The 137,860-nt window shown below is 41.3% G+C and overlaps 1 protein-coding gene, 1 non-coding gene and 1 pseudogene across 6 annotated transcripts; 2 read left to right on the plus strand and 1 right to left on the minus strand.

Moving 5' to 3' along the window:
• Positions 1-4,594: 4,594 nt before the first annotated feature.
• On the plus strand, positions 4,595-97,440 carry ATF7IP2 (activating transcription factor 7 interacting protein 2). 5 transcript variants are annotated; one of them, XM_073015167.1, is made up of 15 exons: positions 4,595-4,704; positions 5,729-5,876; positions 5,961-6,077; positions 32,666-32,704; positions 37,817-37,859; positions 48,853-49,691; positions 51,790-51,914; positions 56,690-56,824; positions 58,935-59,033; positions 73,236-73,393; positions 88,234-88,307; positions 89,599-89,654; positions 90,041-90,107; positions 94,760-94,845; positions 95,694-97,440. In XM_073015167.1, exons 6-15 carry the CDS (start codon positions 48,863-48,865, stop codon positions 96,105-96,107), a joined length of 2,043 nt encoding a protein of 680 aa, XP_072871268.1. In that variant the 5' UTR covers positions 4,595-4,704; positions 5,729-5,876; positions 5,961-6,077; positions 32,666-32,704; positions 37,817-37,859; positions 48,853-48,862; the 3' UTR covers positions 96,108-97,440. The 5 variants fall into 5 exon arrangements, with proteins under 5 accessions (XP_072871268.1, XP_072871269.1, XP_007983638.3 ...); XM_073015168.1 differs by lacking the exon at positions 5,729-5,876; XM_007985447.3 differs by lacking the exons at positions 32,666-32,704; positions 37,817-37,859.
• Positions 97,441-103,503: 6,063 nt separating this feature from the next.
• LOC119621218 (U6 spliceosomal RNA) lies at positions 103,504-103,610 on the plus strand. Its single transcript, XR_005237788.2, has one exon. It is a non-coding gene; the product is annotated as a U6 spliceosomal RNA (small nuclear RNA).
• A 14,246-nt stretch (positions 103,611-117,856) lies between these two features.
• LOC140711736 (large ribosomal subunit protein eL39-like) lies at positions 117,857-118,060 on the minus strand (annotated as a pseudogene).
• Between the last annotated feature and the right edge of the window lie 19,800 nt (positions 118,061-137,860).

The following is a 137,860-nucleotide window of genomic DNA, read 5'->3' on the forward strand; positions in this document are numbered from 1 at the left end:
TAACCCTTTAGAAAATAAAATAGTAACAAACGTTTATCGAACACTTACTGTTGGTTAAGTACTGTTGGTTAAGTACTCTATTGAACACTTTACATGAATTGAGTCAATGTAATTTAATTCATGCAATAATTCTAAGTGGTTACATTTTTACTATGTGTTATGTATTGTTAGTAATTTCATTTTTTATGTCAGGAAACTCAGGCATAGAGAAGTCTATTAATTAGGGTTCAGTCATGGAAAAACGAAACCACTTCACATATTTCAAACATAATGGTATTTAGTACAAAGAATTAGATGCTCATAAGTTTGTAAGGGCTGGAGGAGCTACTGTCACATTGATTTTCTTTCTTTTTTTTTTAGATGGAGTTTCACTCTTGTCGGCTAGCCTGGAGTGCAATGGTGTGATTTCAGCTCACTGCAACCTCTGCCTCTGGGTTCAAGCAATTATTCTGCCTCAGTCTCCAGAGTAGCTGGGATTACAGGTGCCCGCCACCATGCTCAGCTCATTTTTGTATTTTTAGTAGAGACAGGGTTTCATCATGTTGGTCAGGCTGGCCTTGAACTCCTGACCTCAGGTGATCCACCTGCCTCGGCCTCCCATAGTGCTGGAATTACAAGCGTGAGCCACTATGCCCAGCCTCATTGGTTTTCATTTGTGCCGCTGCCTCTGTGGTCCAGAGAATAAGAAGGGTGCTGCTTCTGCTGCCCAAAGGGCAGAAAAGTTCGGAAAACCACTGTTGTCACAGCTGCTTTTAAGTAACTGAGACAGGGACTGGTGCGAAAGAGGGCCAAAGCCTAAGTAAAAACCCACAACAACATGTATCTGCCACTTTCCAAATTTTAGGAAGTGTATTCCCTTGGGTAAAACACAATGGAATCCAGAACACAGGAGGCAAGGGCTCCTGGGAAATGTAGTTCATAGGGTTTCCGCCTTGCCTTAGGGAGTGCTGAGAAGAGTGTGGAATGAATGCTTGCATTTGTTTTCTATTGCCATGAAAAGTTACCACAAACATAATGGCTTAAAACACTACCCACTTATCTCACAGTTCTGTAAGTCAGAAGTACAGTGGACTCAGGTGGGAACTCTGCTTAGGGTCTCAATAGGCTGTCAGTCAGCTAAGGCTGTGCAGAAGAATCTGCTTCTGGGTTCATTCAGGTTGTTGGCAGAACTACTTTCATTCTCAAGATTTGCATGTAGTCCCTCTCATCTTCAAGGCAGGAACCATGGGTTGAATTCTGCCTGTGCTTTGAAAATCCATACATGAATTTCCTTTCTGCTGCATCTATGTGACTTGTCTTTTGCCTTTAGGGATTCATATGATTACACTGTACTTACCAGGAAAATCTAGGTTAAGTCCTCCATCTTAAGGTCAGCTGATTATAACCTTAATCATATTTGCAAAGTCCCTTTTGCCATGTAAGGTAACTTATAACTGTAAGAGGCATACTAGGAGACAAAGATCATGGGAGTACAAATTCTGCCCACCACAATCCTCAATGGAAGAAAACGAACAAACAAGAAAGCATTCCAACACAAAAATCTAAAGAATTTACTCAAGATCATTGATAGTCTCAGCTTCATTAATTTTAATAATAGTTACTATACATCAAGTGTCTACTATAAGTCAGGAAATGTACAAGAAACTGTATCTGTTATTATGTTAAGCATTATTTTAAAAAGTCAAATAGCAAATTCAGAGACTTCATAGTACTTCATGTAGCACATTATGTGAATGAATGAATTTATTTATTTATTTATTGAGACTGAGTCTCGCTTTGTCACCAGGCTGGAGTGCAGTGGCGTGATCTTGGCTCATTGCAACCTCCTTCTCTGGGGTTCAAGCGATTCTCCCGCCTCAGCCTTCCAAGTAGCTGGGACGACAGGTGCGCACCATCATGCCCAGCTGATTTTTGTTTTTTTAGTAGAGATGGGGTTTCACCATTTTGGCCAGGATGGTCTTGATCTCTTGACCTCAAGTGATCTGCCCACCTTGGCCTCCCAAAGTGCTGGGATTACCGGCGTGAGCCACCACACCCGGCCAACAATAATAAACTTTATTAACATAATGTCCAGTAAATATCAATTATTTTTTTTTATAGAGATGGGATCTTGCTATATTGCCCAAGCTGGTCTCAAACTCCTGGGCTCAAGCTATCTGTGGGTCTTGGCCTCCCAAAATGCTAGGATTACAGGTGTGCACATGGCCTATTATATTACTATTGTTAAAATGAAATACAAGATACCCTAGTACCTTAAATAGACATAACAAAATGCTAGGATTACAGGAGTGTGCCTGGTCTGTTTTATTACTATTGTTAAAATGACATACAAGATATCCTAGTACCTTAAATAGACATAACATTTCTAAAGGCTAGTTACTCACTGTTAACTGAATTAAGTCCAAATTCCTTATCTGACTGCAACTTACTACCTTCCACTCCCTCCCACACTATCTCTCTTAGCAACCCTATAATTATTTTCAAAATCATGTTCCAGAACAACAAAAAATGTGCAAAGATTAGGATTGTTTTACATTTTGCTAATTTCCTTAATGTCTGACTTAATACAGTAAGACTCTCTCTGTTTTTTTTTTTTGAGATGGAGTCTCATTTTGTTGCCCATGGTGGGGTGCAGTAGCATGATCTCGGCTTACCACAACCTCCACCTCCCAGGTTCAGTCTATTCTCCTGCCTCAGCCTCCCAAGTAGCTGGGATTACAGGCATGCGCCACCATGCCCAGCTAATTTTTGTATTTTTAGTAGAAATAGGGTTTCACTGTGTTGGCCAGTCTGGTCTTAAACTACTGACCTCATGATCCTCCTACCTCAGCCTCCCAAAGTGCTGGGATTACAGATGTGAGCCACCATGCTTGGTCTCTCCCTCTCTTTTCTAAGACAGTCTCTTGCTGTATCACCCAGGGTGGAGTGCAGTGGCACTATCACAGCTCACTGCAGCCCCTAACTCCTGAGCTTAAGTGATCCTCCCGTCCTCTCAGCCTCCCATGTAGCTAGAAGGATGCAGCTTTTTATTTTTACTTTTGTAGAAAAGTGGAGATCTCACTTTGTTGCCCAGGTTGGTAGTTAGATTCTCATGTCTGCTTCTATATTCAATCTGTAGCAATATCACACATGAATTTTCCAGAGGCTTCTAGAAAATTCCATTGACTCTTCTGACTCAGAGAATGAAAAAAGCAAAAACATCTTTATGTTATAAAAATAGTATAATTATAAAAATAGGATTGACATTAAAGATTACCCCTAGATCCCTGGAGCATATTTGGGGAACTGGCTGGTTGGAATATGTTATTCTGTTGATGACCTAACCTAGATTGTCTGGACTTGCCTCATTTTTCTCCTAACTGTAAGTGACAAGGCAGGCAGCTCTAACCTCATGACAAGCGTGGCTGGCTCACGCCTGTAATCCCAGCACTTTGGGAGGCCGAGGCGGGTGGATCACCTGAGGTAGGGAGTTCATGACCAGCCTAACATGGAGAAACCCTGTCTCTCTAAAAATACAAAAAAAAACTTAGCCAGGCATGGTGGTGCATGCCTATAATCTCAGCTACTCGGGAGGCTGAGGTAGGAGAAGTACTTGAATCCGGGAGGCGGAGGTAGCGGTGAGCCGAGATCGCGCCATTGCACTCCTGCCTAGGAAACAAGAGCAAAACTCTTATAAATAAATAAATAAAAGTGGGCATTATGGACCTAATCTACTGTTGTATTTCCTGTACTTTCTACACAGTGGGCATTCAGTAACCACCTGTTGAGTGAGTTCATGGCATCCAAGTGGACGGCCACCTAAGGCATCCGGCCTCATGAAATCACAGGCAGCCAAGACTGGCAGGTTCCTGGGACAATTTAGCGAATTCAAGGATCTGGTGCAGGCTGGTGCGGTGGCTCCTGCTTGTAATCCCAACACTTTGGGAGGCAGAGACGGGCGGATCACCTGAGGTCAGGAGTTCAAGACCAGCCTGGCCAACACAGTGAACCCCCATGTGTAGAAAAATTAGCGGGGCATGGTGGCACACACCTGCGGTCCCAGTTACTCGGAAGGCTAAGGCGGGACACTCGCTTGAACCTGGGAGATGGGAAATGGGGATTGCAGTGAGCTGAGATCAGGCCACTGAACTCCACCCTGGGTGACAAGAGCAAAACTCCGTCTCAAAAAAAGAAAAAAAAATAGTACGGTGCCAGGACCAATCTCCTGAGTCGCAAAATTTAAGGAGTCGTCAAAAAAAGTAAATAAGATAAAGTATTTTCAAACAATATTTAAAAAATTCAAATCGGAAACTACCGATCAGGATGAGGAGTTGTTTTTGTAAATACGGTTTTATTCCCAATAAGTTTCGAAAGTCTAAATCTTCACACTAGTCACTGAAAAGAAAGGCCCAGCTCAGGCACCTCCATCTGCGCTATGGCGGGAAAGCCCCGGTGACTGACCGGAAGAAGCGCTCACCGAGGCGAACCCCAGGCAACCCTCAGCTTACTTCCATTTCCCCTCGCGGCCCTTCGCCCCGCCCACTCTAGCTGGCTGTGCCTGATTGGGCTGGGCTGCCGCACATTCGCGCTGCCATTGGTCCATAATCAGCTGGGGGTGGGCGTTGGGAGACCTACTTCAGCAGGTCTTGGCCCGACCACCATTGTTAGCGGCTGCGGTTCGAAGTGGCTTTGGGTATTGCTGCGGCTGGCGCGGCGCCGCTCTAGGTACGTTGGGCCCGGGCGAGTGTCCTGCGGGAGCGGCGATTGGCGGGGTGGCGGCTCTGGGGGCGTCGGTCGCCTCTCTGAGGGCAGGCCCCGGAGGCCTCGCAGCGCCGGGCCGACCGGACGTTTGTGGCGAGGCTGCCCTGACTGAAAAGCGCCCGCGGGGCCGTCTGACCCGGCCGGCAAGGGGCCCCTGAGGGGCGGACGGGCGCGTCTGCACAGTTTTCGGAGAGGGGTGCTGGTGAAGCGGGAGTGGTGTGCGGCCCCAGGTCCGGGCGGCACTGGGGTTGGGGACTGCGGAGGGAAGTGGTCCGTGTTTTTTGTTCTGAGGGGTAACTAAAAGCTCGTTCTTGTCCGGAATGCTTTTAGAAATTAATGGATAAATCTCCACTTCCACCAACTTTAGTGTCCCATTGCCAAATTTTCTTGAGTCGTTTTAATCATCTAATGAAGCCAGGTGCCAGAAGGCAACTGGATCTTGCCAGGCGGCCTTGAAGTTTGTTAAAAAGTAGGGACCAGAGCATCAGGATAAAATAACAAAATTCTGAGTAAAATGCCGAAATCCCGTACCTCTGAGCTTGCCGGTGTAGGGATGGTGGGATTTAAGGAAGACGACTTCTTTACGGTAGAAGTTCGTTTTTATGATTTTTTTTTTTTTTAAGAAAATTCCATCTTATCGCCCTTCTGTAACCACCTTTCTCCAAGTTTGGCAAGCAGGTTTAAGAAAGAGAGGAAGCAGTAATTCTTTTTGATTTATTTCTGTTAAAACCTTACCGCACTTAGGGAAACGGACTTCTACCTTTCCATGTTCCTATGTTGAAAATGAAGTTTCTAACCACGTGTTGCTTCCTTTACGACACAGTGGCTTTTTCTGCTCTGAAGACTCGTATATGGTTAATACGTATAGAAGAAGAGGACAGTTGTACTGAATAGTCCACATTAGAAAAACTGTCATATTCACTTAAATTGTTATTCTAGATTGCGACTTAATACTGTTTTTATTATGATTTTGTCGTATTTATTGTAGCCAGTAAGTGACCTGCGACATAACTATTTGCAAAACAAATGGGGAAGACCAAGATAAAGATAAGTTATATCACAGGAAAGCAATTGAAAAATGCAAAAATGAAGCATCAGAATGAAGGACTAATAACACTGAATTCAGCTTTTGTGAAGTATGCCTTTCTTAGCTTGTTTATTCTGCAATATGTTTGTAGAAGTGTTGACTCCGATCTTAATCAAATTTACTTCACTCTCAGTCTTATCTGCAGATATGTACAGACCACATCCTAAGATTGACTTCTGCCTCAACAGAAATACATGAGCCAGTGCCTTATTGGAAATGATTTGCGTGTTTTAAGAACTGGTGTATATAGGTACATCTTGAATGTTGTGCTTTCCTTGCCTTATGCCTGTACTTCACCTCAGCCTTCAATTCCATTGTGTTTCCTTGCTACTTGATATCTTGAAATCTGGTACGAAACTATTGCATGATCCCTGCATCTTTGCTTGTGCATATATCATAGTTCTCTTACAGTGAGTGTGCACAATCTATTTCATTTTATGTAATCAAAGTTTAAATAATACATTGGATAGTTAAAAATAAAATATAACTTTAAATACACAAGAGTACTAGTTCTCATTGTTGAGTGAGATAATACAAAATACAAAAAACCGTATTCTCTCATTCTATGTCATAGTCTATTTATTTTACTTCCCCCCCCCGCCCCACACACACAGTGCAGTGACTTATCTATCTCTTTTATTTTATTTTATTTTATTTTGAGGCAGAGGTTCGCTATTTGGCTCAGTCTGGAGTGAAGTGGCACGATCTCGGCTCACTGCAATCTCCGGCCTCTGGGTTCAAGCAATTCTCCTGCCTCAGCCTTGCAAGTAGCTGGGATTATAGGCGCCCCACTAATTTTTGTATTTTTAGTAGAGACAGGGTTTCACCATGTTGGCCAGGCTGGTCTCAAATTCCTGACCTCAGGTGATCCGCCCGCCTCCAGTATCTCATGTTCATATATCATTTAGATACTTATTCTACATTACAGTAGACTAGGAGAGTTCTTTATCTTCATTTTTACCAATTGTGGGACAGATTGAAGTCAGCCAGTATCTAGAGAGAAATAATCTCATGACTTTTTGGAGGACAGGGTGATAATATATTGGATTTTTTTGAACTCCTGATTAAGTTATGAAATGTTTAGAGAGGTGTTACTAAAGTTAGCCCTTAATTATTTAGAGGCATTGTATGTGTCTACTAAATGTGGTAATTTCCATTGGTATGCCGCTGAGGCTCTAGTGTATACAGTATGCTGATTTGAAATAGCTTATCAGATAGCCATGGCAAAAGTTGCCTACGCCTTTTTAGTACTCTTTATTAAGGAGACAGTGACTTTGGGAGGCTTTTCAGTGCTTGTTACTAAGGAGAGAATAATTTTGGGTGGCTTTCCAGAGGTTTGTTTTTAAGAGAATATTCATTAAACAGCATTTATTAAAACTACTGTAAGCAAGGCTATATCACTGAAGATATAAAAAATATTTGTAGTAGAAAATTTAGATAAAGAAGAGGTGATCTTTAAGCTTGATCTTGGAAGAGCGTAGACTAGGGGGAAAGGTTGATAATATGACAGTTCTGGTCAATTTGGAAAGTGAAGGTTAGGTTTATAAGAAGGTTCAGTTGATACCTCCAGGAAAAGACAAACTACTGTTAAAGATAATGTAGTCATGGTAGTCTATCTGGCTATATAGAGAATATTTATAACAACTTAAATATTGATTTAACTGAAAATACGATGAGCTGTAAGAGACGTGTGAACTACAGAACTGGATCTATGAGTGCACAGAAGGGCAGACCATAATGCTTTTCGCATCCTCCCCTGCTTCCCATGGGCAGAAGACCTGGCTGTAGGAAATCTAGCTAATTACAAGAACGTCTTTATAATTTGGAGGGAAACTCTTGGAACTGTGAGTGCTCCCTGTCCAGTGTTACCATTCCCTACCATCCGATTAAAATGTTTCCTCCCCACCTTCAAAAAAATTGTATGAGTTAAATCTTCATCTTCAATTACAGGAAATTGACATGGCTAAAATTTATGAAATACTGAAATTTTAAAAACAGGTTGTTAAAATTAAAATGATTGCCATTAGATTTTTGGGAGTGCTGGCAAACAACTGCTTTGTTTCATAATGAACATTTTGTACTATTACATTGATAAAACTTGGAAAAAGTAATGTCAGAATTCTATTAGCATTCAGGTGATGCGGATGCTACTGGTCTATGAACCACACTTGGGATTATTTCATGCTCATTATGAGATTAACTGCCACCTGGCCTGAGTTTTGTCATTTTGTTAACCACTATGTAACTGTTAAAGCAGCCCTGTTGCTTCATAATAACGTACCTGTTTTGTGTTTATGATAGATTTCTTTGAGCCTTAAGACCCTCTGTTCAAATATTGGCTGAAGTATCTGACTTTGAACAAGTTTAGTTAAATGGGTTTTTTTTCTAAATTTTTACTTTTTAAAAACAATAACAGTAAAAATTCAGTTCAGTAGTTTTTTATTTTTTAATGTAATGAGAATTGCTCTTTTAAAATGTATACTGTCTTGTAGAACATCATTGGAGAACAGAGATGTTTTATAATGGAGAAACCCAATGAAGCAGGGAAAAAACCAACGAAATCAACATGCACCCATAGCTTTGAACTGTAAAAGGAAAAAAGACTAAGCTAACTTTTAACCACAAAGATACAGGAAATATGCTATTGCTTGGAAAGTAACATACTTTTGAATAATTTGCAGGTTAAGAAATTACAGTGCATCTTAGAAAATATTGGATAAGTATCAAATTATAAGGTAGAATTTTTCAAAACTTGGGGGCCCAACTAAAGTAGGGCTTAGAGGAAAATTTACAGCTTTAAGTGAGAAATTAGAAAAAAAGGCTGTGCATGCTGACTCATGCCTGTAATCCCACCACTTTGTGAGGCCGAAGTAGAGGATAACTTGAGGTCAGGAGTTTGAGACCCGCCTGGGTGACATTACAGGACCCTGTCTCTACAAAAAAATGTTTTGTAAAGTTAGCCAGCCATGGAGGCACACACTTGTAGTCCTGGCTACTTGGGAGTCTGAGGCAGTAGGATTACTTGAGCCCAGGATTTTGAGGTTGCAGTGAGCTATGTTCATGCCACTGCACTCCAGCTGGGTGACAAAGTGAGACTAACAATAGAAAAGGAAAAAGACTGAAAATATCTGAGTTTTTACTTGAAACTGGAGCAAGAACAGCAAAGCAAACGCAAAGAAAGCGGAAGGAGGATAGGGCATGGTAGCTCACATGTGTAATCCCAATGGTTTGGGAGGCCAAGACCGGAGGATTACTTGAGCCCAGGAATTACAATCCAACCTGGGCAGCATAATGAGACCCCATCGCTATGAAAAAAAAATTAGCTGGGTGCAGTAGCACGCACGGGTAGTCCTAGCTACTCTGGAGAACGAGATGGGAGAATTGTTGAGCCCAAGAGTTCAAGGTTACAGTGAGCTATAATTGCGCCATTGCGTTCCAGCCTGGGCCACAGAGAGACCCTGTCTCAAAAAAAAAAGAAAATGTGCCAGGCATGATGGCTCACACCTGTAATCCCAGTACTTTGGGAGGCTGAGGTGAGTGGATTGCTGGAGCCCAGAAGTTGAAGAGCAACCTGGGCAATAAAAATTTAAAAAAAGGCCAGGCACTGTGACTGCCAACTACTGAGGAGGCTGAGGTGGGAGAATCACTTGAACCCAGGAGGCAGACGTTGCAGTGAGCCGAGATCGTGCTACTGCACTCCAGCCTGGACAACAAGAGTGAAACTCCGTGTCAAATAAAAAAGGAAAAGGAATATGGCAGGAAATTATGAACTGGAACACTGTATAATAGCAAGCTAGCAAACTTAAAATATTTTGGCAATCTTTTTGTCTTTTTTTTGTAGTTTACTTTGACAATCTTGATACATGTTTAATAAAAATGATCAAGTAAAAAGAAAAACACATCACTAATATCAAGAATGACTCGTGCCTGTAATCCCAGCACTTTGGAGGGCTGAGGCAGGAGGATCACCTGAGGTCAGGAGTTCAAGTCCAGCCTGGCCAACATGGAGAAACCCCATCCCTACTAAAATAAAAAAATTAGCTGGGTGTGGTGGCACATGCCTGTAGTTCCAGCTGCTGGACAGGCTGAAGCAGAAGAATTGCTTGAACCCAGGAGGTGGAGGTTGCAGTGAGCTGAGATCGTGCCACTGCCTTCCAGCCCGAGTGACAGAGCAAGACTCTGTTTAAAAAAAAAATGAAAAAAAAAAAAAAATGAAAAGAGGGACAGCACTACAATTATTACAAATACAATTAGAGAATACTGTAAGAACTTTGTGTTGACAAATTTGAAATTGTGTTGAAATGGAAAAATAGGTAAAATTGACACCAAAAGATATAAAAAGTATGAATGGTTGTATATATCTTCTTTTTTTTTTTTTTTTTTTTTGGACAGGTTTTCACTCTTTTCCCCAGGCTGGAGTGAAGTGGCAAGATCTCAGCTCAGTGCAACCCCTATCCCCCAGGTTCGAGTGATTCTCCTGCCTCAGCCTTCCAAGTAGTGCCTGCCACCATGCTGCCCGGCTAATTTTTGTACTTAGTAGAGATGGGGTTTCACCATGTTGGTCAGGCTAGTCTTGAACTCCTGACCTCAGGTGATCCACCTGCCTTGGCCTCCCAAAGTGCTGGGATTATAGGCATGAGCCGCTGCACCTGGCTTTTTTTTTTTTTTTTTTTTTTAAACTGGAGATGACGTCTCACTATTGCCCAGGATGGTTTTGAACTCCTGGGGTGTTTGAGTCTTGGCCTCCCAGAGTGCTAGGATTACAGGTGTGAGCCACTGCTCCCAGCTGGTTCTACCTCAATTTTAATTGAAAACCTTTACCACTAAGTTAACCCGAGGCCCAGATGACCTTAGTGGTGAATTATTCTAATATTTAAGGAGAAATAACACCATTCACACACAAATTGTTCAGAGACTAGAAAGACTGTAGTTTGTATGAGGCCAGCAAACCTTTGATATCAACAACCTATAAAAACAGACCCATTTCTCATTAACATTGATATAAAAATTATAATGTTAGCCATTTGTAGGCCAGGCACAGGCCTGTAAATTTCTAATCTCAGCACTTTGGGAGGCCAAGGCAGGAGGATTTCTTGAGCCCAAGAGTTTAAGACCAGCCTGGGCAACTTAGTGAGACTGTCTTTAAAAAAAAAATTAACTGCGTGTGATGGGCGCCCCTGATGTCCCTGCTACTTGAAGGATCAGGTGAGAGTCTCGTTTAAGTCCAGGAGATTGAGGCTTCAGTAAGTTGTGTTCGTGCCCACTGTACTTTAGCATGAGCAACAACGTGAATCCCTGTCTCCAAAAGAAAAGAAAAATGAAGTTTTAAAAATGAAACTATTAGGCCAAGCACAATGGTTCACACCTGTAATTTCAGCACTTTGGGAGGCTGAGGTGGATGGATCACTTGAGGTCAGGAGTTTGAGACCAGCCTGGCCAACATGGTGAAACCCTCTCTCTACTAAAAATAGCAACATTAGCTGGGCATGGTGGTGGGCACCTGTAATCCCACCTACTCAGGAGGCTGAGGCAGGAGAATCGCTTGAACCTGGGAGATGGAGGTTGCAGTGAGCCGAGGTTGCCTCAATGCCAGTATGCTCCAGGCTGGGTGACAGAGTGAGACTCTGTCTCAAAAAAAAGACACCATTAGAAAAGTTCTATGGCAGTAAAGGAATAGAACAAAAGGCATGAGATGTAAACTAAAAAGTGAAAGGCTGACATAAATCAAGCTACAAGTGGATCCTGAATTATGATTTGACATGATTTTTAGTTTATGATGCTATGGAAAGTGATAGGCACTCAGTAGAATATAAATAAATTACATGAGAAATTCAAGACATTAGTATGACATCAACTTTGGGTTAAATTATTTTGCTCGATTGTAGGCTAATATCAGTGTTCTGAACATGTTTAAGATAGGCTTAAGCTTAGCTATGATGCTTGGTAGGTTAGTTGTACCTGTATTTACTGCCTCTTTGACCTAGGATAATTTCAATTTCTGGTAGGTTTATTGGGATGTAATACTATTGCAAGTCACACAGCATCTGTGTATCAATAGTAATATAAAGGCCAGGTACGGTGGCTCATGTCTGGAATCCTAGCACCTTGGTAGACCGAGGATCATTTGAGGCAGGAGTTTGAGATGAGCTTAGGCACCATAGTAAGACCTTGTCTCTACAAAAACATTTTAAAATTAGCTGAGTGTGATGGCGCATACCTGTAGTCCCAGCTGCTTGGCAGGCTATTTGAGCCCAGGAGTTCAAGGCTGCATTGAGCTTTGATCTAAGCACTGTGCATAATAGAGAGACCTGTCTCTAAACAAACAAAAACAACCAGGTAATGTCAGATGTGAAAGGATTAAACAATCCAGTGAAATGGCAGAGATTTTCAGACTAAAGGGAAAAATAGCCTTGGCCTATAGGCTGTTGACAGGAGACAGACTTTGGATTCAAAGATGCAAATAGGCTGAAAGTAAAAGGGTAGATGAAGATACAACATGCAAATAGCAACCATAGTAAATCTAGCGTGCCTGTACTGATTTCAGACAAAATATACTGAAACAGTATTGCTGGCGATAAAGAGGGACATTCTATAATGACAAAAGATTCGGTGCCTCAGAAAGGCATACATATCATAAACATATATGTACCTAATAAGAGAACAGCAAAATATATAAAGCAACTATTGACAGAATTGAAGGAAGAAGTGCACAATTCAGTAATAATTGGAGAATTCAATACAACACTGTCATAATGGATAGAAAACTGAGGAAATCAGCAAGACAAGAGAAGACTTGAGCAACACTAAACCAACTAGACTGAAGAGACATCTTTGAACAGTCCACCCAACAACAGCAGAATAGACTTTCTTTTTGAGTGTATGTAGAACATTCATCGGTATAGTCACTTTAGGCCATGAAGCAAACGAACACATTTAAAAGGATTGAAATTATGAAAAAGCATTATCTGACCGGTGAATAAAATCAGAAATAGTACTAAAAAGAAACTTGAGAAATTTACAAATACGTTGAAATTAACACTTCTAAATAATGAGTCAAAGAAGAAATCATGAGGTTAATTAGAAAATACTTTGAGGTGAATGAAAATGAAGACAAACGTATCAGATGTTTTGGAGGGTGCAATTACAGCAATTCTTAGAAAATTTATAGTGATAAATGCTGTATTTAAAAAGACCTCAAATCAATAACCTAGACCTTTTAAGAAACTGGAACTAGAAGAGCAAACTGAGCCTAAAGTCAGCAGAATGTAAGAAAAAATTAGTGTGGAAATTAATAGAGAATAGGCAAAAATAGAAAAGGAAAACCTTTTTTTGAACGATCAACAAAATTAAACATTCAGTAAACTGAGCGCGAAAAAGGGAGAGAAGACTCAAATTACTAAAATCAGGAATGAATGAGGGGACATTACTACAGACCTTCCAGTAGTTAAAATATATAAGGGAATACTGTAGAATAATTCCAATTGTATGATACTCCATTTAATAGATGAAACAGACAAATTCCTAAAAAGACGCAAAACTATCAGAACTCACTGAAGAAGAGGAAAGTCTGAACAAACATAAACCAGTAAAGCAGTGGAATTAGGACAAAATGAAAAGCCCCAAATCCGATGGTTTTATTAGTAAACTCTACCAAACATTTAAAGGTACAGTTCTTCAATTCTTCCAAGAAATAGAAGAGGATGGAACATTTCTCGAATAATTCTTTAAGGCTAGTATTATTTGAATACCAAAAGCAGACCCCAACACTATAGGAAAAGAAAACTGAAGAATGATATTTTTTTAAAGTACATAGATGTGAAAACCTTTAACCAAATGCTAGTAATTTGAAACTAACATAAAAGGATTATACACCATGACCAAGTGAGATTTGTCTCAGGAATGCAAAGTAAATTTCTCGTTATGTGCCATATCAGAGAGAACAAAGCTACATGATCTTTTTAAGAGATAGTGAAAAGCATTGATAAAATCCAAAGTCCCTTCATGATAAAAACATTAAACAGCAGGGAAAGTTTGGAACTTTCTTAACTTGTTAAAAAGCATCTGTAAAAAACCCACACAGCAGGCCGGGCACGGTGACTGAGGCCTGTAATCCCAGCACTTTGGGAGGCCGAGGTGGGCAGATCATCATGTCAGGAGATCGAGACCATCCTGGCTAACACGATGAAACCCCGTCTCTACTAAAAATACAAGAAAGGAATTAGCCGGGCTTGGTGGCAGGCACCTGTAGTCCCAGCTACTCGGGAGGCTGAGGCAGGAAAATGACGTGAACCCAGGAGGCAGAGCTTGCAGTGAGCCAAGATCACGCCGCTGCACTCCAGTCTGGGCGACAGAGCGAGATTCCGTCTCAAAACAAAACAAAACAAAAAAAACAAAAGAAACAAAACCCACAGCTAACATCGTGGTGGAGGATTGGAGGTTTTCCTGCTAATTCAGGAACAAGATGACCCCTCTCTGCATTTCTATTCATCATTGTACTGGAGGATCTAGTCAGGAAAATGAAGCCAATTTTTTTTTCAAATAATAAAAGCATCAAATTGGAAAGGGAGAAGTAAAACATACACACATAACGTGATTTAATATGTAGAAAATTCTAAGAGATCCACAAACCATTAAAGATAAAAGTCAGTGCAACAAAGTTGAAGGATGGAAGATCAGCGTACATAAATCTATTTTATTTCCATATACTTGCAAAGAGGAATCCAAAACTGAAATTGAGGAAAGCATATATAATAGCATCGAAAAGTACAAAACATATACTCTGAGAACTGCAAAATCCCATGTTCATCTAACCAGAGGACTCATATTTTGAATATTAACCCCTGATCAGATGTATGGTTTGCAAATATTTTCTCCTATTTCATACATTGTCTCTTCATTCTGTAGATCTCTTCCAGTACAGAAAGTTTCATATGTAATTCCAGTGCTCTCTTTTTGCCTTTGTTCCCTATGCTGTTGGGATCATATCTAAAAAAGGTCATTGTGCCGACCAGTGTCATCAAGTTTTTCCCTATGTTTCCAGTAGTTTTGTAGTTTTGGGTCTTACATTTAAGTTTGTTTTCTTTTTCTGAGATGGAGTCTCGCCCTGTGGCCGAGGCTGGAGTGCAGTGGCATGATCTCGGCTCACTGCAGCCTCTACCTCCTGGATTGAAACGATTGTTGTGCCTCAGCCTGTTTGTTGTTGTTGTTGTTGTTGTTTTGATTGAGACAGTGTCTCACTGTCTCACAGGAAGACAAAAGGCACATGACACCATACCTAATTTAAAAAAAAATTTTTTTTTAAAGGTTTTTGTAGTGACAGGGTTTCCATGTATTGCCCAGATTGGTCTCAAACTCCTGGGCTCAAGCAGTCCTCCTGCTTTTTTGACCTCCCAAAGTGCCGGGATTATAGGCATGAGCCACCACGCCCAGCCTACATTTAACTTTGTAGTAATGCATTTAAAGTTGATTTTTGTTGTGTGGTGTGAGATACTGCCTAGTTTCTTCTGCATGTAGATATTCTATTTACCCAGCACCATTTATCAAAGCAGCTGTTGTTTCCAAATTGTATGTTTTGCCTTTTGGTTCAAAATGAATTTAATATAAATATGTGGATTTTATTTCTGGGTTCTCTATTCCGTTCCATTGGCTATATCTGTTTTTATCCCAATACTGTTTTGTTTACTGTAGCTTTGTGGTATATTCTGAAATTGTCTAGCATGATCCCTCCAGCTTTATTCTTTTTGCTTAAGATTGCTTTGGCTATTTGGGCCCTCCTGTGATTCCACATTAATTATCCATTTTAGGATTATATTTTTGATTTCTATGAAAAGTGATATTGGAATTTTTATAGGGATTACATTGTCTCTTTAAGGTGTTCTGAGTAGTATAGTCATTTTAGCAATATTAATTCTTCCACAATATATGAGGAACTCAAATAACAAGAAAACAAATAAGCCAATTAAAAAATGAATTCCAGAGTTTGAGATGCGGTGAGCTATGATTGCGCAGTTGCATTCCAGCCTGAATCACAGAGAGACCAAACCTCAAAAGAAAATGGGCTGGGCGTGGTGGCTTATGCCTGTAATCCCAGCACTTTGGAAGGCCAAAGCGGATGAATCGTTTGAGCTTAGGAGTTTGAGACCAGCCTGGGCAACATTGCAAAACCCCATCTCTACAGGAAATTAGGTGTGGTGGTGCACGCCAGTGGTTTCAGCTACTCATGAGGCTGAGGTGAGAGGATCTCATGAGCCTGAGAGGTGGAAGTTGTAGTGAGCTGAGATCGTGCCACTGCACTGCAACCTGGGTGACAGAGTGAGACCTCATCTCAAAAAAAAAAAGGCAAAGGACCTGAAGAGACATTTTTCAAAAGAAGACATGCAAATGGCTAAAGTGCACATTACTAATATTCATGGAAATGTAAATTAAAACCACTATGAAATATTTCACACCTGTTGGAATGACTTATCAAAAATAAAAGATAAGACCAGGCGTGGTGGCTCACGCCTGTAATCCCAGCACTTGGGGAGGCTGAGGCAGGTGGATCATGAGGTCAGAAGTTTGAGACGAGCCTGGCCAAGATGGCGAAACCCCATCTCTACTAAAAATACAAAAATTAGCTGGGTTTAGTGGTCGGCACCTGTAATCCCAGTGACTCGGGAAGCTGAGGCAGGAGAATTGCCTGAACCCAGGAGGCAGAGGTTACAGTGAGCCAAGATCACACCACTGCACTCTGGGCAGCTGAGCAAGACTCCATCTCAAAAAAACAAAAACAATAACAAATGTTGGCAAAGATGTAGAGAAAAGGGAACTGTTTCACACAGTTCATGGAAACATGAATTAGTACAGCCATTATCATTTTTTAGAAGTTCAAAAAATTAAAAATATAACTATGATCCAGGAATCTTAGTATTGGATATATATCTAAGGGATATTAAATCATTATATTGAAGAGATACTTGGACTCACTTTTTTTTTTTTATTTTTTATTTTTTTTTTGAGACAGAGTCTCGCTCTGTCACCCAGGCTGGAGTGCAGTGGCCGGATCTCAGCTCACTGCAAGCTCCACCTCCCGGGTTCACACCATTCTCCTGCCTCAGCCTCTCGAGTAGCTGGGACTACAGGCGCCCGCCACCTCACCCAGCTAGTTTTTTTGTATTTTTTAGTAGAGACGGGGTTTCACTGTGTTAACCAGGATGGACTCGATCTCCTGACCTCGTGATCCGCCTGTCTTGGCCTCCCAGAGTGCTGGGATTACAGGATTACAGGCTTGAGCCACCGTGCCCGGCGGACTCACATGTTTATTGCAGCATTATTCACAGTAGATACAGAATCAACCTGCCTATCAAGGAATGAAGAAAATGTGGTATATGTAGGTAATGGAATATTTTGCCTGTCATTTGCAAGAACATGAATAAACCTGTACATTGTGTTAAATGAAATAGTCTAGACACAAATACTGTATGATATCTCTCATTTTTGGAATCTAAGACTCATTTAAGGAAGAAGTGGAAAGGTGATTATACAGCTGGGGGGTGGGGTTGAATAGATAATTGGTCAAAGGATATAGAATTTCAGTTAGGGAAGTATATTCAAGAGATCTGGTGGGGCGAGGTGGCTCATGCCTGTAATCCCAGCATTTTGGGAGGCCAAGGCGGGCAGATCACCTGAGGTCAGGAGTTCAAGACCAGCTTGACCAACATGGAGAAACCCCATCTCTACCAAAAATACAAAATTAGCTGGGTGTGGTGGTGCATGCCTGTAATCCCAGCTACTTGGGAGGCTGAGGCAGGAGAATCGTTTGAACCCAGGAGGCGGAGTTTGCAACAAGCTGAGATTGTGCCTGGGAAACAATGAAATTCCGACTTAAAGAAAAAAGAGAGATCTATTGTGCAAAACCTGACTAGTCAGGAACAATATGCTGTATACTTAGAAAATTATACAGCGGTAATGTCAAAATTCATAAATAATAACTGCAATCTTAAATGAAAAAATAGTAATACCAAACTGATTACAAATTCAACACAATCCTTATGAAAATTGCAACTGGGTTGGGAGAAATTTATGATTTTTCTTTTCTGTGTATATTTAAGGTGAGTTTATTTTTAAGTATTGTGAGAGATAGGGATTCAGTTTCATTCTTACACGTAGGTGAATCCAGTTTTCACAGTACCATTTATTGAAAAGAGTCTGTCCTTTCCGCAGCATATATTCTTGTCAACTTTGTCAAAGATCACTTGGCTATAGATATGTGACTTTATTTCTGGGTTCTCTGTTCAGTTGATCTGTATGTCTATTTCTATACATTGCTGTTTTGATTACCATCAGCTTTGTATTATAATATTGTTAGAAGTCAGGTAATGCAATTATCTTCAGCTTTATTGTTTTAGCTTAGGATTGCTTTGGCTATTTGGGCTCTCTTTTGGTTCCATGTGAATGTCAAGACTGTTTTTTGTAATTCAATGAAGAATGACATTGGTACTTTGATAGTGAATGCATTGAATTTGTAGATTGCTTTGGGCAGTATGGCCTTTTTAATAATATTAATTTTCCTGATCAGTGAGTATGGGATATTTTTCCATTTGTGTCAGCTGCAGTTCCTTTTGTCAGTGTTTCGTAGTTTTTCTTATATAGGAGGTCTTTGACCTCCTTGGTTGAAAATATTCCTGAGTATTTTATTTTATGTTTTGTAGCTATGGTAAATGGGATTGCCTTCTTGATTTGGCTCTCAGTTTGATTGTTATTGGTGTATAGAAATGCTATGCATTTTTGTTTGTTGATTATTTTATTTATTTATTTTTTGAGACAGGAGTCTTACTCTGTCGGCCAGGCTGGAGTGCAGTGGCATGATGTCGGCTCACTGCAACTTCCATCTCCCAGGCTCAAGCAATTCTCCTGCCTCAGCCTCCCAAGTAGCTGGGATTACAGGCATGTGACAGCACGGCCGGCTAATTTTTGTGTTTTTAGTAGACACCGGGTTTCACCATGTTGGCCAGGCTGGTCTTGAACTCCTGACCTCAGGTAATTCACCTGCCTCGGCTTCCCACAGTTTTGGGATTACAGGCGTTAGCCACTGCTTCCAGCTGTTTGTTGATTTTTGCATCTTGAAACTTAGTTTGTTTATCAAATTAAGAGTTTTTTGGTAGAATCTTTAGGGTTTTCTAGACATAAGATCATGTATCATCAGCAAGCAGATACATTGATATCCTATTTCCTTTTTCTTTCTTTCTCTTACCTGATTGCTATGGCCAGGATATATATAGTAGTATGTTGAATAGAAGTGGTGAAAGTGGGCATCTTTGTTTTGTTCAAGTCCTTAGAGGTGATTCTTTCAACCTTTCTTAATTTAGTATGATTTTGGCTGTGGGTTTGTTGTATATGGCCTTATGGCCTTTATTATTTTTAGCTATGTTCATTCCTTTTTGTTTTGTTTTGTTTTGTTTTTGAGATACAGTCTCACTGTGTTGCCAGGTTGGAGTGCAGTGGCACGATCTTGGCTCACTGCAACCTCCATCTCCCAAGTTCAGGTGATTCTCGTACCTCAGCCTCCCGAGTAGCTGAGATTACAGGTGCCTGCCACCATGCCCAACTAAATTTTGTATTTTCAGTAGAGATGGGGTTTTGCCATTTTGTGGCCAGGCTGGTCTCGAACCCTTGACCTCAGGTGATCTACCCGCCTCGGCCTCCCAAAGTGTTGAGATTATAGGCATGAGCCACTGCACCTGGCCTTAGCTATGTTCATTCTATGCCTAGTTTATTGGGGGTTTTATCATGAAGTGGTGCTAAATTTTATGAAATGCTTTTTGTGCATGTATTGAGATGATCATATGGTGTTTGTTCTTAGTTGTGATATATCACATTTATTGATTTGCATGTGTTGAACCATCCTTGCATCCTTAGTGTAAAACCCACTTGATTATGGTTTATTTTTATTTATTTATTTATTTTTGAGTTGGAGTTTGGCTCTTGTTCTTGTTGCCCAGGCTGGATTGCAATGGTGTGATCTCGGCTCAGTGCAACCTCCACCTCCCAGGTTCAAGCAATTCTCCTGCCTCAGCATCCCAATTACCTGGGATTACAGGCACACTACCATGCCCAGCTAATTTTTTTGTATTTTTAGTAGAGATGGTGTTTCACCATGTTGGCCAGGCTGGTCTCGAACTCCTGACCTCGTGATCCGCCCACCTCAACCTCCCAAAGTCTGGGATTACAGGCGTGAACCACTGCCCCTGACCTATTGTCTTTTTGACGTGCTGTTGGATTCAGTGTGCTAGTATGTTGTTTACGATTATCAGGGATATTGGTCTGTAGTTTTCTTTTTTTGCTGTGTCCTTGTTTGGTTTTGATATCAAAGTGATACCACCTTCATGGAATGTGTTAAGAAGAATTCCCTCCTCTTTTTTTTCCTCTCTTTTTTGAATAGTTTCAAGAGGATTGGTATTAGTTTAGCTTTGTATGGTAGAATTCAGCTGTGAATCCATCTGGTTTTGGGCTTCTTTGTTGTTGGGAGAATCCTTTTTTTTTTTTTTTTAATTGATTCAATCTCACTCATTATTCATCTGTTATTCAGGATTTCTGTTTCTTCCTGGTTAAGGCTTGGGAGATTATATGTTTCCAGTAATTTATCCATTTCCCATAGGGTTTCTTGTTTGTCAGTATATACCTGTTCATAATAGTCTCTGTTGTTGTTTCGTATTTCTGTGGTATCAGCTGTAATGTGTCCTTCTTAATTTCTGATTTTGTTTATTTGGACCTTACCTATTCTTGGTTGGTGTAGGTAGTAGTTTCCCAATTTTGTTTACATTTTCAAAAAACTAACTTTTTGTTTTATTGATTCTTCTTTTTGGTCTGTATTTCATTTAGTTCTGCTGTGACCTTTATTTCTTCTGCAAATTTTTGGTTTGATTATTTTTCTAGTCTCTTGAGGTACAATGTAAGATTCTTAATTTTTGAACTTTTTTTTGATGGAGACGTTGAATGCCATGAAGTTCTCTCTAAGGACTGCCTTTGCTATATCCCAGAGGTTTTAGTATGTTGTCTTTCTATTTTTGTTTGTCTCAAATATTCTTAATACCCATATTCATTTTTTCAATGACTCAGTGATAGTTCAGAAGCATGTTGAATTTCCATATATTTTTATAGTTCCAGAGATTCTCTTGGCATTCATTTCTAGTTTTATTCTGCTGCAGTCTGAGAAGATACTTGATGTGATTTTGATTTTTGTTTTGTTTCGTTTTGAGACAAGGTCTTACTCTGTCACCCAGGCTGGAGTGCAGTGGCATGATTTTTGATTTACTGCAGCCTTAACCTCCCGAGCTCAAGCAATTCTTCCACCTCAGCCTCCCAAGTAGCTGGGACTATAGGCATGTGCCGCTATGCTTGGCTAATTTTTGTACTTTAAGAGACAGGGTTTCACCATGTTGCCAGACTGGTCTCAAACTCCTGAGCTCAAATGATCCTCCCACCTCAGCCTCCCAGAGTGCTGGGATTACAGGCATGTGTGACTATGTCTGGCCTGGTTTTGTTCTTTTAAAAAGTATGTTCACAGCCAGGTACAGTGGCTCCCCCTGTAGTCCTAGCATTTTGGGAGGCTGAGGCAGCAGGATTGCTTGAGGTGAGTTCGAGACCAGCCTCTCAACACAGTGAACCCTTTCTCAAAAAAAAGAAAAAAAAAAGTTGTATTGTTTCGTGGTCTAATGGTCTGGCTTGGAGAATGTTCCATGTGCTAATGAGAAGAATGTATGTTCTGCAGGTAGAATGTTCTATCAATGAATGTTAGGTTCATTTGATTTAAAGTTCATTTTCAGTCCAATATTTGATTTTTCTGTTTCCATCTGTCTAGTGATGTTTGTGTGGAGATGAGAGATTTTCCAGGTTAATGGATGTCAGGTATAAACCCTACTGCTGCCACTGCAGCTGGCTCTTAACTGTAAGAGCCACCCTACTGCCCTGGAGGTCAGCCCACATAGCTTATTACAACATGTGACACAGTGCACAGAGCTCAGGAGTGTGAGGTGAGTTCTCATTACTTCATGTTACTAGAATTGTCCATACCATGGTGGCTACTCAGGAGATTGTGAACCTGCTCACCTACCTGTTACACAGCTACTACTACTGGCATTTGAGAAAACTACCACACTAAGGCTTTTTAGAACCAAGGTAATAATAGAGTTTTCACCACTGAACTCGTCCAGAAGCAAAGTCACAACCTCAAGAAAAAAATTTCTGTCCTAGCAAAAGTAAGTTTAATAATAGCAAGAAGCAAATACATCTCTGGATGTGCAGAAATAAGCATAAAGTTACAGGAAGCATGAAAAAGTAAGGTATTATAACACACTCTCAAAGGAACATAGGAGTTCCTTAGCAACGGATTCTAACCAAAAATAATAATTGAAATGCTGAGAAGCTCAAAATGTTTTAAAGGAAACTTAATGAAATGCAAGGGAAATCTGAAAACCCATACAAAGAAGTCGGAAAATCAATTTAGGTTTTGAATGAGAAATTTACCAAGGAAATTAGATATATTTTCATAAAACCAAACAACAACTTTATGGCAATGAAAAATTCTTTGAAGGAATTTTGAAATGCATTTGAAAGCCTCAAGTATAGACTAGACAAAGCAGAAGAAATAATGTTTTTGAATTAACCTAGTCAGAGAAAAATAAAGAATATGTAACAATGAAGAAGGCCTTTGAAACGTACGAGACTACATAAAGCTGCAGAACTAATGAATTAACAGTATTTCCAAAGGGAAAGAAAAAGCAAATATTTAGGGAACCTTTTTCAGGAAATAATTAATGAAGACCTCCCTAGTCTAGCAAGAGATTTAGACATTTTAGATACAGGAGGCCTAATGATTCCTAGGAAAATATGTGGCAACATGGGTTTAATGCCATATAGTCATCAGACTGTCTCAAGTCAAGGTGAAGGAAAGAATTATAAAATCAGCAAGAGAAAAGTGTCTAATCACATAAAAGAAACCTCATTAGACAAATAGTGTACTTGTCAACAGTAATCTTTTGTTTTTTCCTTTTTGGGACAGAGTCTTGCTCTGTCACCCAGGCTGGAGTGAAGTGGTGTGATCTCGGCTCACTGCAACTTCCGCCTCCCAGGTTCGAGCGATTCTTCTGCCTCAGCCTCCCGAGTAGCTGGGATTACAGCTGTGTGCCCCCACACTCAGCTGATTTTTAGTGGAGATGGCATTTCACCATGTTGGCCAGGCCGGTGTCGAACTCCTGACCTTAAGTGATCCACCCACCTCAGCCTCCCAAGGTGCTGGGATTACAGGCGTGAGCCCTGTGCCCAGCCTTTTTTTTATTTTTTGAGACAGAGTCTCACTCTGTTGCCCAGGATAGTGTGCAATGGCACAATCATAGCTTACTGCAACCTCTGCCCCCAGGTTCAAGCAATTCTCATGCCACTGCCTCCAGCTGGGACTACAAGCATGTGCCACCATGCCCAGATAATTTTTTTGTATTTTTAGTAGTGACAGGATTTCCCCACATTGGCCAGGCTGGTCTCAAACTCCTGGACTCAAGTAAACCACCCACTTTGGCCTCCCAAGGTGCTGGTTTTACAGGTATGAACCACTGGGCCCAACCAAAAGTAACCTTATAAGTCAGAATGGGATGAGATGGGATGGGATGGGATTGTCAAAGTGCTGAAAGAAAAAAACCGGTGAACCAGGAATTTTGTATCCAACTAGATTAAGTTTCATAAATGAAGGAGAAATAGTTTTTCTTACAGAAGCAAATGGTGAGGGAATTGATCACCAGTAAGTAGACCCTCCCTACAATAAATCCTCAAAGAAATCCTAAGCATCTTAATGAAAGGTCAATATTTGGCTGCGTGCCATGGCTCATGCCTGTAATCCCAGCACTTTGGGAGGCTGAGGTGGGTGGATTGCCTGAGGTCAGGAGTTCAAGACCAGGCTGGCCAACATGGTGAAACCTGGTCTCTACTAAAAAAAATACAGAAAATTAGCTGAGTGTGGTGGTGGGTGCCAGTAATCCAGCTACTCGGGAGACCTGAGGCAAGAGAATTGCTTGAACCCAGGAGGCCGAGGTTCCAGTGAGCCGAGATCACGCCATTGTACTCCAGCCTGGGGGACAACAGCTAAACTCCATCTCAAAAAAAAAAAAAAAAAAAGTCAATATTCATTATCATGAAGACACCTGGAAGGGGCAGAGCAAGGTGGCTGAATGGAAGCTGTTAGTCCAAGCTGCATCATTTTGTAAGCCTGCCACCATTTTACAGACCTTGCTCAGAGTGAAACATTCCACAGGGGCTTGGGCTGTGAGAAACATCCTGCCTAACCACCTGACTACAGAAACATTCTTATCACATCCTGCTGGACAAAGGCCCAAGGAGCATTCTTACCACATCCTGCCGGACAAAAAGGCCAGATCACCTGACCACAGGAATATCTATCAACATCCTCCCAGGCAGCAAGCCATACCACCTAGATCCCTCCTGCCCAGACCTATAATTACCCCAGCCTGTAAATGGCAGTGGGCCTTGACACTAAGTTGGTCCCCCTATGTAGGTTTCTACTGACAATAAACTTGTGTTGCTGTTGAGCTGCCAACTGTCTGTTCTTAACCCTTGACTTTCCTTCAAATCTAACAGAAGCTTTCACTTGAAGTCAGAAGTTCGTGACCAGCCTGGCCAACATGGTAAAACCCCATCTCTACTAAAAATAAACTAGCTGGGTGTGGTGGCACGTGCCTGTAATCCCAGCTGCTCAGGAGGCTGAAGCAGGAGAATCGCTTGAACCCAGGAGGCAGAGGTTGCAGTGAGCCAAGATCATGCCACTGCACTCCAGCCGGGGCGACAGAGCAAGAATGCCTCAAAAAAGAAAAGAAAAGCTTCAAGTAATTTTTTTTCATAGAGTATTTTGCTCTGTCACTCAGGCTGGAGTGCAGTGGTGCAATCATGGCTCACCATAGCCTTGACCTCCACAGGATCAAGCAATCCTCCTATCTCAGCCTCTCGAGTAGCTGGGACTACAGGCTTGCACCACCACCCTTGACTAATTTTTTATATTTTGTAGAGATGAGGTTTTGCCATGTTGCTTGGGCTGGTCTTGATCTCCTGGGCTCAAGCTATTCACTTCCCTCGGCCTCCCAAAGTGCTGAGATTACAGGCCTGAACCACCATGCCCAGCCATCTTAAACTAATTAACCTAATGATGCATCTTAAAGAACTAGAAAACCAAGAGCAAACCAAACATAAAAGTAGTAGAAGAAAAGAAGTAATAAAGATCATTGCAGAAGGAACAAAAGATCAATGAAATTAAAAGTTAGGTTTTTTTAAAGATAAAGCAAACGTTTATGCAGACTAAGAAAAAGAATACCTCAGACATTCAAAGCATCATTTGTGGCTACTGTGAGCAACTTTAGGCCAATAAATTGGAAAATCTAGAGGAAATGGATACATTCCTGAGCACATACATCCTACGAAGATTGAACCATTAAGAAATCCAAAACCTGAACAGACCAGTAACAAGTAATGACATAAAAGCTGTAATAAAATGTTGCCCAGCAAAGAAAAGCCTGCACCCCGATTGCTTCACTGCTGAATTCTACTGAACATTTAAAGAAGTAATAGCAATCCTACTGAAACCATTTTGAAAAGTAGGTGAGGAGGGAATACTTCCAAACTCATTCCATGAGGTTACCCAATACCAAAACCAGACAAAGACACATTAAATAAATAAAACTACAGACCAATATCTCTGATTAGTATTGATGTAAAAATCAGCAAAATGGTAGGTAGAAAACTGAATTTAACAGTGCATTAAAAAGATTATTGATCATAACTAAGTAGGATTTCACTCAGCTTCAACATATGCTAGCTATCAATGTGATACATTATATCAACAAAATGAAGGACAAAAATATGGTCGTTTTATTTGATGCTGAAAATGCATTTGATAACATTCAACTTCCCTACATGATAAAAACCCTCAAGAAACTGGGTATAGAAGGAATGTATCTCAATGTAATAAAAGCCATATATGACAGACCACAGTATCATACTGAATGGGGAAAAAAATACAAAAAAACTAGAAACCTTTGGTTTGAGATCTGTAACACAACAAGGATGCCCATTTTCACCACAGTTATTGAACATAGTACTAGAAGTCCTAGCTCAATGAATCAGAGGAGAAATGAGGGGCATACAAATTGGGAAGGAAGAAGTCAAATTGTGCTTATTTACAGATAATAAGATCTCATATTTGGAAAATCCTAAACAATCCACCAAAACTAGTAATACTGATAAATTGAGTAAAGTTGCAGTATACAAAATCACCATACAAAATTCAGTAACATTTCTATACACTAACAGTGAATGATATGTAAAGGAAATCAAAATAGTCTCATAATACCCACAAATAAGATTATTTAAAAATTTTTTTATTTCTGTGGGCTATTCAGGAACAGGTGTTACTTGGTTACATGAGTAAGTTCTTTAGTGGTGACTTGTGAGATTTTGGTGCACCCATCACCCAGGCACTATACACGGAACCCAATTTGTGGTCTTTTATCCCTCATCACTCTTTCCCCTGAGTCCCCACAGTTCATTGTATCATTCTTAATGCCTTTACATTCTCATAGCTTAGCTCCCACTTGTGAGTGAGAACATGCAATGCTTGGTTTTCTATTCTTAAGTTCCTTCTTTTCTTTTTTTTTTTTTTTTTTCTTTTTGAGATGGAGTCTTGCTCTGTCACCAGGCTGGAGTGCAGTGGTGTGATCTTGGCTCACTGCAACCTCTGCCTCCTGGGTTCAAGCGATTCTCCAGCCTCAGCCTCCCTAGTAGCTGGGACTACAGGCATGCGCCACCATGCCCAGCTAATTTTTGTATTTTTTAGTAGAGATGGGGTTTCACCATGTTGGCCAGGATGATCTCGATCTCCTGACCTCATGATCCACCTGCCTTGGCCTCCCAAGTGCTGGAATTACAGGTGTGAGCCGCCACACCCAGCTTATACCACAATTTCTTTATCCACTCGTTGATTAATAGACATTTGGGCTGGTTCCATATTTTTGCAATTACGAATTGTGCTGCTATAAACTTGTCTGTGAAAGTGTCTTTTTTGTATAATGACTACTTTTCCTCTAGGTAGATACCCAGTAGTGGGATTGCCGGATCAAATGGTAGTTCTACTTTTAGTTCTTTAAGGAGTTGCCACACTGTTTTCCATGATGGTTGTACTAGTTTACATTCCCACCAGCAGCATAGAAATGTTCTATTTATACCACATCCACACCAACATCTATTATTTTTTGACTTTTTGATTGTGGCCATTCTTGCAGGAGTAAGGTGGTATCTCATTGTGGTTTTGATTTGCATTTCCCTGATCATTAGTGGTGATGAGCATTTTTTCATGTGTTTGTTGGCCATTTGTATATCTTCTTTTGAGAATTGCCTATTTCCTTAGCCCACTTTTTGATGGGATTATTTGTTTTTCTTGCTAATTTGTTTGAGTGCCTTGTAGATTCTAGATATTAGTGCTTTGTTGGATGTATAGGTGATAAAGATTTTCTCCCACTCTGTGGATTATCTGTTGACTCTGCTGACTCTTCCTTTTTCTCTGCAGAAGCTCTTTAATTAAGTCCCGCCTATACATCTTTGTTTTTGTTGCATTTGCCTTTGGGTTTTTGGTCATGAAATTCTTGCATGTCAGTGTCTATGCTGAAGATAAATGCCTGGTGTCACAAAGTGAAACCAGCACTCAGGCAAAAGTTTTCTCAGCAAGGCAATTTAGTTCTGCGGAAGGGTGCTTGTGCCAATCACGATCTCAAGAGCACACTGAACAAAGGAGGGAAAGGGTTTTTATTCCTAACATGGCCCCTGCATCTGTGTCAATCCCCCATGGGTGGGGGGTAGGTGGGTCGGACTGCACATTCTAAGTTGACCTGATTGGCTATTTGTGAATATTTTCCCAAATAAGGAAGGGAAGGGGTATGTGAGTTACAGTGGTGGGACATGCGGTTTTAAAGGGTGGAATGGGTGCAGAGTGAGCAACCAAGGGGGCAGATGTGAGTTATTGATTGGAGCTGATAGGAAGGTTGTTTACAGTAATTAGGGGCAAGGAGGCATGGAGAACAAGAAAGCTGAGTTTGAGAACAAAGAATAAGGAAGTTAACAGGCTAAACCTTTGAAGAGGAATATATTATATCCTACATCTAGAAGGATTTTTCTGATGTTATCTTCTAGAATTTTTATACTTTCAGGTCTTAGAGTAAGTCCTTGATCCATCTTGAGTTGATTTTTGTCTAAGGTGAGAGATGAGGATCCAGTTTCATTCTCCTACATGTGGCTTGCCAGTTATCCCAACTCCATTTGTTGAGTAGAGTGCCCTTTCCCAACTTTATGTTTTTGTTTGCTTTGTTAAAGCTCAGTTGACTTTAAGTATTTGATTTTCTCCGTTCTCTATCGTGTTCCATTGGTCTTTGTGTCTATTTTTATACCAGTAGCAGGCTGTTTTGGTCACTATGGCCTTATAAAGTAGTTTGAAATCAGGTAATGTGATGCCTCCGGATTTGTTCTTTTTGCTTAGTCTTGCTTTGGCTCTACAGGGTCTTTTTTGGTTCCACGTGAATTTAGGGTTCTTTTTTCTAGTTTTGTGAAGAAGATGGTACTATTTTGGTGGGAATTGCATTGAATTTTTAGATTGCTCTTAGCAGTGTGGTCATTTTCACAATATTGTCTCTACCCATCCATGAGCATGGGATGTGTTTCCATTTGTTTGTGTCATCTCTGATTTATTTCAGCAGTGTTTTGTAGTTTTCCTTGTAGAGATCTTTTGACTCCTTGGTTAGGTATATTCCTAAGTTGTTGTCTTCTCCCCTGCCCCCCACCCCGCCCCGCCAGCTGTTGTGAAAGGCGTTGAGTTCTGGATTTGTTTCTCAGCTTGGTTGCTGCTGGTATATAGGAGAGCTACTGATTTGTGTACAGTAATTTTGTATCCAGAAACTTTGCTGAATTCTTTGTTTGGGAGCTTTTTGGAGGAGTCTTTAGGGTTTTCTAGGTATACAGTCACATCATCAGCACACAGTGACAGTTTGACTTCCTCTTTATTGATTTGGATGCCCTTTATTTCTTTCTCTTGTCTGATTGCTCTGGCTAGGAAGAGAAGTGGTGAGAGTGAGCATCCTGGTCTTGTTTCAGTTCTCAGAGCGAATGCTTTCAACTTTTCCCCGTTTAGTATTATGTTGGCTGTGGATTTGTCATAGATGGCTTTTATTACATTGAGGTATGTCCTTTGTATGCCAATTTTGCTGAACGTTTTAATTATAAAGGGATGCTGGATTTTGTTGAATACTTTTTCTGTGTTTATTTAGAGATGAGTGTATAATTTTTGTTTTTAATTCTTGTTATGTCGTGTATCACATTTATTGAATTGCATATGTGAAACCACCCCTGCATTTCTGGTATGAAACCCACTTGATCATGGTGGGTTATCTTTTTGATATGTTGTTGGATTCAGTTAGCTAGTATTTTGTTGAGGATTTTTGCATCTGTGTTCATCAGGGATGTTGGTCTGTAGTTTTCTTTTTTGGTTATGTCCTTTGCTGGTTTTGGTATTAGGGTGATACTGGCTTCATAGAATGATTTAGGGAGGATTCCCTCTTTCTCTTTTGGAATAGAGTCAGGATTGGTACCAATGTTTCTTTGAATGCCTGGTATAATTCAGCTGTGAATCTGTCTGGTACTGGGCTTTTTTTTTTTTTTCTTTGAGACAGAGTCTCACCATCTTGCCCAGGCTGGAGTGCAGTGGCACAATCTTGGCTCAAGCGATTCTCCTGCCTCAGCCTCCAGAGTAGCTGGGATTACAGGCGTGTGCCACCATTCCCGGCTAATTTGTATTTTTAGTAGAGATGTGGTTTCACCATGTTGGCCAGACTGGTTTGAACTCCTGACCTCTGGTGATCCACCCACCTTGGTCTCTCAAAGTGCTGGAATTACAGGTGTGAGCCACTGCGCCTGGCCTATGTTGGTAATTTTTTAATTGCCATGTCAATCTCGCTGAAAGTTATTAGTCTTTCCGGATATCTACTTCCTGATTTAAGCTAGGAGGGTTGTATCTTTCAAGAATTTATCTATCTACTCTAGGTTTTCTAGTTCACACGCATAAAGATGTGGAATTAGCCTTGAATGGTCTTTTATATTTCTGTGGTGTCAGTTGTCATATCTCCTGTTTTGTTTCTAATTGAGCTTTTTTGTTTTTTGTTTTTTTCTCAGTTTTTCTTGGTTAATCTTGCTAATGATCTATCAATTTTACTAACCTTTTCAAAGAACCAGCTTTTTGTTTCATTTTTCTTTTTTTTTTGTTGTTTGTTTTTATTATTGTACTTCTAAGTTCTAGGGTACATGTGCACAACGTGCAGGTTTGTTACATAGGTATACATGTGACATGTTTGCTGCACCCATTAACTCGTCTCATTTTTCTGTTGTATTTTTTTGTTTGTTTCAATTTCATTTAGCTCTGCTGTGATCTTAGTTATATTCTTTCTTCTGCTGTGTTTGGGTTTGTTTTTTTCTGGTTTCTCTGGTTCCTTGAGGTGTGACCTTAGATTGTCTGTGCTCTTTCAGACTTTCTGATGTAGGCGTTGAGGGCTATGAACTTTCCTCCTAGCACCGCCTTTGCTATATCCCAGAGGTTTTAATAGGTTGTATCTCTATTGTCATTCAGTTTGATGAACTTTTTAATTTCCATCTTGATTTCATTGTTGACCCAATGATCATTCAGGAGCAGGTTATTTAATTTCTATGTGTTTGCATGGTTTTGAAGGTTCCTTTTGGAGTTGATTTCCTGTTTTTTTCCACTGTGGTCTGAGAGAGTGCTTGATATAATTTCAATTTTATTTATTGAGGCTTGTTTTGTGGCCTGTCATATGGTCTATCTTGGAGAAAGTTCCATGTGTAATTAATAGAATGTATATTCTGCAGTTGTTGGGTAGAATGTTCTATAAATATCTGTTGAGTCCATTTGTTTCAGGGTATAGTTTAAATCCATTGTTTCTTTGTTGACTTTCTGTCTTAATGACCTGTCCAGTGCTGTCAGTGGAGTATTGAAGTCCTCCATTATTATTGTGTTGCTGTCTGTCTCGTTTCTTAAGTTTAGTAGTAATTGTTTTATCAATTTGGGAGCTCCAGTGTTAGGTACTTCCATATTTAGGATTGTGATATTTTTCTGTTGGATAATGCTTTTTATCATTATATAATGTCCCTCTTTTGTCTTTTTTAAGTGGTGTTGCTTTAAAGTTTGTTTTATCTAATTTAAGAATAGCTACTCCTGCTCGTTTTTGATATTCATTTGCATAGAATGTATTTTTCCACCCCTTTACCTTAGGCTTATGTGAGCCTTATGTGTTAGGTGAGTCTCTTCAAGGCAGGAGATAGTTGATTTGTGAATTCTTATCCATTCTGCAATTCTGTATCCTTTAAGTGCAGCATTTAGGCCATTTACATTTAATGTTAATGATATGGTTTGGCTGTGTCCCCACTCAAATCTCAACTTGAATTGTATCTCCCAGAATTCCCATGTCTTGTGGGAGGGACCCAGGGGGAGGTAACTGAAACATGGGGGCTGGTCTTTCCCATGCTATTCTCTTGATAGTGATAACTCTCATGAGATCTGATGGGTTTATCAGGGGTTTCCGCTTTTGCTTCTTCCTCATTTTTCTCTTGCCACCGCCATGTGAGGAGTGCCTTTCGCCTCCTGCCATGGTTCTGAGACATCCCCAGCCATGTGGAAATGTAAGTCCAATTAAACTCTTTTTCTTCCCAGTCTCAGGTATGTCTTTATCAGCAGATGAAAATGGACTAATACAGTTAGTATTTAGTTGTGAGGTACTATTCCGTTCATCATGCTATTTGTTGCCTTTATACATTGGTTTTTTGTTTGTTTGTTTGCTTATTGTATTTTTGCTTTATAGGTCCTATGAGGTCCTATGAGATTTATGCTTTAAAGAGATTCTGTTTTGATGTGTTTCCAAGATCTGTTTCAAGATTTAGAGCTCCTTACAGCAGTTCTTACAGTGCTAGCTTGGTAGTGATGAATTCGCTCAGCATTCATTTGTCTGAAAAAGACTATGTTTCCTTAATTTTTGAAGCTTTGTTTCACCAGATACAAAACTCTTAGCTGATAATTGTTTTGTTAAGGAGGCTGAAGATAAGGGCCCAAATCCTTCTAGCTTGAAGGGTTTCTGCCAAGAAATCTGCTGTTAGATTACCTGTTGGTTTTGACTTACAGCTCATAAGATTCTTTCCTTTATCTTAACTTTAGATAATCTGATGACAGTGTGCCTAGGTGATGATCTTTTTGCGATGAATTTCCCAGGTGTTCTTTGAGCTTATTGTATTTGGATGTGTAGGTTTTTAACAAGGCCTGGGAAGTTTTCCTTGATTATTCTCCCAAATACGTTTTCTAAACTTTTAGCTTTCTCTTCTTCCTTAGGAATGCTGATTATTCTTAGGTTTGGTTGTTTAACATAATCTCAGACTTCTTGAAGGCTTTGTTCATATTTTGTTATTCTTTTTTTTTCTTTGTCTTTATTGGATTGGGTTAATTTGAAAACCTTGTCGTTGAGCTTTAAAGTTTTCTTCTGCTTGTTCCGTTCTATTGCTGAGACTTTCCAGAGCATTTTGCATTTCTATAAATGTGTCCATTATTTCCTGAAGTTTTGATTGTTTTTTATTTATGCTATCTATTTCACTGAAGATTTCTCCCCTTATTTCTTGTATTTTTTTGATTTCCTTAAATTTGGGCTTCACCTTTCTTTGGTGCCTCCTTGATTCGCTTAATAACTGACTGTCTGAATTCTTTTTCAGGTAAATCAGGGATTTCTTCTTGGTTTGGATCCACTGCTGGTGAGCTAGTGTGATTGTGTGTGTGTGTGTGTGTGTGTGTGTGTGTGTGTGTGTGTACAGGCGGAGCGGGGGAGGGGAAGTTAAGGAACCTTGTTTTGTCATATTACCAGAATTGGTTTTCTGGTTCCTTCCCATTTGGGTAGGCTCTGTCAGAAGAAAGGTTTAGGGGTCAAGACTGTTGTTCAGATTCTTTTGTCCCATGTGGTGTTCCCTCAGTGTAGTACTCTTCCCCTTTTCCTAGGAATGTGGCTTTCTGAGAGCCAAGCTGTAGTGATTGTTATCTCTCTTTAAAATTAAATACCTACTAACTAACCGAAGATGTGAAAGATACCTACAATAAAGACTGTAAAACCCTGATGAAAGAAATTGAAGAGGACACAAAAAAATTGAAATATATTTCATGTTTATGGATTAGAAGAATTGATATTGTTAAAATGTTCATACTAGTTAAAGCAGTCTGCAGATTCAGTGCAGTCCCTATCAAAGTATGGATGACATTCTTCACAGAAATAGAGAAAACAATCCTAAAATTAGTATGGAACCACAGAAGACTGAGAATAGCCAACAGTATTCTGAACAAAAAGAACAAAACTAAAGGAATCACGTTACAACTTCAAGTAAGAGCTATAGTAACCAAAACAGCATGGTACTAGCATAAAAACAGACCGAACAGTAGAACAGAATACATATCCCAGAAACAAATCCATATACCTACAGTGGGCGAACTCATGTTTGACAAAGGTGAAACATTTGCGAGAAGACGGTCTCTTCAATAAATGGTGCTGGGAAAACTGGATATTCACATACAGAAGAATGAAATTAGATCTGTTATCTCTCACTGTATATAAAAAGGCAAAATGGATTACTTAAATCTAACTTCCCAAACTATGAAAGTGCTAGAAAAAATCACTGGGGAAACTCTCTGGGTGGTTGTTCTGGGCAAAAAATTTTTTTTTTTTTTTTTTTTGAGACGGAGTCTGGCTCTGTCGCCCAGGCTGGAGTGCAGTGGCCGGATCTCAGCTCACTGCAAGCTCCGCCTCCCGGGTTTACGCCATTCTCCTACCTCAGCCTCCCGAGTAGCTGGGACTACAGGCGCCGCCACCACGCCCGGCTAGTTTTTTGTATTTTTTAGTAGAGACGGGGTTTCACCGTGTTAGCCAGGATGGTCTCGATAAGCATTGGTAACCAAATGAAAAATGGACAAATTGGATCACTTCAAGTTGAAAAGCTTCTGCACAGCAAAGGAAACAATCGACAAAGTAAAGAGACAAGGCACAGAATGGGAGAAAATATTTGTAAACTACATGTTTGACATGGCATTAATAACTAGAATATAAGAAGCTCATACAGCTCTGTAGGAAAGAGTCTAATAATCCAATTATACAATGGTAATACCTGAATAGACATTTCTCAAAAGGAGAGATACAAATGGAAAACAGACATGTGAATAGCTGCCTAACGTCATTGATCATCAACAAAATGCAAGTCAAAGCAACAGTGAGATATCATCTTACCTCATTTAAAATAGCTTTTATTCAAAAGACAGGTAATATGAAATGCTGGTGAGGATGTGTAGACAAGGGAATCCTTGTACATTGTTGGTGGGGATGTAAATTTGTACAACCAGTATGGAGACCAGTTAGGAGGTTCCTTAAAAACTAAAAATAGAGCTACCATGCAATCCAGCAATCCTGCTGCTGAATATATACCCAAATGAAAGGAAATCAGTTTATCAAAGGGATATCTGCAGTTTCATGTTTATTGCAGCACTGTTCACAATAGCCAAGATTTGGAAGCAACCTAAGTGCTCATCAGCAGATAAATGGATAAAGAAAATATGGCACATATACACAACAGAGTACTATTCAACCATGAAAAAGAATGAGATCTGTCATTTACAACAATGTGGATGGATCTAGAGGTCATTATCTTCAGTGAAATTAGCCAGGCACAGAAGGACACACTTATGTTCTCACTTATTTGTGGGAGCTAAAAATTAAAACTTTTGAATTTATGAGAGTAGAAGGATGGTTACCATATGCTGGGAAAGGTATTTGGTGTTGGGGAGGAAGGTGGGGGTGGTTAATGGGTATAAAAAGTAGTTAGAATGAGCCAGGCACAGTGGCTTACACTTGTAATCCTAGCACTTTGGGAGGCCAAGGCGGGTGGATCACCTGAGGCCAGGAGTTCGAGACCAGCCTGGCCAACATGGCAAAACCACCTCTCTACTAAAAAACACAAAAGTTAGCCTGGTGTGGTAGTGGTGGGCACCTGTAATCCCAGCTACTCAGGAGGCTGAGACAGCAGAATCACATGAACGCAGTAGGCAGAGGTTGCAGTGAGCCAAGATCACACTGCTGCACTCCAACCTGGGCGACAGAGCAAGACTCTGTCTGAAAAAAAAAAAAAAGTATTTAGAATGAATTAAGACCTAGTAACCTAGTATTTAATTGCACAACTGGGTGACTATAGTCATCAATAACCTAATTGTACAGTTAAAAATAACGAAGACTATAATTAGATTGTTTGTAACACAAAGGATAAATGCTCGAGGGGGTAGAGACCCCATTTACCAGTGTGATTATTACACATTGCATTTCTATATCAAAGTGTCTTACGTACCCACAAAAGTTACAAATTAAAACTGGAAATAAAAAGAAAACCTCATGAAAGTCTAAGAATCAGAGGTCATATAAAACAATCACATAAAGGAAGAAGAGGAAGGAATCAAATGGCAACACAATATAATTCCGTTATACCACAAATACAGAGGAAGACAAGGAAAGAATTTATAAAACAACTACGTAATCAATAATGTGACAGGATCAAAACCTCTCATATTGATATTAACATTGAACATGAATGGATGAAATACTCCACTGAAAAGAGAGACTGATGGAATGGATTTTCAAAACCCATCAACCAAGTATATGCTGCTTACCAGAAACTCATCTTACGTGTAAGACACATTTAGACTCAAGTTGAAGGGGTAGAAAAAGATATTCTGTGCAATGGAAACTAAAATTGAGCAGGAGCAGCTGTACATACCTCACATACAATTAGCTTTGAATCAAAAGCAGTAAAGAAAGACAAACATCATTATTTGGGATCATTTCAAAAAGGGGATATAGCAATCCTAAATATGCATGCACTCAACACTGGGCCACCCAAATTCATTAAATATTACTGTAGTTAAAGAAAGAGATAGACAGCTGAACAATAATGGTAGGGAACAACACCACACTCATACTAGACAGAAACTGATAATCTGATCCTAAAATTTATATGGAAATTCAAGGGACCCACAATAGCCAAAACAGTCTTCTCCAAGAATAACAAAGTTGGAGGACTTACACATCCTGAATTCCAAACTTCTCACAAATGACAGTAATCAAGATAGTGTGGTACAGACCTATACACAAATGTAATAGAATTGTGAACTCAGAAATACACCTTCTCATTTAAAGTCAATTTGTTTTGTATAAAGGTGTCATAAGAAAGGAAAGTAACGGTATTTTAAAATTGTGCTGGAACAATTGGATGTCCACATCAGTCATAGAGACCCTAACCCTGTGGCACTAGAGGAATTAAAGACACATACATAGAAATACAGATTGTGGAGTGGGCATCAGGGGGCTGACAGCCTTCAGAGCTGAGAGCCACGAACAGAGTTATTTATTGACAGCAAGCCAGTGATAAGCATTGTTTCTATAGATTATAGATTAACTAAAACAGGAAACAAAGGGATGGGCTCTGACTAGTTATCTGCAGCAGGAACATGTCCTTAAGGTACAGATTGCTCATACTATTGTTTATGGTTCAGGAATCACTTAAGTGGTTTCCTGCCCTGGGTGGGCCAGGTGTTCCTTGCACTCATTCTGGTAAACCAACAGCCTTCAGCGTGGGTATCATAGCTATCACGAATATGTCACACTGCTGCAGAGATTTTGTTTATGTCCAGTTTTGGGGCCTGTTTATGGCCAGATTTGGGGGCCTGTTCCCAACATGTCCCCCTTTTTTGTTTTTGCAAGACGATGAAAGCAAAGGTGGCTTTATCACGAAGAGCTGCTTCTCTCAGGAGTCAGGATCCGCATCTGCAGACTATGCAAAGACAACACAGATTAAAGGCACAATCATTATTGAAATCACAGAGCCTCCAAGTGTTTTTATCCATTTTAATGGGTTAATAGCTGCTAATCTGTCTGCAGCTCCTTCAAGCACTCTAGTTCCTGGTATTAAGGTTAGGTGTGCCTGGGATGCTTTAAATATTTGTTCTTTTAATTTTGCAATATCCAAAGACAAGTTTGTAGAGGGTCCTTCTAGATGCCTTTTTATTCTTTCCCAAATTTTGATCCTATTAAGAGCCATTAATAGTTTCCACAAATCCTTGTGTTTAGCTCCTAGAGCAGGCCATATCATTTGAGGTTGAGGTGCCACTATACTGACACGTTTCCAGATAATAGGAACTCTTGTCGTTCTTCTTACCATTTCTGCCATCTGACCACTTTGTTCAGACCAGCTGAACATAGTGTGACCATGGCATGCTGACTGAGAGGTACAATTCATACTAAACATCCCCTTCAGGGACCAATCAATAATGATTCCATGGGAATCATTGCGCAACACCTCTGCCTGTTCTGCAATGCAATCGTCCCAAACAAGTACGTTCATTTTTTCGGGCCAGGTCCAATTCTGTTTACAAATAGGACCAGAAAGCACGTGTAACTGTGTCATCTAGTAATTATGTCTAGGCACTATTGCCATCCAAGATTGATAGCGAGGGGGTAGGCAACTAGTGGCCTTTCCCAAACAGATAGTTGAATGTTCAAATCCTAAAGAAATATTCATAACAGCTCCTTCCTCATGTGGGTGAGACGGGCCTCTATCATCTGTTGGACCAAGCATCCAAGAGCTATCGTTAGTGTATACCTCCACTGGGGGGTCCAGCCAAGTTACAGGCTGTAAAAATGGTGGAAAAGGTAAATATGCCCAATGACTATAATTGTTCTCTGTGTCAGCCCTTGCTAAAGGAATACTTAGGGCAGTGGTGATCACCGCTGTCATAGCTATCATTAAATTACTCATTGTGACTGGTTGTCCCACTTTCCTCAGGTTCTCTTCCGCCATCTGTGACAGCTTCTTGATCTGTCCCCAGGTAGGTGGCTGCATTCAACAGGTGTTGCTCGTGACAGTTGGGGTCCTCCTCAGTGTCAGTCTCAACATGACTGCAACTGGTGGGTCTTTCGGATCCTCCCAAAACCTCTTCTTGAGTATCTGGCTCATAGTAAGGCTTTACGTGTCTCAGTGGCACCCAGATTGGCTGTTGATTCGGTCCTGGCAAAACACAAGCATAACCTCTACCCCAAGTTATTAATTTACTTGGGGTAAAATAATTAGTTTCCCATTTTTTTGTTATCGGATCTCTCCACCAAACCAGTTGTTCTGCTTCTGTCTTTGCAGCTGGTTTCTGTAAGTGCTGTTCAGCTGCTGATAGCATCTGGCCTTTAGGAAGGCTCAAAAAATTTAGTTGATTCAATTGCATATGTGGTGTCCTGTAGTCCCTGTTTCCCCACTTTTGCTTTTGCAACTGCTGTTTCAGGGAGAGATTCATTCATTCCACAGTGGGTTGTCCTTGAGAGTTATATGGGATGCCAGTAATGTGTTTAATATTCCATATAGAGAAAAATGTAGCTAGAGCTTGGTTAGTGTAGCCTGGGGCATTTTCCATTTTAATAGAGACTGGAATGCCCGTCACCGCAAAACACTGCAAAGGTGACATTTAACACAGGCAGAAGACTGTCCTGATTGGCATGTAGCCCAGACAAAGTGAGAAAAGGTATCTACACATACATGCACATAAGCTAGTCTCCCAAATGAGAACATGGGTGACATCCATTTGCCAAAGACAATTAGGTTCCAGTCTGCAAGGATTAACTCCTCCTGTAAAAGATGAGGAATGTACCATTTGGCAAGTTGGGCATCGCTGGATAATAGCTTTAGCTTCTTTCCAGGTAATGCTATATCTGCGTTTGAGACCAGAGGCATTAACATGGGTTAAATAGTGAAAGTGTCTGGCATTAGATATTGCAGTAGCAACTAGGCAATCAGCCATTTGATTCCCTGCAGTCAAAGGTCCTAGAAGAGGTATATGAGTCCTAATGTGAGTGATGTAAAAGGGTGCATTCTACTCCTAACTGCTGTTTGCAGTTGGGAAAATAATCAGTTGTTCATCTATATGAAATCATAACTGAGCATTTTCAATTAATTGTGTGGAATGAACCACCTATGAAGAATCAGAAATCACATTAATAAGTATATCAAAAGCGGTTAATACCTCAAGTATAGCTACAAGCTCTGCTTTTTGACCTGAAGTATAGGGCATCTGAAAAACTTTACCTTTCAAGCCAGAATAAGAAATTTACCATTACTAGACCCATCTGTGAAGACATTTTGAGCACCCTCAGTTGGTTTAAATTTAGTTATTTTAGGGAGAATCCAATTAAATTTCAAAATTTTCAAAAATTGGAACAGTTTTGTTTTAGGAAAATGGTTATTGAGAATACCCACAAAGTTAGCTAAATGGGTTTGCCAAGTAGGACTATTTATAAAAGCTTGCTGTATTTGTGCCTTCATAAGAGGGGCAGTAATTTTTCCAGGATTATATCCATGTAATTTAACAATCCAAGTTCTCTCATTTCCTATCGTAATAGCGATTTGATCTAAATGAGGAGTTAGAGTCTGTGAATTAGTATGTGGAAGAAAAAACCACTCTGCAAGATCGTGCTCTTAAACAGTAACACCAGTAGGTGAATCTGAGTTGAAAAAATTAGCAAATCTAGAGTCTTCTCTGGATCTTTTCTACTTATTTGAGCCTTATGCACGTGCTTCTCAATTAGCTGTAACTGTCTCAGCCTCCTTTGTTAATTGCTGAGGGCTATTGAGACTAGGATCTCCTCTAAGGATAGAAAACAGATTACTCATGGCATAGGTAGAAATGCCTAGAGCAGGTTGTATCCAGTTAATGTCCCCTAGTAATTTTTGAAAGTAGTTTTTGAAACATTTAATGTTTTCAATTGATCTCTACGTATGGTTACTTTCTGTGGCACTATTGTGTCATTTACTAAGGTCCCCAAGTAGGAGTAAGGAGCAGTAGTCTGAATTTTGTCAGGAGTTATAATTAAACAAGCGTAAGCAAGCGCAATTTGCACGTGATCATAAGATTGGAGTAATAATTCTCGAGTGGGGTCAGCACAAAGTATATCATCCATATAATGAATAATGTAACACTGTGAACATTTTTTATGAGTAGATTCAATTGCTTGCCCTACATACGTCTGGCAAGTTGTTGGACTGTTTAACATGCCTTGTGGCAACACTTTCCAATGAAAACGCTTAGCAGGCTGCAGGTTGTTTAGTGCAGGAATTGTAAATGCAAACCATTCAAAGTCTTGCAAAGCTAAGGGAATAGTAAAGAAACAGTCTTAAATCTATGACTGTTAAAGGCCAGTTTTCCAGAATCATAGCAGGAGAAGGCAATTCTGGCTTTAATGCCCCCATAGGTTGTATAACTGATTTAATGGCCTTGAAGTCAGTTAACATTCTCCATTTACCTGATTTTTTCTTAATTATGAAAACTGGAGAATTCCAAGGGGAAATTGTTGGAGCTATGTGTCCTTTTTCTAATTGTTCAGTAACTAAGTCCTCTAAAGCCTCTAGTTTCTCTTTGCTCAGCGGTCATTGTTCTATCCAAATTGGCTTATCTGTTAACCATTTTAAAGTATAGGTTCTGGAGGCTTAACAATGGCTGCCATCAAAAATGATATCCTAAACCTTGGCGGGAACTTTGTCTTTCCGCTTGAAACGGTTCCTTCAAACCTTGCAAAATTTTTCCAGCCCCATACCAGGGACATACTCCGTTTCATGCATCATATGTTGACTTTAAGGGCTGTATAATTGCTCTGGAATTATAATTTGTGCTCCCCATTGTTGTAATAAATCTCTCCCCCATAAATTTATAGGTATAGAAGTTACAATTGGTTGAATAGTCCCAGGTTGTCCATTGGGCCCTTCTCAATGCAAGATACAACTACTTTGATATACTTCCGGTGCTTTACCAACTTCAACTGTGTGAAATTGAGCAGGTTGAATTGGCCACGCAGACAGCCAGTGCTGTAGAGAAATGAATGAAATGAAATGTCCATTCCTGTGTCTACCAAACCTTTGAACATCTTTCCCTGAATAGTTACTTCACAGATAGGACATTTGTCAGTAATTTGATTCACCCAGTAAGCTGCTTTGCCTTGTTTATTTGTGTTTCCAAATCCTCCTGTTCGTTTAGTTTCACTTTTCCCCATTTCCACATAAGGCACAATCAGGAGCTGTGCTATATGCTCTCCTGGCTCTGCTTTCCAGGGAACAGAAGTAGATATAACAATCTGAATTTCCCCATTGTAATCTGAATTAATGACTCCTGTATGTACTTGCACTCCTTTTAAATTTAAACCAGAGGCCGGGCACAGTGGCTCACGCCTGTAATCTCAACACTTTGGGAGGCTGAGGTGGGTGGATCATGAGGTCAGGAGATCGAGACCATCCTGGCTAACATGGTCTTGATCTCTACTAGAAATCTACTAGTAGAACTCCATCTCTACTAGAAATACAAAAAATTAGCCGGGCGTGGTGGTGGGCATCTGTAGTCCCAGCTACTCAGGAGGCTGAGGCAGGAGAATGGCGTGAACCCGGGAGGTGGAGCTGTCAGTAAGCCGAGACCTTGCCACTGTACTCCAGCCTGGGTGACAGAGCGCAACTTCGTCAAATAAATAAATAAATTTAAACTAGACCTACCTAGAAGTAATCCTACCGTCCTGACTGCTGGCATCATCTAACTGGAGACAGCAACATTCTTTAACAGTCCTATTACAAAAGGAGAACCTGGTCTATATTGATTAATAACTTGTTTAAATTCTTTAAGTATTTTAAAAGGAAAAGGCTCAAAAGTAGCTGTAGTATTTCCCTGTTGATCTGGGTGGTGTATTCTAACAGGGAACTTCGAAGCCTCTATATCACCCTCTTGTCTAGCTTACTGAATTCCTGAGTAGAACTGAGAGTGGTCGCCTGAGGCGCTGCCTGAACAGTTACTGCGGCAACTACTTTTCACCCACTGTCCTCTGGAAAAGAAAGATCTGGAGGGTCAGGCCACTCTTTTTCTTCAAAATAATGAGGGGGTACAGAAGGGTAGGGACAAACCTCTCCCTCCTTTGCTGCTTTAGCTTTAGCTGGTCAACAGACCTGCTCTGTCACCTCTTATGTTACTTTGTTATACCCTCCTTCCTCCTCATCAGTGTGAAAAGGTTCCAAGGTGGAACGAACCAGAGCCCACACTTGTCCCGTTGTGTTACCCTGATGCTTCTAAGCTCCCCTTCTTAGTCACCACAGGGATTGCTTAAGAGTACTCGGGTGTCCTCCAGCGTAGTTCCACGTTCTCCAACCATCGCTCTGGCGACCCTTCGACCTGGATTCAAGCCCCACATATGGGCACCACTTGCTGAGACCAGCTCAGTCATGGAGACCCTAACCCAGCGACACTAAAGGAATTAAAGACACATAGAATATATATAGAGTGCAGAGTGGGAATTGGGGCTGACAGCCTTCCTAGCTGAGTGCCACAAACACAGTTTTATCCACATATTTATTTACAGCAAGCCAGTGATAAGCATTGTTTCTATAGATTATAATTTAACTAAAACGGGAAACAAAGGGGTGGGCTCTGGCTAGTTATCTGCAGCAGGAATATGTCCTTGAGGCACAGATGGCTCATGCTGTTGTTCACGGTTCTGGAACACCTTAAGGGATTTTCCGCCCTGGATGGGCCAGGCATTCCTTGCCCTTATTCTGGTAAACCAACAACGTTCAGCATGGGTGTCATAGCCATCACAATCATGTCACAGTGCTGCAGAGATTTTGTTTATGTCCAGTTTTGGGGCCTGTTTATGGCCAGATTTGGGGGCCTGTTCCCAACAGACCCCTATCTCTCACCATATGCAAAACTTAACGAAAATGGATCAAAAACCTAAATATAAGCACTTATAAAACTTCAAAATTCTTAGGACCTTGGATTAGGCTGTGATATCTTTGCTAAAAACACATGTAAATGTGTTTTCAAATCTTTAGAAATTATGCTTTATGAAAATTTTACACTGTTTTCAAAGCATGCCATCAAGGAATGGGAAAGACAATCCATAGAATATGAGAGAAAGTTTGTAAATTATATCTTATAAGGGACTTAATCTAAAATATATAAGGAACTCTTACAAGCCAATAATAAAAAGGCAAATAACACAGTTTTTAAATTCTCAAAGAATCTGCATAGACATTTATCTAAAGAAGATGCACAAGCTTCCAAGAAGTACGTGAAAAGATGCTCAACATCATTAGCCATCAGGTAAATGCAAATCAAAATGGCAATAAGGCACCACATCAGTTGCAACAGGATAACTATACTAAGACAAACAGATAAGTGTTGGTGAAAAGGGTGTTAAAATTGGAACTCTCATTCACTGCTGGTGTGAGTGTAAGTTGTTTCAGACATTTTGGAAAACAGTCTTGGTAGTTCCTCAGAAGGTTAAATCTAGAGTTACCACATGACCAAATAATTCTGCTGCTAGGTATATAGAACAAAGAAACATGAAAACCTTATGTCCACATAAAAACTTGTACATGAATGTTTATATCAATTTTTTTTTTTTTTTTTTTTTTTTTTTTTGGCGACTGTTTCGCTCCTGTTGCCCAGGCTAGCGTGCAATGGCTCAGTGTTGGCTCACTGCAACCTCTGCCTCCCGGGTTCAAGTGATTATCCTACCTCAGCCTCCTGAGTAGCTGGGATTACAGGTGCCTATCACCATGCCCGGCTAATTTTTTATTTTATTTTTTTTTTTTTTATTTTTTTATTTTTAGTAGAGACGAGGTTTCACCATGTTGGCCAGGCTGGTCTTGAACTCCTGACCTCAAGTGATCCACCCGCCTCGGCCTCCCAAACTGCTGGGATTACAGGCGTGAGCCACTGTGCCTAGCCAGAAATCTTTAAAGGTAGTCAGTTCCATGCAATTGTGAAGCAGAGTCAGATCTTTAAAAAAAAAAAAAAAGGACACCTTAATATTAAATAATATAGAAACAATAATGTAAATTAAGGTTTTAATATGTCATGTATAACTAATGTAAATGGATTAAATTCTGTTGAAAGACATTAGGTGAAAATTTTTGGGTATTACAAGAAACAAATTGATTTAAAAATGTTAAAGGTAGGCCGGGCATGGTGGCTCACATCTGTAATCCAGCACTTTGGGAGGCTAAAGTGGGCAAATCACCTGAGATCGGGAGTTTGAGACCAGCCTGACCAGCATTGAGGAACCCCATCTGTATTAAAAATACAAAACTAGCCAGGCGTGGTGCCACACGCCTGTAATCCCAGCTACTCGAGAGATAGGAGAATCACTTGAACCCTGGAGGCAGAAGTTGTGATGAGCCGAGATCGCACCATTGCACTCCAGCCTAGGCAACAACAGTGAAACTCCGTCTCAAAAAAAAAAAAAAAGTGAAAGGTAAAGGATGGTCAGCATTATATTCAGTAGAATTTACATCATCATAAAACAGATGAAAAGTACAGATTAGATTATTTTATGATTTTAAAATGAAGTTAACAGTGAGGATACAGCCAAGCAATTGTACATCTGAGGGAAAAATGAAAATAAGTCCTTTCCTCTATGTGCTAAAATAAATTCTAGATGGATTAAGGACTTAAATTGTAAAAGACTTGAGAAAATGTAATTAAAGCTTGAGAAAATATAATTCATCTTTTGCAGTGTGTTTATAGGACAGTGTTTCCATCTCAAAGATCTGTGAGTTTTGGTTTATGTGACAGCAAAGAATTCAAGTTGGCTGAAGAGAGGAGTTCTGGTGATGGTAGGGATCCCCAATTAGTTTGGGTGGTTATTTTTTATTCTCAGCAATGAATTCAACTTCACTAAACAGTTTCAATGATAGGCAAACCATATAGTTAGAAATATTTAACTTACTTGCACCTTTTATTGGCAGTTTTGCTTGTCTCCCCTAAGCATTCTCATGCAGACGTTTTCCAGGTGAAATACCTCTCCTCAGAGCCGTAAGTTTAACCAGTTACGAAGTATGTAATGTTAATGACCATTTAGTTCATGTTTTTTATGAAGTTTAACAGTAATGTACTCTGAGCTGGCACTCTGCAATCCTACTGTATATTGTAATAATTGCACAGCCGTGGTATAGCACCATGTCCTTAAATAACTTATATCAGTGAAAGGCTTCTTTACCACCAGTAGGCTTCACTATTTCACACAACATCATGGGGTAGAGAAGGATGTCACAAGGAAGAGAGATGAAACTTTAACCATAAAAGAAAAAAAATATTTAATTTGACTATATTAAAATTAGGAAGAGCCTGATAAGACACCTGTAACTCATATAACAGGATTGACGAAGGAATATGTTTTTGTTTTTGGTTTTTGTTTTTTTAAGACAACGTCCAACTCTGTTGCCCTGGCTAAAGTACAATGATGTGATCTCGGCTCACTACAACCTCCACCTCCTGGGTTCAAGTGATTCTCTTGCCTCATCCTCCCAAGTAGCTGGGAATACAGGCGTGTGCCACCACGCCCAGCAAATTTTTGTAGTTTTTAGTAGAGACAGGGTTTCACCCTGTTGGCTAGGGTGGTCTCGAACTCGCCTCAGGTGATCCATTCACCTCAGCCTCCCAAAGTGCTGGGATTGGAGGCGTGAGCCACCACACCTGGCTGGAATATGGTTTATTATATGTTAAGTATGCTTTAAAAATGAGAGAGGAAAAACACCCCAAGAAGTCATGAGCAGGAAATAACCAGGAATTTTTACAGACAAGTAAACATAGCTAATAAACATAGGAAAAGATGACAGTAATTAGGGAAAGGCAAATTAAGACAATGAGAGCTAATTCTTTATCCAAGTAGATTGACTAAAATCAAGTCTGGCAATACCAAGGGTTCAAGAGGATGTGGCTCAGTGGTAACTCATATATTGACTGTATAGATGCAAACTGGTAGAACTGCTCCAGGAAATAATTTGACTTTCTTGAAAAGTTGAACATAGATACCTTATTAGTATCCAGAAATTCACCCAGGAAATGCTTACACATAAGCACCTTGAGACAGAAGTGTTCAGAATAGTGTTGTTGTGTCAGAACATCAACAAGAACTGGAGATGTAATCCCAGCACTTTGGGAGGCTGAGGCATGAGGATCACTTGAGCCCAGGAGTTTCAGACTAGCCTGGGCAACATAGTAAGACCCAATATCCACAAAATTTTTTTTACAAATTAGCCAAGTGTGGTGGTGCATGGCTGTAATCCCAGCCTTTTAGGAGGCTGAGGTGGGAGGATAGCTTGAACCTGGGAGGTTGAAGCTGCCGTGGGCCATGCTGCACTCCAGCCTGGGTAACAGAGCAGCAAGACCCTGTCTAAAAAAAAAAAAAAAAAGCAACTGGAGGTGACCCAAAGATCTTTCACAAATGATCAGATAAACAAATTTTGGAGTATCTATCCAATGAATTATTACAGTGCAAAGAAGAACATGAATTATTGCTATACGGAAGCACATGGATGAATTTTATACATGCATATAACTGAAAAAACAAGTATTAGCTATAATTTGCTCAACAAAATTAAACAGTATATTTGTTTACATATGACATTTATGATGAAACTGTAGAAAAAGTAATAGAATTATAAACTAAGTTTAGGAAACTTCATCAGGATGGAGAAGAGGTGCAAGGGGCATTGTTTGGAGAAACATGAGTAAATGCAGGTTACTGATAGTACTCTACTTATTTGTTGCGGGTGTTTCAAAGATGTTCACTTTATTATACTTTGTAATTACCACATATTACAAGTCTTTTGTATGCATCAAATGTAGAGGTACTTTTTTACTCTAGAGCTTAAATTCCAGCACTTTTTACTAGTTTGGGCCTTTTCCAAAGGCCCTTAGAAGGGCCATAGTAACAATATGTTCGCGTGGTTGGACGTTTTCATCAGATTTACAATAGTAAGATATTTTAAGTATAGTCATTTAAGACCCCTGTCTCTCTTCACGTTGATTTCTTCTTTGTGTCAGCTGGCAGTAGAGTGGTTTCAGGCATTTTGTGATTGGTGGCTTTGTTTGTATTTAGTGGGATGTGTTTGTGATTCAGAGTCATTTCTGGATGTAGGTAATTATAGCCTGTCAGCCTGATTGTGTTGGGAATGTGGTCTCTGGTGCCTGGCACCTGTAATATGTGAGTATTAGAGAAGCCAAAGTTTGAAATATGTGAAACCAAAAGGTAATCAGGAAAAAATTCGCAATTATCTGATGTTTAAAATTTTAAGTATAGGATTTCGTTCTCATCAATTTCCAGTCAAAACAGCACTTTTCTCCTGTCAGAAATAACAACATAGCACATTCAATTATAAATTCACCATATTTTTATTTTCTTTTTTTTATAGGAATCCTGCTTTTTTTTTTTTTTTTTTCTTTTTCTTTCTTTGAGACAAGGTCTCGCTCTGTCACCCATGCTGGAGTGCAGTGGTGCAATCACAGATCACGGCAGTGTCTAATTCCTGGGCTCAAGTGAACCTCCTGCATCAGCCTCCTCAGTAGCTGGGACCACAGGCATGTGCCACACCTGGTTGAATTCTCCCTTTAAAATAATATAAGAATGTTTTTATTTGTAGGACACAAAACTGTAGCAGTGTCTTCAGGCAAAGCTGCTAGTTTTATGCATAATGATTATCAGTTTTAGCAAATACATCATTAAACCATGCTAGAGAAAAGATTTGATTTGTTCATTTTCTTTGGAAAATAATACAAGAATTGTATTCACGAATTGTATTCACGAAGAGACAATCAAATAATACACAGTCCTATAGGAAAAATATAATTATATAGGCACATTAGGGTCTTAATTAATGAAGAGTGTTCTTCTGTTTTTCTGAATTTGTTTAGTATACATATCAGGTTGGTTTGTTTGTTTAAGACAGAGTCTCGCTCTGTAGCCCAGGCTGGGGTACAGTGGCACTATCTTGGCTCACTGCAACCTCTGCCTCCTGAGTTCAAGTGATTCACTTGCCTCAGCCTCCCAGAAGGTGGGATTACAGGCATGTGCCACCACGCCTGTCTAAGTTTTGTATTTTTAATAGAGATGGTGTTTTGCCCTGTTGGCCAGGCTGGCCTGAACTCCAGACGTCAGGTGATCCACCTGCCTTAGCATCCCAAAGTGCTAGGATTACAGGCGTGAGCCACTGCGCCCGGTTAGTTGGCTTGTTTATTTAGGCTGGAATGTTATGTATCTTAGTGCTTGTTTTATTTTATTTTATTTTTTTTGAGACCATCTCACCCTGTTGCCCAGGCTGGAGTACAGTGGTGCGATGTTGGCTCACTGCAATGTCCACCTCCCAGGTTCAAGTGATTCTTGTGCCTCAGCCTCCCGAGTAGCTTGGGATTACAGGTGCATGCCACCATGCCTGGCTAATTTTTGTATTTTTAGTAGAGATAGGGTTTCATCACGTTGGCCAGACTGGTCTCGAACTCCTGACTGCAAATAATTCTTCCGTCTCGGCCTCCCAAAGTGCTGGGATTACAGGCATGAGCCACCACACCCGGCCACATTTATTTTAGAAACTTGAACATTAGGAAATCTTAAACAGATGCCATTATGTATAGAAAATGGAATGTTTATACAAAACTTTTTTTTGTTGTTTTTATGAATAAGTACAATTTAATCTTTAGATTATTTAAACTCTGACTTACCTTGATGAGTAAATAGTGAATGGTTATAGCACTGAGGTGATATAACAAGAAGTGGCTAGATAAAACTATCAGGTAGAGGCTTACTAGCAATACAGATTTTGAATTTATATAGTTTTGATTTATAGAAACAATAGAAATGATTTCTGTTTTCAGTGACATGAAAATGGATATAATTTTCATTAAGGTGATTATCTGGAGAGACAGTATCAATGTTATTTTAATATTCTAAATAAATAACTTTAATTCAGTAGTAAATAACTTTTATTCGCTAGAGGAATGCACTTAAATATGATGTCTTAAATTCCAGGATATGAAAGATGGCAAGTCCAGATAGAATTAAACGGAAGATATTAAAAGCAAAAAAAACAATGCCCCTAAGTTGCCGGAAGCAAGCAGAGATGCTGAATAAGTCCAGGAATGTTGAAGCACTGAAAACAGCAGCAATTGGGAGTAATGTTCCAAGTGGTAATCAGCGTTTCAGTCCTAGTGTCATAACTACCAAATGTAGCCCTTCTGAAAATGGTGCATCCTCATTGGACTCTAATAAAAATTCAATATCAGAGAAAAGTAACGTATTCTCTCAGAATTGCATAAAACCAGTAGAAGAAATCATTCATTCAGAAACAAAATTGGAACAAGTTGTTTGTTCGGACCAAAAGCCAAGTAAAACAACAGTTTCCCCCAGCAAAGTCTTCATAGAAGAGGCAAAAGATTCACTGAACACTTCTGAAAATGATTCTGAGTGTCAGACAAATGGAACAAGATCCCTTTTTGAACATGAAGGGGCTTGTAGTCTGAAGTCCAGTTGCTGTCCACCCAGTGTATTGAGTGGTGGTGTTCAGATGCCAGAGTCTACAGTAACCAGTACCGTGGATGATAAAATTGACCAGATGGTTTTCCATTTAGAAACAAGCTCCAATTCAGAATCACATGGTAAAAGGCAAGGTGACAACATTTTATGTTCAGAAGACTCAGGTTTTGTGCCTGTTGAGAAAACACCTAATTTAGTGAATTCAGTCACTTCTAACCACTGTGCTGATGACATTTTGAAAACCAATGAGTGTAGTAGAACCTGTCCTTCCAGTATTTCAAATGGTGAAAGTGCAGACTCAACATGGCAGTCATCACTTGACACTAATAACAACAGTAAGTATATACTTATGCACCTTTTAGAAAAATTAAAATAGTCACTTTTCCTTGGGGTATTTTAAAGTCTCAAATATACGAACAAGTAGAATATAGACAGGAAAAAGGTAAATGATGACAACAATATCACAGTATCTTGTTTCCGAACCATTCTTGGTGCGGGGGGGGGGACAGGTATCCACTATATTAAAAGGGTAATTATTGCAAAGAAGGAATCAATCACTTTTCCTTAAGTACAAAATATCAAAAGGTGGTTTATAGCAATTATTTGGTTCATTTCGTATACATCTCTTCTTATTTTGAAGTTTTATTAGATTAAGAAGGAGGCTAGTTTAAAGAGAGTGGGTTTTAAAAATTGTTGGTAACCCTATTTCTTTCTTTTTTTTTCTTTTTTTTTTTCTTTTTTGAGACGGAGTCTTGCTCTGTCGCCCAGGCTGGAGTGCAGTGGCGCAGTCTCGGCTCACTGCAACCCCCACCTCCCAGGTTCAAGTGATTCTCCTGCCTCAGCCTCCTGAGTAGCTGGGATTACAGGTGGGCACCACTACGCCTGGCTAATTTTTTTTTTTTTTTTTTTTTTTTTTTAGTAGAGATGGGGTTTCACCGTGTTGGTCATGCTGATCTCGAACTCCTGACCTCGTGATCCACCTGCCTTTGCCTCCCAAAGTGCTGGGATTACAGGCGTGAGCCACCGCGCCCAGCCAACCCTATTTCTTTCTGTAGAATTGACCTGTAAATCACATGCTAAGTATAAGATGATAGATAATATATTCACACGTGTATATGTGTGTGTGTAGAGAAAGAGAAGCACCCCAAATAGTAAAATGAAGTCCTTGGGTTATAACATCATTAAAATAGCAAAAGTGAATTTCATTTGAAGTAGGGTGTTTTGTTAATGAAATAGAAAAAAACTGATTTAATGCTATAAATGTTGTGTTCTTGTCTAGACTACAGAATGGTCTTTTAACAAGATGAATTTAAAATTACTTAAAAATAATAACAGTATCATCTATTTAAAATATGTATAATACGACTGGCTGGGTGCGGTGACTCATGCCTGTAATCGCAGCACTTTGGAAGGCCAAGGCGGGAGGATCGCTTAAGCTCTCCAGACCAGCCTGGGCAACAGATCCAAGACCTTGTCTCTTAAAAACAAAAAAACAAAAAAAAAAACCACGCACTGTGCCTAGCAACTATAATCCCAGCACTTTGGGAGGACAAGGCAGGTGGATCATCTGAGGTCAGGAGTTCAAGACCAACCTGGCCAACATGGCGAAACCCCGTCTCTACTAAAAATACGAAAAAAATTAGCCAGGCATGGTGGGGGGCACCTATTATCCCAGCTACTCGGGAGACTGAGACAGGAGAATTGCTTGAACCTGGAGGGGCGGAAGTTGCATTGAGCGGAGATCACGCCACTTCACTCTAGTGTGGGCGACAAGAGCGAGACTCCTTCTCAAAATGAAAAAAGAGTACCTTTATATAAAATAATGTAGAACCACTTAAGTCACTATAAATAGAGAATTAAATGCCATAATTTGTTAAGTTTTTGTTCCTGTATTTGTATTGAATTATTAAGTAAGATTGAAGGGACAGTGTGTCTGAGACCAGAACCCTACCTAAGATAACTCTTTTTTTTTTAAGATTAGTTTGTAGGTATGTTTTTATTCAATTGAACATTCTAAAAAATGCTGCAGTGTCACATTTTAGTTTTTCCATTTGCTCAGAGGGTCTCTAAGTTAGAGAATTCCTATTTCCTTCTCTTTTTTTCTTCCTTGAAACAGGGTCTCACTGTGTTGCCCAGGCTGGAGTACAGTGGTCGAGGTGCTCACTGCCACCTCAACTTCCCAGGCTCAAGCAATCCTCTCACCTGAGCCTCCTGAGTAGCTGAGACTACAGACATGTCCCACCATACCCAGCTAATTTTAAGTTTTCTGTAGAGATGAATTTTCACTATGTTGCCCAGGCTGGTTTTGAACTCCTGGCCTTAAGCCATCGTCCCTCCTTAGCCTCCCAGAGTGCTGGGATTACAGACATGAGCCATCACGATGAACTTGTTTTTTTCTTTAAAATATCTTTCTAATTTTTCCATCTCCTCAAGGCCATTATCAAAAGAAGAGGATGTTTTCAGAAAACAAAGAAAATGTTAAACGCATGAAAACTTCAGAGCAAATTAATGAAAATATTTGTGTAAGTTTGGAAAGGCAAACAGCATTCCTGGAACAGGTAAAATATTGGGGCTTAAATAAAACTTTTACTTTTGATTAGTAAAACATGGTTAATTATCTGGTCTCCACAATGACATAACACAGACAACTTTGACTTGATGCAAAGCTGGTGTGTGAAAGCCAAGTTATCAGACAGAGTGGGGAGAGAGAATTATTTACATCACCAAACAGCTCTGGTTTCTTGAAAATGCTCTCATGCAGAATTGGCTAGGGATCATGTGTAGGTAGAGTCCTGTTGCAAAAAGAGAATGGGCTTTCAGTCAATATTACACTCAGATTTGTCTGTAAGTCAGACACTGCATGATCTTCAGCTTTGTTAAACAATCCAGTGTCTTTGGTACCAGTCATGGGGTTCTTAGATCTGCAGCTATATCCGTTTGTAGATCTGACCACAACCCAGAAGACTCAACCTGGAAGTCCATTGCAAAGTCCCTCTGCATTCAGGTTTCCTTGCCCTGTTTTCCAAACTTAAACGGATATGGTGCATTATCTGACATTTTGCTTTATAGCATCATTAAATACACTTCTTGCTTTCATTGTGGCCTCATTTTACCTCATTGTACTACAGTCTTAATATGTGTCTGATCAATTGTTAGCTGAAGTGTAGCGTGTTTCAGTTCTAGTAGAATGGCTATACTCAGGACGGGTTTTGATGACCATGTTTTCCTATTTCACTACCACTAGAATGCCACCACTATAAATCATTATGTGGTAGACTAATGTCTCCCAGTTGTAATGGACCAAAATGTCCCCATCCAAACTGCCCTGCAACTGTTTCAGAAACAGAAACACTACCATTTTAGAAAACAGACCATTACAATTACATAGTTACATATACTATGAATATGTATTCTTCACCTAATAATAAGGGAAAATAAAGAGAAAGACTTAAGCAGAACCAGTTTAAAGGGTGAGTCAGCAGTTTTTCCCGGTCTGCCTTTTGGTTTTCTTCGAAGAAGACCAAAGGAGACACAATAAAAAATATGTAAGTGTTCTGTTGTTGGCAGGGAAAGGGTAGAACTATGGTAAGCATGGATCCTAGCCCTAAGGACCGTGTTTTTCAAGAAGGTTGGGGATTCCAGCTGTGTCTTGTTTCCAGTAATTAGTAGCTGAAGTGAGAAGTAAGTTTGTGTTTGTTCATTTGTTTGAGGCAGAGTCTCACTTTGTCACCCAGACTGGAGTGCAGTGGCACAGTCTTGGCTCAGTGCTACCTCCACCTCCTGAGTAGTTGGGACTACAGGTGTGCACTAGCACGCCCAGCTAATTTTTTGTGTGTATTTTTAGTAGAGACAGGTTTTACCAGGTTGGCCAGGCTGGTCTTGAACTGCTGATCTCAAGTGATCCACCCGCCTTGGCCTCCCAAAGTGCTGGAATTACAGGTGTGAGCAACTGCACCCAGCCAGAAGTAAGTTCTGATGTGTACATAACCATCTCTAAATAGCTAGCTTTTCCTCATTTCTTATTCCTGTCCAAACAGTTATCTCTCTAAACCATATCTATGTGTTTACCTTGTTTGAATCTTAATGAGATAGCCCTCCCCATCATTCTGACATTGTTCTCCCCTACTGAAAGAGTCCTACAGTGATCGTTTCTTAGTCTTTTGAGGTTTCATAAGGAGCATGGCCTGGTTAATTCCAGTTAAATTACTGAAGGGGAAGGGTTTTTCCTTTACAGTCTTAAGTTATTCACTCTACCCACTATCTCAGAAAGTTGGCACAGATTGGAGATAAGTTTATACTTTCTCCAAACTTCAGGCCAGTTTGGCTGCCATCTCCACTTTGAAGCCAAGACTTCAATCTGATTCCCTGTTGATGGGCACATTACCACTGGTAAAAACATTTATGAGGTATTTGATGGAGGTTATTGTGTCTTCCTTCTGTATAAGGAACATTACCATTAAATTAGAAGAAATGCATAGTCTAACCGAGAGGAGTTACCCCATGGTGGGTACTTAGTCTAAAATGATTAAATTTAAGGACGTGTCCCAGTCTGAACCACCAGGAGTACTTGTTTAAATTGTGGTTTCTTGAGCTCATAGTTGAAGACTGTTGTTTTAGGCTTCTGCTTTCTCAAACGTACCTGATAAAAACAATTTGGAGTAACTGTTTAGTATACAACTTTCCAGGCTCCTTTCCAAAAGATTGTGTTCGGTGGATCCAGGATGGGGCCTAGGAATTTGATTTTAACAACCATCCCCTGTGATTGCTCCTCACCAAGGATGAGGAACACTGTTAGAGAAACACTGTACAAAACAGTGTCTCCACGTTCAAAACATTTAGATCTGTTTCTCCAAGATTCATGTGGGTATGAGCTTCACATATTGAACCCAGCCAGTGAACTAACAAACATGTGATCATAAAACACCACACGAGGTAATCCCAGCACTTTGGGAGGCCGAGACGGGCGGATCACGAGGTCAGGAGATCTAGACCATCTTGGCTAAGACGGTGAAAACCCATCTCTACTAAAAAATACAAAAAACTAGCCGGGCGAGGTGGCGGGCGCCTGTAGTCCCAGCTACTTGGGAGGCTGAGGCAGGAGAATGGCGTGAACCCAGGAGGCGGAGCTTGCAGTGAGCTGAGATCCGGCCACTGCACTCCAGCCTGGGCGACAGAGGGAGACTCCATCTCAAAAAAAAAAAAAAAAACACCACACGAATAATAGGTAATGGTCACCGGTAAAAATAATAGTATTGGCCGGACATGGTGGCTCATGCCTGTAATCGTAGCACTTTGGGAGGCCAAGGTGGGTGGATCCCTTGAGGTCAGGAGTTCAAGACCAGCCTGGCCAACAATGGCGAAACCCTGTCTCAGCTAAATATAAAAATTAGCTGGGCATGGTGGAGTATGCCTGTAGTCTCAGCTACTAGGGAGGCTGAGGCAGGAGAATCACTTGAACCTGGTAGGTGGAGGTTGCAGTGAGCTGGGATCACGCCACTACGCTGCAGCCTGAGCGACACAGTGAGACTCTGTCTCAAAAAAAAAAATAATAGTATGTGTTTCTCAGCCTTTTTTTTAACATAATACATTTTGAGCACATTCATTTGCTCATATGTTTAAAAGTTATGAAAGTAAAGTGACAATCATGTCTAATAATGTAGAGAAACCATGGAAGAAATGTTAGTGAAGCATTAGAGAAGAGATCAAGTAGACAATGTTGAAGAGTGAGAACACGTGGAAACAGGAAGGAAGAGCCTTGGGAATGATCAAAATTAAAGAATATAATCATCCAGGTGATATCAATATAAGAGTTTAACATGGGAACTACGTGTTCAGTTTTGAGCATCATGAAGCAAGATACTGGAGGAAAAAATATGTAAATATTTTAAATACTTTAAATGTAGCATAGCAGGTCATATTAACAAAGACTGCGTACACTGTGATGAAAGTTGCTTACCAGAAGGATACACACTGAGTAAAATACTACAGTGAATATTTCTGAATGTATGGTTCAGCAGAGCTGCTCATATCAGTGGCATTGAAATTATTCTGAATGTATGGCTCAGCAGACCTGCTCATATCAGTGGCATTGAAATTATTCTCCCTGAAAATAGGCCAGTCTTTTCCAAAAAAAAAAAAGATAATGAAGTTTGTTAATTTTTCATATTATAACTACTACGATTTGTTAGAACGGCATGCATTATGCCAGATAACATTGGTAACTACATAATTGTCCTTGGCTTCCCCCCCCCACTTTTTTTTTTTTTTTTTTTTCTGAGATGGAGTGTCTCGCTCAGTCACCCAGGCTGGAGTGCAGTGGCATGATCTCGGCTCACTGAAACCTCCACCTCCTGGGTTCAAGCAGTTCTCCTGTCTCAGCCTCCTGAGTAGCTAGCACTATAGTCGCCTGCCACCATGCCTGCCTAATTTTTGTATTTTTAGTAGAGTCAGGGTTTCACCCTGTTGGTCAGGCTGGTCTTTAACTCCTGACCTCGTGATCTGCCCACCTCAGCCTCCCAGAGTGTTGGGATTACAGGCATGAGCTATTGCACCCGGCTGGCTTTTTTCAGTTTTAGCACCATGCTCTAACTAGCTGAGCTAACCAGCCGATTGATATTTAAATTTTAACAATAAGAAAGCCATGCCCTAAAAAAGTTATGGAAATAGTGGTGATCATCTTGCATATTTATTTCATATCAATTCAGTGTTTTTTATTTTATGGTGCTCTTTTGCGTATTACCTTATGTTCCTATAAAAATCCTTTGAGTATCACTTGTTCAGCATTTATCATATTATCTACTCATTTGCCAAGAAGGAAAATGAAGCTCAAAAATAATGCGACTGACTAAAGGGTCAGGTAGCTTATTAGTGGTAATGTCCAGTCTCACACTTGTGTAATTTGTTCTATATCTACTACAGACCAACCATTTTCATCAGGCTCTGGTTTTCAAATAAGTAGAGTTCCTTTATATGGAATACTAACTAGGAGTCATGGACATTAAAAAATATAAATGGTATATAGTCTTTTAATTGTTTCTATAATGTATAATATGGAATTCAAGTGGAACTATAGGAAACTAAAGTTAGCATTATGAGAATAAATTTAATTTCTAACATGTCCAGTATACTTAAATATTGGGTGTGTTCTGAGTTTAATATTCAAGTTTTATAAAACTTACTGGTATAGTTATATAAACATACAAATATAAATCAATAAACTATAATTGGTTATAGTAAATCTGGAAAAGAGCAAGGCTTTTTTTTTTAAGTAGAAAGTAAAATTGCTTTTAAATTTGAAACGTGGGGTGTTTTGGTTTTTATTTTAAAATTCTAGGTCAGACATTTGATTCAACAGGAGATCTATAGTATAAATTACGAACTATTTGATAAGAAACTGAAAGAATTGAACCAACGCATTGGGAAGACAGAGTGCAGAAATAAACATGAAGGAATAGCTGATAAACTCTTGGTAAGTTTTGATTTCATTTTAGTCCTTTTTAGGGGAGTGGGGGGTGTTCTTGCTCTGTTGCTCAGGCTGCAGTACGGTGGCTCACTGCAGCCTCTGCCTCCTGAGCTCAAGCAGTCCTCCCACCTCAATCTCCAGAGTAGCTGGGAGTACAGGCGCACACCACCATGCCCTGCTAATTTTGGGGATTTTTTTGTAGAGATGAGGTTTTACCAGTTGCCTGAGCTACCCTCGAGCTCCTGAGGTCAAGTGATTCTCTAGCCTCAGCCCCCCAAAGTGCTGGGACTACAGGCATAAGTCACCACACCTGGCCCATTTGAGTCCTTTTAAAAGGAAGAATTTGGTGATATTTTTCATATTAGCAAAGGAAAACGATAAGGGAAGACATACCTGATTCCTAGCCATTAGCCTAATGTAAGAACATATCATAGACAATGTAATTTATTATAGCTTAGCAATATTGGCTTTTGAGAAATATTCATAGAACTGTTAGGTATTCTGTGTCAATTGACAGGCTTAATACTTAGGCAATTTTGGCCGGGTGCAGTGGCTCATGCCTGTAATCCCAGCACTTTGGGAGGCCAAGGCAGGTGGATCACAAGGTCAAGAGATCAAGACCATCCTGGACAACATGGTGAAACTCAGTCTCTACTAAAAATACAAAAATTAGTTGGGCATGGTGGCATGTACCTGTAGTCCCAGCTACTCGGGAGGCTGAGGCAGGAGAATTGCTTGAACCAGGGAGGCAGACGTTGCAGTGAACTAAGATTGCACCACTGCACTCCAGTCTGTTGACAGCAAGACTCCATCTCAAAAAACAAAACAAAAAAATTACATAGGCAGTTTCTTTTAAATCTAAATATATCCTTTATTAGAACTTGTATAACCTGTTTCAAGCTTTTTTTTACTTTTTGTTTTCTTCTTCTAGGATTACTTGCTGACTGATGTTTTTACCCACATTAATTTTACTGTAGACCAGTTAGAAGTTTCAGTGTTTTGTTTTGTTTTGTTTGTTTGTTTCAGATGGAGTCTTGCTCAGTCACCCAGGCTGGAGTGCAGTGGTGCGATCTCAGCTCACTGCAAGCTCTGGACTGCAAGTCCCAGCAGCTGGGACTACAGGCGCCTGCCACCATGCCCGGCTAATTTTTTTGTATTTTTAGTAGAGACGGGTTTCACTGTGTTAGCCATGATGGTCTCAATCTCCTCACCTCATGATCTACCCGCCTTGGCCTCCCAAAGTGCTGGGATTACAGATGTGAGCCACTGCCCCTGGCCTTTTTTTAAAAAAAAAACAGAGTCTCACTCTTGTCGCCCGGGCTGAAGTGCAGTGACGTGATCTTGGCTCACTGCAACCTCCACCTCCCAGGTTCAAGCAGGTGTCCTGCCTCAGCCTCCTGAGTAGCTGGGATTATGGGCACCTGCCACTACACCCAGCTAATTTTTTGTATTTTTAGTAAAGGTGGGGTTTCTCCATGTTGGTCGGGCTGATCTCAAACTCCTGACCTCAAGTGATCCGCCCACCTCGGCCTCCGAAAGTGCTAGGATTACAGGCGTGAGCCACTGCGCCCAGCCAAAGTTTGAGATTTTTATCTTCCTTAACTTTAATATTATAGAAGCATAGGCTGGGCATGGTGACTCATGCTTTTAATCCCAGCACTGTTGGAGGCAGAGGCAGGTGGATCACCTGAGGTCAGGAGTTCAAAACCAGCCTGACCAACATGGAGAAACCCTGTCTCTACTAAAAGTACAAAATTAGCCAGGCGTGATGGCACATGCCTGTAATCCCAGCTACTTGGGAGGCTGAGGCAGGAGAATGGCTTTAACCTAGGAGGCGGAAGTTGCAGTGAGTTGAGATCACACCATTGCATTCCAGCCTGGGCAACAAGAGCGAGACTCCGTCTCAAAAAAAAAAAAAAAAAAAAAAATATATATATATATATAGAGAGAGAGAGAGAGAGCATAAAATATTATTTCAAGCTTTTGCATGTATTAGAATTTCTCATTTGGATAGATGCGTCTTATACAACTACTTTGGCAAATAATTGACCCTCCATCTCTATATGATATGTAGCACTCTGGCTTAGTATTTATTTCTTTTCTTTTTTTCTTCTAGGCAAAAATAGCAAAGCTTCAAAGACGTATTAAAACGGTATTATTATTTCAAAGGAATTGTTTGAAACCAAACATGTTATCCAGTAATGGAGCCTGTAAGGTTTGTATAAACACACAGGAATTTTAATAATTTAGTTGACTCATATAAGTGGTTTGATTATAAGAAATGAATATATTTCCCAGCTAGGACAGAAGGTGTAAAGGTAAGTAAGTTTTTAGTTAGAGTGTCCCCATGAATCTGTCTCTGGAGAAGACACCCTTAGGTAGTAAATGCCACTTGTATTTCTGTAGTAAAGGGAGCAGAAAAAGGATTGGTGATTGCCAAGATTGTCTTCCCCCACCCCCATTTTATCATGAAAAGTGTCAAATATGTACAACGAAGTTGAAATTACTTATTTTTAATTATAGTTTAAGTTCTGGGGTACATGTGCAAAATGTGCAGTTGCATTACATAGGTATACACATGCCATGGTGGTTTGTTGCACCTGTCATCTACATTAGGTATTTCTCCTAATGCTATCCCTCCCCTAGCCCCCCACCACCCAGCCGCCCCTGGTATATGATGTTTCCCTCCCTGTTCTCATTGTTCATCTCCTACTTATGAGTGAGAACATGTGTTTAGTTTTCTGTTTTTGTGTTAGTTTGCTGAGAATGATGGTTTTCAGCTTCATGTCACTGCAAAGTACACGAATTCCTTTTTTTTTTTTTTTTGACTGCATAGTAGTCCAAGTTATATACGTGCCACATTGTCTTTATCCAGTCTATCATTGATGGGCATTTGGGTTGATTCCTAGTCTTTGCTATTGTAAATAGTGCTGCAATAAATGTACATGTGCATGTGTCTTTATATTAGAATGATTTATAATCCTTTGGGTATATACCCAGTAATGGGATTGCTGGATCATATGGTAGTTCTGGTTCTGTAGATCCTTAAGGAATCACCACACTGTCTTCCACAGTGGTTGAACTAATTTACTTTCACCAACAGTATAAAAAGCATTCCTATTTCTCCACATCCTGTCCAGCATATTTCCCGACTTCTTAATGATCGCCATTCTAACTGGCGTGAGATAGTATCTTACTGTGGTTTTTATTTGCATTTCTGTAATGACCAGTGATGAGCTATTTTTCATATGTTTGTTGGCTATATGAATGTCTTCTTTTGAGAAGTGTCTGTTCATATCCTTCACCCACTTTTTGATGGGGTTGTTTTTTTCTTGTAAATTTAAGTTCTTTATAGATTGTGGATATATTAGCCCTTTTTCAGATGGATAGATTGCGAAAATTTTCTCCTGTTCTGTAGGTTGCCTGTTCACTCTGATGATAGTTTCCTTTGCTGTGCAGAATCTCTTTAGTTTAATTAGATCCCATTTGTCAAGTTTGGCTTTTGTTGCTGTTGCGTTTGGTGTTTTAGTCATGAAATCTCTGCCCATGCCTATGTCCTGAATGTTATTGCCTATGTTAAAAACAAGAGCTCGGAGTCGCAAAGAAAATGAGCGCTCAAACAAAAGATTTCTCAGCAAGGTAAATTTACTTCCACAGAAAGGTGCTGCCTGCATTAGTGATGATCACAAGGGCACACTGAACAAAGGAAAGCAGGGGTTTTTATTCCTAATGCCATTCCTGTTTCTGTGTCCTCCCGCCATTAATTGGGGTCAGATTGTACAGTCTAAACTGATCCCAATTGACTAGATTTAGCATTTAGAATAGGACAAAGAACCAGGAAGTTTATTGTTTGTACCTAACAATTTCAAGTAAGGTGGTGTGGGTCAGCTATAACCATGGTAAATGGAGACATGCCTGGGCGTGTTAAAGGCAGGAAAGATTACTTACAAAATAGAATGAAGGACAAGGAGGGTGAAACCCTTTGAAGAGAAACTGTTCCTAACAATTTTCCCCCTCTGAGAATTTATACATTTTCTTCTTCAAACTTATTTAACATGTCTTGACTTTGTTGTTCTTTTTGATTGTCTAGAAGTAAAAGCTTGTCAGAATAGGGTGGAAAAGAAATGAAGTTTTAGTAGGGTCTGTTTTGTTTTTGTTTTTGTTTTTTGAGATGGAGCCTTGCTCTGTCTCCCAGGCTGTAGTGCAGTGGCATGATCTCAGTTTACTGTAACCTCCACCTCTTGGGTTCAAGCCATTCTCCTGCCTCAACCTCCCCAGTAGCTGGGCTTACAGGCACGCACCGCCATGCCCTGCTAATTTTTGTATTTTTAGTAGAGACAGGGTTTCAACATCTTGGCCAGGCAGTTCTCAAACTCCTGACCTTGTGATACACCCGCTTCGGCCTCCCAAAGTGCTGGGATTACAGGCTTGAGCCACCGTGCCCAGCCAGTAGGGGCTGTTTTTATAAGTTATTGTTTTATTGAACTAATCCATGAATAGAAGGTATGATAGAGCAGCCAATGGGAATGAGTACCCTAACTATAATTGCGAGGGAAGTAAAAATAGAAGCCGTGAGTCCTTTCCATTTACCAAACCACCTTTCTAATCATCCTGTAAAGGGTCATTTACCCCAGAATTCCTGGTTTAACTCATTAGATAAGGAGGTGAGACCTTGTAGAGGTTTAGTGATTGTTCCATCAGGGCTGTATTATTAGGGATGAAGGTACAACACTGGGTTCCTATCATGATACAGACTCCATCTTTTTCTGCTAGTGTCATATCTAGTGCCATCCTATTTTCACAGGCCATTTGGCTAGTAGGCCCTAATTGCTTAGCTATTCCTTTAACGGCGTCCTTAGTATAATTGACAAATTGTTGTTGGTTATAGTAGATATAATTTATCAAATCCACGTTTTTATTAACAGTTACCCACCAGAACAAGGATTCAAACCTTGCAGCTCTTTAGTTTCATGTTTTAATTTATCTGGTACCCCTTGTGGGACTCCAATGGTATCTATATAAACGTGAGAATCAAAAGATCCGTGAGGGGCCTCTCTTGTTTTATGGTGTTGTTTTTCCTTTTTCTGGTTGATGGAATGCCAGGGTGAAAGGGATGGCCAATTGAATTAGAGTGCAAGTACTGCTCCAGTTGTTTGGCAGTGTCCGGTAAGGGTCCACTACAGTACCACCATACATCCACTCAAGGATGAGTAAGGGCAGACTGATTGGTAAGCTCTTGGAAAGGCTTAAGGTCACTGCATCCTTTTAGGTCTCCAAGGAAGGCTCAATTTTCTCCCTGTCGTGAGAGACACAAAGTAAAATTGGCATCAGAAGATGGAAGGTGGGTGGCCCTCAGGACTGACCTACAGGGTGCTGGACTTCGGGGAATAACAGAGAAAGAGCTTGGCATGACTTATTACCCCAGGCTGTGGGGTGCTAGAAGAGAGCTACCATACAGTCCATGCCCAGTTAATTTGAAGGCCATGCGAGTAGAAAGGGGACAACCTGGGCCTCTGGCCTACCATGTGCACAAGTGTAGCAACTGCTTTTGTTTAGAGTGTTAACAGAATATTCAGTTCATTCCATGCAGGCATTTGCTTCTTGGTATCCAGTCTCAATTGCTAAAGTCTGTTTTAAATGTTTTACTTTTACAATAGCTACTTTAGTTTTGTCATTGGGAAGGGGGTGAGGAGTGGCACCCACTATTTGATTTGGTGGATTTAGGGAAGGTGAAGTGGTAGGAGGTAGAGAATGGTGGACAAAATGTATTTCAAGGAGGCTATAGGGTCCCTTCCAGCAACATTTGCTCCTAAACCGTAGAGACAACCTAAGGTGGGCTTAGGGTCAATGGAAGTAGAAGCAGTAGTGGAGATGAGGACTGGGTTACATTGGTAGGATTGACAATTAGAGGGGGTGGTTCATTTAGCGATGTGGAGATAAGGCTTTAGGGCGGCACAGGGACCTTCCGTGAAAGTCCAGCCTTGGTACTGAGTGGTCCAATAAAAATGTTCCCAAGAGCTACAGGATTTCAAGTACCATGCTAGATGGTCACAATGGTGAGAGTTAGGGGTGGGTTCTGTGTGTTCTAGAGGACTGGGGCAAAGGTGCTTCCCTAAAGAGGCTAGTTACCTTTGGGTTTGTAGGTCCCCACAGGGCATAACAAGACAAGCATCAAATGTAATTGTTTGAGGAAATGATGATTGGGTTACATTGATAATAAAATGTTCCTGGGTAGCTAACGGAAGAAAGAGGAAGCAAGTTAGACAGGTTAAGCTTTTCTGAATATTAGTTTGGAAGGTGTTGGCCCAGGAGTGATGACCCATGACTCCAAAGGGGGGTGATGCCTTTTTCACCTGAGTGTGGTGGGTCTACTACCTTTTCTTAACGGTCCAGACTACTGTCTCAGTGGCTAGGAGCACTAGATAAGGGCCCTCCCAGGTTGGTTCGAGTTTTTCTTCTTTCCAGCTTTTGATGAGGACATAATCTCCAGATCGATATGGATGCACTGGGAACTCAAGAGGCAGTGTTTGTGCTAAGAGACCTTGGGTCCTAAGAGAAGACAAAATAGAAGATAAACCAAATATATAATGTCTTTTTGAGGGGCAGTTCGAATTCCGAGCAAGGCAATGGGGAGGGAGACAGGTGGTCCAAGGCAATCAAGTTTTCAAAATCAATTTAAATGATTCTTTAAAGTTTGGTTCATTTTTTTCTGCCTTCCTTGATGAAGGTGGATGCCATGGAGTATGATATTCCCAATTTATTCCTAGAGTTTGAGTAAGTCCTTTAACAATATTTGCAGTAAAATGAGTTCCATTATCTGAATCAATGTTTTTTATTATTTCAAACCTGGGTACAATATTTTCAATTAATGCCTTAACTAGATAATTAGCAGTTGTGTTTGAAAAGGGAATAGCTTCTACCCAGCGAGTGAAGTGATCTACTATTACTAATAGGTATTTTAGGCCACCAATTGAGGCATTTCTGTATAATCAGTATGGATACTATGGAATGGTCTTAGTCCTGGACGTCTTCCCCCAAGGGGTGATTTTTTTAGAGTTTGCTTATTAGTTTTCTTACATATTAAGCAACTATCTGTAACTTGTTTGGCTAGGGTATAAACTCCTATACACCCATAAACTCTGAGAACTGCATCACACATAGCTTGGGGTCCCCAATGGGCTCCTTGATGCAGCTGAGACAAGACCTCCCTCATGAGGGGTTTGGATAACATTTCTCTTTGGTCTGATAATACCCATTTCCCTTCTGAGTTTTCTTTAGCCCCTGTTTTTATTAATTTTTCTTTTTCAGTAGAAGAGAAAATGGGGACTGCGGTAGGGGGAGGAAGGCAAGGAGTTAAGTGAAAAATAGGCCTCTCAGAGGAAACAGCCACTTGTTCGGCTATTTGATCTGCAAGGTTATTTCCCCGACTTTCAAAAGAAAGGCTTTTCTGGTGTCCTGGGACATGGACAATAGCTATTTATTCTGTCAACTGGAGATTATTTATTTATTTATCTATTTATTTATTTTGAGACAGGGTTTCACTCTTGTTGCCCAGGCTGGAGTGCAATGGCGTGATCTTGGCTCACAGCAATGTCTGCCTCCCAGGTTCAAACAATTCTCCTGCCTCAGCCTCCTGAGTAGCTGGGATTACAGGCATGTGCCACCATGCCTGTCTGATTTTTTTGTATTTTTAGTAGAGAGCGTTTCTTTATGTTGGTCAGGCTGGTCTCGAACTCCTGACCTCAGGTGATCCACCCACTTAGGCCTCCCAAAGTACTGGGATTACAGGCATGAGCCACCGCGCCCGGCCGTGGAGATTATTCAGTACATAGGTGATTAACTCTTTGTGAACTAGGTCTTGACCTTTGCTATTAATAAGGCCTTGTTTGGTCCAAATTTTTCTAAAAGTGTGAGCTACCCCAGAAGCGTAGTTGGAATCAGTATAAGTAGTCCCTTCTTGATTCTGCAAGTGCTTTAGGCTTGAGATAATGCATACAATTCACATGTTTGGGCAGACCATTATTGGGCAGTCTTCCTGACTCTACTTCTTCAAGGGCTTCCCCATCGATTGACTACTGAGTACCCATTATATCTTTTTCCTTCAATTACTTGGGAAGAGCCATCTATAAAATAAGTGCTGCCCTGTTTTGAAAGGGGTCTCTCTTAAATTAGGCCTAATTTTTGTTTGGTAATTAATTAAATCTAAACACTCATGTTCATGTCTCTTTAGATTTGAATCTCCAGTCAAGAAATCTGCTGGGTTAAGTGAATTATCAGTGGATAGTGTTAAATAATCTCTTTCTAACAGGATAGCTTCATATTTTAAGTAAGTCGGTAAGCCACCTTCCTGCCTTTTAAGATGTTTCTAACTTGATAAGGTGTGATTACAACCAGCTTTCCACCAAAGGTTAGTTTTTGACTTGTTCCCTCCAGGCTTTCAGGGGTAAAGGAGTATACAGGTCCTTGCCACCAACATATGGCATAACCTATTTCCTCTTGGGAGGTAGGGCTCTTACAATTATTATGTCCTATTAAAAGCTGACAGAGCCAATCCTCATATGACCCAAACTTTGGCCAGAAAATGGAGGGTTCGAGGATTGGTTCCTGAGTGTAGATGTAACAAAAATATTTTGTCATCTGTTGCTTTTTCTTGTGTTTAGTCCTTTCATTATCTTTCCAAATATTTTAACATAAGCCCTAGGGGGCAATCGGGGAATATTATTGCTGCTAGCATTATCCTTTTTATGCCCTACCTTATTTGGGGTATTTCCCATCTTGGGGGTTTTGTGGTGAGGCTTAATTTCCCCTGTTGGAAATTTCTTGCCTTCCCGACTATTGGAGGTTTGTGTGAGGCTCAGTGCCCCCTACTGGAGATTTCTTGCCTTTCCTTTCCTAGAGCCTCCACCGCCCCCCACCACTGGAGGTTTCTTGCACTCTTCTCCTTTTGCTTTGTCTTCTCTGGCCACTTCCCCAGAGGAAATTTAAGTCCCTCTTAACATTGGTGGATCAGTATAAACCCCTGATGGGACCTCTGAAGGGCCACCATAAGCCATATGAGTTGACCACGGAACCGTAGATTGGACTCACTCACTCCGCACAGCAGTAGTGCTTGTTACCATTCATACACTTTCAACCTCCAAGATATCCAGACCATCAAGGAAGCACTTCACTGCCCCAGTGGCTTTTCTTACCTTGGTCTGTGCACAGAGTTACCTGGTTGCCGTGGTATTTGTAGGCCTTCTCTTCTCGCACTGCTGAGATTCCAGGTTTATTCGTCACAACGAGTGGGTCTCAATCTCCAGCCTTTGAGGCCACTGCTCTGAGTCAGTGGGATGCATCCCCTCCCAGAAGATGACCAGAGACCCTTCCCTGGAGGAGAATGGGATCCTGGGCAGGGCCCCCAAATTGTTAGAAATGAGCTGGGAATCACAAAGAAAACAAATACTCAAAAGACTTCTCAGCAAGGTAGATTTACTTCTGAGTAAGGTGCTGCCTGTGTTAGTCACAATCACAAGAGCACACCAAACAAAGGAAAGCAAGGGTTTTTATTCCTAATGTTGTTACCGTTTCTGTGTCCTCCCTGCCTCTCCCCCACCTCCCCCATTAATTGGGGTCAGACCTCACAATCTAAACTGATCCTAATTGACTAGATTTAGCATTTAGAATAGGACAGAGAACCAGGAAGTTTATTGTTTGTACCTATTAACTTTAAGGCAGTGTGAGTCGGCTACAATCTTGGTGGATGGAGGCATGCCTGGGCACGTTAAAGGCAGGAAAGATTACTTATAAAATAGAACAAAGAACAAGGGGGGTCAAACCCTTTGAAGAGAAACTGTTCCTAACAACTAAGTTTTCTTCTAGGGCTTTTATGGTTTTAGGTCTTACGATTAAGTCTTTAATCCATCTTGAGTTAATTTTTGTATAAGGTATAAGGAAAGGGTCCAGTTTCAGTTTTCTGCATATGGCTAGCCAGGTTTCCCAACACCATTTATTAAATAGGGAATCCTTTCCCCATTGCTTGTTTTTGTCAGGTTTGTCAAAGGTCAGATGGTTGTAGATAGGTGGTGTTATTTCTGAGGCCTCTGTTCTGTTCTATTGGTCTATATATCTGTTTTGGTACCAGTACCATGCTGTTTTGGTTACTGTAGCCTTGTAGTATAGTTTGAAGTCAGGTAGCGTGATGCCTCCAGCTTTGTTCTATTTGCTTAGGATTGTCTTGGCTATGCAGGCTCTTTTTTGGTTCCATATGAAATTTTAAGTATTTTTTTCCAATTCTGTGAAGAAAGTCAATAGTAGCTTGATGGGGATAGCATTGAATCTATAAATTACTTTGGGTCGTATGGCCATTTTCACAGTATTGATTCTTCCTATCCATTAGCATGGAATGTTTTTCCATTCATTTGTGTCCTCTCTTATTTCCTTGAGCAGTGGTTTGTAGTTCTCCTTGAAGAGGTCCTTCACATCCCTTGTAAGTTGGATTCCTAGGTATTCTCTTTGTAGCAATTGTGAATGGGAGTTCACTCATGATTTGGTTCTGTCTGTTATTGGTGTATAGGAATGCTTGTGATTTTCCCACATTGATTTTGTATCCAGAGACTTTGCTTAAGTTGCTTATCAGCTTAAGGAGATTTGGGGCTGAGATGATGGGGTTTTCTAAATATACAGTCATGTTATCTACAAAGAAAGATAATTTGACTTCCTCTCTTCTTATTTGAATACCCCATATTTCTTTCTCTTGCCTGATTGCTCTGGCCAGAACTTCCAATACTATGTTGAATAGTAGTGAGAGAGAGGGCATCCTTCTCTTGTGCCAGTTTTCAAAGGGAATGCTTCCAGTTTTTGCCCATTCAGTATGATATTGGCTGTGGGTTTGTCATAAATAGCTCTTATTATTTTGATATACGTTCCATCAATACCTAGTTTATTGAGAGTTTTTAGCATGAAGTGGTGTTGAATTTTGTCAAAGGCCTTTTCTGCATCTATTGAGATAATCATGTGGTTTTTGTCATGGGTTCTGTTTATGTGATGGATTAAGTTTATTGATTTGTGTATGTTGAATCAGCCCTGCATCCCAGGTATGAAGCCAACTGGATCATGGTGGATGAGCTATTTGATGTGCTGCTGGATTTGGTTTACCAGTATTTTATGGAGGATTTTCGCATTCATGTTCATCAGGGATATTGGCCTGAAATTTTCTTTTTTGTTGTGTCTTTGCGAGGTTTTGGTATCAGAATGACGCTGGACTATAAAATGAGTTAGGGAGAATTCCCTCTTTTTCTATTCTTTCGAATGGTTTCAGAAGGAATGGTACCATCTCCTCTTTGTACTTCTGGTAGAATTCGACTGTGAATTCATCTGGTCCAGGACTTTTGGTTGGTAGAGCATTAATTACTGCCTCAATTTCAGAACTCGTTATTGGTGTTTTCAGGAATTCGATTTCTTCCTGGTTTAGACTTGGGAGGGTGTATATGTCCAGGAATTTATACATTTCTTCTAGATTTTCTAGTTTATTTGTGTAGAGGTGTTCATAGTATTCTCTGATGGTAGTTTGTATTTCTGTGGGATCAGTGGTGATATCCCCTTTATGATTTTTTATTGTGTCTACTTAATTCTTCTATCTTTTCTTTATTAGTCTGACTAGCAGTCCATTTTGTTGGATCTTTTTTTTAAAAAAAAAACAGCTCCTGGATTCATTGATTTTTTTGTTTTGTTTTGTTTTTAAGGGTTTTTCATACCTCTATCTCCTTCAGTTCTGCTCTGATCTTAGAGTTATTTCTTGTCTTCTGCTAGCTTTTGAATTTATTTGCTCATGCTTCTCTAGTTCTTTTAATTTTGATGTTAGGGTGTCGATTTTAGATCTTTCCTGCTTTCTCTTGTGGGCATTTAGTGCTATAAATTTTCCTCTAAACACTGCTTTAAATGTTCCCAGAGATTCTGGTACGTTGTGTCTTTGTTTTCATAGGTTTCAAAGAACATCTTCATTTCTGCCTTAATTTTATTTATCCAGTAGTCATTCAGGAGCAGATTTTTTCCATGTAGTTGGGCGATTTTGAGTGAGTTTCTTAATACTGAGTTCTAATTTGATTGCACTGTGGTCTGAGAGACTGTTAGGATTTCTGTTCTTTTGCATTTGCTGAGGAGTGTTTTAATTCCAATTATGTGGTCAATTTTAGAATAAGTACAGTGAGGTGCTGAGAAGAATGTATACTCTCTTGATTTGGGGTGGAGAGTTCTGTAGATGTCTATTAGGTCCACTTGGTCCAGAGTTGAGTTCTACTCCTGAATATCCTTGTTAATTTTCTGTCTCATTGATCTAATGTTGACAGTGCATTGTTAAAGTCTCCCACTATTACTGTCTGGGAGTCTAAGTCTCTTTGTAGGTCTTTAAGTACTTGCTATGCCATAGTCCATCATGGCTTCCCTTGGGTAGGGAAGAGAATTCCCTGACCCCTTATGCTTCCCTGGTGAGAGCCCCACCCTGCTTTGGCTCGCCGTCCGTGGCTACACCCACTGTCCAACCAATCCCAATGAGATGAACTCGGTATCTCAGTTGGAAATGCAGAAATCACCCGCCTTCTGCATCAGTCTTACTGGGAGCTGCAGACCAGAGCTGTTCCTATTCAGACATCTTGCCAGCAATCTAAAATAATTTTATAGTGAATACTTGTATACTCAGCATTTAGATTCTGAAAACTGAGCAAGGAGCTTTCTTTTTTTATTTATTTTTTTGAGACAGAGTTTCACTCTTGTTGCCCAGGCTGGAGTGCAGTGGCACAATCTCAGCTCACCGCAACCTCCATCTCCAGGGTTCAAGCAATTCTCCTACCTCAGCCTCCCGAGTAGTTGGGATTACAGGTATGCGCCACCACACCTGGCTAATTTTGTATTTTTAGTAGAGACAGGGTTTCTCTGTGTTGGTCAGACTGGTCTCGAACTCCAGACCTCAGGTGTTCCACCCACCTCGGCCTCCCAAAGTCCTGGGATTACAGACGTGAGCCACTGTGCCTGGCCCACAGCTTTCTTCTTAAGAAGGTTTTTACTTGAAAATACAATTCTTTCATAGGTATAGGGCCATTCAGACTTTTTTTTTCCCGTCTTTTATCAGTTTTGTAAGTTATCTTTGTAAGGAATTTGTCCATGTTATCTAAATTTTTGAATTCACTGTCACAAAGTTATCAGTAAAATTCACTTGTCCTAGGCTGGGCGCGGTAGCTCACACCTGTAATCCAAGCACTTTGGGAGGCTGAGGCAGGCGGATCATGAAGTCAGAAGTTCAAGACCAGCCTTGCCAACATAGTGAAACCCTGTCTTGACTAAAAATAAAAAAAATTAGCCAGGCATGGTGGCAGGCGCCTGTAATCCCAGCTACTTGGAAGGCTGAGGCAGGAGAATCGCTTGAACCCAGGAGGCGGAGGTTGCAGTGAGCTGAGATCATGCCATTGCACTCCAGCCCAGTGACAGTGTGAGACTCCATGTCAAAAAAAAAAAAAAATTCACTTGTCCTTTAAATGTTTGGGGTTCTACAGTGATACACTGTACTTTTGTTCTGATGTGGGTTAATCTGTATTTTTATATTTATTATTTTTCCTTCTTGATCAACCAAATTTAATTAATTCTATCATTTGTTTTCTTTATTTTAATTCCTGTTTTTTTTTTTTTTTACTGTCTTTCTTTTACTGACTTTAGTTATAATTTGTTCTTTTTCCAGGTTCTTAAGAGACCTTTTCTAACATTAAGCATTTAAAGCTAAATTTCCTTCTAAGCATCACTTTTTCTAAGCATCTTCTTAGTGGTTAGATTATGTACTTCTTAATGCAAAGATTATAATCTTTCAAACATCATATCTTTGTTTTCCATCAGTTTAAAATGATTTATAATGTTCCTTGTATTCTTTGACCTGTGAATTATTTGGAAGTGTGTGTTTAGTTTCAAAATATTTGTGACTTCTAGGTATTTTATTTTTCTAATACCTGATTTCATTTAGTCAGAGAACATACTATGTAAACCTTAAATTTTGAAAGTTGAACTTATTTTATAGGCCAGTATATTATTTCACTTGATGAATGTTCCATGTACAGAATGTTGGCTGTAATGTTCTATAAATGTCATGTTTGAGTTAATTGTGCCAAGATAGTTGATAGTGTTTTTTCGACCTTCTACAGCTGTGATAGATGGAAAAAATGGTCCCTGCAAGATGTCCATGACCTAATTCTCAGAACTTGTGAATATGTTACCTTACATGGTGAAAAGAGTCTTTGTAGGTATTATTAAGTACCTTGAGATGATGGGTAGTTAATCCTGGATTATCTGTGTGGGCTCATTTTAATCAAAAGGGTTCTTACAAAACATGTGGCAAGGTCAAAAGCAGAAAAAAGAGATGAGACAGTGGAAGCAAAGGATGGAGAATGAAGTACACTGAAGATGGAGGAGGGCCTCAAGTCCAGAAACAGGCAGCCTCCAGAAGGAAGGCCAGTACCTTGATTTTAGCTTAATAAAACTGATTTCAAACTTTTGGCTTCTAAAACTGTGATAAAATAAGCCATGCAGTTTGTGGTAATTTGTTAAAGTAACTTCAGGAAACTTACAGAGAATTTGGTATTAGAAAGTATGGGGTGCTGCTGTAACCAATACCTAAAAATGTGAAAGTGGCTTTGGAGTAGGGTAATGCTTAGAGACTAGAAGAGTTTTGAGGAGCATGCTTTATAAAAAGGCTAGATTGCCTTGAACGGAATCTTAGTAGAAATTTGGAAGTTAAAGACTGCCCGTGGGGGTTAAAAGGAAATGAGGAGCACAGTGGAGAAAACCTACCATAGACTTAATACCTAGATCATAGACAAACTTTTGGTAGAAATATAGACATTAAAAGCATTGTTGGTGAGGACTTGAAAGGAAGTGAGGAACATGATATTGGAAACAGGAGGAAAGGGGATTTGTGTTATATAGTGGCAGGAAGTTTAGTTGCATCGTATCCTACAGTTATGTGGAAAGCAGAACTTGTAAACAATGAATTTGGATTTTGTTTGACTTATGAGATTTTTTTATTTCTTCTTTTATTTTTATTTTTTGGAGTCAAAGTCTGGCTCTGTTGCTCAGACTGGAGTGCAGTGGCACAATCTCGGCTCACTGCAACATCTGCCTCCTGGATTCAATCAATTCTCATGCCTTAGCCTCCTGAGTAGCTGGGATTATGGGGCGTGTGAGGTTTCTGAGCAAAGTGTTGAAGGTTTGGCCTGATTTCCTCTTGCTTCTTTTTACAATGTGAGAAAAAGAAAAACTGAAGAAGAAACTGTTTAGCAGAAAGGAATCAGGACTTAATGATTTAGACAATTCTCAACCTGTCCAGATTGCAGAAGACTCTAGGAGGCTCACTGTCAGAAGAGTATGCAGAGAAAGTCAAGATTTTGGCTGGACACCCTTTTGCTAGTGCCTTGGAAGGATCAAATGTCTCAGTATCCAGTCACATAGAGGGCTCTTTGAAAACACTAAGCATAGGACTCTGTTTCAGCAGGAAGTTCCCCTGTTTAGGTTTAGCGTGTAGATCCTGGCCTCTTCTTTTAAGCTGCGGTTTCAATGACAGTTTACTTTTCAGAGTTCTTACAGTGCCATACTGCTTAGCTTCATTCTTCTGGCTCCACGGGGTGTCCCATTTAGCCCCTGCAGGTGCCACCTCAATCCCCAGTGCTGTTGGGTGGGAAATTCAGGAAAAGTTGGCCTATGGTCACTACCACTGCAATGGATTGGGCCTGCCATTGCCCCAGATGTCAGATGAGCACCCAACTGATAGTGCTGCTGTGGTGAACTGGGCCCCCTGATCCTGCAAGTATAGAATTGGGAGGTTAGCCACCACTGCTACAGGTTTGGGGCAACAGACAGGTGCCCGGCTTCCATGGCACCCAGTACATTTTTGTTCATGCTGTCCCTTGATCCTTTTGAATTAATGTACATATATATTTACATATATATAAAATGCTGCAACTTCTCAACCAAAGCTGAGAACACTGAATGTTTCAGCTTCAAGTTTTAAATAAACTCAGCAATTGGAAGAGCAAGTTAGCAATCTGAGTTATTTTTAGTCTTATTAGAAGTATAACAAAAGTAAAATTTTCTTAAGTTATTAGTTCCTAAAACTTAGTCTAATAGGAATATAGTGTTGTCTAAGTACCTGAACATTTGTTTTTCCTTCTTTCCATCCAAGCTAGGAAGTTGATGTATACCATCATTTTTATTTCTTCGGAGTTTTTAAAACTTCATTTTGGCAGGCAAATCACAAATAATGGTTATCAGCCATCGAAATACATGTGATTTAACTTATGTTTTGCCATATGTATGCAAGAATACTTTGAAAATCCTTATTTTGTTTGGAAGGATACGATTGGTAAAATTCCCCTCAACTGCTTTTTTCTCACGTATTTAATAGGTTGCAAATTCAGAGGCTATGATTTTGGATAAGAATCTGGAGTCAGTTAATAGTCCAGTTGAAAGGTCTTCTGTGAATTATGAGCCTTCTAACCCTTCAGAAAAAGGAAGTAAAAAAATTAATTTGTCACCAGATCAAAATAAGTCTGTTTCTGAAAGGTAGGTGTTTCTGCAAACATGCATAAATTTATCTAAATCTATAATAATGAATTTTTTCTTCATCACAGTTTTGGATCTTTATAATATTGATTATTCTTAACACTGACTCTTAAAATGTCCTATAGTTTTACTTTTACATATTATACTTCAGTTGTGGGGTTTTTTTTGGTTTTAGGGTTTTGTGGGTGTTTTTGAGATAGGGTCTCACTTTGTTGCCCAGGTTGGAGTATAGTGGTACAATCAAGGCTCACTGCAGCCTTGACCTCCTGGGCTCAAGTGATCTTCCACCTCAGCCTCCCAGGTAACTGGGACTACAGGTGTGCAATCACCATACTGGGCTAATTTTTTGTATTTTTTGTAGGGGCAGGGCTTCACCATGTTGCCCAGGCTGGTCTGGAACTCCTGGGCTCAGGCAATCTGCCTGCCTCTGCCTCTGCCTCCCAGAGTGCTGGGATTACAGGCGTGAGTCACTGCACCTGGGCCTATACTTGAGTTTTTAAAAAGAGGAAAACATAAAATCAAAGATAAGTAGATGGAATGATGGCCATTGTTTGAAGAACACCCTTTCCCACAAATAACTATGCGTACACAAGGAGGCTCTAAAACAAAGGAGAAGCATTACAGATCTAAACCATTTATGTTTGTGTTGGGGGATTTAACATGCAGTTGTGACCCTTCAGGAGATGCCCTAATATTCTGTAATATTGGGCCCACATTTTGTTTTAAGCCAGGAAGCCTCTGTGAAGGAGGCATTTAGTTGATGAAGGCAAGAGCCACATTTCAGTGACACTTTGTAGTGTGACCCCTTATTGATGCATGTGCTGAAACTCAAGTAACAAAAAATAAAAAGTGGTAGTGATGGAAGTGAAAAATACACCATTAAAATAGCACTTTATAGAAAAATATATCCAATTTAGCAGTGGTTTGTGTCTGTTATATGAACAAATCTATCTCATGTTCTATTCTGAAGGAAGAACCCTGGGATTTATAAAACTGAGGCAGCACTCTCAGCCCATGGTGAATGTGCGGATAGGTGTAACAAATGTGTAACTTGATTCTGATGGCTTTAATGGTGAGTTTTATAAAATATTTAAGCAAGAAATAACACCAACTTTAAGCAAATTCTTCCAAAGAATAGGAAAAAAGGGAACGTACTTCAGCTCATTTTATGAGACTAGCATAACCCTAATACAATTATAAAATCAATTTTAAAATTTTACAGAAATGGAAAATTACAGCCTGCTTTAAACCACAAAATAGATGCAGGTGTCCTAAACAAGATAACTAGTAAACCAAGTTGAATAGTCTACAAAAGTTGAGTTTGACTCAAGAGTATGGGAACCTTGGTTTAACAATTAAACATCAGTTCATGTGGCTGGGCGTGGTGGCTCATGCCTGTAATCCCAGCACTTTGGGAGGCTGAGGCAGGTGGATCACTTGAGGTCAGGAGTTTGAGACCAGCCTGACCAACATGGTGAAACTGCATCTACTAAAAAAAAAATTAAAAATTAAAAAATTGGCCAGGCACGGTGGCTCATGCCTGTAATCCCAGCTCTTTGGGAGGCCGAGGCGGGCAGACCACCTGAGGTCGGGAGTTCAAGACTAGCCTGACCAACATGGAGAAACCCTGTCTCTACTAAAAATACAAAATTAGGCCGGGTGCGGTGGCTCACGCCTGTAATCCCAGCACTTCAGGAGGCCAAGGTGGGTGGATCACGAGGTCAGGAGATCGAGACCATCCTGGCTAACACGGTGAAACCCCGTCTCTACTAAAAATACAAAAAATTAGCCAGGCATGGTGGTGGGCACCTATAGTCCCAGCTACTTGGGAGGCTGAGGCAGGAGAATGGCATGAACCTGGGAGGCGGAGCTTGCAGTGAGCCGGGATCGTGCCACTGCGCTCCAGCCTGGGCAACAGAGCTAGACTCCATCTCAAAAAGAAAAAAAAAATACAAAATTAGCTGGGCATGGTGGTGCATGCCTGTAATCCCAGCTACTCGGGAGGCTGACGCAGGAGAATTGCTTGAACCCAGGAGGCAGAGGTTGCAGTAAACTAAGATCACACCATTGCACTCCAGCCTGAGCAACAAGAGCAAAACTCTATCTCAAAGAAAAAAGCCGGGCATGGTAGCACGAACCTGCAGTCCCAGCTACTCGGCAGGCTGATGCAGGAGAATCGCTTGAACCCGGGAGGCAGAGGTTGCAGTGAGCTGAGATCACACCACTGCACTCCAGCCTGGGCAACAGAGTAAGACTGTGTCTCAAAAAATAAAATAAATAATGTGATTTGCCTGGAGAAAAACCATTATCAACTCACAACTCACTATAGATAGAGAACTTGATAAAATACCCATTTATGATTGAAATAAATTCTTGGCAAATTCAGAATAAGAGGTAACTTCTTTAATCTGACAAAAATTATCTACAAAAACCCTAACACAAATCTGATGGTGAAACATTGGAAGTGTTCCTTGGAGATACAAAAGAAAGACGCCTGCTGTCACCATTTTATATAACATACTGAATGTCTTAGCTAATGCAAGAATGCCAAAAAATCAGGGGAAAAAGAAAAATAGAAAGTATAGTATAGAAGGAACAATATTATTACTATTTTTGGGTGATTGGGGTGTGTATGTATGAAATCCAGTGAAGCCTACAGATTATTAAAATTAATAAGAGTAGAAGAAGATTGCTGAATTCGAATAAGAAATCTTTTGTATTCCTGTTGGGAATACAAGATAGAAACAATTAGGAAATAAAATTTTGGAAAAGCTGTAATACCATTATAGAAGCCCCAAAACATATCAGGTACCTGGGAATACATTTAAGAAGACAAACAATAGCTGAAGAAAACATAAAATGTTAGATATTAAAGAAAAATCAATTAAAAAGATACACTATATGATGTGGACAAAGGAGTATTATGTTTATAGAGTACAATTTCAGTCAGTATCTCAGTGTGTACTTTTATAGAACTTAACGTGATTCTAAAATGCAATGGGTTCAGAGCTCGAGATACTCTTTAATTAGAGAAACAAAATGGAAGGAATTTGCCATCAGATGTTAGGATATTACAAAGCTACAGTAATAGCAGAGTATGAGATGGGCATGTGCTGGACAAGTAGATCAGTGTAACAGTAGAGAGTCCAGAAACCCATGTATGTATGTACGTGTGATATGTGGTGGAGACTGTGTGGCAGTCAATCATTTGGGAAATGATTGACTTTTAGTAAATGGTATCATCTCGTTTGGCTGTTTATGTTGGGGGAAATAAGAAATTGGACCCCTATGTAAAGCTATAAAAACAAACTCATGTGGATTAAGGAACTAAAAATATCTAAAGGAAATTATAAAGCTTTTAGAATATGTATTATAAAGCTTTAGAATATTAGAATTATATTAGAATAGAATATTAGAATATTATAATTATAGAACTTTTAGAATATATAATGTCTTCATGAACTTGGGTAGGGAAAGATTTCTTAAGACATAAATGCCCTTGCCATAAAGGAAAAATGGATTAATTTTACTACATTAAAATTAGAAACTTCTTTTCTCAAAAGGCACTATAAAGATAGTGAGAAGACAGGCCATCCGAGTTGGAGAAGATACTCGCAGCACATATAACCTGTAGAGGACTAGTACGCAGAATATATATAAAGAACTTCACCAAGTCAATGAGTAAAAGCCAAATAATACAAAAGAAAAATGGGCAAAAGACTTGTGCATCCACTTCACAAAAGAGGAGTTCGAAATGGCCAATAAACATATGAAAAGGTGTTCATCTTCATTAGTAATCAGGGAAATGCAAATTAAAACCACAATGAGATAACATTTCATATCAGGTAAGGAAAAAATACATTTAAAAATCTGACTACTGGGTATTGATGAGGTTTTGAAATAAAGGAAGTTGTATTTAATATTTTGTTGTTGGGTGAGTAAATTGGTATAGTAGTCCAAAAGAAAATTGGCATTATCTGGAAATATGAAAGATATGAATAGCCTTTGACCTGGCAGTCCCATCTCTTGATATTCCCTAGTTAGAGGTATGCCTATTGCATGCTGATATGCCATAGAATATATGTATAGGAATGTTTATTAGCAGCATTTTTTATAATGGCCAAAAACTGAAAGCAAAGTGTCCATCTACAGTTGAAAAGGAAATTACAGTAAATCTATACAGTGGAATGTTGCACATGAATGAGAATGAAGGAACTGCAGTCACATGCAACAGTATGGATTATTCCCACAAAGTATGATTGGAAAGCAGACACAAAAGACCTGTATGATTCCATTTAAATGAAGTTCAAAAATAGCCATAAAACAAACTGTATGATTCAGGGATTCTAAGCTGCATAGTAAATCTAGAGAGTAAAACAAGGAGATTAGTACCACATATGCCATTTATGGTGAGGAAGTTTATGATACAGGATAGAGGCATATGGATTTCTGAAGTGCCGATAATTTAAAATTTACTTACCTGAATATGGCTGCATGGACACTAGCATTGTATTTAATCAGCAAAGTGATGTATGCTTAGTGTAATCTGACTGATGTGTGTGGATTTATAATTACAATCTTACTATCTGTTTTCTATTTGCCCAGTTTTATGGTCCTTTTCCTATGTATCTGTCTCTCTGTTTTAGCCATCTTTTGAATTAATCTTTTTTTCCATTCCCCATTACCTTGTTAATTTTACCGTTTTCATTATTCCTTTAGAAGTTATCCTAATGATATGTATTCTTTACTCATTGGAGTACTACTTCTGCTCTTTTATAGACTATGCTTGATCTTAGAATACTTCAGCTTTGTTTACTGTTTTCCCCATCTTATGTGTTTTTGTGCACTTCAATTTTACATTAAGTCCCAGAGGATGACTACTATGTACCATCATTGTTTAGAGTTACCCACATATTTTTGTTTTCTCTTGCCCATTTCTTCCTGTAGTTTCATCTTTCCATCTGGGCTCTTTTTTTTTTTTTTTTTTCCACATGAAGATCTCTATTTATTATTTCTTTTGCTTTTAGTTCTGCTTAGAAAAAAATGCCGTCAGTTTTTATCCGGAAATGACTTCATGTTGTCTTTATTTTTGAAGGGTATGTTAACTTGGGTATAGAATTATGGGTTGGCAGCTATTTTCTTTGAGCACTGTTATTTTCATCATATTGCTTTCTGACTTCTACTTCTGTTGAAATGTTTTAACATTTGTTTTGGTTTTGCTTTTTCGAAGATACGTCTCCAGCTGCTTTTAAGATATTCTACTTTGGTTTTCATCAATATACTATTAATATAAGATGTTAGGTGGTAGGGAGTATACTTGGCCCTTCTTGAATCTGTGGCTTGATACCTTTCATTGTCTTGGGAAAATTATTGATATTGCTTCAGATATTGCTTCTGGAGCATTCCATGTCTTCTATCTTACTGGTTTCTAATTATGTGCTTTTCTATATACTGCATCTGTTTTGCTCTAGATACTTTTGTATGGGTATCTTCAACTAACCTGTATTGTGTTCCAGCTTATTAATCTTAATCCTTTCTTTTACTTGATCCAAGTAGGTACTAAACTCATGTATTGAATTCTTAATTTCAATTTGTATATTTTTCAGTTCTTGGTTATTTTTCACAGATTCATATTCTCTGGTGAAATTCTTTACCTTGCCATCCATGTGTCAAACATTTTAGTCACTAAGATTTTCAGATCTATTTCTGACAACTCTCCTATCTGGGTCACTTTGAACTCTATTTGTGTTTGCTGTTTTACATCTTTGTCCTGTCTGTTAGGACAGTTGCTAATTTTGTGTTTGATTACTGGATATTATATATTGGAAATTGTAAAGGCTCTGAGAATGATGTCTTCCACTAGACTAGACTCACCCTGTACTCTGGAAAGCAGCAGAGAGACACAGCACCTGTGATGGATTTTAGATATGTCCACAAATTTTCAGTACCCCTCCTTTAAAATGTGGAGCCTAATTCCATCTTGGACTATACTTAGTGACTCACTTCTAATGCATAGAATATGGCACAAGTGACGTTATTTTAGTAGATCATAAAATACATTAGCTTCCTTGTTCTCTCTTAGATCACTTGCTCTGGAGCAAGTGACTATAGCACCTGCCAGCATCCTGACTGCAACCTCATGTGAAAACGTGAGCCAGAACCCCTGACTCCACGACTTCCTACTTATTTACCCACAGGAATTGAGATAATGAATGTTTGGATTTTTTTTTTTTTTTTTTTTTTTTTTTTTGAGACGGAGTCTGGCTCTGTCGCCCAGGCTGGAGTGCAGTGGCCGGATCTCAGCTCACTGCAAGCTCCGCCTCCCGGGTTTACGCCATTCTCCTGCCTCAGCCTCCCGAGTAGCTGGGACTACAGGCGCCGCCACCACGCCCGGCTAGTTTTTTGTATTTTTTAGTAGAGACGGGGTTTCACCGTGTTAGCCAGGATGGTCTCGATCTCCTGACCTCGTGATCCGCCCGTCTCGGCCTCCCAAAGTGCTGGGATTACAGGCTTGAGCCACCGCGCCCGGCCGCTGAATGTTTGGATTTTTAGGCCATTATGTTTTGGAGTAAATTATTATGTGGCAATAGAGATACAGTACAACATTTCAATCTATTCAGAAATTGAGCAGAACTGAGGCTGATCTGCAGATTTTATAAGACTTGGTGATTTCTTATTTTCCCCCATTCTTGTGTTACAGCCCTCTTGCCTGGGATATGGTCTGTGGCTCCCCTCCTATTGCTGGTCTTACATTCCAGTTCTTGGCTCCTTAATACCAGCCCTCTGTGATTTCAGTCACTTTTTGCTTGGTTTCATAGCATCCTGTGTGCCTGAGTTGACAAATTCCTTGAGAGAAGAACACTGGCCAAGTGTCTAGCTCACGTCTCTTGGATCTTGATCTCTCCAGTTACTGGTCTCTCAGGTTATGGCTGCCTCGACAACTTTCTAATGTCTTAAAATAGATATTTTTTTCCCCCAATTTTTCAGATTGCTTAAGTGTTGGGCTCCATCATAGCTGTTCTACATGTCATTCATGTACTTTTGTATACATTATCTATTTTTAAATTTTTAAAAACATTTAAGAAATAAAGGAACCCTTACAAAGGAAAAAAGACATATATTGTTCCCCCTGTTATTATCCTGGCTCTAGAGAAAACCAGATTTTATCATTGTTTTTTCTCATGCCCCAGGTATTGAAGGAATTAGTGCCACTGTTGTCTGTGTCTATAGTATGGCTGGATTTAGAAGTTTAAGCATTTTTGTTTTTAGAATCAAGAGGAAATGGGAAAGGCAATAACAACTGAGCTGCAGAAGCTCATAGAAGAGAAAGTTTATGGCCCAAAACACATGACAAAAATGAAACTTGCTTAAGTTGGAAGAAAATGCCTTTATATGCAATTACTTCCAAAGAGTAAGCAGCAGTGTCTAAGGCACCGAAGAGCAGACCATTTCACCAATACTGATTGAATAAAACATTAATATGGCCTAAAAAAATCTCACATTGAATTTCATGTGATAAAGAAATGTTTACAGAGATAGAAAGGGGGACAGGAAGGAGTTACGAGCTATAGTATCTTAAGAAAGTTACTGCTATTTTGCATGTGTTCCTCCATACTCGTTCTTTTGTTGCTATTGTTGTTGATGTTGTTGTTTGGGAGACGGAGTTTCGCTCTTTTTGCCCAGGCTGGAGTGCAATGGCACGATCTCAGCTCACTGCAACCTTCACCTCCCGGGTTTAGACGATTCTTCGGTCTCAGCCTCCTGAGTAGCTGAGATTACAGGCATGTGTTGCCACGCCCGGCTAATTTTGTGTTTTTAGTAGAGATGGGGTTTCACCATGTTGGCCAGGCTGCTCTTGAACTCGTCACCTCAGGTGATCCGCCTGCCTCAGCCTCCCAAAGTGCTGGAATTATAGGCGTGAGCCACCACGCCTGTCCATCCTACTCATTCTTTATTAAAATTTATTTAATCCTAATAATAAATGTATCCCTCTTTTACAGATGAGGAAATCAAAGCAGAGTTTCCTGCCCCAAAACACTCTAGTAGTAAATGGCAGAGCCTGAATTTGGATCTAAACATTCTGTCTTCAGAACCTATGCTCTTACCTACTACATAATAACAATGCCTGGAGAAATGAATTACTAATTTTAGACATAGAAATGTTTCTCCAAGGTAAACTACAAGTAGATAACATATGTTAGTCACACTCAGGCTTCCATAAAAATTACCAGTTTCCTCAGTTTTCCTCCCAGATGTGGTTCATTAAAAAAGAGCTGGGCCAGGCACAGTGGCTCACGCCTGTAATCCCAACACTTTGGGAGGCCGAGGCTCCTGAGCTCAGGAGTTTGACACCAGCCTGGGCAACACGGTGAAACCCCATCTCTACTAAAAACACAAAAAATTAGCTGGGTGTGGTGGGGTGTGCCTGTAGTCCCAGCTACTCGGGAGGCTGAGGCAGGAGAATTGCTTGAACCCAGGAGGTGGAGGTTGGAGTCACCTGAGATCGCGCCACTGCACTGCAGCCTGGGCGACAGAACGAGACTGCAGCCCAAAAACAAAAAAGGGCTTTCACTGGTAGCAGTTAGTTGAATAGTTTCATATCATTACATCAAAATCTAGTGGAATTCCAGTTAGACTGTAAGTTTGCCGTTTTACAAATGGATTTCTCAGGATAAGCATAAACAGCTTTATATACAGACATAATTTTAAAAATAAAGTTAGTTGACATGTAATATCTACTAAAAGCTGCATGAACAGTATATTAGCCTGATGAATTTTCACAAAGTGACAAATGACCCAGATTGAGAAACACCAATGGCATCCCAGCCTGCCTCATGCCTGTTCTCCTAGTCATCAGTCTTCTAACACCATAAATTGTTTTTGCTTTGTTTTTGCCTTTATAGAAATGGAATCATACTCAGTGAGCTCTTTTATGTCTTCTTTCATCCCACATTATGTGTTGTGAGATCCATCCGTGCTGTTGCTGTTCAGCAGTTTATTCATTGCTGTATAATATCGATCATATGAATATGCCACAATTGTGTAATATCTATCATATGAATGTGCCATAGTTAATCTGTTTAGTTCATGGCCATTTGGATTGTTTGCAGATTGGGGAAAGTATAAATGGTGCTGCTTTGAACATTCTTTTACATGTCTTTTGGTGAGTGTACGTATATACACTTCTGTTGGACATATGCCTAGAAGTGGAATTGCTAGGTCATAAGGTATGTGTATCTTGAGGTCTGATACCACCAACCAGTTTACCAAAGAAGTTGTACCAAGTTATACTCCCACTATAAGTACATGAGATTTTTGTTGCTGCATATCCTTGCCAACTCTTGGTGGTATCTCTTTCTTTTTAGCCATACTGGTGTATAGCATCACATTGTGGTTTTAATTTGTATTTCCTTCTAATAATGAAAATTAAGCAAATTTACATGTTAGCCATTTGGATATCTTCTTTTATGAAGATTTTTGCTTTGTCTTTTCAAGGTTTTTTTGACAGATACATTTATTATAAATACCTTTCCTGACCCAAAGTCATGTTGTTTCCCTGATGGTGTCTTTATATGAACCGACTGTACTTAATTTCAGTGTAGTCTTTTTTTCATAGACTGTATGCTTTTCTGATGAATGCTCCATCTGTTTTAACTGTTTTCTCCATCTTCCATATTTTTAAAATTATTAATCATAGTTGTTTTAATGCTCTTGTTTTAACTCCAGTATTTGGATCACCTGTGCATCTGTTTCTGTTGTTTTTCTGTCAGTTTCCTTTTGTTTGTTTGTTTGTTTGTTTTGGCATGCTTGATAGTTTCTGAAAAATTGTTGAGGCTCTAAGTGACGTCTTGCCATAAAACAAGGCTAATCCTCTGCTTGCCAAATAGAGTAGTGATCTGATCACCTAATCTACTCGGGGAATGGTATCACAAGCCTTGTAGTAATCTTGGTAGTAAGGCTCCTTCTACCTCTAGTTCATTCTGGTCTCTAAGACATAGCCTACCATGGATCCCATCTGAAAGTTCGGACTGTTTGCCAGGGCTCCTTCACCTTGGTGGGTCCCAAATATTATTATTTACCTCGTAAATATAGTGAGACTGCCAAAAATTCCTTCCTTTTTAAAGACTTTCTGTTCAGTTTCTTACACTCTCAAATAGCATTAATTGAAGTACTGTAGCTTCAACCAAAGAAAAATTAAGTGAAGGATTTTGAGATTGATAAAGTAGTTTAACTGTCATATAATGAACATCTGAGAAGAATTACTTAAAATTTTCTTACAGATTAGCAACGAAAATACAGCTATCAGTCTTTCATCCAATTTATGACTATTACTAGAAGCCAAAACTATATATAAAAGAAATTTGACAATTTAGAGGGTAAAAGTGGATAGAAAATCAAATTTTCTTTGTTGAGATGGATTCTCTCTCTGTCACCCAGGCTGGAGTGCAGTGGTGTAATCTTGGCTCACTGCAACCTTCACCTCCCGGGTTTAGGCGATTCTCCTGCCTCAGCCTCCTGAGTAGAGCTCCCACCACGCCTGGTAATTTTTTTTATTTTTAGCAGAGACGGGGTTTTGCCATGTTGTCCAGGCTGGTCTCGAACTCCTGACCTCAGGTGATCCACCCGCCTCAACCCCACAAAGTGCTGGGATTACAGGCTTGAGCCACGGCGCCCAGCCAAAAATCAAATATTCTCTTTTTTTTTGAGATGGAGTTTTGTTCTAGTTGCCCAGGCTAGAGTGCAATGTCACAATCTCAGCTCACCACAACCTCTGCCTCCCAGGTTTAAGCGATTCTCCTGCCTCAGCCTCCCAAGTAGCTGGGATTAAAGGCCTGTGCCACCACGCCCGACGAATTCTGTATTTTTTAGTAGAGATGAGGTTTCCCCATGTTGGTCAGGCTGGTTTCGACCTCTTGACCTCAGGTGATCCTCCCACCTCCACCTCCCAAAGTGCTGGGATTATAGGCTGAGCCACCGCGCCTGGCCCAAATCAAATATTCTTAATAAAATTTAGATTTAAATATTTGTGTTTCTTAGTTAGAAATAATGGCAAATGTTAGAGTCCCATGGAGAAATGTGATACTTAAAAAGTTGTTGAATTTCTGTTTTTTTTAAATCTGCATGGAAAACTGTTGAGCATGAACTGAAAAATGAACATGATTTTTGCCTCTCCCCATGCAGTCAACAGCTACAGGAACTGACATTTTCCTGTAAACAAGGCAAATCAGGCTAAAAAAAATTGTTTTCAGATATTGTTCAACCAGGAGTTCAGGATCATGATTGGTAAAACGAATGAAATGAACTCTACCATCCAGCTTACTGCCTGGAGGCATTTTCCAGGTCAAGAGCAGGGATGGAGGAGGGATTCCAAATAGAGCCTTGTGGTCTTGCTGAGTTTAGGTCAGAGATTGGAGAGTCTGGGTTGGCTAGAAGTTATGAGGTGGAACAGTGAAGAGAAAAAAATTCAGATAGAGCTCTGAAGATCTGCAAAGGGTCCTTGAAATATTGGTTGAATACAGATCTGCATGCAAAGGATGAAACTACGAGAGACTTGGGAAAGAACTATTGGAAAGAAGGCCAAGTGATTGATTCCTAGAAGTCATACATCTTGTTTTCCCTCTGGCTAGGAGGATTGGGAACATTTTGCTTTCCCCTTGGCTAAAATGAAGAAAATTTGTAATCAGAAGTAACAGGTAGGGTCCACAGATAGGGATTGGTTTAGTGGGGCTCAATTAGTCCCAGAGACTGCAAAGAATCTATACACAGAAAAGCCAAAAGCAAGCTTCAAAGGAATCAGGCTAATCCTAAGTAATTTAATTGCATGCCAGAACAAAGTCTAACACTCTTTTGAAGGAATGGAACAACATCCATTACCCAACAGCATAAATTTTACAATATCTGACATCTAATGAGAAATTCCCAGGCACGCAACATAGCAAAAAAAAAAAAAAAAAAAAATGACTTATTAACAAGGAGAAGAATGAAGTGATCTACCTAGAAATAATTTGGACTTAGCAGACGACATAGAAGAGCTATTGCCAATATATCAGTGAAATAGGTATAGAAAATGTTCAGCCTAAAGCATGGAAAGGAAAAAGACCAAAAAAACAATGAACAGAGCATCAGAGACCTATGGAACAGTATCAAGGAGTCTAATACACATATTATTGGAGTATCACTAAGGCAGGGGCTGAGCAAATGTTTGAAGATACAATGTCTGAAAATTTTCCGTAGTTGATGCAAACTCTCAATCCATAAATGAAAAAAAAGTTAAATTCAAGCAGAAGAAACATAAAAGCATACAAAACCACATCATCAGATTGCTGAAAGTCAATGAGGAAGGGAAAATTTTAAAAAGTAGCCACACAAAAGACACATCACATACAAAGGAACAGAAAGTCTGACCAACATGGAGAAACCATGTCTCTACTAAAAATACAAAATTAGCCTGGCATTGTGGCGCATGCCTGTAATCCCAGCTACTCGGGAGGCTGAGGCAGGAGAATCAGTTTGAATCCAGGAGGCAGAGGTTGCGGTGAGCCAAGATCGTGCCACTGCACTCCAGCCTGGGCAACAAGAGCGAAACACCATCTCAAAAAAAAAAAAAAAAAGGAACAAAAAGTAGAATGGCACCAGACTTCATGCTGTAAGCTGTGCAAACTAGAAGACATCTCTAAAATTGAGATCATAGATACTTCTAAAGTATTGAAAGGTTAAAAAAAAAAAAAAAAGTCCATTCAGAATTCTATATGCAGTGAAAATATGTTTCCAAAGTGTAGGGGGAAGACAGACTTTTTAAGCCAAAAAAGGTGAGAAGAATACATCAACAGACCTACACTACAAGAAATTTTGGAGGAGATTTTTCAGGCAAAAGGAAAATAGTATTAAGTAGAAATTTGGATCTGTATAAAGTAATATAGACTGACAGACATTGTAAATATGTAGACAAATAGAAAATATTTTTGTTTCTAAATAGTGTATACACACACACTGTATATGGAAACACTACATCCTATATATGTACAATATATAGTTTAGAAATTATATATATGCACACACACAAGAAACAATTGGAATTTGAAATTTAAAATGGATACCATTTACAATAACTTCAGAGAACATAATATATTTAGGAACAAACCAAAACTACCTAACCTAAAACTACAAAGTATTACGAAATTAAAGGAGATCTGAATAAGTGGTGAGATATATATGCAACTTTCATGAATTCATTAAGATATTACTTCACCCCAAATTGTATATCTATCAATGCCTCAGCCATTTTTGTAGAAAGTAACAAACTAGTTAAAAACTTAAGGCCAGGTGTGATGGCTTACACCTATAATCCCAGAACTTTGGGAGGCCAAGGCAGGAGGATCACTTGATGTCAAGAGTTCAAGACCAGCCTGGCCAACGTAAAAAACATTTAAAATTTTTTTTTTTTGTTTAAAGTTAGCCAGGCCTGGTGACACACTCTGTCTTCCCAGCTACTTAGGAGGCTGAGGTGAGAGGATCCTTTGAGCCCAGGAGGTCTAGACTTCAGCAAGATACATTTGCACCACTGCACTCCAGCCTGGGAGACAGAGCAAGAGTTCATCTCTTAAAATAAAACATTTTATATACATTGAAAATGCAGAGACCTAGAAGATGAAAACAATGTTGGGAAAGAACAAACTTACTACACTATCTTTGTTCAAGACTTAACTATAAAGCTGTATGTAGTATTAAGACAGTGTTGTTGGCATAGAGATAGGCATGTTGGCCAATGGACACACTAGAGAATACACATGCAGTTCATTGGTTTACGACAAAGGTACCGACGTAGTTTAACAGGAAAAGATGTCTTTTTCAACAAATGTTGCTGGAATAGAGGGAAAAGTGAACCTCAGCTCTTACATCATACCATAAACAAAAATTAACTCAAAATGGATCATACACCTAAGTACAAACAGTAAAAATATAAGATGTCTGCAAGAAAATGGTATAATTGGACTGGGCACGGTGGCTCATGCCTGTAATCCCACCACTTTGGGAGGCCAAGGTGGGCGGCTCACCTGAGGTCAGGACTTCAAGAGCAGCCTGACCAACATGGTGAAACCCTGTCTCTATTAAAAATATAAAAGCCGGGCGTGGTGGCATATGCCTATAATCCCAGCTACTCAAGAGGCTGAGGCAGGAGAGTCACTTGAACCCAGGAGGCAGAGGTTTCAGTGAGTCCAAGATTGCGCCATTGCGCGTGGGGGACAAGAGCAAAACTCCATCTCAAAAAAACAAAGAAGTCACTCACAAAAGAACAGGGTCAAAATGGCTTGAAATATTCTATAACCATAGGCAGCATCATTTATCATCATTGCCTCAGTTAAATTTGTGGTCAATATTGCTACTGGAGAGATACAGGAGCAGTTCTTTTTAAAATAATTTTCTTTGTTATAGTTTTCTACCTTTAGGAGTCCAGGTGTCTTTATGGGTCTTAATAGATTTCCATCATTAAATGATGTTTCATTTTTATAGAAGCAAGTATATATGCTCAAATTAATTTATATGTTTTATACATTTATGTGCATTGTATATTTATGTGTATTTTGAGTCATTGTGAAGGACCCATAAAATGTAGTAGGGATCTAATTACTGGATTTTTATGAACCTTTGGTCATATAACTGAATCAGTAATAAATGGAGTTTTTTTGGGTATTTGGTTTTAGCATTTCTATTTGCCCCCACGATTGTTCAATTAAAACATTATGAAATGTTAAGTTAGAGGACTCCTAACCACTAATTGCATGTTTAAGCCTGATAATGCATGTTTAGTTTTTGTTTTTAATTTCTTTTTATCATTTTAGTAACAATGATGATGTTATGTTGATTTCTGTGGAAAGGCCTAATTTGACAACTCCAATTACATCAAATCCAACAGGTATCTTATAGCTGATTAGAATATGATCTTAGAATATGATCTATCAAGTTAGAAGGCCTTAAATCAATGTTTGCTTAAAAGTGAAAAATTGAATAATATCTTTTAATAAAATGAAAAATTTAAATGTACTCTCATATGTTCTAACTTATATCATGGTTAATATTACCTAAATGAATGATTCCTTAATGTAATTGAGATTTCATTTTAACCTTCTGTTTTATCAGTTTATGGCCTTTTTGTTTCTTTTACATGTTTAATGACTTTATAAGTTGTAAAACTACTTATTTTTAATCGTTTGCCCTGACCTTTTGTTGATAGTAGTGATGATTTGTTTTTTGTCTTTTTATTTTTTATTTATTAAGTTATCTTATAGTCAACTTAAGATTTAAAGTTTTTTGTCAGTCTGGGTGTGGTGGCTCATGCCTGTAATCCCAGCACTTTGGGAGGACAAGGCAGGCAGATCACCTGAGGTCAGGAGTTCAAGACCAGCCTGGCCAACAAAGTGAAACCCCATCTGTATTAAAAATATAAAAATTAGCCAGGCGTGGTGGCATGTACCTGTAATCCCAGCTACTCGGGAGACTGAGGCAGGAGAATTGCTTGAACCTGGGAGGCGGAGACTGCAGTGAGCTGAGATCATGCTACTGCTCTCCAGCCTGGGCGACAGAGCAAGACTCTGTCTCAAAAAAAAAAAATTAACCTTACATTTCCAATGATAACATTTCTGTCTCTCAAAAATAGCCATCTTGTTTGGCTCATAATTTCTTATCCAAAATTCCCCATTTTCATTTCATTTTCTACTATGTTAGAGTATTTGCATCATAATTTTAAAGCTTATAGCTACTTACTTGTCCCCACAGTTTGTACTGTTAAGATTGTGAATCAGAGAATTAGAAAGGATGTTAATCATTTATCTTAGGCTTCCTACTGGTTCCAGGAAGGGCGCTTCTCAGCCATGTCAGGCAGTTGTAGTCTAAAGATACTGTGAATTAAAAGTGCGTGCATTTCCAAGTGTATTTTCTCATGCAAATTTCTAGGTAGAAGGATTTTCAAAAAAAGAGTTACTAATATAGTTGCAAAGTTACAGAAAGAAAAAATGGTTTGACCCAAAATTACATATTTTAAAAAAAATTCATTCAGTCTTTGGAATAGGTAAAGTTAATTGAGTAACTTTTTATCACTATATAATTAACAGCTAATTAGCATCCCCATTATTTTGTTTTAGCATTCATATTTCACAAAGCCCATAAATATTGTGTAATCAATTTGTCAAATGTCTCATTTCTTTCAGATACCAGAAAAACTACGTCAGGAAATTCTAGCAGTTCTCCTAATGCTGACGTTACGGTAAGTAAGAAATACTAACTCTGAATATTGTTCATTTAAACATGTTAGTTCTACGAACTTTAGTGTTTGCTACATGTTGGATGATTTAGTCCAGCTTACACATTGAAAAGCAGACAGCTAATGATAAGCATAATTCATAACGATACTCATTTACCAAATTCATTTACGTTCTCCTTAGTCTTATTCTCAGAACCATATAGTATTTTATAAGAACTTTTTAATAGTAGAGTTAAACCACAGGAGACTTAGAGATGTTCCATCTCTAGTTTCTGAATGGTAATTTGAAATTACCATTTAAAATTGCCATTTAAAATTACCAAATGTTTAAGTTTTTAAAAACATTTTCAGCTATTGAGGCAAAGCTTTATTATTTACAATTTTTTTAGGCGGTACAGAAGAAACTTGATTTTATAATTGATTTGACAAAAGAAGGCCTGTCCAACTGCAATACAGGTAAAATGATTTTTTAGATCTTTCTTTTGTAAAAAGGAGGGAAGGGTAACAACTCACAATGCACTGGGCTTACTTATGAAGTTTGTTTTAATATGTTAGTGTGCAGATGTTTATATCTCTATGCAGTTTTAGCACATGTGCAGATTCATGTAACTGCCATCACAGTCAAAGTACAGAACCTATAGCCACAAGGCTCCTTCATGCTACCCCTTTATACTCACACCTTGTTTCTGCCCCAATCCCTGGCAAACACCAATCTGTTCTGTACTATAACTGTTATTTCACAAATTTATATAAATTTGGTAATGCAATATGTGTTCTTCTGAGATTGACTTCTTCCACTCAGCATAATTCTGAGGGTCATCCACATTGTTGTGTATCAGTAGTGTGGTCCTCTTTACTGCCAAGAGTAGCCCATGGTGTGGATGCATCATAATTTGTTTATTCATAAACCCACTGAAAGACATCTGGCGTGTTGGGGACTTTTACAAATGTCTTTTCTTCCTGTGGTACATACTTTTTTCCCTAACCACAACAATAGCTACTGAGAGGACGCACGGAGAGACAGAAACTGGGGTATAACATGAAAATGTAGAGGGAGAGTAACAACAGTGTCTTTCACAGATTTAAGGAAAAAGAAGCGAAATACAATCATGGGGCTGGGGATCAGTTATAAGGTCTCATTCAAATTTAATGAGAAGTATAAACTCACATATCCAAGATGTTTAATAAACTCCAGGATAAACGCAAAAGAAGTCATACCAAGACATATCATAGTCAAGTTCCTGAAATCCAGTGATAAAGAGAAAAGTGAAGATACAATGTGGGTGAAAGAACAGAGAATTCACAGGTTTCTAGGCTAGAACAACGCAAGCCAAAAGACAATTGAATGACTTTATTAAAAGGCTGGAGGAAAATAACTATCAACCTGTAATTCTTTATCTAGAAAATATCTTTCAAAAAGGAAAGCAACTTTGGGAGGTCAGGTCAGGAGGATGGCTTGAGGCCAGGAGTTTGAGACCAGCCTAGGCAACATAACGAAACCCCATCTCTACAAAAATAAGAATAAAGCAAAAATAAAATTTTTCAGATCAACAAAATGCGTTGCCAGCAGACCTTTGCTCTCAGAAATAAAGGAAGTTCTTCAAGTGATAGTAAAAGATACCAGATAGAAAGCAGATCTACATAAAGGAATAAAAGTGTATTATAGAATGTATATAGAAGTCAGTAGATGAAAACAGTAGTGCAAAAGATAGTCACAGGATTGAAAGTATGCTGTTATAAGGCTCTTGAGTGGTGTCATGTTGTTTGAAGCTAGAGATATATATGGTAATGCCTAGAGCAACAGTTTTTTCTTTTACATAGAAGTAAAGCTAAAAAACCAGTAGTGGAGATAAACGGAATTTTTAAAATACCCAATCTAAGAAGCCAGAAAAAAATAAAAAGTAAGAGAAAAAAACAGCAGAGAAAGAACAAACAAGACTAATAGAGAACAAAAGGCAAAATGATCAATTTAAACCTGACCACACTGATAATAAATATAAATGGTCCAAACACTCCATTGAAAAGCATTGTTAGACTGGAGAACAATACAAGTCTCAACTGTGATTACAAGAGATGTACTTTAAAAAGGAAATAAACATTAATTGGGTTGGAATGAAAGTCTTGTCTTGTCTCTTATTATCATAAAGTTGAGCTTCTATTGCAGTCTGTTTTAATTTGCCAAGGGCCTATTGACTTACTGCCTTGAAAGAAGGAATATTATTTACAAGAAATTATATTTGCTAGGATATTTTAAATATTCAGCTGTTGGCTAAAAATTTAAAGGTTATTTGTATTAGTTCTTAACCTACAGATAATTTTACAAATCTGTCTCTTAAAGCTAGTACAAAAGAGCTGAACAGACTCTCTAAAATAATAAACTCATTAATTCTTCTAGGAAGGTTTTTGTGAAAATACCAGTAAATAAGGGACTAACTGAAACAACAGTACAGAATCTTGTTCATCTTTGTCAAAAGAAAAATACAAGTAAAAGAAATTTCATATGGAGGATTCATAAAGTGTATTAGTTATATCATAGGATATAAAGGATCTAAAATGGTTTTTACTGCTTAATTCTGGGATTTTTAGCTACCCAGCTTTCATACTTTCCAATATAAACCCCCTTTTATTAACCATCCCTGTATTTACTCTCCCCAGTTGTGTGTGTGTGTGTGTGTTTTAACTTTATGTTCTGGTGTACATGTGCAGGACGTGCAGGTTTGTTACATAGGTAAATGTGTGCCATGGTAGTTTGCTGCACCTATCAATCCATCACCTATATGTTAAGCCTGGCATGCATTAACTATTTTTCCTGATGTTCTGTCCACCCCCCGCCCTCCCGCAACAGGCCTAGTGTGTGTTGTTCCCCTCCCTATGTCGATGTGTTCTCATTGTTTAGCTTCCACTTATAAGTGAGAACATGTGGTGTTTAGTTTTCTGTTCCTGCATTACTTTGCTGAGGATAATGGCTTCTAGCTCCATCCATGTCCCTGCAAAGAACAGGATCTCATTTCTTTTTATGGCTGCATAGTATTCCATGTGTATATGCACCACATTTTCTTTAGGCTATCATGGATGGGCTTTTGGGTTGATTCCATGTCTTTGCTATTGTGAATAGTGCTGCAATTAACATATACATGCATGTATCTTTATAGTAGGATGATTAATATTCCTTTGGGTATATACCCAGTAATGAGACTGCTAGGCCAAATGACAATTTTATGATGAAATCATCAAAAGCAATTGCAACAAAAGCAAAAATTGACAAATGGGATCTAATGAAAGAGCCTCTGTACCGCAGAAGAAACTGTCATCAGCAGACAGACAACCTATAGAATGGGAGAAAATTTTTGCAGACTATCTGACAAAGGTCTAATATCCAGAATCTACAAGGAACTTAAGCAAATTTACAAGAAAAGCAACCCCATTAAAAAGTGGGCAAAGGGCCGGGCGCGGTGGCTCAAGCCTGTAAATCCCAGCACTTTGGGAGGCCAAGACGGGCGGATCACGAGGTCAGGAGATCGAGACCATCCTGGCTAACATGGTGAAACCCTGTCTCTACTAAAAAAATACAAAAAAACTAGCCGGCCGAGGTGGCGGGCGCCTGTAGTCCCAGCTACTCGGGAGGCTGAGGCAGGAGAATGTCATAAACCCGGGAGGCGGAGCTTGCAGCGAGCTGAGATCCGGCCACTGCACTCCAGCCTGGGCGACAGAGCGAGACTCCGTCTCAGAAAAAAAGTGGGCAAAGGACATGAACAGACATTTCTCTAAAGAAGATGTACATTTGGCCAACAAACATGAAAAAAAGCTCAACATCACTGATCGTCAGAGAAATGCAAATCAAAACCACAGTGAGATACCATCTCATGCCTGTCAGAATGGCGATTATTAAAGTCAAAAAACAACAGATGCTGGCGAGGATATGGAGAAATAGGAATGCATTTACACTGTTGGTGGGACTGTAAATTAGTTCCACCATTGTGAAAGACAGTCTCAGTGATTTAGAACTGAAAATACTTTGTTTGTTTGTTTGTTTTTTTGAGACAGTCTCGCTCTGTCCTCTGTCACCCAGGCTAGAATGCAGTGGCTTGATCTCAGCTCACTTCAACCTCCACCTCCCAGGTTTAAGCAATTCTCCTGTGTCAGCCTCCCGAGTAGCTGGGACTACAGGCATGCACCACCACGCCCGGCTAATTTTGTATTTTCAGTAGAGGTGGGATTTTACCATGTTGCCCAGGCTGATTTGGAACTTCTGACCTCAAGTCATCTGTGTCCTAAAGTGCTGGGATGACAGGCATGAGCCTCTACGCCCAGCCTCCCCAGTTGTGAGTTTCAAGTGAGGGACAGTATGAGGGTTGTAGTATTTGAGTTTAGGTTGAGAATTAAGAATATGGTGGTTGTTAGGATAATATATGTAATTAAGTAGAGGATTGTGACGGTTGGATTGTATATTAACATTGTTATTCAGCCTATGTGGGTGATTGAGGAGTACCCTATAATTTTGCATAATTGTGTTTGATTAAGGCCTCCTCAACTGCCCGCCATAATAGATAGGGTTGAGAGGGTTAGGAGGATATGGGTGTTGATTGATGGGTGAATTTGGTATATAATTGAGATGGGGGCTAGCCAGCTTCTTTTAACCCTCCTTCCCCTCTTCTTTTCCCCACTCCACATTTTATACCTAATTCCTTCCAGATGAGCACAGACCTCATTAGTTGAGATTTCTTTAATCCCAACCCACATGATTTTTAGTTTGAATTCCTAAAACTTGGGTATAGATTATAAATGGCTCTGTGTTTGAACATCTTTGTTGGCCTAACAAGAAAATTTGCCTCTAAGATCATTGATCAGAGGTCTCTGTCCCATGTGTAAACATATCTGGCTCCCAGTTACACAATGTCTAAAGTGTTTAAGCGGAATTTTTATCAGCCTAAAATTTTCTGTTTGGTACCTCTGTATCTTGAACTTTAACTAAAAGTGTATCTTCATAATTCAGTTTTATAATTTTAATTCACATTTAATTATCACCAAAGATGTAAACTATATCTTAAAGGCTATGGAATTGATTATTGCAGATAAAATTTACTTCTTAAACTTTGTGTTGTTCACAGAAAGTCCAGTATCACCCCTGGAGTCACATTCGAAAGCTGTTTCAAACTCAAAAGAAACAACCCCATTGGCACAAAATGCAGCCCAGGTACTGATTCAGAGTGCTCTGTAAGGGATATTTATTCCAGATTGAGTGGGAAGTACCTATTTTACTCTTGAGGAAACATTTGGGTCACATTTCAGCTTAGAAAACAATTTAATATGCTGTTGTTAATGTACTTATTTATACAATTAAAATCATTCAGTTGAGTTTTACAGAAGCTACAGAAATTAAAACAAATACTTTTTTTAAATTGAACAAATTGGAAAAGAAGCAATAGCCATTGATGAGGATGGGAGGAAAAGGGTGTTCTCATACACTGACACTTTTTTTCTTTTTTTTGACACCACATCTTGCCCAGACTATACCGAATCTTGCCCTGTCGCCCAGGCTATAGTGCGGTGGTGTGATCATGGCTCACTGCAACCTCTACCTCCTGGGTTCAAGTGAGTCCCCTGCCTCAGCCTCCCAAGTAGCTGGAATTACAGGCGTGCACCACCACGCCCAGCTAATTTTTGTATTTTTAGTAGAGACAGGGTTTCACAATGTTGGCCAGGCTGGTCTCAAACTCCTGACCTCAGGTGAGGCAACGCACCCAGCCACGCTGACACTTTTCATGTAAATTAGTACAGTGTTTGAGAATGCAATTTGGAAATGAGATGGAATATTTATCCCACATGTCTGGAACCTAACCCATTCTGGATTATTGACATTCCAGGGTGTAGAAATCTTAAATCCAAAAGAGGATTATGCTTAAAGGACTGGATCCAGCCTCACATATTATTGAAATATCCTTTTATTATTTTGATAAATGGATTTAAGAATGGGAAGTATGTATTTCTACAACTGCAATTGACCACTTTAAAAGCTATACTTTCTTACAATTGTGTTTTTAGGTTCCTGAGTCCTTTGAGCAGCTGCCACCTCTCCCAGAACCACCAGCACCACTACCTGAATTAGTAGACAAAACCCGAGACACACTTCCTCCCCAGAAGCCTGAGCTCAAAGTGAAACGGGTTTTCAGACCAAATGGCATTGCCCTGACTTGGAATATAACCAAAATCAATCCCAAGTGCGCTCCTGTAGAAAGCTACCACCTCTTCCTGTGTCATGAGAACTCTAATAATAAATTAATTTGGAAGAAGATTGGAGAAATTAAAGCTTTACCACTCCCCATGGCCTGTACTTTATCTCAGTTTTTAGCTTCCAACAGATACTATTTTACTGTCCAGTCAAAAGATATTTTTGGACGATATGGACCATTCTGTGATATAAAATCTGTCCCTGGGTTTTCTGAAAATCTTACCTAAAAGCGAGGTCTTTAATAATTATATATTATACTACTTTTTTTTTCATATTTGTTTACAATGTTACTGTAATACTATTTGCCGTTGTAAAAGGCCAGCTTAGATTGTGAGCCCTTTCTATTGGGACAGTCCTCTTGTATATGTTGTTAAGTGGCCAGTAATTTGATGAATTTCTGGTTTGTATTAAATATGTCCTTCCAATGAATAAGTTCTAAAACATATGCTGTCTTGGTCGCGTGTTGCTGAGGTGTGTTGTGAACAATACCTTTGGTGACTGGAACTGCTGCTTCTATCGGAAGACCTAGGATACAAGCAGCCACTGTTTCCTCCATTAATAATCAGCTTTTAGTGACCTGCTGTGGTCAGCATAGCTACAGGAAAAGTCAGCCCTTGACTGAGGGCCAGATCATCCCTGGAGTGCACCTCTACCAAGATTTTATGAAAAGATGACATGTTGGACTGCATAATACAAATTAATATAAAAATTAAAATTTTTTTTTATTCTCCCAGGTTCAAGCAATCCTCCGGTGTCAGCCTCCCGAGTAGCTGGGACTACAGTAGCTTGCCACCACGCCCAGCTAATTTATTTTTAGTAGAGATGAGGTTTCACCTTGTTGGTCAGGCTGGTCTCAAACTCCTGACCTCAGGGGATCCACCCGCCTTGGCCTCCCAAAGTGCTGGGATTACAGGCATGAGCCACCACACCTGGCCAAAAACTAAAAGATTTTATGAAAAGAAATGGCTTCCCATTCTATTCAGCTTCTAAGTGGGCTATTCATTTGTGCCCCTCCTCTTTTTTGTTTTGTTTTGCACTATGTCAATCATTTGGGGAAAAAGCCTGGAGGTCTTTCCTGAATCTGTTTGTAGACATAATAAAATGTGTGCTGTGTACACAAAAACATAATAGTATCTCTCATGAAAGCATTACCCAACCTACTGTTTGAGTTGAGAATGGATTTGTCCACCTTAGATGTGAGGCTTTAGTTTGCTGATTTCCTAAATGCTATCCTTTGATCATTTCCTGGCTGCCATCCCAATACTAAGGGGCTCAGATGTGTCTTGTGGCCACCTCTTCCTGAGAAGAGGTGGAGCTATGACAAGTACAAGCAGACCAAGAAACTCTGAACAGGACCCAATGGAGGCAAACTTGAGAAAATAACTGGGATGATAAAAAATAAAAATAATCCCAACTGTTCGAAAGTTCGAAAGAGGGGCATTCTTTCCTGGTACATGGTGAAAGTTCAGGCTCCAGAGGCTCAAAACAGGGAATGGTTTTCCTTGGCATTTTGTAAATGCTCTCACATCTGCAGTAATAAAGCTGTTATTTTCTGCAGTCTTCTATGTCTTTATTTTTAAGAAAATGACTGATTCATGAGAGGAACTGCCCTGTGGGTTCCCATTTCCTGCTCAGAGCCACACTGGGTGAAGATTTCACCCTGGGATTGTCATGGACTAGACATTCACTCACTGTGAAGCCCAAAGACGCAGCCCATAAACAAGATTTTGGTACCCATCACCAAGTGAACCTACATCTGCAACCACTGGGCCATGTGGAAAGATGATCGATGCTCAAGTCTCTAGCAAATGAGCCCCTATGATCAAAGGAGGAGGGAGAATGGCTGACAGCAAACATCTTAGAGGTGGTACCTCAGAAAGCATTACTGTTTTGCCTTTTGGAGAGGCAGGGGCAAGATCAACTGTTTGTTCATTTGTTTTTGAGATAGGATCTCTGTTACCCAGGCCAGAGTGCAGTGGCACCACCATCAGTGCCCCTGCAGCCTCAACTTCTTGAGCTCAAGTGATCCTCCCACCTTAGCCTTTCAAGTAGCTGGGACTACAGGTGTGCACCACCATGCATGGCTAATTTGTTTGAATTTTAGGATTGCTGAGGTCTCACTATATTGCCCAGCCTGGTCTTGAACTCAAGGGATCCTTCCGCCTCGGCCTCCTAAAGTGCTTGGATTATAGGCAGATCCTCAACTGTTAACACATCAGTGACACCAGGAAGGAGCTAGCCAGCCTAAGGACAAAAAAGTCCTGCCAGTAACACAGTCACACAGTACAGAGAACCCACATCCTGACCCCACCCTATGAAATGCTTCCTATACTTCCAGTGGGAAACCTTTATACCTTCATTGGGTAACAGAATCAAACTGAGTGATGACTGAAAATTGAATACATTGAGAAAAGGCTATGGAGTGGCCCAAGGAATTACCAGGAATCCTAGAGACTCAAGGAAAAAAATACTTTGCAACAACCCAACCAAGTTTCAAACCTCATACAGTTTATGCAATTCACATTCTACATAATGATATGTTGGACATTTTATGCCCATTTTAAAGATGGAGAGACAGGCCTAGAGAGCTTAGGAGACTGGTGCAAGGTCACAGAGGCCCAGGGAATAACTACAGCCGGGATTCAAAACCAGCTACATGGTTCTGATTCATGCTGTGTACACCATGCTGTGCTGTCTGTGGGAGCTACACTGAAGGAACGGTTAGAATTCACACTCTGCTGCCTTGTGGCTCCAGATTGACATCCCAGCATCTGATTGGCTTATCCTAGGGCATACGTTCAAGTTGCAAGGTGAATTGGAGAAGCAAACCTCTGGTATTTCTAATCTTCAGTGAGAGGTGTACACAAGGTAAGTGTGGTGGTTCTGCACTGTGTCCCGTAGCTAAGCTAGAACTACCTAACCAGAATTTCCTTCCCTGACTGGTTCAAAGTTAGCATTGATCACAAGACATTATGCTGAGATTTGAAGAGCAGAAGTGAAATGGCATCACATGTCTTAGGTTCCGAAGGGCAGTGCAGGACATCAGAATGAGGCAGCTGATGTGCGCTGTGGCTGATCTGCAAGTTGATGGACCTGCAGCTCCTGCAGCTGCCATCAAAGCCACCTCTAGCATATCCAAGTACAGGACACGTATGGGTGCGCTGTGTGTTTTTCCTACAGCCCATTATTCCCATGGCATCAAGGTGGGATTGGTGACACAGGTTCCAGTTTGTACTTGGTCCCAACCACATCCATCTTTCCTCCCCAACAGCCTGCCTGGCTGACTGATGGTGACTCCAGGCTTCACAATAGACACAAAAGGAACAGTTTGTGTGGACTTCTCTACCAGCTCTCATGCATAGGAACAAGTCTAACTCCATGAGAGATACGTCTTGTTGAATACCATGAGTTCTAAATTTCTCTTCAAACAGTATGTCAGTATATTCAGTTCTTTGTTCTCCATTTTAAAGCTTAACTTTCTCATTCTCCTCACCTCTAGTTTCAGTAAACAACCTTTTCCACCAGTTCTAATCAGTAGTTCAGCTCTGTTCTCCTGTTCTGTCCTGAGTCACCCTGGTCACCTGCTCTGACCTGAGTCATCCTGAGTCACCTGTTCTATAACCGCCCTTCCCGCCAAACTACTCACCCCACCACTCCAGCTCGTACCCCTGCTGTCTTTAAAATAGCCACTCGGAATTAGCTTAGACTGTGTCGTCCAACCCTAGCCAACAGGGGAATGACACAGCAGTAGGGGCTACCTGTGTCAGGATAAAAACCCCTTTCCCCTCCCTTGTTCAGGTGGGCTCTCACCATTGCTCCACCCACAAGTTGCACCCTTCACCACAACCTCGTCAAATGTTGGATGGAAGGAAAACTCAAACTGGCTTGGGAAGGACTCTACCTAGTGCTTCTAACCACCGAGATCACAGTTCGAATAAGTGACTCATCACACCTGGGTCAAAAGAGCAACACCCCCTCCAAAATCATGGATAGCTATTCCAGGGCCAATTCCAACCAAGCTACAGCTAAAATGGGTTTGATCTTCTTATATTGCATCTCTTTCTTTTCCCCTTCTATTGCTAGTCCTCTCGTTATTAATGTAACTAGGTCAAGTTCACCCCAAACTATTACTTTTGATGCTTGCCTTGTGATACCCTATGGAGATTTGCCAAACCAGAGGCAACTCACCACCTCAGAAAAGTATTTTTATCCTTCCTATCTCTCCTCAGACTAGAAGTCTGTTAACTGGGATAAGTTAGTTTGGGAAGAGTTTGATGAAGATTCCAGTATAAACTGGGAATCTTGTCCTCCTAGAGCAGAGGTTCTCTGCCGAATTTGGTCCAATGCTCTACAAAATACTAAAGAGCAAGGATGGGCCACCCCAACTAGTATTTGCAGCTTCTTGAAACCATATATTCATTTTACTAAAGGAGTTACCCCTCCCCATTGTCAGCTGAACCAATCTAATCCAGTACAGGTTACCATCTCTTCTCCCCAGAAGTCTTCCCCTTCATTAAGCTGTTTCTGTGATACAGGAACAGAAATCTCACAGAAGGTCCCCATAAGATCCTTTGAAGTGTGCTTCATTGCCTCACCTCCTGCACCGCCTTCTCCCTCTCCTAAGTTCTCCGCTAACCAAACCTTCTCTCGTTATATACGCAGTGATAGGACCAAAGTAGACGTTGAGGAAGTAAATGATTTAAAACAAACTTTAGCAATAGAGACAGGATATTGAGATACAAATGCCTGGTTGGAATGGATCCAATATTCTGTTCGCACGCTAAACAAAGCAATTGTTACGCCGGTGCACACGGCAGGCCAGGGGCCCAGATTGTCCCCTTTCCACTAGGATGGTCCTCCAGTCGACCAGGCATGGGCTGTACAGTAGCTCTTTTCCAGGATCCCACCGCCTGGGGTAACAAGTCATGCCAAGCTCTCTCTCTGCTATATCCCAAAGTTCGACACCCTATCGGTCAGCCCACGAGGGCCATCCAACCTCCATCTCCCGACACTAAGTTCACTTCGTGTCTCTCATGACAAGAAGGGAACTTAGCATTCCTTAGAGACCTGAAAGGATGCACTAAGCTTAAGACTTTTCAGGAGCTTACCAATCAGTCAGCCCTTGTTCATCCCCGAGCAGATGTGTGGCAGTATTGTGATGGGCCTTTACTGGACATTCTGCCAAGTAACTGGAGCAGCACTTGTGCTCTAGTCCAACTGGCTATCCCTTTCATTGGCATTTCATCAACCAGAGAGAGGGAAAATACAACATTGTAAAACAATGGAAGCCCCTTAAGGGTCTTTTGACCCTCATGTTTATTTAGATATAGATGCAACTAGAGTCCCATGAGGAACACTGGATGAATTTAAAGCCCAAGATCAAATATCTGCAGGATTTGAGTCAATATTTTGGTGGGTGACAGTAAATAAGAATGTAGATTGGATAAATTACACTTATTACAACCAACAGTGGTTTATTAACTACACTAGAGATGCTGTTAAAGGAATAGCTGAGCTATTAGGGGCTACTAGCCAGATGGCTTGGGAAAATAGAATAGCCTTAGACATGATATTAGCAGAAAGAGGAGGAGTTTGTGTCATGATTAAAACTCAGTATTGTACCTTCATCCCAAACAATACCACCCCGATGGAAGTATAACCAAGGCATTGCAAAGTCTAACCGTTCTGTCCAATGAATTAGCCAAAAACTCAGGAGTAAATAACACTTTCTCAGGGTGGCTAGAAAGGTGGTTCAGTAAATGGAAAGAAATCATAGCCTCAATTCTTACTTCTATTGCAGCTATAATAGGTGTACTCATTCTTGTTGGGTGTTGTGTCATACCATGCATCTGTGGGCTGGTTCAGAGACTCATAGAGACAGCACGTACTAAAACCTCCCTTAACTCTCCTCCACCTTATTCAGAGAAGCTTCTTCTTTTAGAGAATCAAGCAGAACAACTAAGCCAAGACATGTTAGGGAAGTTTGAAGAGAAAGAACTGTAAAATTCAAGAGGATGGAGTTGTTGAATATAGTGAATTCTAAATTTCTCTTCAAAGAATCATTATGTCAGTATGTTCAGTTCTTTATTCTCCATTTTAAAGTTTAACTTCCTCGTTCTCCTCACCCCTAGTTTCAATAAACAACCTCTTCCACCAGTTCTAATCAGTAGTTCACATCTGTTCCCCTGGTCACCTGCTCCATCCTGAGTCACCCCTGGTCACCTGCTCCGTCCTGAGTCATCCTGAGTCACCTGTTCTGTAACCGCCCTTCCTGCCAAACTACTCACCCCACCACTCCAGTTCATACCCCTGCTCTCTTTAAAACAGCCAATCAGAGTTAGCTTAGACTGTGTGGTCCAACCCTAGCCAATAGGGGACATGACAGTAGGGGCTACCTACATCATGAATAAAAAACCCTTCCCCTCCCTTGTTCAGGTGTGCTCTTGCCATTGCTCCATCGTGAGTCACACCCTTCTTTAGAAGTAAAATTGCCTTGCTGAGAAAATTAAATGTATGTTCCAGTGCTATTTCTTTTGTGGCACCAAAAAATTATTTATAACTTTCTATAGCCTCGATGGCTCCCTCCCTGAGATGATGGGGACTCCCAGAACACAGGAAGAGCAACCTTGCTCTGAGGAGTTGAGGAGGGCAGTAGCTTCCCAACCTATCCTGGAAAGCAGCATATCTCATTCACTGGTGTGTGCTAGAATATGGACTTCACAAATACACCCTTGGGTCTGAAAGTCAGTTCCAACACTTAACTGATTTGGGCCACATGTTTTATGTCTCTGAGCCTTCTTTTTCTCTATGTGCAAAATGTAGACAGTACTGGCCACCTACATTTTGTAACAGTTTCCTTTCCTTCTCTGCCCTTCTCTTTTCTCCTTTCTTTCCTCCTTCCTTCTCCCTCTTTTTCTCCATTTCTTTTTTCATAATTAATTGGTTCTTCTTCTATTAAGAGGTGAGACTAGGCCAGGTGTGGTGGCTCATGCCTGTAATCCCAGCACTTTGGGAAGCTGGGGCAGGCGGATCACCTAAGGTCAGAAGTTTGAGACCTGCCTGGCCAACATGGCAAAACCCCCTCTCTACTGGGGAAAAAAAAAAAAAAAACCTCAACAAATTAGCCAGATGTGGTGATGCACAACTGTAATCCCAGATACTCGGGAGGCTGAGGCAGGAGAAGTGCTTGAACCTGGGAGGCAGAGGTTGCATGAGCTGAGATCATGCCACTGCACTTCAGCCTGGGTGACAAGAGCAAAACTCTGTGTCAAAAAATAAAAATTAAAAAAAGTAAGACTAAGAATCCTGATAGATACATACAGTGCCATTGTAAGGAATAAATCAGTGTGGTAAATTCTTAGTTTTATGGTTCTGTTTGCTTTTTTTAGTTCAATAGTTTTTGGGGTATAGGTAGTTTTTGGTTACATGGATGAATTCTTTACTGGTGAATTCTGAGATTTTATTATACCTGTCATCCGAGCAGTATATACTATACCCAGTATGTAGTCTTTTCTCTCTCACCCAACTCCCAATCTCAGCCCACCCCAAGTCCCCAAAGTTCATGATATCACTCCATATGTTTTTGCATCCTCATAACTTAGCTTCCACTTAAAAGTAAGAACAGTGCTTGCTTCGGTAGCACATATACTAAAATTGGAATGATATAGAGAAGATTAGCATGGCACCTGTGCAAGAATGATACTCAAATTCGTGAAGCATTCCATATTTTTTTGGCTGGGTATGGTGGCTCATGCCTGAAATCCCAGCACTTTGGGAGGCCAAGGTGGGTGGATTGCTTGAGGTCAGGAGTTCAAGACCAGCTTAAACAACATGGTGAAACCCTGTCTCTACTAAAAATATAAAAATCAGCCTAGCGTGATAGCGCACACCTGTAATCCCAGTTACTTGGCAGACTGAGGCAGGAGAATTGCTTGAAGCCAGGAGGCAGAGGTTGCAGTGAGATTGTCCCACTGCACTCCAGCCCAAGTGACAGAGTGAGACTCTATCTCAAAAAAAAAAAAAAAAAAAAAAACCAGTAGGAATGTACAGTATTTAGTTTTCCATTCCTACTACTTCACTTAGAGTAATGGCCTCCAGATCCAACCAAGTTGCTGCAAAAGACATTGTATTTTTCCTTTTTATGACTGAGTATTCCATGGTGTATATATACCACATTTTATTTATTTATTCCTTGGTCAATGGGCATGTAGGTCGGTTTCATATCTTTGCAATTGCAAATTGTGCTGCTATAAACATGTATGCACGTGTCTTTTTCAAATGACTTTTTTTCCTTTGTGTAGATATCTAGTAGTGGGATTGCTGGATCAAATGGTAGGTCTACTTTCAGTTCTTTGAGGCATACTATTTTACAAAGTATTTGTTCTAATTTATATTGCCATCAGCAGTGTAAACATGTTCCCTTTTCACCACATCCATGCCAATATATATTGTTTCTTGACTCTAATTATGGCCATTCTTGCAGGAGTAAGGTGGAATTTCATTGTGGTTTTAATTTGCATTCGTATGGTTCCATTTTGAATACAAGTTACACTTTCCTGTACCAGAAGCAGGGCTTAATTCCAATTTGCAATTCTCCACCTCCTCCCAGTTCCTCGGTGTCATCCATGCAGATGTCTGCCCTATCCCATTGACCACCTCCCCATGGGATAGCTAGATACAACCTTCCTGACTCGCTCCAGTAAACCTCACAGCCTGCATGTGCTGTGCAGGTATGCCGCAGTGACCATCTTTCAGTCACAGCCCAACCCATGCCTGCTTGCTTTAAACCAGGGCTGTTCAACCTTTTGCCTTCTCTGGGCCACATGAGAAGAGGAGTCATCTTGGGCCACACATAAAATACACTAATGCTAATGAAAGCTGATACGCTAAAAAAAACACAAAAAAATGCAAAAAAAATCTCATAGTGTCTTAAGAAAGTTTACGAATTTGTGTTGGGTCACATTCAAAGCCATCCTAGGCCACTTGCAACCCGTGGACCGTGAGTTGGACAAGCTTGTTTTAAAGCCACCAGTGGGAACTCCCCACAGGAAATCTGCTGGGGTGATGCCCTGGACCTGAGTAAAGGCTTTAGTCCTGCAGATCCTTCTCTCTCTTGCTCCCCATCCACTGGATGAGCTCCCTGCTGCCTCTGAACATCCCATCAACCCTGTGATCACCACTCTGCTCCTTGGATCTGTGAGTAAGAAAGCACTGCTGTGATTTCCTGTGTTTTGTTGCACTGCTGCCTCTGTGTCACCTGACCCACACACTTGAGCCTGACTCTCCTCCTGGTTAGGGCTCTCCTCCCAGAGAGTGGCTGTGTTGGTAAGAACAAACTGGACAGAGGTCAGACACGAGCAAAAGGGTGCCTGCCAGTACAAATAAGTCTCCTGGGAGAGGGACACTTGGTAACCAGTTGGACACAGGCTTTAGGTTGTCTACCAGAGAAAGAAGAATCCCATGAAAGGCACTGTCCAAACGCCCACTTCCCCTGGAGCCCCATCAGGACAGGGCTAGAGTTTATACATCCTCGCCCGAGAGAGACTTCAAGACCAAGTCAGAGCAAAATCCCAACAATGAGATAACGTGAAATACTCAGGACAAGGCAAAAAGGCTAGGGGAGGGAGAGAATGAAAAAGACCTTGTTTCCTAACTGCTAATTTACTGAGACAAGAAGGTCAACAGGAGACAGCAAGTCACTCAGAAGTAGTCATGGAAATAAATATATATATCACTTATTTTTATATTTATTTTTATGTATAATAAAAATAAATAAAATATATAACTATCATTTATTTTATATAGCACTTTATTATATATCCTATTTTATTTTATTTTATTTTATTTTTTTTTTTTGAGACGGAGTCTGGCTCTGTTGCCCAGGCTGGAGTGCAGTGGCCCGATCTCAGCTCACTGCAAGCCCCGCCTCCCGGGTTCACACCATTCTCCTGCCTCAGCCTCCCGAGTAGCTGGGAGTACAGGCGCCCACCACCTCGCCCGGCTAATTTTTTTTTTTTTGTATTTTAGTAGAGACGGGGTTTCACCGTGTTAGCCAGGATGGTCTCGATCTCCTGACCTCATGATCCGCCCGTCTTGGCCTCCTCAAGTGCTGGGATTACAGGCTTGAGCCACCGCGCCCGACCATTTATTTTATATATAATAAAAATAAAGATATAATTATATTACATAATATATATCTTTTATTGTATTTATAAAAAAGATATATAACAATATATAATTACATAAAAGCTATATATCATTAAATTATATATTATATATTAATGATATATATTATAAATATATATATTGGGTTTTTATATAATATGTATTATAGATAATACATATATATGTTGGGTCTGTTTTTTTTTTTTTTGAGGCGGAGTCTCACTGTCTCCCAGGCTGGAGTGCAGTGGCACGATCTCGGTTCACTGCAAGCTCCGCTTCCCAGGTTCACACCATTCTCCTGCCTCAGCCTCCCGAGTAGCTGGGACTGCAGGGGCCCACCACCATGCCCGGCTAATTTTTTATATTTTTAGTGGAGACAGGGTTTCACTGTGTTAGCCAGGATGGTCTCAATCTCCTGACCTTGTGATCCGTCCACCTTGGCCTCCCAAAGTGCTGGGATTACAGGCATGAGTCACCGTGCCTGGTGTATTTTTATATATTATATATAATGTATATATTTTTTATTTTTATTATATATAAAAATAAGTGATATATATATTTATCTCCATGACTACTTCTAAGTGATTTGCCATCTATTGATATATGTCAAATATTATATATAATATAAAGATACATATATTAAAATATAAATATATTTTATTTGGTTTTTGAGACAGGGTGTTTCACTCTGTTGCCCCAGCTGGAGTGCAGTGGTACAATCTTGGCTCACTGTAGCTTTGACCTCCCAGGTTCAAGCAAGACTTTCACCCCCCAAGTAGCTGGAATTACAGATGTGTGCCACCATGCCTGGCTAATTTTTGTATTTTTTGTAGAGATGGGGTTTCATCATGTTGGCCAGGCTGATCTCGAACTCCTGAGCTCAAGCAATCCACCTGCCTCGGACTCCTAATTTTCTGGGATGACAGGTGTGCTTGGCCTCTTTTCTTTTTTTTTTTTTTTTGAGATGGAGTCTCACTCTGTCACCCAGACTAGAGTGCAGTGGCGTGACCTCGGCTCACTGCAAGCTCCGCCTCCCGAGTTCACACCATTCTCCTGCCTCAGCCTCCTGAGTAGCTGGGACTTCGGGTGCCTGCCACCATGCCCAGCTAATTTTTTTGCATTTTTATTAGAGACGGGGTTTCACCGTATTAGCCAGGATAGTCTCCATCTCCTGGCTTGTGATCCGCCCACCTCAGCCTCCCAAAGTGCTAGGATTACAGGCGTGAGCCACCGCGCCCGGCAGCCTCTTTTAAAAAAATCACAATATGTGATCATATTCCCAATAGAAAATTATAAATACAGCACTTAAAAAAAATCAAAAGTCTCATTTTAGCACCACTCACTCCCAACTCAGTCTTTCCATGGCAGGCCAGGTCTCACTAACACAGGCCTCCATAACAACTGTTTCAGCACTGAAAGGCTAGAATGTAACAAAAGCCCATCAAGAGTTTTGCCTAGGCCTTTCCTGGGCCTTATAAAGCATGACAAAATAACGAAGGAATTCTTAATGGGACCTGTTTAGGATTAAACAAGTTTTATTGGGAGGTCTGAAAAAACTCCCCAGGCCTTCAAAAAGAAGTTTACTGGGGGTCCTATTAGAGCAGAGGGAGAGACGAGAAGGAAAACGAAACAAGAGAGTGGCTCCAACACTTGAGACAGGTTTATTGAGAGTAAACCTGAGAAGGGCTTCTGGCTAGCAGGATCAGAGGCAAACTTCTCTTACAGCCTGAGGCGTTTAAAAAGGGCCCAGTGGGGGAAGTGTGCTCTGGGTGTGGTCCTACTGGGGAAGGGTTAGGGGAGTGCTGGCTGGTTGGGGACTGCTGGGGACTTTGATATGCTTGGTTAGGGTTGTTACGCTCTGTTGAAGATATAGGTGGAGCTGACTTTTGCGGTTTGGTCAGGTGGCAATGGACAGTTCTGAGAAATGGAAACTTGATACTTTAAGGTGGTGGTCTTGTTAAGATGGTGGTACTGTTGTCCTATCAAGACTAAGGAACTCCCCAAACCTCCATGATTTAGCAGGAGACAAGATAAGGGTAATCACCCCAGCACCTGGAGCCATTTAGATTAAGTAAATTTACAGAGGAAGGTCTTCAGGATTGAGATCTTATAGAGTAAAAGAAGTTAACTGTGTGCAGTGGCTCAAGCCTGTAATCCCAGCACTTTGGGAGGCTGAAGTGTGTGCATTGTTATGCCCAGACCGTTTATTCCCCGAAGAAGACCACCAGAGTCCAGAGTCAAAGCTAAGCAGCAAGGATCTTAATTACAGGTTCAAACCTGGAACTCCCACTCACTCTCGGCATGAGAGGGTCTAGAGAGAGTTCCCACCCAGCGTTTTACACAGTGTTATATAGTCTAAGAAAAAGTGGTTATTGAATCATTATACAGATCAGATGTATGATTGGCTGGTGTTTAAACAAGGCGATTTGGCTAGTTATGATTGGTTCCCGCCATTTCGGGTATTTCGGTTCAACATTTTGAGACGGAAGAGCAGTTTCTACACAAAGGCAGTTAATTATATTGCGTCAGGTTGCACAACCGGTTTATGGCAGCATGAGTTTATCTTACTTAAACATGTCTTGTGACCTAACCCCCGGGAAGAAAAACAGGTACTTACAGAACTTTCGAAACCTCTGGTACGTGCAAAGATAAGAAAGCAGAAGCAGAACAAAGGGTGTGACCATATGGAGCAAGGCGGGGGTAGGTAAGTCTTTGTGTTTTTGTGTCCTTTCAGCATCACCTGAGGTCAGGAGTTCAAGACCAGCCTGACCAACATGGTGAAACCCTGTCTCTACTAAAAATACAAAAATTATATGGGTGTGGTGGCACGTGCCTGTTATCCCAGCTACTTGGGTGACTGAGGCAAGGAGAATCTCTTGAACCCAGGAGGCAGAGATTGCAGTGAGCCAAGATAGTGCTACCATACTCCAGCCTGGACAACAGAACAAGACTCCGTCTCAAAAAAAGAAAAAAAAAGTTAATCACTTATGTCTTTAGATAAATGCACACTTACATGTAGACATACAGCTTAGAAGGTATATAAACTCTGGAAAACTTTCTAATTTTGAGTTAGTCTGGTGATATTTTCCAGGCCTTCTCCCTGTAACCAGTTACCCAAATAAAAATTCCCTCCTTTCCCAGTTCATCTGCATCTTGTTATTGGGCCACAAGAATAAGCAGCCTAACCCTCCGTTTGGTCCGGGAACATTTCTGTTGAGGAGGTAGCTACTCTTACCAGTTGGGTATATTTTCTTCCAGGCTTTTCAGGGCACTCATCTGTGTAGAATCCTGACAGGTTGCTCTCAAGGTTTCACCACTCTACACTTTCAACAGAGAATGGACTATGCCCTCCCCATCATAGGTTTTTTATTGTCAATAAAGTGAGGCAAAATTTTAAATCTGATGAAATTCTGTGTCTGTGTCAGAGATGTTTGAAACAGAGCAACTCTATCTTGAATAGGGGCTGGGTAAAATGAGACTGAGACCTACTGGGTTGCATTCCCAGGAGGTTAAGGCATTCTAAGTCACAGGATGAGATAGGTCAGCACAAGATACAGGTCACAAAGACCTGGCTGATCAAACAGCATGCGCCAAAGAAACTGGCCAAAACCCCACCAGAACCAAGAAGACCATGAAAGTGGCCTCTGGTCACCCTCACCACTTATTCTACACTAATTATAAGACATTAGCATGCCAAAAGACACTACACCAACACCATGACAGTTTCCAAATGCCATGGCAACGCCAAGGAGTTACCCTATATGGTCTAAAAGGGGAAGAAACGCTCAGTTTCAGGAATTCTCAGAAAACTTATGAATAATCTACCCCTTGTTTAGTATATAATTGAGAAATAACTATAAATATACTCATTTGAGCAACCCATGCCTCTGCTCTGCCTATGGGGTAGTCATTCTTTTTTTTTTTTTTTTTTTTAATTGAGACAGTCTCACTCTCTCACCCAGGCTGGAGCACAGTGGCGAGATCTCAACTCACTGCAACCTCTACCTCCCAGGTTCGAGCAATTCTCCTGTCTCAGCCTCCTGAGTAGCTGGGACTACAGGCACCCACCACCATGCCTGGCTAATTTTTGTATTTTTAGTAGTAGAGATAGGGTTTCACCATATTGGCCAAGCTGGTCTCAAACTCCAGACCTTGTGATCCACCTGCCTCGGCCTCCTAAAGTGCTGGGATTACAGATGTGAGCCACCACACCCAGCCAGAGTAGTCATATTTTATTCCTTTACTTCTCTAATAAACTTGCTCTCACTTCTTCTTCACACGAGGTCCAAGAATCCTCTCTTGGGGTCTGGATTGGGACCCCTTTCCAGTGACATCTGCTCTAGACTAATCTTATGTCCTGTGTTTGACGAATCGGGAATCTCAGGTGAATGGGAAAAATTGTTGGATTGGAAGGAGATTCTGGTTTCTGGTTTCCCTGGCTCTCGTTTAGTATGTAACCCTGAATAAGTAGCTTTCCCTTCTTAAATCGGTTTCCTCAACTACAATGAGAGGACTTAGATCTCCAAAGTCTCTTTTAGTTCAGACCCTCAAAAAAATCCAAAACACACAGCCAGGTACAGTGGCTCATGCCTGTAATCCCAGCACCTTGGGAGGCCGAGGCAGGTGGATCACAAGGTCAGGAGATCGAGACCATTCTTGCTAACAAGGTGAAACCTCGTCACTACTAAAAATACAAAACATTAGCCAGGGTGGTGAATCACCTGAGGTCAGGAGTTTAAGACCAGCCTGGCCAACATGGTGAAACCCCGTCTCTACTACTAATACAAAAATTAGCCAGGCATGCATGGTCGTGGACACCTGTAGTCCCAGCTACTCAGGAGGCTGAGGCAGGAGAATTGCTTGAACCCGGGAGGCGGAGGTTGCAGCAATAAGCCGAGATTGTGCCACTGCACTCCAGCCTGGGCAACAGAGCGAGACTCCATCTCAAAAAAAAAAAAAAAAAAAAAAAAAATCAAAAACACACAAGTTATATCAGAGCTGGAAGAATCTGGGAGTTGGGAGATTAGGGTAAGGTTCTTATGTTCTCCTTTACAGTTTGTTTATTTCAGTTCAATCTGATAGATTCTGTCCTCAGACTCTATTTATAGTGATAACTGTGTGAAAGGAAAATAAATCTCAGGACCCCAAAAGTCACTAAGCTAAAGGGAAAAGTCAAGCTGGGAACTATGTCAGGCAAACCTGCCTCCCATTTTATTTCTAAATAACATAACTACAAAGATTTAACAACAACAGCAACAACAACAAAAAAGCTACATACCTCCCTCACAATTTACCGAGAAGGAAATTACTTGTGGACAAAGGACAGACAGAACTCAAAGTCTTCCTTCTGCTCACTTGAGACAAATGCCTATCTGACTGCTTCCTCTGCCCTATTGTTTCGCTAAACCGTAAGTGACTATTCCTCTACCCTCCTCTCACGTGTAAACTGCACATTCAGTGAAAGGCTAATCAGAGACGCAAAGGAACGCAACCCTTTGTCTCTTGTCTACCTATGACCTGGAAATTCCCACCCTACACCCAGTTGTCCCAATGTCAGAGATAATTAATCTTCAAAAAGCTTTAGTTCCCCGTTCTTTGTTTCTTACGACCAACTTCCTTGTACTTCCTTGTCTCCTACCTGTTCTGTAAACAACCTTCCCGCCTTTGCAGCGCCCAGACAAGTCCTTCTGGCCTAGTAAAGGACAGTCCCTCTTCCTTCCCACCTAATAGACCCTATTCAATTTTAAACCTTAGCCAATCCAGTGAGCTTAGATTGTGAAGTCCAACCTCAGCCAATGGGGAAAGGACACAGAAGTGCTAGGAACTGCGTCAGGGATAAAAACCCCTGCCCTACCCGGCTAGGTGTGCTCTTGCAGTCGTGACTGGCGCAAGCCACACTCTTCTGCAGAAGTAAATTTGGCTTGCTGAGAGATCTTTTGTTTGAGTGCTCATTTTCTTTATGACTCTGAGCTCTTATTTCTAACACCACCTTTCCAGGCCAAACCAATGTACATCTCACACGTATTGATTGATGTCTCATATCTCCCTAAAATGTATAAATCCAAGCTGTGCCCCGACCACAGTAGGCACCTGTCATCAGGACCTCCTAATGTTAGAAGTGTGTGAACCAGAGCAACTCTGTCTTGACAGGGGCTGGGTAAAATAAGGCTGAGACCTTCTGGGCTGCATTCCCAGACGGTTAAGTCGTTCTAAGTCACAGGACAACATAGGAGGTCAGCACAAGATACAGGTCATAAAGACCTGATAAAACAGATTGCAGTAAAGAAGCCGGCTAAAACCCAACAAAACCAAGATGGCTACAAGAGTGACTTCTGGTTGTCCTCACTGCTACACTCCCACCAGTGCCATGAGAGCTTACAAATGCCATGGAAACGTCAAGAAGTTACTGTCAGGCCTCTGAGCCCAAGTCTGCAGGTATTCATCCAGATGGCCGGAAGTAACTGAAGAATCACAAAAGAAGTGAAAATGGCCTGTTCCTGCCTTAATCGACAACATTACCTTGTGAAATTCCTTCTCCTGGCTCATCCTGGCTCAAAAGCTCCCCTACTGAGCACCTTGTGACCCCCACCCCTGCCTGCCAGAGAACAACCCCCTTTGACTGTAATTTTCCTTTACCTACCCAAATCCTATAAAACGGCCCCACCCCTCTCTCTTCACTTACTCTCTTTTCAGACTCAGCCCGCCTGCAGCCACGTGATTAAAAAGCTTTATTGTTCACACAAAGCCTGTTTGGTGGTCTCTTCACACGGACACATGTGAAAGTTACCCTACATGGTCTAAAAAAGGGGACACATGACTAATCCACCCCTTGTGTAGCATATAATCGAGAAATAACCATAAAAATGGACAACCATTTTTTACAGGCTCATGCCTGTAATCCCAGCACTTTGGGAGGTCGAGGTGGGTGGGTCACCTGAGGTCAGGAGTTCGAGACCAGTTTGGCCAATATGGTGAAACCCCACTTCTACTGAAAATGCAAAAATTAGCCAGGTGTGATGGCGTATGCGCCTGTAGTCCCAGCTACTTGGGAGGGTGAGGCAGGAGAATCGTGCCATTGCAGTCCAACCTAGGTGACAGAGCAAGACTCTGTCTCAAAAAAAAAAAAAAAACAGGCGGGGGCAACCAGCAGCCATCAGGGTTGTTCTGTTTATGGAGTAGCCATCCATTCTTTTATTCCCTTACTTTCCTAATAAACTTGCTTTTACTTCAATCTATGGACTCACCCTGAATTGTTTCTTGTGTGGGGTCCAAGAACCCTCTCCTGGGGTCTGGATTGGGACCCCTTTCCTTTAACACTGAGACTGTGTGTTACATGCACATCCTTAACCTTGGCAAAATATACTTTCTAAATTGCGATCTGTCTTTGATACTTTTGGGTTCACAATTGAAATGTGCAGTGAGACTTATTTTATACCATGTTATTTTGTGTATTTTTTTGTTTATTATCCTTTTTTTTCCTCCTTCTCTTCCTTCTTTTGCTTATTTTTCTCCTTATTTATTTTTAGTTTTCTCCTTCTCTTCCTTCTTTTGAAACCTTTCTTTACTTCCTTCTGCTTGTTTACAGCAATTTCATTGTTCTTCTGTTCTTTCAATGACTTCCCTCAAATGTCAACATATATTACTGTTTTTTTGGTTTTGTTTTGTTTTTGAGACAGAGTCTTGCTCTGTCACCCAGGCTGGAGTGCAGTGGTACAATCTTGGCTCACTGCAACCTCTGCCACCGAGGTTCAAGCGATTCTCCTGCTTCAGCCTCCTGAGAAGCTGGGACGATAGGCGCCTGCCACCATGCTTGGCTAAGTTTTGTATTCCTAATAGAGACAGGATTTCACCACTTTGGCCAGACTGGTCTCGAACTCCCGACCTTGAATGATCCACCCACCTTGGCCTCCCAAAGTGCTGGGATTACAGGCGTGAGCCACCGCACCCAGCCAACATATACTACTTTAAACCTTTTTGTTATGGAAAATTTCAAACATATACAAAAGTAGAAAGACCAATATAATAAATCCCATGTATCTGTCAAGTAAAAAATCTAGCCTTAGGGAAGGAGAGACTTTATTAATAAAAGATTTATCGTAATAGAAAAAATGCTCCAAACACAAGATCTACAAGTGTCTCAGAATAAAGGTGGGAATGGTTTTCCTTTATAGGAAGAAGTAAAGTAAATCTAGAAATTACTAGGTAGGTGTGGGGGAGTGGGGTGCTCCAGCAGTTAGACAGAAAATGTCTCAATCAGCAGGTTCTTGGGAGGAGCTGTTAAGGGGGAGGGTGGAGTAGGAGGTGTTACACATTCCATTGCTCACTGAAATTGAAGTGTGGCCAGAGTTCAGGAACCAGGGGAAAGAGAGATGCCTGCCTAAAATACGGTCAACTAGCAGGCATTTTGTCTAGATTGGTCAATGGGAACAGACAGTTCACCTAATCATTTATGTGACAAACAATGAGAATTTGGAGGGTCTGTGTCTGTCCTTATTATAAGGTCAAACAATGGGTCTTATCCGAGTCTCATGGGGAAGAGTGGGTTTCTTTGCAGTAAGCCATTGAAAGGACACAAAGATAGATGTGTACCCGCCCTCCCGCTACACCCTTTGTTCTGCTCTCTAATCTTTGCACATACCAGAGATTTCGTAAGTTCTGTGAGTACCTGTTTTTCTGCACGTACCAGAGATTTTGTTTTGCACATACCAGAGATTTTGTTTTGCACATACCAGAGATTTCGTAAGTTCTGTGAGTACCTGTTTTTCTGCACGTACCAGAAATTTTGTAAGTTCTGAGGCAAGGTCACAAGATGTGTTTAAGTAAGATAAACTCTTGCTGCCATAAACCTGCTCTCCCGCCTCAAAGGTTGAACCGAAATATCAGAAATGGCGGGAACCAATCATAGTTAGCCAAATCGCCTTGTTCAAACACTAGCCAATCATATATCTGATTTGTATAATAATTCTATGCCCACTTTTCTTAGACTATATAACACTGCTCGGAGCTCAGTGGGGGAGCTCTCCTGCCCGTCTCGTTTCACGAGCGAGTGAGAGTTCCAGGTTCGAACCTGTAATAAAGATCCTTGCTGCTTAGCTTTGACTCTGGACTCTGGTGGTCTTCTTCGGGGAATAAACGGTCTGGGCATAACACCATTTCCTGGGTAATAGGTAATTACCAGGAAATTACCAGTAACACTAAGGTCGGGGGTAATTCTTAACCATCACTATTTTCCAGAAGCACATATGAAGCTCAAAATTGTGATGTTTATCCATCGCTCACCTTTAACAATTTTCTTTTTCCTTTTTTTGAGACGGAGTTTCACTCTCGTTGCCCAGGCTGGAGTGCAATGGCACATCTCGGGTCACTGCAACCTCCACCTCCCAGGTTCAAGCGATTCTCCTGCCTCAGCCTCCCAAGTAGCTGGGATTACAGGCATGTGCCTCCACGCCCAGCTAATTTTGTATTTTTTAGTAGAGACGGGGTTTTTCCATGTTGGTCAGACTGGTCTCGAACTCCTGACCTCAGGTGATCCACCCACCTCGGTCTCCCAAAGTGCTGGGATTACAGGTGTGAGCTACCACGCCCGGCCAACAATTTTCAACTCATGTCAACCTTGTTTCATCTAAACCCCATACACCCTCTCAGCTCCCATCAGCCACTGAATTATTGTGATACAGATCTGTGATATGTCATTTTATTCATAATGTTTTAATATCAGCATACATTCAAAACCTTTTTTCCCCAACAAAGTCTAATCATCATATCCATATCTCTAACATCCTTCCAGACAAGAAAAGGATCTTACAAGAAAATGCCTTAACTACAGGTTCCCTACCCCAGATAAACACTTATTTGTTATTTATTTATTTATTGAGACAGAGTGTTTGCTCTTGTTGCCCAGGCTGGAGTGCAGTGGTACAATCTCGGCTCACTGCAACCTCTGCCTCCTGGGTTCAAGCAATTTTCCTTCCTCAGCCTCCTGTGTAGCTTGGATTACAGGCATGTTCCATAACACCCAGCTAATTTTTTGTATTTAGTAGAGACGGGATTTCATCATGTTGGCCAGGCTGGTCTCAAACTCTTGACCTCAGGTGATCCACCCACCTCGGCCTCCCAAAGCACTGGGATTACAGGCGTGAGCCGCTGCACCCAGCCTATTTGTTATTTTTATCAATAAATTTAGACCCATCTTTTAAAAGCAAAAAGTGCTCACTACGGCTGTTTCCAGTCAATAATTGTTTAATTTACTGGCATTTTTATCACATTTCTATATTTACCATTTTCTTGCATCCACACTTTTTCTTTCAATTAGGGGCTATAGGTATTAAATTATCTGATTGTGGGTGTATCTGATATATCTTTATTCCACCCTCAATCTCAAATTATGGTTCCAGGAATTGCCAGATTATTTTCATTAATGGATATCTAACAAATTCTGCAATATTCTCTTTACCATCAGCCTTGGCTCCAAACTACTTTGACTTGGAAAGATATCCAGTCTGTTTACCCTCAATTCTTCCAAGACTTCGACAATTCTCTTGCTCTCTTTCCACAGGTTCTGCATTGAGTTCTTGAACTTCTCTATCAATATATAGACTTTAAGATGAGGTGGCTTAGAAGAATAATAAGGAGGGATAGTTTCACATTGAATTCAGATAAGTAGAGCTTAGACAGGATTTTTGGAAAACAGAGAGAATGCTAGAGTAACAGGTTTAGTTGCCAAAAGACTTCTCTCTACCCATCTCACCAAGAGAGAATCAGGTCTCCTGAGATTAATTGGTTTTATTTAATTAATTTATTTTTTAAGAGGGAGTCTCATTCTGTCGCCCAGGCTGGAGTGCAGTGGTGCAATCTCGGCTCACTGCAGTCTCTGCCTCCCAGGTTCAAGCGATCCTGCCTCAGTCTCCCGAGTAGCTGGGACTACAGGCACACACACCACCACACCTGGCTAATTTTTGTATTTTTTTTTTTTTTAGTAGGGTCGGGGTTTCACCATGTTGTCCAGGCTCCTCTTGAACTCCTGACCTCAAGTGATCTGCTTGCTTCCACCTCCCAAAGTGCTGGAATTACAGGTGTGAGCCACCGTGCTTAGTTTGTTTTAACTAAGAGTATTCCAGGCACAAAAAGTAGAAACAGAAAGAGATAACAGTCAAATTAAACATCTCTAATTCTGAAATTCACACCTAATCTAGCTCCCATAGAGAAATACTGGTCCTCAACCCTGGTCACATATCAGAATCATCTGAGAAACATCTAAAACACAAAAATGTTTTGAACAGGCCGGGCGCGGTGGCTCAAGCCTGTAATCCCAGCACTTTGGGAGGCCGAGACGGGCGGATCACGAGGTCAGGAGATCGAGACCATCCTGGCTAACACGGTGAAACCCCGTCTCTACTAAAAATACAAAAAACTAGCCGGGCGAGGTGGCGGGCGCCTGTAGTCCCAGCTACTCCGGAGGCTGAGGCAGGAGAATGGCGTAAACCCGGGAGGCGGAGCTTGCAGTGAGCTGAGATCCGGCCACTGCAGTCCAGCCCGGGCTACAGAGCAAGACTCCGTCTCAAAAAAAAAAAAAAAAAAAAAAAAAAAGTTTTGAACAAATCCAATAATAAATCTCTGAAGCTATAGGCTTCATGTAACCTATCACTTCTTCCTTTTGCTATTTTATTTTATTTTATTTTTTTTGAAATGAAAGGCCTCACATATTTATTACTGAACCCAGTCAACCAATGCATTCATAATAGATTCAGAGAGGAAAACACATCAAACTCTCCAGATACTGGTGACATTTTCAGTTTGACATGGTAATGTGATCGTGACCTTCAGACAGCACAAGTATGTGTGCCATCTCAAGTGCAATTCCTTATAGACCCAGCTTGGTTCTTCTCCAATGTCTCCTTTTGGAGTTGTACCTGATTTTATTTCCAGTTTTCATCCGAATCCACTGGGGAATGGGACGATTTTGCTTTTGTTTCTTGGCCAGGAATCATTTAACCCTGAAAGTCTTGTGAGAAGACATGGCCAGAAGCGGAGGTAAGAGCACACCGCGATGGCGGAGAAAGGAAAAGAGAGGCCCCTTTTGCTATTTTAATAAAAGCTGTTAGTTTTAGAAACAATTCGGGCGTCAATTTTGGCTGTAGTTGGACATTCCAAAAGTTTAAGTAATTGGTCTAAGGACATCTGAATAAGGACATCCTTTTATATTATAAAAGATCATTCTTTTGTAGTATAAGGACATCCTGGTATAATCTACCTAGGATATTCATTCAGTAATGAAGAGTTTTTTACTTTTGGCCTGGCCTGTGCTACAGTTGACCGCCTTAAACTAACTGTTAACAAAATGCAGATCCCATCATTGAGGGCCCTGTGATTGCAAGCAAGTGTGTTGGGGGAATATCTTACAAGAAAGCTATAGGTTGATTCACAGAAAGAAAATAATATCCGATTTTCTTTGTGATGCTCCCACTGGAATGACATGATATGCCAATCTTTGAAACAATAACTCTGCTAGGGAATGGGCTAATGTGATTAACATTCCCAACCTACCCCAAAGTAAGGAAAGAAATGCCAAACAGGCAAAATTAACAGGTGTGTGTGCCGGGTGCGGTGGCTTATGCCTGTAATCCCAGCACTTTGGGAGGCTGAGGTGGGTGGATCACCTGAGGTCAGGAGTTTGAGACCAGCCTGACCAACATGGAGAAATCCCGTCTCTACTAAAAATACAAAATTAGCTGGGTGTGGTGGCACATGCCTGTAATTCCAGCTACTCGGGAGGCTGAGGCAGGAGAATCACTTGATCCCAGGAGGCGTAGGTTGCAGTGAGCCGAGATCGCGTCACTGCACTCCAGCCAGGGTAACAAGAGCGAAACTCCCTCTCAAAAATAAAACAAACAAAAAACCGGTGTGTACTATGTAAATGCTTAAACAGTTGGGGTAAGTTATTGCCACACTAGGCTGGCTGGTGGACTGATCTGGTAATTCTGCCTATTAAGTGACATGTTACTGAATAGGCCAGAGCAAAGCTGAATTGGCATCCTCTGTCTTTATTTGGAAACTTGGATCTCAGTTCAGGAGCTAAGACCATGTACTTTGGTCAGGCAGCAAGCGTGATCCCGCCTAACTCTAGGTTCTTGGCTGCCACCTGGTGGTAATGTTGAAGGAACACACCACTCCCATCAGCAGATTAATGGAAGGAACTCCACTCAAGACTTCATTTGGTTGCTGAGACAGGAACTGAAAATATAAATGATTTTTAAGGGGCAGCGCTCTACAAAGGTGTGTGGTTCCCTTGCTGATGAAGAAAGAGAAACTCTACTCCATCATCAGGAAGCATCCTCTGAGCCTTTCCAGCATTTATCTGCATCCTGTGTGCAGCTGGTTGAACTGGGTCCCCCACCCCAAGAGATGTCTTCATCCTAAGAACCTGTGAATGTGACCTTATTTGGAAGAAAGGATCAGCCAGGCACGGTGGCTCATGCCTGTAATCATAGCACTTTGGGAGGCCAAGGCAGGAGGATTACTTGTGCCCAGGAGTTTGAGACCAGCAACATAGCGAGACCCCATTTCTAAAAAACATTAAAAATTACCCGAGCATGGTGGCCCACACCTGTTCCCAGCTACTCAGGAGGCTGAGTTGGGAGGATCGCCTGAGTCCAGGAGGTTGAGACTCCATGAGCTATGATCATACCACACTGTACTCCAGCCTGGGTGATAGAGCGAGACTCTGTCTTAAAAATGAAGAGGGGAGGCGAAGGGAGGTGAAGGGAGGGGAGGGGAGGGGAGGGGGTCTTCACAGATGTAATTAAGAATCTCCAGATGAGATCAACTTGGATGAGCTGGGCCCAAATTAAATGACAAGTATCCTGATAAGAGACACACAGAGATGAGAGAAGAGATGCAATATGAAGACAGAGATGGAGATTAGAGCAATGCAACCAAAAGCCAGGGAATGCCTGGGGCCACCAGAAGCTGAAAGAAGCAAGGATAAGTTCTCCACGAGGGCCTCCAGAGGGAGCACTGTCCTGTGGATACCTCAGCCTCCAGAATGGCGAGAAAAATAATTTCTGTTAAGTCACCAAGTTTATAGTTTTTTGTTTTCATTTCTGTTTTGAGATAGAGTCTCACTCTGTTGCCCAGGCTAGAGTGCAATGGTGCGATCTTGGCTCACTCCAACCTCTGCCTCCCGGGTTCAAGTGATTCTCCTGCCTCAGCCTCCTGAGTAGCTGGAATTACAGGTGTGTGCCACCATGCTTGGCTAATTTTTATATTTTTAGTAGAGATGGAGTGCCATGTTGGCCAGGCTGGTCTCAAACTCCTGACCTCAAGTGAACCGCCGACCTCAACCTCCCAAAGTGCTGGGGTTTCAGGCGTGAGCCACTGCACTTGGCCATTTATGGTAATTTGTTACAGCAGCACTAGCCTGACTAATACATTCCATCTCCACTGGGAGCCATGGCTTGTTCAAAGAAATGATACCAGGCCCTCACTGCATATGCCATGGAGGTGGGTCCCCCTGGATACTCTTAGACACCCACATTTGCTGGGAGACTTTTTACCCACCAATAAGGAAGCTGCAAAGCCCTCCATCAATCCCCTCAAGAGCTCTTACCTCAGTCAGATGTGCCCAGCATCATGAAAGCAGGGAGGCCTTATCCTGAATTGTGAGATGGCAGTCAAGGTTGCAAAAGCAGAGACAGACTAACGATTTTACATGTTACCCATTGCCACAAATCCAGGATGACAGAGTGGAAGAACTGAACTCAGAGGAAAAATAAGAGGATGGGTGTGGTGGCTCATGCCTGTAATCCCAACACTTTGGGAGGTGGAGGCAGGTGGATCATTTGAGGTCAGGAGTGTGAGACCAGTCTGGCCAACATGGTGAAACCCTGTCTCTACTAAAAATACAAAAAATTAGCTGGGTGTGGTGGAGGGTGCCTGCAAGGAGCCTGAGGCAGGAGAATTGCTTGAACCCAGGAGGCAGAGGTTGCAGTGAGCTGGGATCATGCCACTGCACTCCAGCCTAGGCGACAGAGCAACAGTCCATCTCAACAACAACAACAACAAAATAAATACAAATAAAAAAATAAAAAATAGAGAGAGAGAGAAAGAGCCCTGTAAGGAAGACAAATACAATCCTGTCAGTTCCCACCTTTCACCCTCATGAGACTTTGGGAGGAGCCGTGTGCATCTACCTTGATTTTCTACCCGTGTTGGAGGGGATCAGAATACATTACCCCAAAACAGGCCACTTTAGCATAAAGATTATTTTGATCTGAGGGCAATTGACAAACTGCAGACAAAAAGAGCTCTCTACCCACTCCCTTTCCGCCTAAAAGCAGGGAAATTCCCCATGTAAAGATGTTTCTCCATTCTGTAGCAGGGTGACTGGCACAGAGATGAGTTGGCATGACAAACATTACTAAACAACCCTTACCCACCACTTCCTATCATCTTTCCACAATTTACCACCCCTAGGAACCCAAACTCTCCCTCCCTACCTCCCTCTTTCTGAGTCTGTGTCACCTACGCTAGAGTGCAGTGACACAATCATGGCTCACTGCAGCCTCCAAGTCTTGGGCTCAAGAGATCCCCCCACTTCAGCCTCCTGAGTATCTGGGACTAGAGGCACACACCAGCACTCCTGACTAATTTAAAAAAATTCTTTTTTTTTTTTTTGACCGGGCACAGTGGCTCCTGCCTCTAATCCCAGCACTTTGGGAGGCCAAGGCATGTGGATCACTTGAGGTTAGGAGTTCGAGACCAGCCTGGCCAACATGGTAAAACCTCGTCTCTACTAAAAATACAAAAAATTAGCCAGACGTGGTGGTTTACGCCTGTAGTCCCAGCTACTCGGGAGGCTGAGGCAGGAGAATTGTTTGAATCCGGAAGGCGGAGGTTGCAGTGAGCCAAGATCATGCCATTGCACTCCAGCCTGGGTGATAGGGCAAAACTCCATCTCAAAAAAAAAAAAAAAAACGGAAAATGACATATAAGTCCCCAGCCCCCAGGTCTAACCACTGCTTTGCATTTTTGCTCCTTGTATGTGAAGCCCCCATGCATGTAAAACTATTAAAATTTGTCTTTCCTCGTGTTCATCTACCTGCTGTCAGTTTAATTTACAGACTCCAGTCACAGAATCTAAGAGGATGAATGAAGTTTTTCCTCTCGTGCACTTGAACTACGAGTGGTGGGACTGTGTCGGGGGAAGAACCCTCTCTACTGGAATCCAAACATCCAAACACACAGGCAAAGTCTAAAAAGACAGTAACCACAGGAGTGACAACAGATTCGCTATTTACACAGTGGGAAAGGACAAAAATTAATTAAAATGCAAACTATTACTGGTCAACAAGCAAGGCCCTTTCATGTAGGCAATGAAATAACAATCCATTTTATACCACGATACAGTATTTTTTCTGAAGTCTCTTTGAAAGGAACAATTTCCCGTAATTTTGATACTAGGGCGAGTGGGTGGTTTGTGGGGTGGACAACCGTTTGTCAATGCCGTTAAATTATTTATTTATTTATTTATTTATTTTTTATTTTTTTGAGATAGAGTCTCACTCTGTCACCCAGGCTGGAGTGCAGTGGCACGATCTTGGCTCACTGCAGCCTCCACCTTCCAGGTTCAAGCAATTCTCGTGCCTCAGGCTCCTGAGTAGCTGGGACTACAGGCACATGCCACCATGCCTGGCTAATTTTTGTACTTTTTCAGTAGAGACAGGGTTTTACCATGTTGGCCAGGCTGGTCTCGGACTCCCGACCTCAAGTGATCCATCCACCTCGGCCTCCCAAAGTGCTGGTTTTATAGGCGTGAGCCACCGCACTTGGATGAAGTAAACTTCTTTAAAGATGACAGTAAGTCTGATCTATAAGGCTGATATCAAGGAACATATCAACAGATGCTGTGATCACTGGGGCAAGGACACACCTGGACATTCTTTTTTCTTACTCTGATGGAGGTAAATGCTGTCTGATCTGTGAAAACAATCTTTCTACACCTAAGATTAAATAAAACTGTTTCTAACCCAGTTAGGATTCTCCAGATTTGGGGGAGCCGACTATCATAAATGCCATTGAAGAAGCTGGGATTGACTGGATTTAGCCAAGATAACACAAAAGCCAGATGGTATTTGATTTTTGCAACACAGAAGTTTAACTATTCAGATTCAGGAAAGTATTGAGCCTCCACGGGGAATTCCTAATGATCTGAATAATCTGCAGGATTGATGTTCCAGATGCCTCTGAAGGGAGGACATGGGTCAGCATGGGAGACTCCCTAATCAGAGCCAACGATCATTTCAAACCCATCTGACCACTATCGCAACAACACATGATGGTAATTATTTGGGATCATGGGGCATTCCCTGGACTACCCACAAATTACCCTCATCACCACTCCACAGCTTGAAATCAGTTCCCACTGGGCTAATTTTACTTATCTACCACTTATCTCCTTATAAAAAAAAAAAAAAAGTCCCACGAGCCAGGGACACTCACCCACCCCTTGCTTGCAAGTCAGGAGCCATGAGTAGCAAGCAGAGAGATATTTGAGATTCTTAAGTAGTAGGGTTGGAGGCCTTCTTTCAGGCCAGCAGGTTCTGTATCAGTCTGATCCAGTACATCTATGGGCAGGGGTTACTTCTTGCAGCAAGATGGAGGCCAAACTTGGCTAGGTTGATTGTAACCCAAGACACAGGAGAAACTATTAGCAGTTGAACGAAGAGGTTTATGACATGGTAAAGGCCTGGAACATGCCACTCGGGCAACCCAAAACTCTATTTTCACCTATTTGTTAAATTTTCATTCATCAGGAAACTATCGACCAATATGCCGGGCACTGGTGCAGGCACTATGATGGATGGCAAGACCAGACAAATCCCTGCCTTCTTGCAGCTGACCTTCTAGTGGGGGACACAAAAGGTTGACAAGTGAAAAGTACACACACGAGATCTCCAGAGAGCACTGTGATACAGTTCACCAGGACACGGGCAAGGAGACATGAACTTTTATCTGGCCAAACCAGGTTGCTTTCGTTTATAAAGGTCTTAATTGGAAACAGAAAGGTACAGATCCCAGGTTAAGGGGAAGGAAATAAGACCCAGCCACGGCTGGAGCTGGAATGTTTCTGTGTTCAACTTAGATTCAACGACACGAATTTCACCCCTAAAACACCTGAACAAACAATTTGGCTAAATGCCCACCAGGTGGCAGGAGTGCCTCTTCCCTTCATTTCTGCAATTGAAATTAAACATACATCTTATCCTTTTTAAAAAAAACCATTTTGTTTTCATAAGCTATTTTTATCCTTTTCAATGCTGAAACCAGTTGATTTCACAATGCTACTAAATAACATTTAAAATATAGTACCAATGTAGCAAGTCTCTAAGCTAGTATCTAGATAAAACATGGCCCTTACCTTGCAGGCCTCCATGTTGATCTCAGTCGCTTTTTATTCTTAACGTCATTCACAAATCTTACGTGGAATTGCCTTACGAGTCAGTCAGCTTCTCTAAACTCAGACTTCAAAGCTTTTCTTTGGCTGTTTTCTTAATTCCAGAGCTTCAGTTCTGCTTAGAACCCAGCGTCCTTGCTGGTAGATTTTCTCCTCAGTAACTTTCCCTACTGTTTTCCGTCGTGCGTTGATCCTTTTATAAAATTGAAATTGAATGATGTCGATTAAAATAAATTAGTTTAAGCTGCAAATCCAACACAAGTGGAAAAGTGTTCAAATCTCACTGAAACCACAGAAGCCATGTACTCTATATAGTCGATGATGACAAAGCTTATCTGACGGACTAAGTCGAATGTGGCCAAATAAACCACATAGGAAACCTCAACTCTTTTCTGCTCCCTGTGAAAATATAAAACAGGACGAAGGTTTCTAGAGCATTGCAGCAGGATGTAGTCATGGAATAAGAGAGAACATTTTCTGCCAGGTGTGGTGGCTCACACCTGTAATCCCAGGACTTTGAAAGGACAAGGCGGGAGGATCACTTGAGGTCAGGAGTTCGAGAGCAGCCTGGCCAACATGGTGAAACCCTGTCTCTACTAAAAATACAAAAAAATTAGCCAGGCGTGGTGATACGCACCTGTAGTCCCAGCTACTAGGGAGGCTGAGGCACAAGAATCATTTGAACCCGGGAGGCAGAAGTTGCAGTGAGCCGAGGTTGTGCCACTGTACTCCAGTCTGGATGACAGAGCGAGACTCTGTCTCAAAAAAAAAAAAAAAAAAAAGAAGAAGAAGAAAGAAAGAAAAAAGAGAGAAAACCTTCTCAGAGTTGCTGAGAGCACCAGAACTTAATCAGGAGAGGGGCTGGGGGAAGCACATTGGGTAGCCCCGTGTGGGCTAGAGAAGTCTCAACACACAGAAAGGAGAAAATCAGAGAAGAGGCTGAAGGGGAGACTTTGATAGGAGACAGGTGCTGGAGGAATCAAGACCAACTGGGTTTCCATCCTTGTGGCATCCCACTGGGGAGCCCAGGAGAGGCTCTGAAAGAGGGAATTTGATTGGCCTGGCTTAGGTCATATGCTACAAATCACTTTGATTGACCTCTACAAGAGATTGCCCACCGGGAGGGAGAGAGAACTCTCAGAAGGAATTCGGGGTGTTGATGTAGTTTGTATATTTGTCCCCATCCAAATCTCACATTGAATTGTACTTCCCAGTGTTGGAGGTAGGGCCTGGTTGGAGGTAATTGGATCATGGAGGTGGTTTCTCATGAATGGTTCAGCACCATCCACTTGGTTCTGTCCTTGTGATGGTGAGTTCTTGCGAGATCTGGTCATTTAAAAGTGTGTGGTGACTGGGCGTGGTAGCTCACGCCTGTAATCCCAGCACTTTGGGAGACCGAGGGGGCAGATCACCTGAGGTCAGGAGTTTGAGGCCAGACTGCCCAACATGGTGAAACCCTGTCTCTACTAAAAATACAAAATTAGCTGGGGGTGTTGGCACCTGCCTGTAATCCCAGCTACTCAGGAGGATGAGGCAGGAGAATCACTTGAACCTGGGAGGTGGAGTTTGCAGTGAGCCGAGATCACGCCATTGCACTCCAGCCTGGGCAAAAAGAGTGAAACTCTGTCTCAAAAATAAATAAATAAATAAATAAATAAAGTGTGGCACCCCCACCTTTGCTCCTGCCCTGGCCACATGACATGCCTGCTTCCCCTTTGCCTTCTGCCATGACTGCAAGCTTCCCGAGGCTTCCCTGGAAGCTGAGCACATGTCAGCATTATGCTTCCCATAAAGCCTGCAGAACCATGAGCCAATTAAACTTCCTTTTTTTTTTTTTTTGAGACAGAGTTTCTCTCTGTCGCCCAGGCTAGAGTGCAGTGGCGCGATCTCGGCTCCCTGCAACCTCCACCTCTTGGGTTCAACTGATTCTCCTACGTCAGCCTCCTGAGTAGCTGGGACTACAGGCGCCTGCCACCACACCCGGCTAATTTTTGTAGTTTTAGTAGAGACATGGTCTCACCATATTGGTCAGGCTGGTCTCAAACTCCTGACTTTGTGATCCGCCTGCCTCTGCCTCTCAAAGTGGTGGGATTATGGGTGTGAGCCACCATGTCCAGCCTTAAACCTCTTTTCTTTATAAATTACCTAGTCTCAGATGTTTCTTTCTTTCTTCTCCTCCTCCTCCTCCTCCTCCTTCTTCTTTTTTTTGAGACTGAGGCTCTGTCACCCAGGCTGGAGTGCAGTGGTGTGATCTTGGCTCACTGCAACCGCCACCTCCTGGGTTCAAGCAATTCTCCTGCCTCAGCCTCCCAAGTAGCTGGGACTACAGATGCCCACCACCACACCCAGCTAATTTTTGTATTTTTGGTAAAGACGGGGTTTTGCTGTGTTGGCCAGGCTGGTCTCGAACACCTGACCTTAAGTGATCCACCTACCTTGGCCTCCCAAAGTGCTGGGATTACAGGCATGAGCCACCGTGCCCAGCCTGTTATTATATTTTCAAGACACCTCTCAGGGCCACTGTATTTATTGTGCTTAGAGAGGGAAAGAAGAGAACTGACAGGGAAGAAGGAAGCTCCAATGCTCTGGGTCATAACCACCTCCTAAACTGAGCTCATTGGTCTAGTTTACGGAATCAAGCATCCCACAAAGTATTCCCAATTGCAATCACCAACGTCCCTCAATCCAAATCCCTGGAAAGCCTGTCAAAATGGCAGATCCCAGGGCCCCAGCCCTTGAGGTTCTGACTCAGCAAGTCTGGTGCACAGCCCAGGAATCTGCAATCTCAAGATGTCCCCCATGGATTCTAAGGCAGAGCATCCATACACCATGCTTTAAGCAACTATTTTCCCAGCCAGCAAATTATAAAGACTTTTTCAAGTACAACGAGACAGAAAGCCAGGTGGAACTTAAAATTACTTGACCTGCTGGCTAAATCTGCTAAGCGGGTACTTGCCCCATATCACCCTCTGGCTCTGCGCATCCTCTGCCAGGAAACGGGCCCAGCTGATGAGGCTGGAGCATAGGGGGCGGAGTCGCCTGTCCTTTAGCAGGTGCTCTGGTTACTGGGTCAACTCACACATGGACAGGGAGGCAGAGCCTGCAGGCCACACCTTGCCATCAAGTGGAGGCAACTCTTTTTCATGTATGAATAGTCTTTTTTTTTTTTTTTTTTTTTGAGACAGAGTCACTGTCACCCAGGCTGGAGTGCAGTGGTACAATCTCGGCTCACTGCAACCTCTGCCTCCTGGTTTCAAGGGATTCTCCTGCCTCAGCCTCCTGAGTAGTTGGGATTACCAGCACCCGCCACCATGTCTGGCTCATTTTTGTATTTTTAGTAGAGATGGGGTTTCACCACGTTGGCCAGGCTGGTCTCAAACTTCTGACCTCAAGTGATCCTCCTGCCACAGCCTCCCAAAGTGCTGGGATTACAGGTGTGAGCCACCACACGCAACCTGGAGGCAACTCTTGAGGTTGGATGTCTGCAGTTCAGACTGAAGGCTCTTAATCCTGCTCGGAACTCCCAACAACCTGCCTCATGTTCATCCCACAGGAAAACCTACAGGATAAGCCAGCAGCTGCTCCACATGCTGACTGCACACCTTGCTGCTCTTCCTCAACTCCTCTCCTCTCCCAGTGACAAGATCAGCCACCGCCTGCTCCAGAAGACCCTTCTGATTCAGTCCTACCATTTGCAGCCTCCCCACTTTAGCGGCTTCAGCACTTCTGTAACCATGTTTCAGGTGTCACTGTTTTTTCTTTTCCTTCCTTCCCTCCCTCCCTCCCTCTCTTCCTCCTGCCTTTCCTTCCTTCCTTCCTTCCTTCCTTCCTTCCTTCCTTCCTTCCTTCCTTCCTCCCTCCCTCCCTCCCTCTCTTCTTTCCTTCCTTCATTTTTCCCTCCCTCCCTTGATTCCTCCCTCCCTTCCTCCCCCTCTTCTTTCCTTCCTCCTTCCCCCTTCCCTCCCTTCCTTCCTTCCTCCTTCCCCCTTCCCTCCCTTCCTTCCTTCCTCCTTCCCTCCCTTCCTTCCTTCCTCCCTCCCTTCCTTCCTCCCTCCCTCTCTTCCTCCTTCCCTCCCTTCCTTCCTCCCTTCCTTCTTTCCTTCCTCCCTCTTTCTCTCCCTTCCTTCCTCCCTCTCTTCTTTCCTTCCTTCCTTTTTCCCTCCCTCCCTTCCTTCCTTCCTTCCTTCTTTCCTTCCTTCCTTCCTTCCTTCCTTCCTTCCTTGAGACAGAGTCCCACTCTGTTGCCCAGGCTGGATGGAGTTCAGTAGCATGATCTTAGCCCACAGCAGGCTCAAACTCCTGGGCTCAAGGAATTCTCTTGCCTCAGTCTTCTGAGTAGCTGGAACTACAAGAGCACACCACCACACCCAGACAATTTTTAAACTTTTGTAGAGATGGGGTCTCTCTATGTTGCCCAGGCTGGTCTCGAACTCCTGGCCTCAGGCAACCCTCCTACCTCAGCTTCCCAAAGGGCTCCCCTCTCTCCCTCTCCTCCCTTCCCTTCCCTTCCACTTCCCCTTCATCTCCTTTCCCCTTCCTTCCTATTCCCCTTACCCTTCCCCCTCCCCTCCCTTCCCCTCCCTTCCCTTCCTCTCCCTTCCCTTCCCCTTCACCTCCCTTTCCATTCCCCTTCCCCTTCCCCCTCCCTCCCTTTCCCTCCCTTCTCTTCCCCTTCACCTCCCTTCCCCTCCCTTTCCATTCCCCTTCCCCTTCCCCCTCCCCTCCCTTCCCTTCCCCTCCCTTCCCTTCCCCTCCCTTCCCTTCCCCTCCCTTTCCATTCCTCTTCCCCTTCCCCCTTCCCTTCCCCTCTCCTTCCCCTCCCCTCCCTTCTCCTCCCTTCCCTTCCCTTCCCCTCTCCTCCCTTCCCTTCCCCTTCCCCTCTCCTCCCTTCCCTTCCCTTCCTTTCCCTTTCCCTCTCCTCCCTTCCCTTCCCCTCTCCTCCCTTCCGTTCCCCTCTCCTCCCTTCCGTTCCCTTCCCCTCCCCTCTCTTCCCCTTCCCTTCCCCTCCCCTCCCTTCCCCTTCCCTTCCCTTCCCTTTTTTGTTCGTTTGTTTTTTGAAATGGAGTCTCACTCTGTCGCCCAGGCTGAAGTGTAATGCCATGATCTCGGCTCACTGCAACCTCCGCCTCCCAGGTTCAAGTGATTCCCCTGCCTCAGCCTCTGATTGGCTGGGACTATAGGCACGCGCCATCACGCCTGGCTAGTTTTTTTTTTTTTTTTGTATTTTTAGGAGAGACGGGGTTTCACCATGTTGGTTAGGCTGGTCTCAAACTCCTGACCTCAAGTGATCTGCCTGCCTCGGCTCCCGAAGTGCTGAGATTGCAGGCCACTGGGCCTGGCCTCCTTTCCTTTTTGAGACAATGTCTTGCTCTACTGCTGGAGTGCAGTGGCACAATCACAGCTCACTTCAGCCTCAATCTCCTGGGCTCAAGCGATCCTCCCACCTCAGCAGCCTCCTGAGTAGTTGGGGCCACAAGTGTGTGCCACCTCACCTAGCTAATTTTTAAAATTTTTTGTAGAGACAGGGTCACACTACATTGCCCAAGCTGGTCTTGAACTCCTGAGCTCAGGTAATCCTCCTGCTTCAGCCCCCCAAAGTGCCAGGCTTACAAGCATGAGCCACCACATCTGGCCTGCCATAATTTCTTTCTGGATGAGGCAATGGCAGACCACAGCAACTGAACTTCCCTTCCAGGTCAAGAAAATAAAAAATAAACAAAAAAATCTGGGCTTTAAAGTAACCCTGTGCCAAGGTGAAGTAACACCTCTCTTCCCTCACATGTGTTCAGGACCCTGGTGAAATTACACTATTGTCCTTCTACAAACACAGAGAAGCCGTTTCTTCCTGGTTCCTCTGGTCTGTTTGTTCTAGCTGATGACAAAATCGAGCCAATGTGCTGTTTCAGCTTTGGGATGGGGAACATCCTGTGCTGTTCTCCCGTGTGTTCAGAGACGCCAAGGGCCATGGTGGGGGAGACTGTCATAGGCTTTCCTTCCAGATGGGTGTGAGCTGCTCTAGACCAATCACTTTCCCTGGCAATTTCCAACAGCTCCCAGTAGCCCCACCATCATAGCTGCCAATCACCGTATTTCCTGGTGTATACAGGACCCAACAGCAGTGGCTCTCCCTCTTAGGCAATTTTGTCGCCACCCCTTGCATGGGGCATTTGACAATGTCTGGAGATATTTTTGGTTGTCACAACAGTGGTGGGGGTTGGGGAGCACTGTTGACATCTAGTGGGTAGAGGCCAGGGATGCTGCCACGCATCCTACAGTGTACATACAGGACAGTCCCCACCAAGAATTCCGCAGCCCAAATGTCAATTGCGGTGATGCGGCAAAACTCTACCCTACAGGTATACAATATGGAGTTCTTACAAGAAAAACTTTAGAAAGAAAGAAACTTTTGAAAGAAAACACTCACAAAGACTTTTCATAATACACCTATTTAAAATGAGTTCAAGGCCGGGTGCGGTAGCTCATGCCTGTAATCCCAGCACTTTGGGAGGCTGAGACAGGCGGATCACTTGAGACCAGGAGTTCAAGACCAGCCTGAGTAACATGGCGAAATCCCATCTCTACAAAAAAATACAAAAATTAGCCGGGGGTGGTGGCATGTGCCTGTGATCCTCTCATCTACTCAGGAGCTGAGGTGGGAGGATCATTTGAGTCCGGAAGGCAAAGGTTGCAGTGAGCTGAGATCTCACTATTGCACTCCAGCTTGGGCAACAGAGTAAGACTGTCTCAAAAATAAATAAGTAAATAAATAAATAAAGAGTTCATAATAGGTTTGTACTGAAAATATATTCTTTTTCTCATGCAAGTATAGTCAATTCTACACTGACATTCCGTTGCAAACTAAATCTGTCTCAATGTAGTAATATTCTACTAACCAAAAAAAAGTACAAAAATCACATGGCTAATCCCATGGCTATATATTAATAAATTGAGACAAATGAAAAAAGGTACATAGCCATGTTCTAGCAGTAACAGATTTAACTCTAAATTAATCAGGATTTGTGCACATTAGCTTTTATCAGCTGCACTGGGTTTGGCTAAGTTGGATGTACAATTGGTATCTTTGCTTCAATGCTTTATTGCTATACCGTGTTGTCACACACCACCACTAGGGGGTGGTAGTAGTACCTGCTCTTTCACTTTCTGGACGCTTGGCTTCCCCTGGCCGTAAAGCAAATGCATTGGAAGCTGGAAAATTTTGAGATACATGTTTTGAGGGAGGAGTAGAGATTCATACTACATATTGACATGTAAAACATTTTGAGTCCGGGCGTGGTGGCTCATGCCTGTAATCCCAACACTTTGGGAAGCTGAGATGGGCAGATCACTTGAGGTCAGGAGTTCGAGACCACCCTGGCCAACATGGTGAAACCTCGTCTCTACTAAAAATACAAAAATTAGCTGGCGATGGGTCGGGCATAGCGGCTCACGCCTGTAATCCCAGCACTTTGGGAGGCTGAGGCAGGCGGATCATTAGGTCTGGAGTTTGAGACCAGCCTGATCAACCTCGTGAAACCCTGTCTCTACTAAAAATATGAAAATTAGGCGAAAGTGGTAGGTGGCGCGTGCCTGTAATCTCAGCTACTCAGGAGGCTGAGGCAGGAGAATCGCTTGAACCCGGGAGGTGGAGGTTGCAGTGAGCCAAGATTGCGCCACTGCACTCCAGCCTGGGCAACAGAGCGAGACTCTGTTTATAAAAAAAAAAAAAAAAAAATAGCTGGAGGTGATGACGCATGCCTGTAATCTCAGCTACTCAGGAGGCTCAGGCAGAAGAATTGCTTGAACCTGGGAGGTGAAGGTTGCAATGAGCCAAGATCATGTCACTGCACTCCAGCCTGGGTGACACAGTAAAACTCTGTCTTAAAAATGAACAAACAAAAAAAACACTTTGGGAAGCCAAGGTGGAAGATTGCTTGAGCCCAGGAATTCCAGATTGCCTGGGAAACATAGCAAGACCCTATCTCCCCAAAAATAAAAAATTAGCCAGATGTGGTGGTGCACGCTCATGGTCCCTGCTACTTGGGAGGCGTAGATGGGAAGATGGCTTGAGCCCAGGAGGTTGAAGCTGCAGTGAGCTATGAGTTTGTCACTGCACTCCAACCTGGGTGACAGAGTGAGACCCTGTTTCAAAAAGGAAAAAAAAAAAAAAAAAAAAAGCTAAGTATATAACAACAGTGCAGACTATACATAATATAGCAAAGAATATGTAGGTGTGATATGGATGAATATAGTTTGGGATTAGCTGTGGGTAGACAGGGAACTGGGCTTGATAGAATTTAGTAGACATTTGATATTTTGTTTGCCCAACATCTGAACTTCCCTCGTATGTTGGGGAATTCCCTTCCCTCTGAGTCTTGGTGGGTTGCAGAACTAACCACCACGATGTAAACTGAAGTAGGCTGCTCATCATTTCCCAGCCTTCCCTGCAGCCAGGACATGGCCCTGTGATCCAGGCTTCACCAATCAGAGGCACCACGCCAGGCTCCCAATCCACAGAAGGCGGGATAGCGCAGGTGCAAATATTGACTGCAAACGGTACCATCTTGTGGTGATGGCAGTGGTTTTCTTTTTTTGTTTGTTTTTTGAGATGGGGTCTTGCTCTGTCGCCAAGTTAGAGTGCAGTGGTGCCATCTCAGCTCACTGCAACCTCCGCCTCCTGGGTTCAAGTGATTCTCCCGCCTCAGCCTCAAAAGGGGCTGGGAGTACAGGCGTGCACAGCCACGCCCAGCTAAGTTTTGTATTTTTAGTAAATACAGGGTTTCACCATGTTGACCAGGATGGTCTTGATCTCTTGACCTCGTGATCCGCCCACCTCGGCCTCCCAAAGTGCTGGGATTACAGGTGTGAGCCACTGTGCCCAGCCCCGACAGCAGTGGGTTTCTTACCAAATTGTTCTGTGGAACGATCTGAGGCAACTGGGGGGGATTTGGCTGCATGCTTTCAAGCCTGGGCACTACTAGCTTTCCCTTTCATAAATTTCCTTTCTATTTAAATCAGCCAGAGTCACTATTGCTTGCAACTAAAACCCTTGACTAATACTAAGTTTGGCAGCTTATGTCAGTGCTGCAAGCAACAGACACTCATGGAATTGGCTGAATGGCAGTGGCAGGTCAGAGGGCAGTGGAGACCCTGTTATTCAGGCTGGGAAGCTGTCACCCTTGTCACACTATGGCAAAACATTTGGTTTACACAAAATTTTTCTGGAAAGGGCCAGATAGTAAATATTTCGGACTTTGTGGTCTATATGGTCTCTATTGAAACTACCCAACTCTGCTTTGGAAAGCATCCATGAATGCTATGTAAATGAGTGGGTGTGGCTGTGTCCCAATAAAACTTAATTTACAAAATCAGGTGGTGGGCTGGATGTGGCCCATGGGCCATAGCTGAAGCCTGGTTCAAACTGTCACCTATTTTACACCAACCATGAACCTGTGGATGTTGTAGTATCAGGAGAAACTGGAGAACTACATCAGGATGTTGGCAAGTTCAACTTCATAGACCCTTCAGTAAGATCCAACAAGAAAAAGTAAATCTTCGGTGAAACAAGGTCCAATGGCAAAATGGAAGCAAATGCGGCTTTGCTAAGATTCCTTCTGCCTGAAGCCTGCAATCTACATTGATGGAGAATCCAAAGATTTAGAGAGTTACAGAAATAAACAAGTCAAGTGCTAGACCAGGAGTTGATAAACTTTCTCTTATGAAGTGCCGATAGTATATATTTCAGGCGTTGCAGGCCACATAAGGGGTTTTTTTTGTTTTTGTTTTTTGTTTTTTGTTTTGAGACAGAGTTTCGCTCTTGTCACCCAGGCTGGAGTGCAGTGGTGTGATCTTGACTCACTGCAACCTCCGCCTCCCAGGTTCAAGCAATTCTCCTGCCTCAGCCTCCTGAGTAACTGGGATTACAGGCACCCGCCACCACACCTGGCTAATTTTTTGTATTTTTAGTAGAGACGAGGTTTCATCATGTTGGCCAGGCTGGTCTTAAACTCCTGATCTCAGGTGATTCACCTGCCTCGGCCTCCCAGAGTACAGGTATTACAGGCATGAGCCACCATGCCCAGGTGACATAAAGTCTTTGTTGTATATTCTTCTTTGCATTATTTTACTTTTTTTTTTTTCTTAAAGACAGAGTCTTGCTCTGTTGCCCAGGCTGGAATGCAGTGGCATGATCTCAGCTCACTGCAACCTCCACCGCCCTGGTTTAAATGATTCTCCTGCCTCAGCCTCCCAGATAGCTGGGATTACAGGCGCCCACCACCACACCTGGCTAAGTTTTGTATTTTTAGTAGAGATGGAGTATCACCATGTTGGCCAGGCTGGTATCAAACTCGTGATCTCAAGTGATCCACCCACTTCGGCCTCCCAAAGTGCTGGGATTACAGGCGTGGGTCACTGCGCCCAGCCTACAACATTTTTTTCCTTTTTGATGAAACAGAGTCTCACTCTGTTGCCCAGGCTGGAGTGCAGCGGCAAGATCACGGCTCACTGCAGCCTTCACCTCCCAAGCTCAAGCAATCTTCCTGCCTCAGCCTCTCAGGTAGCTGGGACCACAGGCCTGCGCCACCATTCACAGTTTGCGTTTTTTTTTTTTTTTTGGTAGAAACAGTGTCTTGCGATGTTGCCCAGGTTGGTCTCACATTCCTGGGCTCAAGCGATCCTCCTGTCTCACTCTCCCAAAGTGCTGGGATTACCGGTGTGAGTCACTGTGCCCAGCCATTTTCACAACTTTTTAAGAACGCAAAATAAATTCTCAGCTTGTAAACCATATAAAAGCAAGTAATCTGCTAAGCCCTGCTATAAACTAAGGATCAATAGCGCGGCAGCAAAAAGCTAAGCAGAAGATAAGATGTATGGGATTCCAGCAAAAGATACGCTAGGTCCTTTAGCATTTTTCATCAGACAGAGGGACAGGCAGAGGGAGAGCTCAGATTAGAAGGGCTTTGCAGTTATTACCTCGAGGCTGCAGTAAAGCTCAGAGGCATGGGGCCAGGATTTCTGTGGCTCAAATTATTAGGCCCATCACATAAAAGCCATAGGCAGAATTACCTAGATAAGCCACTACTGGATTCCTGACTGTCAAATTCTCTGTGATAATAAATGTTTTGTACTTTGGAAAAAAAAAAAGGAAAGACAAGATCTTGCACGGCCAAAGGAATCCCATCCGTGACTGAGAAGGGCCTCTAACTGTGCAACCCTGAAAATCACCTCTGAGACACTAGGCCTCACACCCGGAGGAAGAAAGAAAGGACCTCCTCCACACGGCCCATCTTAAATCTGACCACAGGGGACAGTGGATGAGACAGATGGTTCCACTGAGCAGAACCAAGAGCAACGGATTGAGCAGCCACCAGTCTCCCTCCCGCCAGGGAAGCGGCTTCCTGCTATTTGTGGCCACTAATGAACCCGTGGCCACTGGACATTGATTCTCTGCCTGTCCCTTTTCCAAGGGGACAATTCATGGTGACATCCTGTGCCTTTGTCTCTATTACATACTAGGGACTTTTGGGAGGACATGATGGAACCTTTAGTCACCCATTACCAGGCCATAAGGAACCCCAACTGGACCCCATTGAGATCACAGCACATCGCCCATCGCCCTGGAGTCGGAGCTGGAAGTGGAAACTGGTTGAGACTTCAGGTTAGATCCCTCTTGGGAAGGGGTTAGTTCATTTCATGAATGTGTAAGAATTTTTATTTTTTGAAACAATTTCTGTTGCCCAGGCTAGAGTGCAGTGGCGTGATCACAGCTCACTGCAGCCTTGACCTCCCAGGTTCAAGCGATTCTCCGCCTCAGCCTCCTGAGAAGCTGGGACTACAAGAGCACACCACCATGCCTAGCTAATTTTTCAGTTTTTATAGAGATGGGGTCTCACTGTGCTGCCCAGGCTGATCTCAAACTACTGACCTCAAGCGATCCTTCTGCCTTCACTTCCCAGTGATGGGATTACAGGCATGAGCCACTGCACCCAGATGCTCATGTTTACATAATTTGATCTCACTCCCGACTCCAGCCAAGTACTCGGGCAATGATGACTGAATGTGTTACCCAAGACAGACCCATCAGAATCTAGCCCTGGAAACTTGAAACTGAGACTAATATCATCTAGATCAAGGCAGGGACTAAGTTCATCAAGGCGATGGGTGATGTGCTGTGATCTCAATGGGGTCCAGTTGGGGTTCCTTATGGCCTGCTAATGGGGGGCTAAAAGTTCAATCATGTCCTCCCAAAAGTCCCTAGTATGTAATGGAGATAAAGACACAGGATGTCACCATAACACCTAGCACAATGCTCGTACCATTACAGCTACGCAAATATTTGGTGAATGAATGAACGAGAGGCTGATTTCCTGAATGGAAGAAATATGAAATTGAGTGTTCTGGGATGATCACCATCCCCCAGGCACATGGAAAAAAAAAAAATCCAATCTAGAAATACAAAGAAGGCAGACAGTAGTCTCTGAAGATTTTAGTTTGCAAACCCTGTGTGACAGTAAGGAAATGAGTGTTCTCAAGATACAAAGATAGCTTTTGCTACCTTTGGCATTCCTTAGATAGAAGTTAAAGGGATCTCTTTCTCCTTCTCTCTCTGTCTGAATTTTTCAGTTTTCAGCAGAGTATGCAGTAGAAAATAGTCTCATTCTGGCCGGGAGCGGTGGCTCACGCCTGTAATCCCAGCACTTTGGGAGGCCGAGGCGGGCGGATCACAAGGTCAGGAGATCGAGACCATGGTGAAACCCCGTCTCTACTAAAAAATACAAAAAATTTAGCCGGGCGCAGTGGCGGGCGCCTGTAGTCCCAGCTACTCGGGAGGCTGAGGTAGGAGAATGGCGTGAACCCGGGAGGCGGAGCTTGCAGTGAGCCGAGATTGCGCCACTGCACTCCAGCCTGGGCGACAGAGCGAGACTCCGTCTCAAAAAAAAAAAATTTTTTAAAAAAATAAAAAAATAAAAAAATTTAAAAAAAAGAAAATAGTCTCATTCCATCATGACCTCATCCTTTAAAGCAGAGGTCTTTATTAAATACAAATGAAATGAAAGAACACGATCTAGTAACAATGAACAGGAAGGCTGAAAAAAAAGAACAGGATCAGTCATTTGTGGGGATCCCTGAGAAGTGAAAAAATTGGGCTACTTGTTCAAATACGAAGAACTTTAAAGCTGAGCGCAGTGGCTCCCACTGGCAATTCCAACGCTTTGGGGAGCCAAGGTGGGAGGATCACATGAGCCCAGGAGTTCAAAGTCAGCATAGACAACATAGCGAGACCACCCCCCGCCTTAAAACAATGAATGAATGGATGGATGGACGGACGAATACATAAATTTTAGGAGCATTCTTCTACATGACTAT

Source organism: Chlorocebus sabaeus, chromosome 5 (genome assembly GCF_047675955.1).
Source record: "Chlorocebus sabaeus isolate Y175 chromosome 5, mChlSab1.0.hap1, whole genome shotgun sequence".
Lineage (NCBI taxonomy): Eukaryota > Metazoa > Chordata > Mammalia > Primates > Cercopithecidae > Chlorocebus > Chlorocebus sabaeus.

Excerpts from the sequence above, each read along its gene's own strand:
- ATF7IP2 (XM_073015167.1), top strand. The coding sequence starts at position 48,863 with ATGGCAAGTCCAGATAGAATTAAACGGAAGATATTAAAAGCAAAAAAA. Across the intron at positions 56,825-58,934 it reads GAATAGCTGATAAACTCTTG|GCAAAAATAGCAAAGCTTCA; the intron begins GTAAGTTTTGAT and ends TTTTTCTTCTAG. Across the intron at positions 88,308-89,598 it reads AATTACATCAAATCCAACAG|ATACCAGAAAAACTACGTCA; the intron begins GTATCTTATAGC and ends CATTTCTTTCAG.